This window comes from Pezoporus flaviventris, unplaced genomic scaffold, assembly GCF_033815535.1.
Source record: "Pezoporus flaviventris isolate CSIRO_AGI_PZ_B2104156 unplaced genomic scaffold, CSIRO_AGI_Pfla_v1 ptg000015l, whole genome shotgun sequence".
NCBI lineage: Eukaryota > Metazoa > Chordata > Aves > Psittaciformes > Psittacidae > Pezoporus > Pezoporus flaviventris.
In genome coordinates, this window is record NW_026892563.1 from 11,743,881 (window position 1) to 11,858,803 (window position 114,923).

General features: G+C 41.1%; 1 protein-coding gene, 1 long non-coding RNA gene and 1 other non-coding gene across 4 annotated transcripts; 1 reads left to right on the top strand and 2 right to left on the bottom strand.

The window, feature by feature from the left end:
• Positions 1-40,344: 40,344 nt before the first annotated feature.
• EFHC2 (EF-hand domain containing 2) lies at positions 40,345-98,195 on the bottom strand. 2 transcript variants are annotated; one of them, XM_061453429.1, is made up of 15 exons: positions 98,039-98,195; positions 88,796-88,984; positions 84,954-85,104; positions 77,492-77,715; positions 74,441-74,692; positions 72,829-72,939; positions 72,359-72,497; positions 61,902-62,067; positions 60,533-60,675; positions 56,392-56,588; positions 54,366-54,499; positions 50,707-50,904; positions 50,027-50,119; positions 43,063-43,156; positions 40,345-40,644 (listed from the first exon to the last, which is right to left on the bottom strand). In XM_061453429.1, exons 1-15 carry the CDS (start codon positions 98,078-98,080, stop codon positions 40,549-40,551), a joined length of 2,229 nt encoding a protein of 742 aa, XP_061309413.1. In that variant the 5' UTR covers positions 98,081-98,195; the 3' UTR covers positions 40,345-40,548. The 2 variants fall into 2 exon arrangements, with proteins under 2 accessions (XP_061309413.1, XP_061309414.1); XM_061453430.1 differs by having other exon boundaries at positions 88,894-88,984; positions 98,039-98,065.
• Positions 61,512-61,674, bottom strand: LOC133269832 (U1 spliceosomal RNA). Its single transcript, XR_009743576.1, has one exon. It is a non-coding gene; the product is annotated as a U1 spliceosomal RNA (small nuclear RNA).
• A 108-nt stretch (positions 98,196-98,303) lies between the features above and the next one.
• LOC133269313 (uncharacterized) lies at positions 98,304-106,644 on the top strand. The gene is made up of 3 exons (XR_009743406.1): positions 98,304-98,460; positions 99,636-99,917; positions 106,392-106,644. It is a non-coding gene; the product is annotated as an uncharacterized LOC133269313 (long non-coding RNA).
• The last annotated feature ends 8,279 nt before the right edge of the window (positions 106,645-114,923 follow it).

Below are 114,923 nucleotides of genomic sequence, written 5' to 3' on the forward strand. Positions count from 1 at the left end.
CAAGTTACACACACTTTTCAGCAACTTGTGAATGCAGGAGGGGGCTGATGCAGCCTCAAGATTGCACAATGATTTACTAAGGGTATGGAAGGAAATGCATAAAAAATGAGAGAAAGATATTCCTGGTCGCTTTGTTGGGTCCTGCTTAGAGATGTGAGCTTCACACAGTTCCTGTATCTATGAAGAAGTAACTCAGGTAAGAGTCAACGTTTGATCCCTTGCTGCATCCTCCAATAATTCTAGTCCCTTCAGGCTTGCCCATATTCCTGACCTTCATCTCTGCACTCACACCATCTTTTCACACTGCAGAAAGTCTTCTCAGGGGTAGTCCATACATTATGGATGATACATGCCTTCTAGTACTGTGCTTAAAAGACTCATTGTTCACTGCTCAGGAAAGCTTGCTACATGACCCCATGCCCTTCTGTGATTATCCATTAAAACACTTATCCTTCACATGGCATTATAAACTTTTGTGGCTCAAAAAATAAGAAGTGTCATCTGCTTTGGAGCTGTGAGCCTTAAAGCATCATCTGAGAGAGCAGGGAAAAGACTGTTCTTCTCCATTAATATGAAAAAAGAATTTCCAGAGTGAAAGCTTATATAGAGTAACTTCACCTAGAGATGTCTATGCTCCACTTTTCTTTTAAAAGCTGATGATTCTGGTTTAAGTGGTGCCAATGTAGAAAATTTGAGAAGAATATAATACCAACATATTATTTCATCCCCTTTCTTAAGTGGTTGATGATAGAACAACATTTCAAGTTACTATAGCAACAAGCTTAAACGATACACTAGAATTTGTTGATTTTTATCCCATGATCTAGTGGTTTGTTGACTGTGCTACTCTGCAAGGATATGGCATTAAGTCAGAACTTCATGCTTTTAACATATGGTCCACAGCAAAGAAATTTTGCCTTGTGCTTTGCACTCTGCACTACAGTTATGTGCACCAACAGTAAGATTCATAAAGAAAGGCATTAGTTACCTGTTATTAAATCCCACAGCCTAGGTATGGATTTAAAATTTATGGAAATAAAATTATGGACATAAAAATGAGGTTGCGTAGATCCAGATGAGTGTTAACGAGTGTAAAGGACTGCAAGAGTAATGTGTTATTTTACTATTGTTACAACATATGTTTATCTTTAGAGAAGGAATCTGTAAAAGGTATAACACAGAGATTTAAGTCATGTGGGTAGGTGCAAGTAGCGCAGGATTAGGTGGCTGGGCGACCAGGCTAAGATGAAGGAAATTACATCATTCCCAAATGCAGAAAAGTTAGCAGTGACTCTCAAGTGAACGGGGGAGAACTCCATGAAGCGAGGCTTGAGGAGAGGTGAGTGTGAGGATGTTGCACTATAGTTTTGTATTGTGGAGGAGCTAACTCCCTTTGACACTTTCCAAAAATACAGCAAAAGACAGCTGTTCTGTTGGTCAGCTCAGGCATCACTCCCAGAGTCGTGTATGGAGATCCACCTCCCATGGGACAAATTCAGCTCCCAGTATTACACAGCAGATTTTGACTTATTTGCAGCAGCCTTGTTCCTATGACACCATTTTTGTTACATGTTGGAAAGCAGCAAATTGTTTTTTGGGAGCACACAGCTCATTGAAAGCTCTCCAGCAAGTGTGTGTAGATCTACCCTATGGGATTAGCCATATACTCAATGGATACTGCTGGTGCTCCCAGCAATCACAGGAAAGGAGCTCCCAGTGAGCCAGGTGTGAATGACTTCTAAGATGTGGGATTCACTAACTGAGGGCAAAGTGTGGTACCCAGCTTTAGAAAGAAAGAGAAAAACCACCTGCCTAACAATAGAGCAGTGTTCTACCAGTGTTTGACTGAAAAATATTCACCTAAATTAGGCAATCAGTGTGTGACTCTCAGAACATTACAAAGGAAAGGGAAACAGTCAGAGTGGATTTGTGAAAAGCAAATTATGTCAAACCAACTGCACTTCCTTTTCTGGCAAGGTCACGGGGCCAACAGGTAGCAGTGTGCTGTAGCTGTGGTATATCTTGGCTTCAAGTAGATTTTTAACAGCCTGAGGCTGGAGAGGCCTGAGCAGCACTTTCACAGACAAAACTGGAACTCAAAGCAGTCCTGATAAAATAAAATAAAATAAAATAAAATAAAATAAAATAAAACAGACCTGAAATCAACAGGGTGAAACTCAGTGGGACAGACATAAGGGCAGCATGCAGGAGGGAAAACTCAGGTGCCCAGAAGGACAAGCTGGAAAGACGGACTGGGCTGCTGTGAAAACCAGTCGGGATAGGAGCAAAGCAGGGGGTGAGCATGAATCGACAATGTGATACTGTTGGAAAAATGGCAAATGTCATTTTGGGACATGCCAGCAAGTGCTGTAAACAATCACTCTGCTTTGCTCCACACTGGGGAGCCTTGAGAGCAGCCCTGTACCCAGACCTTGGCACCAGGCTATGCAGAGGATTCAGGCAGATGGGAGTACATAGGGAAAAGAGGAGTGAGAGGAGCTGTGAGAGGCTTAAATGCATGATTTACGAGAAAAAGATGAAAGAATAATTTGTTTAGGCTAGAAAGAGGGTTCCGCTGTAAATAATACTCAGAAATTCACAGAGTTGCTGGCATGGGGTGGCTAAGCTGGGGGTCTCTGAGAGGCTTTGGGCACAGAACTGGGGAACTGCTCCAAAATGCTTTGGAACAAGGAGGCTGCCAGGGGCAATGCAGATGCTCTTGGACTTGCTTCAGAGTAAGGAATGGTTACACTGACCTTCTGGGCCACCCACCTGTCTTCCCTGTCTACAGCTTCACAGTCCCATGCTCCTATTGACTGAGATCCAAACCCATCCGAGCTACCATCTTCCGTGAGTTGTCTGCACTGAGCTCACATCACTGGTGTAAGGAGCGAAGGGAACCAAGCCCCATACTCTGCATTTCAACACAGGATTTTCTTAGGCAATGCTGAGCCCCTGAGGATGCTGTGATGTGCTTTGGGTGTGCAGGGTAGGAAGGAAAGGACCTCGCTGTCAGTCTGTCTGCCACATGGCACCCCAGGGAGGCTGGACAGGTGTGGAGGAAGCATACTCTACCGCAAAAAAAAAAAAAAAAAAAAAAAAAGGAAATAATTTCTGGCTGTGGAGCAAAGGATGGGTTATGGATGGGTTAGCTCCATAAACAGTGAATCAGTCAGCTGAGGAAGGTTGAGTGGGGGGTTGCTGCTGGTGTTCGGGACTCTCTTCCTATGAACAGATGACAGTCTGGAGGATGAGGACAGAGTACCTTTCCCTAGTATCACTGGCAGGGGGTGTTTCTACCAAATACAACTCTTTTTGGGGTGGGAGGGGGAGATCATTTGTGTCTCTGGCACTTGCCAAAACCGTGCTTATTAGTCTTTGGAAAACCAAACTGCCACTTACTTTCCCTGTGCTTCACGTGGCGTGCCCCTGCCCCGGTCTTTTTTGAAGAATCAGAAAGCAACTATAAAGTTTGTTTACTTTGTTGCTCATGATAAAAGTGCAGGGTATCCCAGTTCGGCTGGGTGCCGCGCTGTACAGACTGACATGTTCAGTGATTTTCTTGCACGCTGCACCTTGGCTGCTTTTATACTGTCCTTCAGTCTTCCCTCACCGATACATTTCTTTCCCTTATTCTTCCTGTGAAAGAAGGTTTTTGATAACGGATTGGAAACTCTATCCATCCTGAGTGGTAAGGGGCTCTATCTCTCAGGGATCTCCAGCATAGACACTGCAGTGGCATAGGAAGACCAGAGGGGCTATGTGGACCATCAAGGTCCTGGTGACAGGCTCAGGTCTTCACTTTGCCGAGCGGTACCAATGAAAGGAATATTTGCACATCACATTGTCAGGCATAGTCTTCCTCAGCCAGGGTAAAGACAGGAACGTGACATGCAAAATTGTACCTTGAGCAGTTTTATACTGTTTTATGTTCCTAAGAAATAGCAAGAGCTTACCCTAATAGTAACTGCCCCTCTGTCAGTGGTACCATCTACATCTAATTTCCTACTCCCAGCTACATCAGGCTGCTGACATTTCAAAAGGACCTGCGGGCAGCAACACAATTCAAATAAATGACAGGAATTGAACTCCCACGGGAATCTAGACTGGAACTGAAAAAGACTTTCTTTATTATTTTAATTGGGTTCTGGATTTTTTGTGAACTTGCCATTTCAGACTCATTTTCCAAGTACGTGTCCTCTATAGTCCTGAACTGGATCACGTCAGAGAGTTTCACTGTCCTCTGACAATGGTCCAACCCAAGGCAGGTGTAAACTTTCCCTGCTCCACATCACATCTCATACCAGAATACTCAGGATTTTCCATGAGCCCCCCACAGCCAAGCAGTAAATATGCAGAGCCAAAGACATGATCTTACCTAGGGCAGAAATGTCTTTCCCATCAATGGACATGATTTAATGCATGTCTGCTACATTTCTTAAGTTGTGCAAAGCGTCGTATTTTTCTGAAAGCACATTCTTCTGGGACTGTGCATGCCTTTGGAGACTCTTGGGGGTTTCCCATTTCCACATGGAGAAGGAATGGGAACCCTTCTTTGCAGAGTGAAGTCAGCTCCTCAGTAAACAGAAAGATGCTCCCCCTGCCCTCATACCCATGATTCCTTCCTCCTAAAGAACAGGCAGACTATACAACCAGGGTTTCTGAGAATGGAAAAGAAGCATGTGATAGTGCTTTTAATGTCTGCTGCTTTTCCATGCCCTCCTCTGTGTTTGTTTATGAAACACTGCAGTTGCTCCAGGCTTAGTGGGTTTGCTTTGTTGTTGTGGTATAACCATTGGACTTCACAGTATGCTACACAGAGGAAACGCACAGGGACCCAATATGAAGCAAGTGAGGATCTCACCCCATGATAGGCATTAATATGTCAGAAAAAAATGTGAAGTTGACAGATAGATTCATTCCCCATTATCTGAGTCTTCTGTTCCCATGTTGACTCTCAGTTGCAAGGCTGTCACAGATAGGAAAGTGCTGGCTTTCCAACGAATATGCAAATAAAAAATAAACCAACCCAAACCCAAAATGTTACTAACGTCAACATACGCTTTACCACAGGTCTTTGCAGGGCAAATAACTTAGAATATGTGCAGCACATAAAACATTACTATGTAAACCGAGATGTGTTATGTGTTCTCAGTAGCTTTCTGCATAACGTTAGGATTGGATGGGTATAATGGATTTTAGATAAAAGCCCACTGCAAGATAGAGGATTTCTCACCATTAAAAAAGCTAGTTGATTACAACATTCAAGAACTTGTTTGCTTGGGGTCTAGAAACTTGTTCATGCCAGGCAGCCCTAGCAGATTCCATAGTTCACATAGCTGCATGGGAGGTGGAGTTGACAATTCGGAGAAAAACCTCCTCCCAAAGAGGTAGCAGTGATCATTTTCTTTCTTTTCTACAGTAAATTACCCTAAAAGGATGAAAAACTAGAGATCTGTTGTGAGACCTTTAGGGTTCATGATAATTTCCTAACAGTTGCCTGTCATACTGAATCACACTTCTACAAATAAGAAACAGGTAACGTCGCAGCTTCTGGCTGGACGGATGGATAGCATTTACAGCTATAGATTTTTCCTAGGAACTGCTGACACAGATTGACAAAAATAAGTTCTAGTTTATGTCCAACTTTGCCTAGTTGGACCAGTCAGAAAAATAAGACCTTAAAAACCCTGACAAAGTCAAAAAACAATTGAATGTTAGCATTTGCAAGATTAACTGTTACACTTTCGTGACTGAAAACAGAGTTGCAGCTTCACTTAAATACTTGTAGTGTTTGATTTCATGCGCAATAAGCCATTTTGTTCAGCTACAAATTACTTTTTTCACTCTTCTTTTACTCATTCAAAACACTTTGAGTATTCCCATTTTGGGGCAACCTGAAGCAAACCGTGGCTTAGTTCTTTCAATACTGCCAGCGAACTGAAAAAAAACCTCTTATGATCCAAACTCTATTTGCAGGTCCTATGCTCTGTTTTAATCCTTCGAAGCCTCTCTGTGTTTTCTAGCAATTGTGGGTGTTTCAGGCAGAGCATATGCATACTTTTATCTGTAAAACAAATTCTGGCACGAAGCTTTAGTGTGATGGGAAAAGCTTTCAGATTTATGAGACTGAAAAGCTGCTTGGCTTTGTTTTTGCTTCTTCAGTACCTGAAATGCAGGTAAAACCAATTTATGGAGGACTTAAGAGGATATTTTATTTTAATCTAGGATTATAGTCACTTTGGCTAACGACATATAAGAGCATCGAAGTTTAAAGATGTGTTTTCTTTTTCTGTCTGAAACACACACACAAAAAAACTCTTGTCCTTGTTCTAGAAGTTTTACTGGTGTTATGTATTTTTTATTTGTCATTTTTTTACACCTGCCTGTGAAGAGTCAGATGATTTGTGTCCGTAATGGTCCCTTCTATAAAGAAGTGGTCACTGGGTTACGTGGGTACTGATAGAAGCCAAAACCAAAACTGTCTGTTGCCATAACAGGAGACACATTGAATTAACGCTTTTCATCAGGGGAGAAATTCTGGCCCAGAGAAAAGCAAACCATCTGACTAAGCACCACTTCCCTTCCAACTGCGCCGTGTTCACTCTCTGGTTTTTATAATGTCACCACTCTCCCATCTGTCCCATGACTGTAGCATCTTCCAGGAAAGCAAAACAGGCAGAAGAACACCCCTTACAAACCAAAGCAAAGCTGATGTTAAAAGAAGAGGCTTGGAGAACGGTTTCTGAAAGGGGGGAGGGTAAAAGTGAAATTAGGTACGGTTATGTCTCACCGAGCCCCTGACCTCTCCAGACCATGTACTTTTTGTAGGATACTTTGTACACAAAAATAGAAGGTGAAAGATAAGCAGTTTTAAAGCACTGGTGTCTGGCAGCCTCTGTGAAGAGGCTGTCTGTACAGGATGTCTATCCCACCTGGACAGTTCTGCTGGGAACATAGATTCATTCACTCGTCTGCTCCACTAACAGATAAAAATGAGTGCCGAAAAAACATCATGTTATCTCCAAAATGGTGATTCTGACGTGGAAAATACCTGAAGTGTGTGTCAGGTATTCCCAAACAGCTCACATTCCCTTAAATGGCAAACAGAATTAGAGGAGCAGATTAAAATGTGGTGTCTGAACAAAAAACCCACATACACCTTTTGTCTCTACTTTTTTACAAAGCTGTTTTCATAGAAGTTATTTCTTCTAACACCCTGCAAACTCCTGTCTGTATAGATACGTGTTGTGGATGAGCATTTTTCTTTTTCTCTGTCATGGCTACAATGACTGTAAGAGAAGCAATAGCGTATTTTCTTTTAATCCAGTTCTTCCTCCAATTTGACTCCATGGTATACAGAACTAAAACATCTGCATTTCTCTTCCATGTACTTCTGCCTTGGCAACATCAGCTGCAGCACGGGAGGGTAGGCTCCCCAATGAAGTACAGTTGTATTTCTGAATTTATTATCTTTCAGACCCAGGATCCCATTTCAGCTACTAGAAAATTCAATGGGAAATGCGACAAATGTATTTGCTACAAAATTTGCTTTATTTATGTTAAGGGTAGAGGAGTTTAATCCTGGTTTTATGAAAATCTGTAGCAAAGCCCCTGCTGTCTTCTGAGAAGCCAAGCTTTCATTCACTGTGTGTTTTCTAATGAGCACATGAACAATGTCACTCAAATAGGAATATTTCTGTCCTTACTAACCTTCCTCCTAGGAAAAATTCTACAAGCATCCTCAAAGTGTCACACAGCTGGCCACAGATAAGGAGTTTGTGTGCTGTTTCTTTTGCTGAAGCACAAAATAAAATACGATTTGTTGTACTGCTTCATGCAGTAAATATGGTTTGTTTTGTCCTGACTCCTCAGGGACATCGGAAGAAAAAACACAGTGCCACCCGACTCAGGAAGCCCTGATTTGAATTGATGCAGCAAGCACAGAGTGACTTCTTGGAGCAGAGCATTACCATTCAGCTGAATGAATGCATGAGACAGAAAAGTTGTTCTTGATTAAAAACAAATATCAAGCATGGCAAGAAAGTGAGTAAGGATAAACAGTGATTAAGTGTGATATGTCTGAAGGCTTCCCACAGTATAAAAGCCATATGTGGGAGGCATGATCCTAAAATTAAACTGTAAACAGTGTGAGTTAAGGTTTTTGAAAGAGGCACCTGACACAATCAGAGGGGGAAAGTCTGAGTAATCAGCTCATCGAAGGAGGTTCTCGCCACTTTCCCATGATCTGCACCTTCTTTCTTCTGCTGTACACGTCCAAGCCAGAAAATGCCATTCAGGGGTCAGACTGGACAAGCTGACTTACTCGCATGTCCAAAGGCAACCCTGTGCAGAGCCAAAGTGGGGAAGCAGCTGTGGGCAGGCCCAGCTAAGTCATGGACCAGGCTAACCCAATGCTAACACAAGTCCAGGCAGGCTGGAGCTGGTACAGATGTTAAAGTCAAGTCAACCTATTAGCTGCCTCCTCTTCATTTGCTCAGCCAGCTAAAGCCCCACACCACAAGCTTAGGTGTGGGAGAAAGAGTTTATTTAAAAAAGAGACAGCAGAACTTTTAACAAGCAGCCACAGACTAATTGCAACAGGCAATTTCTTAGGACAACAAGCAATTAACACAGAGTCTTCCTTACAAAAAGTAAGATACCTGTTGTTGTCTCTGTGGTCGCAAAACCATTGTAAGCAGAAAGGCAGAGTGGCGTGTTTCTAAGGAGCATAAGTGTTTTACCAATTTCACTTAATCCACCAAGTTGTTTTCAATTGAAGCTGTCACATCTTGATGATGCTGGAGCCTTGGCTTCCACAAGGAGCCTGCACATCTGACAGGAACACCAGCTGGCTTTCCCACCACTGGGTGGCCAGTGGGGCAGCCAGCACCCACAAAGTCCATGTTGTTGGCCAGCCTTTGCCATGCAGCCAGCATTCCCCCATCCTCCTCCACCCCTAGAGCTCTCCACTCATCAGCAGATATGGGAGGCTTAGCAGGGACCCAGCGTCTCCCAAAGCTTTACAACAAGCCACTTGCACTGCCCCTCAAGCCACATTTTCCAGTAACTGAACAAACAAGCAATCTTTCACCCTGACCAGATTCAATGGCTGTGTATTCCTTTAGATTGCAAGCCATTCAGCTCTGTTGGTTTCTTCTTGATTAGTCTCCTTTATAGACCAAACTAACATCATCTTCTCTTCACTGAAGAAGAAATAAATGAGATCCAGTTAGGTAAATCTGTTAGTGAGTAACAAATCCTGAAGTTTCAAGCTTTCCCTGTAACAATGATCTCTGCTGCCTGCTACCTCATCCCGAGACCTTTGCAGAGGGAGTCTGCACACACTGCAAACACTCCCTTGCTCCCACAAAGACTTGCTGTGACCATTCCCGCTTAAGCAGAGCCTGCAAAAAAAGCCATTTTTTTGCAAAACAAAGGTCTAAATTAACTTCACTGAGAGAAAAATGGTTGGAGAGACCAACCCCAAGGGGCCACTATGGCTCCGAGAATATGAGCAAAACTTGCCAGCCTTCTATCACCAAGCCCTTTACCAGTTATACAGTTTTCCTTTTTTGGGGGGGGAGACTCTCCACTTAGGCACGGTGCAGTGCACTTAGTCCATGCTTGCCTGCTGTTTTGGTAGCCCCAGGGTCCAAGCTGTGGTGCTTAGAAGAATGCTGCACAGCCACAGGAAATGCATGGGTTCACACCCTCCGGCAAGATCAGCCACTGCAGTCAGTTCCCATAAGCAAATGCAATGAATGGATTTGTTATTTAAAGCTTTCAGCTATCCCATGTCAAGCATGAAATTAGTAAATGACTGGGGAGCTTTTCCTCTTCTCCCTCTGTGAGGGAGCTGTCTTATCCAAATCCACACTGCTCCAAGATGAAGTAATAGTAATTTTGGCTCTCTGCGTTTCAGCTATTTGAGATAACAAACTCAAATTTCTTAGTCATCCAAAGGCAAAACTGTCTTTAGCTCCTTGCTGGTGTTACGGCTTCGCTTTTGCAGTAAACTGTGCTCTGGCTGCAAGCATCTGGGTCAGCAAGACACAGAAGCTGCTTCTACATGAGGCAAGTTTCCTAAATGAAATATTTGGGAAGGGCAGGAGGAGAAATTCAACCATTATCAGTAAAATTTCCATGCAGTGCCCACACAGCTGTTCACAGGAGAATGCAATTACCATAAAGTGTAACCCCAGAAGGATGATAGGAGACAGTACTAGGTTTTGCATTATATCTCAGAGGCTGCACTATAAACAAGGCCTGAAAATCCATGTGCACCTGTGAACCCTGGGTGACATTTTGTTCCTATCTTTTTGTTCTGTTTTGTTTGTTGTTTAAAAAGGCAGGGCAAGTCTTGCCTTCAGAAGCAGTAGGTAAATCATAAAGTAGTTGGTGGATATTTCTGACTGGACTAAGTATTGGGGAAAAAAAACACTAGCAGCATGCTAGTGTAAAATGGTTGTACTGAGCACCACCTAGAGCTGGATGCCAATCTTTCTTTACAAGGGCATCCTAAGTTTTTCTTTGGGAGCACAATCAAATGTTAGGGATATGCAGACAGGTCATCATGGAGACAAGAGTTATTTCACACCCCTCCCTTAGTCATATGTGTTTCTTGAGGCTGGGCACAATAAATGGATTAAGGAAAAGAGCTTCCAAAGATAAAATTGCTACTAGAAACTAGGACACCCAGTATGATCCAAAAGCCAAAGGGAGCACACCGTTTTACCATCTATGGTGCACATAAAATCTTCTTATACAGGTGAGTGTACCTTTCTCTATGCTACATCGTAGATATAGCTGGGTAATAAATATAGTTGCTAGAAATCTGATGCTTTAAGCTATACTTTCTTAGGCAGGTAGCAGAAGCATGGTACATGGTGAAACATGCAACCAAAACATTGTAAGTATCTATCACTCTCACACATTGTGACCTGCTCTAGCCCAAAAGAGTAAGGAATAGGTTTTGAAAGTTATCCAGAAAGTATTGCTGATTAATTGAAATATTGAAAATAATGAGCTTTCTTGGAAACAAAAAGAAAAAAAAAGAGATGAAATTCATCAGATTGATTTTTGCTACAAATTATTAACCCAGCTTTGTGAAGTAGCAGTCTAACTGCAAAGGACTATTACCTGCTTTCCTTCTATTGTCCTATTATTGCCTCTTGGTTTCCCAGTTGTATAGAGCACTTTTTTCTCTTCATTCAAGCTTCAGAAAATTCTTTCCATCAAAAATATTGGGTTTCGCTTGGCTAGTATGAGGATTACTGTTTCCTCACTCATCTTAATCACAGTGGTCAGCCAAAATTTTGAATCCAGAAGACTGTGTCAAATTAAGAAGATAATGAAGCCAGTTGATTTATTAATGGCATCTGTTTATTTATCAAATTAGGAAAAAACAACCAAGCAACCAACCAAACAAAAACCAAATAAACAAACAAAAAACCCACAAACTAGAAAAACCTGTTCTCCTGAAGACAGGAATAATCAGGATCAGGAAAGGAGCTCCTTACAGGTATCCTTCACAACTTTTCTGGCTGGCAGCTGTTCCCAAAGCACTTGGTCAGAACTTCACTACCTTTCCACCCTCATTATCTCCTTCTATGGTGGTCTCACGGTGGTCTCTCTCATAAACCTCAGTTCTCCTCCAAAAGCCCATCTATCCATAAAGTTCAAATTCTTGAACTAGCTGTGGCTCCACTGAGTGTGGTAGTTGATAAACCTGTTGTCTCCTGAAGAAATTATATCACCCAAAACGTGATTTCTGTCCTATTAAAAAGCTGCTAGGACTAGCTTTATGGAGATCTACAAAGTTGTATAGTTAAGTGTCAGCTTAGGCAAATCGGATTTGTTCAGCTCTATTTTAGCCGTATAAATATGCACCAAACTCTTCACATGTGTACACACATGTATACGCACAGGCACATACACACAAATGCACTAAGCCAGTATCTTTATATTTGCAGGAGCACACAGAATATATTTTTCTACAGTTACACCCATATACACCAAAGTGTTGAGTTCATCAATTTTTATTTACTATTTTACCACCAGACAAAAGGTTTTAGATGTTAAATGTCTGCTAAACCCAGAAAAGAAGAAACTGATGGGTGCTGGGCAGATTAAGATGCCTACAACTGGTGAGGAAGCTGATGGTTTGTGGGGTTGCTGCTGCCAACTGAGTGTGTTCCGTAGGACAGGTGGGAGAGGAGATCATACACAGATGTACCCTATCACAGGAATATTACTCCTCTTGTCATGGTTTAACCCCAGCTGGCAACTAAACCCCATGCAGCCGCTTGCTCACTCCCACCCTGATGGTGGGTAAAAGTGAGAAAACTCATGTGCTGAGGTAAAGACAATTTAAAAAGTGAAGCAAAAAACACTCACTCAAGCAAAGCAGAATAAGGAATTCAATCACTGCTTCCCATAGGCAGGCAGATATTCAGCTATCTCTGAGAGAGCTGGGCTCCCTTATCCCTGGGCTCCATCACACGTAATGGTTATTTGGGAAGACAAGTGCCATCATTCTGAATGTCCCCCCCTTCCTTCTTATTCTCCCAGCTTTATATGCTGAACATGACCCCATACGTTATGGGATACCCTATGGGTCAGCTGGGGTCAGCTGTCCTGGCTCCGTTCGCTCCCAACTCCTTGTGCACCCCAACCTACTCACTTGTGGAGTGGTGTGGGGATCAGAAAAGGCCTTGGCTCTGTGTAAGCACTGCCCAGCAATAATGAAAACATCCCTATATTACCAGCACTGTTTCCAGCACAAATCCAAAACATATTCCTATACCATCTACTATGAAGAAAATTAACTCTACCCCAGCCAAAACCAGCGTGATCTTAACCAAAACTGTCCTGTTGGGAAGGTCCTTCTTCTATTTCCCAGTCTGAGGTCTCCTGTTATGAGATAGCTGTAAGATTTTATGGCCAGCTAATGTAGTCTAGGATGGTAAATGCCCATATTCCTCTCTTTCCCACCATTTCTTTTCTCTGTCTTAAGGAATCAGAACATGGACAAATCCCATTGACATAAATGCTGTGGGGTAGCAAGAATATTTGCCACCAGGCCATGTCCTGGAATGACAAGTATGCAAGAATTAGCATCTATAACTCTCTATAAACACTGGGGTTAATCTCCAGGGTTTACAAGACTCTTTAAATGTGTTTTAATAGGACAATATGCTTTACACAGGACCCATCCAACACTTCACATATCAGCAAAGTTTACAAGAAGGTAAACTGAGCTGGGGTAATAGTTCAGATGTACAGCCAGCGCTCTTATGAGAATGCCCAAGTCAAAGTAATAAATGGATTTGCAAGTATAATACCTTCCCAAATGGCTGAAGAACATTCCAAGTCTGGCAGGACAACTGGAAGGGAAAAGCTGCATTGTTCTCTCAAACTCTAAAATCTAAAGAGATGGATCAAATGACAGCACTTCCAGAGCAAAATGGTGGGCTGGCTTAGACCTGCGCTCTGCCAGCCGGGCAGGACTCTGCTCCTTGGCCAGTCCTGTTGAGGAGACCAGCACAGAGTTTGGGGCTGCTGAGAACAAGTAATACTGGTTAATCAAAACTGAAGACTGTGTGGACACCTTTGTAAACACCTTTATGGACATATACTACAGGAGAGGAAGAGTGAGGCCCTGGAGAAACCTATTTTTCTCCTCTAATAACAAAAGCTTCCTTCTAGCTTTCTGAAGCCAGGTGAGATGAATCCTGCCCTGTATTTATTAAAGCCTTGGGTGTCTACTTGCTTCAGATAGACTCCGCATCTCTTTTCAGAGCAAACCATCAGACCCAAGTACATTTTGGTTTCATTTTGGAGAGTTATTTTTAAGATGACTGGCCTAAGCCTCACCATTATCATCCAACAAACATATACAAAAGGAATAATAAGCCTTTGCTAATAGATGACCAATTTGTTTCGAGTTAACTTATTCTTCCTGTGCTTTTCATACAAAACCGAATATCAACAAGAAAATTTTAAAAAGTGACATTTCCATTAAATCACTATGAAAAGCAGCGAGACTATCCTAATAAATGTAATAAATGAATTAGGCATTCAAAGGAGAATGACCTTATGTTTTATTTCTTTATCCTCATCCTAATTATCACAGAACATTGGCCCAACATAAATGCTCTTTCCACGCCTCTGTAAAGACCTGAGGGGACTTTTTGGAGGGAGCCAGCCAGTATCTTAGCTGCCTTCGCTATTATGTCTGTTTATCACTTGGCACAACTCTGTCAGAATATGGGTAGATTTGCAGTAAAATGGTGATTGCTGCATTATAATAATTCAATCAGCACTGAGACAGGCTGTCTCCTATGCTACGTGAAAAACAGCTAGAAAACTCATTTCATAAGCAAAATTACCACTGGCCGTTTTAAAATGCCAAGAGCAGCTAGCATCAGATTGTGGTTTTGCTCTGTTCTCTAGTGCAGGGGCTACAGTGGGCTGGGCAGCCTTCATCTCAGGAAGGAGCTGACCTTCCTGGCACACTGGAGCAAAGGGGTGACAAGGAAGAGAAGGTTCAACTGGTCCTTTAGCACCAACTCAGAATGTTCAGGAAAAATATCTTTATAGACCAATAGAAGACATTCTGTAAATGCTTGTATAGTAAATTGGGAGCCATTTTTGCTCCTTTAGAAACACAGTCATGACCTGATCAATATTGCTGAAATCTGGTGGGAAGATTCACATGCTTGGAATGTTTAAGCCAATCTTTATCATGTATTTCAGGAGAATCAGCTAAGAAAAAGCTGAGGAGGACTTGCACTGTTTGTGAAAAGGGTTTTCATCTGTTTCCAAGTTTTTAGCAACTCAGGAGCAAATGTTCTCATATTATTAAGGATTAGTGTCTTCAGAAATGGTGCCTGAGATGTGTACAACAAGCATCACCTTCAAAGGCAGAGTGAATCTATCTCCCAGGATTATGGTACACAGGGACAAAACAGTGCCTTGTTATGAGCGCTGCTGTCTGTGTAGTTCAAGTAGGAGACCTCCTATGGCATCTATCAAAACATTTATGGCATGTCCAGACATACAGAAGGCATAGCTTAACTTAAATACATGCAGTGTGTAACGTGGTGTGTGTAGAATCTGGTGTGCAGCACCCTATCTGCTGGATACCTTTTTTACAGGTTACCAGCAAATCAGACAGTGCCAGGTAGTTGCTGCATAGATACAAGCAATCATGGTTGGATGGGATCATCATCATCAGACAGCCCCAGCTAGGACTGGGTATTCTGAAAAGCCTGGCTTCAGAAAACTGAAAATATCACGAAGAAGAATTTAAAGAGAGAAATGTGTCTGATTGACAACTGCTTAATGACAGCAGATCAGTGATGACTAAGACGAATGAATCCTGGTTTGTGAGGAATGTCTTTCAGCACTAAGTGACTGTTGGTGTCTGACAAGGCTTGAGCATGGTCCAAGCTTTGCTCATTGTTGACTATTCATAAGAGGTGTCTCTGCAGTCAGTCCTCTGACATCTAATAAGTTAACAACCTGTACCAAAGGCTTAAATCCAGAGAAGTCACTCGTCAAAAAAGAGTGATTGATGGCAATGAATAAGAATTAATATGAATATTATATAAATTGTATCAACATAGTAAGAAAAAGACACAAATAGCCATCTATGGTCAGCAGGAGCTTAAAAAAGGTCTTCAGAAAGGTACCACATTGCTTCTAAACGGACATGCTAAGACTGGCAATAACAAAGCCAAAGAAGTGAAAATGCTGAGTAAATATTTTCCACCTGTATTTGGAGAAAAGCCAGATAACACATTGCATCTTGTTTAAGAAACCCAGCCCTTTCTTTTATAACATTAATTTCTAAACTTAGAGATTCTTAACTGGCAGTTCCTCGATAATTCGCATCCAAGAGGCAAAGATGTTCGCTGAACTGCTGTTGCTGATTTTAAATAAGTCCTGGAACACTAGAGAAGTTAGAGATGTGAAGGAAAGATAATGTTGTGCCAACACTTAAACACAGAAACTAGGATGACATGAATAAATATAGGCCTGTCAGCCTGACGTCAATCTGCAAAAAATAACAGAACGGTTATTTGGGAACTATTAAGAATTAAAGGGGGAAAAGCAGAATTACATTGAAATTATCAGGAACTTTTTAAAAACAGACCCTATCTAAATAATATTATAATGATGGATCATGTACAAGTTTAATCAATACAGGTAATACTGCTGATGTAAACAATAGTGTTGGACTATTTACCAGCTGGTAGGTCTTCAAATAAAATTGTCTTTGGGGAATCAGCAATCTCATGAGTTGGGTTGTTGGCCCTTCACTCTAGCAAACTTTCCCTGCTGATGGAGTTGGCAAATAAGACAAAGACTGTGAGAGACTGGTGAATGACAAGGATGTAACAGCTGATCTGGGAGGTCAATATGGTTTGCCCCATAACAGACAATGCACAAGTAAGGGACAGCAAAGGAGGTCAGGCTTACCAAGTGAGGAAACCCGTGTTTCCAAAGAGATATTCAGATCCTGGTAGAAAGCCAGCTGAATTCCCGTGGCACAGGTGTTGGAACTAGATGGTCTTTAAGGTCCCTTCCAACCCAAACTATTCTGTGATTCTATGAAATCAAGCTCAGTGTTTAAAAAGTCTGAGATAGCCTTTGGCTATGCAAAACACGGTCCATTAAGGAGCAAGGTATTCCTTGTGTTTCACAATGGTGTGATGGCTCCTACAATTGTTTTGGTGTTCAGAAAAAGGGTCCTGAAAAAAATTGAGAGGATTCAGAAAGAAACACGCTAACTTGATTAAAGGATAGGAAAACATGCCTTATTCTGCGAGACTCAAGAGCTCAGTTTGTGTGACATCTGAAGAAAGGCTGGAGGATGACTTGATACTAACGAGTTACGGCTGCACAGACAGCAGGACTTTCACAAAGGTGGGTTCCTTCACTTGTTGGACAAATATTTAACAAATATCATGGTCTGACACTGAAGTTAGATTCATTCTGACTGAAATAAGACATTGTTTTTCAGAGGGAAGAGTAATTAACTGCAGAATTACTCACCAATAGGCTCCTTGTTATTCTTGCTGTTGATCAGTTTCTAACAAAGCTTGCAGGATTGCCTTCCTCTCTCTCCCCCCCCACCAAAAGAAAATAATACTGTAAAACTGAGGCAGTTCTAATGGGTTGTGCGTAAGTTCTGTTACAATGGAGATCTATCAAGAAGACCCTCAAATATATTCTAACCATAAAAAAATCTAAGAAAATGGATTGTCAGTGGGAAAAAAAATCTTCACTATGAGGGTGGTGAGGCACTGGCACAGATTACCCAGAGTTGTGGCTGCCCCATCCCTGGCAGTGTTCAAGGCCAGGTGGGATGGGGCTTTGAGCAAGCTGGTCTAGTGGAAGGCGTCCCTGCCCGTGGCAGGAGGGTTGGAATTGGATGGCCTCTAAGGTTGCTTCCAACCCAAACCATTCTGTGATTCCATGACACACACTTTCAGTGAGTCTTTCATCCAGCAGACTATCTCACCACTGAGACAACTAGGAAGACCTTTCTTTACACAATAGAGTGCTCAAACATTCCCCAAGTTACTGTTTGCTTTTAACCAGCTAGATGCTCTTACAGAGAGACAAAACAAAATGAATTGGCTAGTGTAGCCACCAAATTTAGTCACTGTTAAGCTTTTCAACAGTTGTTCTTTTAACTCAGTCTTTAGAGTATGGCAATTTCCTCATGCTAATAGAATTTACAGATCTTGCACAGTAGTGAACATTTAGTAGCAAGGAAGCTAGACATTCAAAACCATTTATCCCATTTCTTCATACTCCTCAGCTCCTTTTGTGGCCTCATAGAACTTCTTGCCCACAGATTTTATGAAGAAGCTATATGCCTCTCTTGCTGCTTATCAGTTAGAGAGCTGATCTGACGGGAAGCACCTCTGTGAGTGGATCTGCTGCATTCGGTGGGGAAGTTCCCACTTGCAGGACTTGTAGTTCACATAGCCTTGCAGCCCACAAGTTTGACCAAGTCTAAAGTCTTAAATCACAACTCAAGTATAATCACCATGTTTTTTCCCCTTTTCCTATTGAAAATCTGTGAAACTACCGAATTTTCCATGGCTTTTGACCAAAACCACAACCTGCTGCAAACTGATAGAAAAGTAATTCCAAACCTAACACAGGTTAATAGCACTTCCAATTAGAATGGCCAAATTTTGCAGTTTAGCAGATTAAAAATTGTCATGTTTCGTGTCTCTGTGAACAATTTGTTCCACTGAAACCACAATCCCACAGCAAATCACTGCCAAACTAAAGCTAAAAAAAATAAAATAAAATCCACCTTTGCAGTTTGAAAACTCTACAATTTGGTGGGGTTCAGATCTGCAGTTTAATTTTGTCCTGTTGCATAAAGATGGGAGGAACCTGCTTCTAGATCCAGAATGATTTCCAAGTCATAGCCCTACCCAGATAGGGATATTTGGACCCATATGCCTTCATTTGGATCCTTCACTATTTTTTGCTTAAAATGGAGGGTGTGCTCAGATCATCTGCAAGCCTTTCAAGCTAAGATTTTCAGCCATTAACCTTCCCTTAGCTGAAAACCATTGCCCTTTGACTGAAGTGTAATCCTAGCCCCTGCTCCCTACCAGTGTAATGTGAAAGAGGTTTGCTGGCCCACCCTCATGGAGAGGAAGGACATAAGAAGGCTGAACACCTAGAAAGATGTTAATTCAATTGTTTGTGATCACACTGGCTATCCCCTATATTTTTCCGAGGTTAATTTCTTTCCCCAGCTTCTGCATTCTTCTCCCTAGGTAAGATATTTGGAGACAGAAACATGGGCTGACGATAAATAAAACCATGCTCCCCTGAATGGGATGGCCCTTGCACTTTCTAGACCAAAGTACTCTTTGGAATCGTGCTGAAAAAAAGATTTATAGTTTTATCTCCTCATAAGGTATGACTGTTAAGTATGTTATAATATATAGGACAGGAATTAATCCTGAATTTATTTAGTATTCTTTCTTTTTTCATCTGTCAGAAGATTGCCATTTCAATTATTTATTAAGAAAACTATGTTTTTCAAGGTAAATGCATTACTTTCATTATCTGCTTTCAATTAGCTGGGAATTCACTATGTTCAGCCAAATGTCCATTCATCAACAAATTCCAGATTCCTGGCAGTCTGAACAAATTCCCTATTTTCTTCTTTTACGGGTAAAATAAGTGAAGATATTCATGCCTCATGCTAAATTATGTCTGGGGTTAGACTAGCCTGGAGGGAGGTGAAAACAACTGTGGAAGGTCTTGAAATATATTAATAGATGTTTTCATTTAAGTAGAGCCAAAATATTTCACAATCTTTTTTCTTCAGGTGCTTCGTTACGTTAACTAGATGCCCTTCTGCCCTCCTCCGTGTGCAACTTTATGAACTGAGCTGTTCACCCTCCCAAATGTATGCAACAGGTTGATGAGAAACAGCTACATGAGTGTGAGAGCCTAATTGGTTTCTCAACCCAGCACCATGCCATGCTGTGCAGCTGAGTCCGTTGCAGCCAGTTCCCTTTCCAGGCAGTTGTTTGCTGGGAGGAGAAAGGCCTGTGCTCCATCGTTGGAGCTGGGCTTCTTGCAGAGAGGCTCTTTATCCTGAAAAGGAAGCAGAAGCACTTTTCTGAATGCAAACATGTTTTTCTCAATGCCTCATGCCCCAAGGCACTTTTGCTACCTCTTTGCAATTGACGCTTCACCAGGTGCTGGGCCAAAGTCCTTTTCAAGGAATCTCTTGGGCAAAGACAGGAGAAAGGCTCTGCCCCTGCCAGCCATGGGGATGGAGGGCAACCAGAAATGCTGGCCTGGCCTCTGTGCATGCTTACCACTGCTCTGAGCTCAGTTACTCTCCAGGCACTGCTTGAGGTGGTACTTCTGTGTATGGTGTGACCGGCCCCAGGCTGGGGAGGAGCTGGGTGAAGTGATCCCACTGTCCCAAATGGCTGTATTTGCCTCCTTCATCTCTGCGACATCAGGCTGCACACCCAAGGAGGTCCTAGGCACACCATACTCCCAGCTGGCCTCCATAGCCACCTTTCCTTCGCCATGGGCAATGAGAGAGGAAGAAGGGTAACCTTCCAAGAGGGAGTTAGGATCTAGGTAGGAGTCTGGAGCTTTGATATGAGATAGCCTTAAAATATAAGAAGCAGTATTTAAAGCCCAACTTTTGCCTTCCAAACTAGGAAGATTCACTTTAGCAATTCACTTTATCTCCTCCTTCTTTTGTTAGTGAAACTGCTGTCACCCCTGACTTCTTTAGTTATTGTCAAAAATCCTCTGTCCTGGTCATCTCCTATGTGTTATACAAAGTCATCTTGGTTTTGTGCCGCTCTTCTGTTTCCCAGCTCAGCCATCAGTGACTTTCCTTGGTCGCCTCCTCTTTCCTCCTTTCCATTCACAGTGGATACTTTCTTCTCCTTTTGTTTTCTCTTTCCAATGATTTGTGGTCGGCAAATTGTAGAACAGGACTCTTCAGCCTTTCCCATCATATTCAGGTGTTCGTAGGTCTCTCCCTCTCCATGCACGCTCTGAGATAGCATTCCCTTGTGCATTGTATTTTTCATCATGTGAGTGAAGAAACAGAGTCAGTGCTCTGCCTCTCATTCCCCAGGCTGTGCAGAAGGCTAACCATCCTTATGTGGGCTGATGCCTTTCCCACCAGACACAGGAGAGGCAGGAAGGTGAATTTTTTTCCCTTACATGATTTGTGTTCATCACAGACAGATGCTGTTCTCTGCACAGGGAGATAATTAGGCTGAGGTTTTGGGGTGAAAGCTATGCTGCCTTCACTACTTAGTGAAGCAGAGCCCTGAGAGCCACCTCACCATCCAGCAACTCTGCCAATGGTGAGTGCTTCTGCTGAGGACTCTCCCAACAGGAGAAACCATCGCCATCTCTTCAACATCTGCCTAACATCCTATAGCCTAGGCAATGGTGAACTCATGTGTTTATTTTACTGGTAGAATACACCTGCAACTTAAATATTGTATGATAAGCAGATGTTCACTTCTATAAATTGAACTGCGCACAAAGATTTATAGACCCCAGAGGTTCAGATTTAGCGAGTGGGAGCCAGGATCACAACTGGACCTTCAGATTCAATAAATCCTGACATTACTGCAGTACTGGGGGAGGGGAGGAAGGCATCATTATAGACATATAACAATTTTTAAAGTATGCCAGTGGTGATCTGCAAAGCAGATGTAAGTCAAGCTGATTTTGATACGTTAAACTGACCCTGCCAGGTAAGAGATGAAATAAGTCAGGTTTTGATTTGGAGTCACATACGAAATACAGCAGTGGAAATGGTGATAATAAGCCCCTGTTCATGTGAGAGGCAGAGAGGAAAAAGTTTCTATTAAAAAGAATAAATGTTTTGTTTTCATGTTATATGAAGGACACTTGATATCATCAGTGGTGAATTTATTCTAATTAAGGCACTTTAAATGATGTACTTGTGCTGGGCTTTTCTTTCATGTAGGGCACTAATAAAAGTCACTGGTTTAGTTACAGAAAAAAAAAAGTCCTCTCGGCAGAGTAGGTACCTGTTGCACCCCCAATGATGTCTCCTAGCTCAGGAGGCGGAATCGGTGCTGCTGAGTGCATTTGGAGGCCTGGCAAAGAGAATAGGTTGCCAGAAGTAATTCAGACTGTAATGTCCCCTCAGGCCCTGGTTTATTCACTGGGGTTTAAACACAGGCTGGCAGCAAGGATAGAGGGGGTGGGAGGTGAGGCAGTATGGTCAATGTCACTACAGAAGGAGAAGCTGGAAAAGGAGAGAGTTAGGAAGAGTAAGAAGCAAGTCCAGGTTGCCTTTCATTAACAGACATGCCATAGCAGCCTGGGCTGGGCAGGGAAAGCTGGAGCTGGGAAAGATGGAGCTGCTGCTGATGAGCATGGGGTGTACGTGACTGGCTCCTCCCGCATCCCTAAGCCTGTGGGCACCCATCCCGCTCCACACCTGCAGTTTTGCAACTGCCCGCGACATATTACAACAAACAAACTCAACCGGCCCATTGAGCAATTCCTGGTTACAACAAAAAACCCACACAGAGGTTTTTAACGGGCGATTATAAATTACACTGGTGTTTTGGTGTTACTGGCTTTCTGTTTAGACTAACCCATAGTGGTTTACGAGAATCATCTAACTAGCAGTTTTTAGGGACTTCCAAAACATGTACTTCAGAGAAAATAAACGCAGGAAAAACCATTACCAGTAGGGAATTCCCCAGTTACTGACTGATAACTAATAAACACCAATACCCACTCTAGTAGAAGATGGAGGCAGATGCAAACAAGAGCAAACAAACCTGAAAATGTTGTACTTTTTTCTCACTGAGGTAGTTACACACGTGAACAGCTCCCCCAAACTCATGTGTCTGAAAGCTGAGCTCTCTGAAGCAGAAGCAGCCAGGCAAATGTAGCATTTGTAGCCTCCTGTGGCAACGGAAATAAAAACTTTGGGCCCAGAGTGATCACTAATTGCCAGTTACAAGCTTGCAAATGAGAGTGTTCCCAAATAAGACTGTGGGATATTCCCTAGCTGCCGGCTGTAATAGGGGTAAATAGTCACGTCACTCAAACAACATGACAGGCTGAAGCACCAGCTCAAGGTTTTCAAAGCGCTTGTACAAGGATGCACTAGATGTCCATGCACAGGTACATGAATGCCCTCCTGAAGGGAAATCCAGTGGGAAGATCTGGAGTCAGGCAGGGGTGGTTGGAGCCCAGAGCACTAGCTCTCATTCTAGCTCAAGTTTTCACTCCTGGGCTCATTTTAACTCTCACAGTCATGTATGCAAGATATGGACATCTTTTGCTGCAGAGGACGAAGCAAAGCTCACCTAAAGACTTGGAGAAGGCTGCTGTAACTATCTGAAGTACTACAAACCTGTCAACCAGTCTTCCATGACCAGTGATGTGTTTTCTGCACCCAGCTCTCAAGACACGGGATGGAGGCACAGGGGGTGTTTGCCTGTCCCAATGCCACCCAGCAGCCCCAACCAGCACCCCCTGCAGAGATCCCAGTCACCACATCCTCTTAACTGGAAATTTTTTCCACTTGACCACAAGCCCCAGGACCATTAAGGGAAGGTATTTCTTGGTGGGTTCTCCACTGCTCCTTGTGAAAGTCCTACACAACCAGGGCAACCGGGACGTGTTTACACTGTCGGGCATTTGTTCTGATATCTGCAAACAGTGACTCCAAAATAATTCTGATTTCCATACCAAACTAGCACATTGTGGACTTTTTACTGGTAGGGCACAGAATTTCCCTGCCTTGAGAGTTGCGAAAGTCAGCTCTGGTATCTGCAACATCTTTCAAGGGAGTCTCTGGTGTCCTTAATGAAAAATTCATTGAGTGTAAATCAAAATTCAGCTTCATTGTCATCCTAATCAGACCAAGCTGCAGGTGAAAGTGAGTTTAGTGGTTACTATTTATTCCCAGGTGACTACTAATCCCATTTCCCATGCTGAAATAAGGTGTTAAAAATCAACGTAATCTCTCATTGAAAGGAAGACATACTTAACAGCTGTATCCTTCAAAGGCTCCGGCCTTTTCTTTCCCCTTACAGTCTCCCTAGGTAGCCCTCTGGGACACACAGTTATGCGGGATGCCAACTGCTCACTATTCATCATGGCTTTATTATCCAAGGGCCCATTGACTTTCAATAATTTATCACTTGATGTTTTGTGTGTTGCTGCAGAAATAAATCAGAACTGGGAGCACCAGATGCTCCTGCATCCCATCATACTGTGTTAATATATTTAGAGAGGTTTTCTCAGCCCAGCAAAAGGGTGCAGGAATCTCCTCTGCAAGGAGCAGTGAGTGTGGGGGTTAAGGTCCACTGAGCCAAATGCAAAGAGTGCTGAGAGAGAGAAACGTCAACGTGGAAGCCCATGAGCTTGGAAACCCTCTCAGGGTGAGCAGGCAGTTGGCTTTCCAAGCAGAGCTAATGGTGACAGCTCTCCAAGAAAAATACATTTAGTCCTTAAGCGTGTAGCTTTTGTTCTGGGCTCACAGTCTCTTTTTCTTTCTTGGACTAGGTCTCGCACCCGGATACGGCAAGTAAATATCAAGCAATAAATCACAAATTCAATGCTTGCTTTTCTTTCCTCAAGGTTGTATAATATAATGAAAAAGATCAAGCAAACGCAAAGCTATTTTACGCTGCACATGCAGAGTGCAAAAGGCCCTGGGTCTCTTCCAATGACCCCACAAGAATGATAGGCCTCCTGCTAACAAGACCTGTTTTTCTGAGGCATCACACAAATCCTCTCATGGATTGAAGAGTTTCTCCTGTTCTTGTTTTCTTTAAAGCTCTTGCAATACAGTTAATTTAACATATAATTACCTTTCATTCAAACCTTCTGCATGTATGTATTATGGTAGTTTCATCAAATACGCCTCTGGCAGAACAGGAACCCTACCTTCCTTCCCAGAATCCTGAATGAACATCAACAGCTTTTAGGTACTTATCACCCTTGGTCATTTCTCATCTTCCCTTCAGAGGGGGAACACCATGGCTGCTAACACACAATCTTGCCTCTGATGTTACTGCTGGAGCACCAGACTGACCCTACGTGGAAGACAGGTGGGTGCTGGGACTTCTCCTTGAAGTCCAGCCTTGCCAAGGTGGCACACTCAGTTCCAGCACTCTCTAATGCAGCAGGGCCTGAAGTCTGATGCTGTTATAAAATCAGCTTCTAGTTACCTGCTTGGGGAAGAGCCAAACCAAGAATGCATGATTCTTCCTAATCCCCCAAAACATTGTTCAGGGTAATTCTCTAGGACAGTGCCATCCATACGGGCTAGGAGCATTCCCAGTACTGCTGATGCATTAGCAAACTCTCTGATCATCTCTGGATGTGTAAATGTAAGTGGGATTTCCTGATGTTACATAAGTAAACAACAGCTAGTTTTTGTGGTGACAGCAAGAAAACACACTTTCTTGACAGCAGCTCCTCTGCCAGGTTTCAAGTCTTTGCCGCACCTCCAGAGGGACTTAGCAACCTTTACAGGAGCGAGATGGCAGGTGGGTTGCAAGCCCCCATTTCTGTCTCCATTCTCTCCTCCTCAGAAGTTTCCATATGCATTGACATTTTCCCAGACTTGTAAGATAGGGAAAGATCTCCAGTGTGGACAATTATGGCCTGAAGAGCTGAAGTTTGCTGGTATTATGAGAAACTAAAAACAAGAGCTTATACTGGGAAGTATTGGGCAACCCTGTCTTTGCTGAAGGCGAAATCCCCTGCTGTGCCTGACACCAAGATTAATTCCAGATTTCCTTAGATTCTGTGACATACACAGGGCCTGTCCTAGCAGCTGCTAAACACTATCAGGTCTAATGCTCTCTTTCAAATCTCTCAGCCCTACTATCAGGAGCATTATTGTGAGGAGATTTTTTCCCTGAGATCTTCATGAGACAATATTGGGAAATCCTGATTAGTCAGTAAAGTCACTGTTTATTCTCCTGCTCAAACACAGCTTCCACTAAACCATTCTCTCCTTGAAGATAAGAAAATGTTAGCAAAATGTAAGATTACTGGTTAAACTTGCAGCAAAACACAATTTGCATCTTAACTCTGTTTCTCTCATTTAAAGCCTTCTTCAAATGTCTTATTTGGCATGGAAAACATCTGTCTCAACCTAAAAGTGAACTTTGGAGGGGGGAGTCTGAATAAAACCCTTACAGCTGCTTGTTAATTGTCCAGGAAGAAAAAAATGCACACTTCCCAGTGTAAACACTATCTTGGTTTTATTTGGTTTTTTTTTTGTTGCTGCTGTTTTGTTTTGGGTTTTTTTTCAGTTCAAGGAGAACGTTCAGTTTATTTAGTTAGATTATTTTATTTATCTGTCAGCACAGCACATCTGTATTTCTTGGTGAGACAGAGGAACATAGGAACCGCTTTGCGAGGTCAAACCAGGGATCGGTCCAACCCTGTATCCTGCCTCCAACAGTGGCCGGTAGCAGATGCTCAGAGCAAAGCACAGAGCAAACATGACCAGCGCCCAGGGGCCTTTCCCAGTGTCCCCATTGAACTTCCAGCACTGAATCGTCACTCAGCGCTTCCTGAGCTGGAGCTCCAGCTCGATCACTGCACTGGCAGTCACCAACAGTCCAGTCCTCTCCAAATATGTGTAATCCCATTTCGATCCCCTCTACCCTCTTGGCCTTTGCTGTGTCCTGTGGCAAAGACAAATGCACGAGGCAGCTATGCTGCATGTGAGATTAATACTTCCTTGCCCTCTTTTTAAACCTGATAATGTCCTTGGAAGTCTCTCAGTTCTCACATTATGAGAAACACTGAATAGACTTTTCCCCCTGAATAGGTCTTTTTTCAGAAGCTGCGTCATCACCCCTCTTGTGCAAGCTTGGCCATAGCCCTCCTTATTCTTGTATTAATTCTTGCTGTACCTGTGGCTCTCCTGTATTCATTTTAGGGGGGTTGAAGCCTGGCATGGTTTGGAAATACAATTCATATGCCAACTTCATTTTCTGGTTATATCTAGTGTTTAATTTGACTTTTTTTTTTTAACTCAGTTGCTGAGTATCAGAACTATGCTTCCACAGAATTTTCCATCATTAATCCAAACTTACCCCTAAAAGGCAGCAGCTTGCTGAAAACAAACTGCTGGCTAAGCAGTGGTCATTTTGTTAATTCCCCTCTGTTTCATTACTTTGCTTTTACCAGCACTGGCTTTATCCTGATGTTTTATCTCCAGTCACTCAGCGGTGTGAGATCCTGCTGCAACTGTTTACTACTGGCTCTTCTGAAGAGTTCTGCATCATCTGCAAATATGGTCAACTCACTGATCTTTGATTAATACATTGGAGTACACCATCTACATTCTAGACTACAACAGCTCTGTGAGAGAACTTTGGCCTTTTTCCCTCTGCACCTTGGCTTTCCAATATGCCTGGAGAAAAGTACCATTTTTGGAAAGCTGGGTACTCTTTATCGGTGATGCCTTGCTTAGTCACATACTTACAAACCTCTGCAAAGACTTTGTGAAGCCTGATTCTCCCCCACAGAAGCAACATTTCTTTCCTTTCATCATCTCTCTCACACATGAAATCCATACTTGGCTACCAATTCTAATCTGTGTTATTATTTTCAATACCAGTACATTAGTTTGAAGTTCTTAGGTTCATATATTCCACATCTATTAAATTAACTATAAGTTACTATGTGTGGAATAAAAGGTTCAAGTGTGAGGCTTTACTGTCAAATAGAATGACAACAAATAGTCCCTGTAGACAAGTTCCATTTCCTATGCTAGTCTCCTTATTAAAAGCCTAACTTCATCGACAAACTGAGCTAATGTATACCCGCAAATAAAACATTTGGAAAGTTGTCCATAAAATGTTCACTTCAGTTTTGCGCCACAAAATTTGCTGACAATTTCTTCTCCCATACGCTCCATTTTTGTATTCACAGTTTTGCTCCTATAGTCTCTTGCAGTTAAACGTAACTTCAGCTATATTGGTACAGTGGTTGATGCTCCAAGCCTGTCAGTGTTTAGGAGGCATTTGGACAATGCTTTAGCTCAATCAGGCAGTTGGACTGGATGATCGTTGTAGGTTCCTTCCAACTGAAATAGTCTATTCTATTGTTTCTAAATCAGAGCTTTCCCTGTGGAATAGTTGTGCGTAACTGTTGATGATTTAGCATATTTTCCTTCAGCATGGTCATCCCCCAGTTTTACAAAGTAAAAATTCACATACTTTTAAAATGTAGTCAGATGATTAACATAGGGTAAAAAAAAAAAAATCTATATTTGACATCTATCTGTCTTATACACCTGAGTGTGCACACGTGTGCGTGTGTGCAAAAGTGAGCATTCATACAAATATTAGAGAAGGCAAATGCATAAACAAAGGTACAGGAATTGTGTTTTATTTCAAAATCTTGGTAAAACCCAAAGAGGCAGAAGTTACCTGTAACAGTGAAGGCATCAACTATTTAACTGTGGTCATGATTACAAATACGAAAGCACTGTCTGTGAAATTAATTCAGCCTATCAGGTGCTTTAAAAACAGGCTTCAGCTTAAATATTTTGCCTACCCCCAGCTTCAGTGGGTATCATCATGGTAAACAAATGCAGATTAATGGAGGGAATGTGGGTGCTTTCACCTCTCTCCCTCAAAATTAGCAGGAATACCACACTGTGCATTCCCACATGGTAATACATCAGGGCTGTGCAGCCTTGCCTCCACCCTCAAGCCGGTTCAGGGCTGTGTTTGCCTCTGAGTAATGTTAAATTTAGGGCTTGTGTTCCAGGACTACTCATCTTCACTTCGCAGCTCTCTCAGCTGCAGTATATCACTCACAAGCCAATACCCTTAACCCATAGGGGGGTATCCCATGTGGCATACACTAATTTATAGATGAGAATGATATCTGAATGTGTCAGATTTCAGTGAAGAAAAACAAACCTTATGGACTCTTTTAAAGCTATGATAAATTGGAATGTGCACGGTACAAATATTTATCTTGCACCCTTATTACAAGTATTTCCTTTTCACTGGTTAATTTAATTAAGAGGTGTCCCTTCGGATTGAAACTTTGTAAGATGGATATATTTTTCTCCAAAACATAATTAATTTTGAATGAAGAGGAGAAAACTCATCGCTCCTGAACTTATTAATAATGTTCTGAATTAAAATACATTCCTGGCTTCCTTGAACACTTACGTATGTTACGGGATAGCTGGGAGGGGAGGCAAGAGGGATTATTTTTGTTTTCATGAGGAGGACCTGATCCCAAAAACGCTGTTGGACATGTATGATGAGGAGTTAGTCACCATGATTTCTTTGGCAAGGGAGAAAGAAGCAGAAACAAAAACAACACTAACCCAACTTTCTGACAAAGGGGGAGACAGGGATAAGAGAGTTGGTATGGAATCATTCTCCTTCCCTCCCAATGTTCAGGATCCCATCTCCCTCAAAAAAGACTCCTTGTGGTTGGCAGCCTGTGGCTGTGAAGGAGACAGAGGACAGGAGCAGGAGAAGCCGTCAGCTTTACAGGAGTGGCTCATAGCCCAGAGGGAGTGACCCTCCTGCACAGCCCCAGGGGCTGTGGGGGCCTCCCATGTGTCCCCCTCTCTGTGAAGTACAAATTGTCACCCAGTGCTGGACACTGGGCCACCAGGGAAGGCAAAACCCACATAAGACCCCATCCTGGTTCAACTGCCAAGTTCCAGGTGAGAGCAGCCATCCTCTTACCTGAATTGTAGACCCAAAAACACAAAGGGAAAGATGAAGCCCAGTGGAGAAGGTGCTATCTAGGGGTACAGAGGGTCAGGATTTTGCCTTCGGTCTAATCTTGGATGTGCGACTTTATCTCACTTCTCAGGACCCTTTCCCAGCTTCTGTCTGATCTACTTCAAGGGCAGCATTTCTGGATCACAAGCTGACTCCTGCTGTGTCTGTGCAATAAGACAACAAGGCTCCATGCACAACTTTGCTGACACACAGGCATTACAGAGAGATGATGGCAAAACTGCAACTGTTTTTCCAAAATATCTGCTTTGCCCCTGCTCACACAGAGCAATTCCAAGAATTGTCCCTTAGAAACTTAGTCCCCAGCTCAGCCCCTGCAGAGGGGTGGGTTATTTTATGCCTTATTACATTTTCAAGGGAGAGTTTAGAGATACAAATGTCTGGGACACACACCTATTTTGAGAGGCCTCTTCTTCCACAAAGAGAAGTCTACAACTTCAGTGTTTAAATCGCTGTGTCTGTGGCATGCTGATGAGGGATAATTTTAATGGCATATAAGGTTGAATAACAGAAAAAGGCTTGTCACGTCATCTTTAGGGGAGAATTTTCTGATCAGTTTTGAGTATTGTGTCAAGAACTTCTCTCGCATTTTCTGTCATTACAGAGCCTACCATCACACTGCCAGCAGACTCATTAGCAAAATAAGGGGCATCACTGCCAGAAGAAAAGGCTACTCAAACATAAATACAAAGTCTAGCAAAACATCTCAAGCATAGGAACTTGAACTTGAATCGTTGCTGCAGGTATAATTGAAGGGATCTCTCAATAATCAAATCCATGTTAATGCTGCTTTGCTTCTCAACCCCCTCCAGCGCCTGCAGAAATCTCTCTGCTGATCCTAAGGCCCTCAGTGAGATTTCAGCCAGAGCATCTGGTCATTGCCAGCTCTTATATCAGTGACTGGCATCCCTTCATAGCTCACACGTCACACTTTTAAAAGAACAATTATGGCAATCCTGTGAGTTGAATGACAAAACTCAAAGGGAAATTAACTTGAAGATGTTTCCCTAGCAACTGCGTGCAGCAGTGTTCCCACCAGTCCAACGTCACAGCATTACAGTTTGAATTGAAAATAATAGAGATTGAATTCTCTACTAGTTACATGGCAAATGCAGCCTGGCAGAGGCACAGCCTTCCTTGGTCACATCAGCCAGTACCCACCTCATAATGCTGGATTTCACCTTATGTGGAAGACCTTTGTGGATAAGGAACAGTAATGTCCATCAGCAGAGGTTCAGGGAGCACAGCAACTAGCAAGCTGGCCCTGAAAATAAAAAGCTTAATTTAAGTATTGTTAAAAGAAAATAAGTGCCGATTATCTCTCTCTCCTTCCATTCCTGATCCTTCTCACTCCAACACTAGTGGAATTTTATCATATGCTGTTTAACAAGTCACCATCAGCCATCTGACACACATTGGCTTCCCTGAAACCAAAGCCGCGAGTTCCCAGTGGGCAAAGCAAGGCTTACTCACCAAACTGCAATCATTTTTGTGCAGCAAGTCTTTCCCAGTCCTTCTTGCTCATCTTTCCTAGAATGGCCTGATTCTCAGAAACAGCATGCCCTGGTGCAACCTACATTTCCTTTCCTGTCAGACTTAGAGGTCTGTATTTTCTCCCCACTGTACTACCCAGAGTGATGCAAACAGCGGGAGGGAAGAGGTGACAATCCCATTACTATCCTAACAAAGCCACCTATATTTTGTTTACATTACCAACATTATTTTAACTGATGTAGCCCAGGCTACTGCACAAGACCAACTTTTTATGCTGAATCCTACATTATTGTCTTCCAGGAGGACAGTAACCATCTCTCTCAAGGATGCTACCTTGGTCTGAATATTTAGGCACACAGATAAAAGGCTGCTATGACATAATACTGTAAAATCTATTCACACTGGTACATTATCTATTAGTTGTACTCCTGAGAAAAATGCAACATTATACCCTATCACCCTGAGAACAATTTCCACTCACCTGTGCTGGAAACATCCTGTTCCATAAACTTGGGTTCTGCCTTTTGGACTTGAAAGCACTCTGAAAATACTCCCTAGAGATGGCCAACTGATTGCTTTCCTTAACTGATGCATGCTCAGCATCACTAGCATGGATTAAACTAGCAATATTAAATCAAAACCATCATATCTTGCACTGTGATTTACGGTTTACCTCCTGTGGTACACGAGGTCTCTGGCACACTGGGGCAGAGAGGTTTCAAATGCCATCAACAGGACATTTTTATAAAAAGAATGTGAGGTGGGGGGAGCATTCATCAACATCCACACATTAGTTGTGCAGCTCTTCCTCCTGCTTGTTGGGTGTTAATACTCATGCCAGTCATTCTTTCTATAGCTCTACATGTGCCATCAGTAGGAAAATCTCAGACAGAGGCTTTGCAGGGCAAGGCTAAACAGTCTCAGAGTATCTGAAAGCCTCAGCTGATGAAGCAGGAGGAAGACTATGCCATCAGCCTGACCCATGAGAAACGTGGTGCTGCTTCTTACCCAGAGAAAGTGGTAGATTTGTGCAACTGAGCAGAGCAATCCAGGAGGAAAAAGAATGATCAAAAAGCTGAAACCTCAAACTGAGTGAGGAGGCAGTCCTGCAGTTGCTGGGCCTGCTTTGGGAATCCAGACCCCATCGCCTGAGCTACACACAGGGACTTGGGCAACCCACGAGGCCTGCAGTTACCTGCAGACTTCAAATGATGAGTTTCTAACCTGAGAGAAGGACCTGATCCTGCTTCCCCTAAGTGATCAGGATACTCTCAGGGGACTTTGGAGCATTTCGTAACTGCATACAATGGAGTCAAAGCCTGAGAAGTCCAGTTTTCTCTGTAATTCAAGCAACAGTCCACCCACATAAGATTAAGGTGTACATTAGGGTAATGAAAAATCATTAATTCTCCTCTGACACAAGCTTATGAAAATTTTTCAGTTACTCCATCAATCCCCTCTGTTGACACAGGGTAATGGAGATGTAGTAGATCAGGCAGACAATATTACAGACAATTTTCTCTCATGCACAATCTCAGATCCTGTCCTGCTCAGCAAAATACTTACATGACCTCAAGAACATTATCTATTACCTAAGAACTATTCTTTTTCCCATCCCTATGCAGTCTTGCTAGCGTTACTTGCAAAACTTTTCTGCTCTGAGGCTGGAGCTGGCACTGGAGTCACCATTTTCTTTCCGGCCTGCACAAGGTTTTGATCCAGCCTCTCATCTTGCTAGGAGCCAGAGTATTGTCCTTCTGGCTCCCTGTCCCACCACGTACTGGGAGCAAGGTCTGCTAATGCTGTGGCCACAGAGGAGGCAGTGTGACCCGGTCATGAACGGGCAATTTAGATTGCTTAAAGAACCACTGTCAAAGGTATCAGCAAAAGTGGTTTTACTGAATATGACATTAACAAAGTTCAGTTTCAAAGTTCACTTGATTACTGTACTGCACAATCATTTCAACGATTCAAAACTACCAATGCAGCGTCAAAGTTACCAAGACAAAATTAAACTTACCAAGACAAATCAAAGTCACCATAATACAAGGTTGTGTGGGATATCAGTCCCTTACCAAAGATCTGCTCATGGCAAAAGGTCTCTCTGCCTCAAAGAGCAACTTTGAGTGGCATTCCAGCTGAATGGGAGATCACCACCATGCAGCCAGGCTGCTTAGCAGGGAGAGCTCAAAGGAGGCTCATTTAGGCTGTCATATTTAGAGCACAAAGTAGTTGGCCTGCAGCCAAATTACATGTGCTGGAAAAAAGTATGCACGAGACTCCTTGTACCTGCAACTTTTATTGTTCCTTGATAAATAAGTCTTGGAAAAAACACCTGGTATTCATGTATTAATTGCGAGAGCAGTGTTTCAAGCTCATATGCATCAATGCCCACTGCGTCACTCTGCTCCTTTGTGGGTTTTCAGAGAACAGACTGGAAGTAGAGAAGTTCTTGGCCCTGTTATGGCTTAGGTCTTTACCTCCTTTGGAAACTGTTCCAAACTACTGTTAGTTTGGTTAAGGTGTCGAGTGCATCCAACACAGACCCCCGTAGCTGCATATCTGCGATACTGCATTTTGAGCTGGGATCTGCCATGATCTGACCCAGTCCTAGAACCTGGCTGCTGCAGCTGAAGCATGTGGACTATCCTGGGATGAGATAAGGACTTTGTGTGCAAGGGTAGGAAAGCAGAAAAGCAATTAGCCTCTCCCAGAAAGTAAAGCCAAACCCTGTTCCCACAGAAATCAATGCCGAAACTGTTAGGACCTCAGCAGCAACAGTTCAGGTCCTCTGTGATTGTTTGCCTCCTAAAAGGAATTTTGCTTCATTAGGATGCTGAGTCTTTCTAATTCAAATATTTGATTTGCTTCGGGTCTCGGGTTGTCTTCATTATGTAGTTGCCAACAGGGAATCAAAAGGGGCATCTCTGAACCTGCTGTGAGGCGGTGAAGCTTTATGGAGTGTTATGTGTGGGGCAAGAGCAAAGTGGGCAGTTCCTCTCTGTTTGATACCATTGTTATGGAAACCTAAAACTTCAGGATGGCTGGTGAAATGCAAATGGTGCAAAGCCCAAGAGAGACTGCATTTGCTCACTACTTACCAGGCTTCTGCAGAACAAAATGTCTGAGTTTCTGCCTTTTGTGAATATGAGCTTTCCTGGGGTCCTAAACGCCAAATGTGCTCTTAGGTGTAAAGGTCAGGAATTCAGCAGCAGAGAGGTGATGGACATGAATCCCAACAGCCACTTCAGATGCTTACTCTGGAAACAAACTCTCACACAAAAGTGGCTAAACCAGAAGACAAATGAAAATTGTGTGTTTTGTCCCAGGATGAGTTACCTACTAGGAGAGGGAGGATAAGAGCGGTGGCTCTGTTGGGTACCTCCAGCTTTTCATGTCTAATCCAACCCAGCTATCGATGACAGAAACTTCCTGCATTTTGATTAATTCAGACAATATGATTCTAACAACAGAGGAAGGAATGTCCTTCAGCAGCAAAGTGAGTGACCACATAGAGGTGGTTCATTGCACAGTGATTTGCTGAGCAGAATGGCATTCTACCACACTGGGAAATAAAACTCTTGCACACAAAGGAAAGGGTTCAATTTTAGTTGCAAATGGCTTAATTAATCACTTCCTTCAACTCCAAAAGGAAAGAGACAGGCTACAAAAGCTCTGCTTGTATTAACCTCCAGGCAAACAGGTGCTCTTCCCTGAAATTCATTTAGCTGCAACATGGGGAAAAAATGACAGAGGCAGAGAAGTTCAAAATGTTGAAGTCCAGACACTTCAGTAAGGCTTTTCCTTAATAATAAAAATAGAAAAGTACACTGAAACTCAGCAGTAGAGAAGGGTTTGTTCCCATTTCTCCAGAAGGGAGAGGCAAGGCAAGGATACCACCAGCACTTTTATATGCAATCCCTTCATGTAAATTATTTCAAATGGGAGCTCTTGCTCTTGCCTGGAGAGAAAAAAGCAGAATGCATCACTGCTGCCAGACCACCTGGACATGGGGAGGAGAGGAAATTTCCAAATGGGTTTTAAGACAATTCATTCATATTTATCTAGCCAGAATAAATGTTGTGGGTTTTTTTTTCTGAGATAGCATTTCCCTTTGCTCTATCTAGACCACCAACAAAAGAGGGAGGAACAGAATTTCTATTGCATTAATAGTCCTGGTGTTTACGGTTTGGGCTTTTACGAACTTGTGGGAGCTGTTTATTGAGTCATAAAGTCTACTAATGGGGATATTATCTTTAAATTATATAAGTACTACAGTATTTGGGTTAGTTAAAGGAAAGGTTTAAAACAGTCACACACTTACAGTTTATCTCAATTACCAGCATGATCCCATAATGGGAATTTAATTGCTAATTGCTAGCTTATATTGCAGAAGAACTACAATAACAACACAATATATAGCCTGTATAAACATGTCCAGACAATTCTATATTGCCTCCTATCACTGCTACCTTCTTTTATGGTGAGGCTTTTTATTACAATTATTTAATTCCTAAATGCCTCAAATTAGGAATTCCTCTTTGTCAGGAAAGCACTGCCACCAGCACTTCATTTGACAGATTTTAGCAAGCTACCTGCACACAGTCAAGTGGGTTTGTGCAAAAGGTATAGTGTTATGCATACACTTAAATACTTTGCTCAATTAGATTCTCAGACACTTCTAATAAGAGGAATTGTAGTTCCATTTATATCAACCCAGGTTTTCCTGTTTGCCTAGCTGGAATGAAATTTGACCAAAACCCACCAGCCAGAGATTGAGTCAATCTCATTTACGCTAAACAAGGTGCCAACTCTCAGCTCAGCTTCAGTTCCAGACTACCTCATGAAAAGGGAACACATGCATGTTCAGCACAGTGTGGACTCATGGTCTCCCCTGTCCAGTCTGCTCAGCTCAACCCAATCTACCCACAGCTGTCTGAAGATCAGTCCTTCCTACATGTACAATACTGCGGTGTGGGTGGGGAGCAGCCAAGCAGTCAGTCACCACGCTTGACCCCAGTGCTCCTCAGGCAATGCTGATGGACCGCAAAGGTGGGATTCATCTCACCTCACAGCAATACAAACATCTACGTTTAGCCGTAGATATTCTGTAGGCTATGAAGTCCATCGTCCTTCCATCGGCAAGCAAGGGATCCAGAGAGCTCTTGTGGGTGCAGACATCTGCAATGTAGACATGTGAAGGCAACGGACTTAAGTCTCGCCCATAAACCTCACTATAACTTACCGAAGGCTTCATCACACTTGCACCACAGCAGCTCTGCGAAAGATCTTCCTCCTGTTTTCCAAGACAATGCCATTCTTCTGACAGGTTTGCCTTTGAAAGTGGGAGCTCTCTCCAGTACTGTTAGGTGATACAATGAATTTTTTTCTGTTACAGATAATCCCACAATGCTGCTTGCCAGGAATCTGCCTCAGATTTCGAAGAAGTTTGTGAATCAGCTCCTTTATTTCTCTTTGTTCATAGTTTTTAATGTGAAACTAGCCTGTCAAAACAGGACACCAAAGAGGACAGATGGCTAGGGTGAAAGGCAGATGAGGATAGCTAGCTTATTTGTGTGTAATACATACTAGAAGAAACTTCCAGATGATTCAGAAATGACCAGCTGTGCAGAGGAAGAGTTTATATAATCAATCTATAACCTTAATATGTTACATTCATTTCCTTTCTTATCTTGGTTATGCTCCCTCAGTGGTTTTAACTTTACTGGAAACTGGTAGGGAACATGGATTTCTCCCCCACCTCCTTATTCGGTTTGTTTGACCATTGACTAAAGCATTCAACAAACAGCAAGAAATTAATTCAGAGCAAACAGCAATTTTAAAAAGCCTTCTTTCAAGATAGCTTTCTCTCAGATTTTATCTATACTTCCCTCTAAAACCTATAAAAAATTTTTAAAATCTAACTGACCTCAGACTGCAGTATGTTGTCCTCCTGATATTGTAACTTCTTCAAAACTTGCTGCCATTTGTCTTTCTCATTATACTGGGGTTTGTTGGCTAAGCCACCTCAAAGAGAAAGAAATGCTGCAAGTAGATAAGCTACAGACAAATTACAGAGGGTACAGGATATTAAGGAACTAATGCTTCCCTCCATGTCACTGAATAACCTACATATGACTACAAGATGTTAGAAAGAGGAAAATTCTTCTAATGATTAGTTCCACGTCTCAAACCATGGGAACACATAGAAGGGTTCAGCAAGCAAGAAACCAGTGAATTACTATTAGTGATATATAGATTCTGTTCTCTGAATGCTGTCAAGTGACTGAAAACATTCTGTATTTTGGTTAGTGTGGAATTAGGATCCCTGCAGTTTTCCCACAGAAAGTTCGCCTTTGGGAGGCAGAAATGTCTCCAGGACTAAAATGACAAGACAAAGGGAGCAGACATAGAAGTCAACTGCACCCAAACTTTTTCTGTGAAGAGCTATCCTGCCATGAAGTAAAATCAACTCACATCGGCACAAGAGACAAATGCAGAGGGAAGACTTCAACATCTTTTCATTTATACAGATGAACATCTGTCTGACATTGGTACAAATGCCTCTGTCTAAAAAAACACAGTAGATGCCTGCGTGACATGCAGAAGACAGGAAAATAGTGCTTGGTAAGGAACTTCATTTTTGTCTACACATTGTCTGTGGCTGTTTGTGGCTGCCATGTCTGAGAGAGCCCAGCTGCTGGTGACCAGAGGGCACGCTGACCTGGACAGGAGCAGAAGCTGATGCGAGATGTGAGCTAACCAGTGTGTCACCTGGATCCGAGGACTGGTCCTCTTTGCTGTTTGCAACCAGCCATTTGCTTGCAGCAGCAGTTATTCCAGAGAACTTGAAGCCTCTTATTCTCAAATGCCAAGTTGAGGAAATAAAAATTAACACTGAACATGCAGCAGACCCCAGGAGTGAGAAGGGGAGCCAGTACAGTAATGTGAATCTCTTCACTCCTCCAACGGACAGCACAGATAGTTGTGGAAAGAAGATATCTTTGGCTTCCCTACAGAGATTGAGAGCTGAGATTAATGGCAACTGGGAGGGCTGTCTTTCCCTTTATACCATGCATGCTTTAAAGCTATGGCCTCCTGCCATCTTGAAACATAATCTTGTGCTATTGTCTTCATTCAGACCCCTCATCCGCAATGTGAAAAGAGAGAAGAAGCTGGTGGCAGGATTAGAGGAGAGGTTGAAATATTCTGGGCAGCATATGCTGTAAATCACATTATACAGAATATTTCTGGACTGCTCATTGGCTAGGGCTTCTCTTCTGGAAGCACTGCTGCTTGTAAAAACGAAAACCTGGTGAAAAGTGTTTGTAACACATCAGAGCACAGCATATGACACATTGTATGCACAGAGACAAGCACTGAAAATATTTTTCAGGCACTGCCTGCCCTTCTCCTAGGTGATCCTTTTGTGCTTGTCAGGGTTATGCAAGATGCATGGGAAAAGAGGAGAAAGAGAAATGAGAATAATTCTTCAAAAGGGTATTAATAAAAATCCATAAATTAATGTCACCAGATGACCTATCTCAACCTTAAAAATGAGTACCTTAGTCTTGGAAGGCTGTTTGGGACCCTCGCGGCTTCAGAAGTCAGAAACCACCTTTTTTTGTCCAGTTTAAATTTATTCATGGCAAATCACACCCCTTTGTTCTCAGACTACCAATGTTCTTAACTGAAATTATTTTCCTCACTTGACCATAATGTATTTACACAGAATAGTCATATTAAGACTTAATTTTATTTCACTAAATAATACAAGCTCCTTTAGTCTCCTTTCTTATCTCCACTCTCGGTCAACCTTCTAGCTCTTCTCTGCACTGGTTCCAGTTTGCAATCGCTTCTCTGGACCATAACCATACCAGACCAGACCAGATCATGACTGACCAGACCTAAACAGAGGGTTCCACATGACACATGAAATTATATTTCTTGTACTGTTTTCTTTTTTTTTTCTGAAAAGAGGCTCCTCTTTGACCTACACACATAAAGGAAAACCACCTAAAGTGAATTTCCCATCTCTAAAAGCTATTTGGGAAGTTCTAAATGTTCAATCTTCTTTGGAAACCCTCAGCTGTACAAGATTTCCACAACTGACACATATCCTTCTGAAGTCTGGTAAAAATTTACAAGGGCAACTGCATTCTTTTAAGATGTCAAGTTCAGTCTTGGTGGCATGTTTTTCAGCTTTCATTAAACTGTCTTCAAATGCACATCATTACTATTGTTTGGGCTCCTGACACTTAGCAATGTGGTCAGATATTTTTCCTGTCATGTAGGAAAGCAGTTTCCTCTTTCGGTTCAAAAAGCAGTACATGGCCTTGTCTACAACTTGGAGCATCTTAGCAAGTTTTCACAGGGGTTACCATTACTTTTATTGCAAACAACTTCCTAAGTAGCAGAAACACACAATTATGTCTTGCCTCAAGTCCCATTTTTGCTAACAAAAAAGGTTAAAAGTTGCCAAAAGCTTTCCATATAGAGGAAAAATAATTTCTTCTCAGGAGCTGGGAGGGCTAGAGAGAAGACATACTATTAAAAATTTCATTTACACTATCATGCAAAAGCGCAGCAAGTTTCTAAATGGAATCATAATTCTAAAAGGGATCTTCAAATTTCCAGAAAGATACAGATTTACTGAATAAAGTTATGGTTCGAATTATTGTCTTTCCTTCAGTTTGGGGATTTAGATGTGTTGAATTCTCATCCTTTTAAATCAAGCACTTCTTCCCCAAATTGTAATTTCAGATTACAGAAAGCGCAGGGTTTTCACTCTACTGATGTGTAAGTTTCCCAGCCACTGGCTCCCCTGTGGAACAGTCATGGATGAGTCAGCTACCCGCCTTCACCTCAGCCATTCCATTTTTTAAACTTCTCTCTCAAAAGCATGAAGTAAATTCAGATCTCATTATGGCTTTGAGCTGCCATAAGCTCAAAAAGATACAAAAAATGCTAAGGAGGGACTCCATTTAGTCACTGCGATTTTCAGCAAAGAGAAAGACATCAACTAATTTTCAAAGGGCGAGTACAGTGCTACTTCAAGAAAGCTGCCCTCTAAAATTGTATGAAAGGACCATCTCTTCATACATGTCTCACCAAGTAAGCTTTGGTGGCTACTCATCTGAGTCACATTTAAAACAAAAAGCAAGAACTGATAGCTTCCGTGCCATGCCCGCAGACTTTTACATTTGAAGGCTATAATTATCTCTGATACCAGAGCAACTTTATACTGTGCTAAAACCTTGCTAGTATTTCCTTCATAAAATAACAATCTTTGACATGAACATTACTTAAGCATCACCACAGAGATACAGCAAAAAGACACATATAACAGGCAAAAGATAGAGCAAAAGAGGAAATTTGAATGGAGTTACATTCTGACCTAATGTTTTAAGAGGTCATCAACAACCTTTGTTTGCACAACAAAGCAGGGTCAGACAGATTTTCTCAATATTTCTCAATACTTGTAAATTCTCCATAAAACCAAGCACAAAAATGAGAGGACACAGTTTTAATTATGCCTGCATAAGTATGAAAGAGTACTGTTGATTAAGAAGGAGTTACAAAGCCACATAAAGTATACATCTATGTTGCAATAAGAAATTAAATGCAATAAAACCTATATATGGGTCTTTTCAGTATCTGTCCAAGTTTTGGAGCTGAAACGTTAATTCAAAACCACTGCCTTGCACAGATCAGATTATTCTTCCTTGCCAAACAGATCATCCAGAAGAGGCAAGTACTTGATCTCTTTCACACGAAAGATTGGTGGTTGTCTGGTCCAGTCATCTTCATTCTGAAATTAGTAACCCAGACAGTAACTTAGAATATAATGTTGAAAACAAGAATAATTAAAAGCTGATCAAGATAAGATTGAATGAGCTGCTTCATTTCCTCATAATAAATCTTTGAAAAAGTGGATCTTTATTTAACACATCCTCTTAAAAGATTACTACGTGCACATTTTTATCAATCTTGCAGAGCATTGTACTAAAAATATTTTCTCTTATTAGCCCTTCTGCAGGTATTTTTAAATTAAATAATACTGTATTTTCTTCACTGAGGCATTTATACTTCAAAGTATTGGAAGTCATCTATGTCTCAACACCAAAAATCATACAAAACAAAGAGATAAAGAAGAAGAAAGTCTGCTGAATAAGCAAAAATCTGTTGTTGAAATCTATCTGTCAAATACAGCCACTGCAGCCCCAAACATTGCTGTTAATTCATGGTAAGTCATGAACAGAATGACAATTGGTTTCTAAAGTTAAACAAGATCTAAATCCCTCCCTTTCTCTGATTTTTCTATTTCCTATTATCTCTTCATTATAATAGTCTTGAACTGTACCAAAGACAGAAGAGGTATTGCAGCTAACAAAATAATAAAGCCAATAAAACTCAGTAAACTATGCTGGCACCAATTTGGACACTGTTAATTAAAAACAGTGCTTTATGTCAGTGTGACAGTTACAGCAAGGCTTTGGAGTTGATGAGGAACTGATTATCCCAGCATGATGATGACTGGTGATAATTTCTATGGATGCTCTTTCTCTCTTTTTTATTTCAGCTGCAATCTTCCTCCCATATCTCCATGTACCGTTCTCAACAGGGGCTCTTAGACATCAGCTCATCCACTGGCTGTCCTCCAAGCAAAGATAATGTCGTCTTCACACCAAAACAAAACCTAATCTCTTATGCTGATCAGGACATGTGTTTCACCACAAATGTCCACTTCAACCTCCTGCTTGTTTCACAAGAACCTTCTCCTCCACATCTTCGCTACATGAAAGCTGCCTCTTGGTTCTACCACCACCTGTACCTCACCTTCAACCTGCAGGAGCTGTCTCTTTCCCTCACTTGCCAGAAATCGGGTCATGCTCAATGGCTAGATAAGCTATCATATGAGAGGAAAAAAAGCAAGTCAAACATGTTCAACAGCTTTTTGGTGTAGAGCTTAGCGCCATCTTCAAGGCAAAAAACCTCTGGGCACAGGTTCTGACCTTCTTTCTGTTTCTGTGATACTGAGGCTCAAGAGGCCTCTTATCCTAACACAGTCTCCTGAAAGCAGTCACTGCTTAAACACTGAGTTATAACTTAAGCACAGAATTCTTCTGTAAAACCGAAGAATACTCACTGAACAAAACATAGTACACACTTTGAACCACAGGACTGCTGTATAAAACATGTGGAAGAGCTTTGATTTTATCTGTATGAGATGGAAAAATTCTTCTCAATGACAAAGTGAAAAATAAACCATGATGAAATGCAGAGCAAACCAGCAGTTCATTAGACATTGTCGGTTTGAGATGCTACAGAAGAAAGAGCTGCTAAGCCAAGTAAGAGAGGAGTCAGGTTAATAGCACAGTACTTGAGGAATATTGTTTTAAACTATGTCACTGATGAACTTGAATTTAAAGGAATGCTATGTTTCTAAATGGTCTGAATACAATCAAACGCATTCTGTACAAGCATAGCAACACATTGCCTAGGCCAGAAAAGCGAAACTATGTCTTGGCAGAAGGGTTTTGGATTTATCCACCACAAAGTCTTTAAAAATCAGCATAATTGCCTTATGCACCGTTTATTTTTAAATGTTCCATTCAGAACAAGATGGCAAGATCAGATTCATATTTGTTGATACCACATTTTTATTTACCCTAAGTAGCAGGCTGATGGAGATGTACAAAGTTGATCCATCAGTACTGCTCTTGCTGCACACCTACCGGTGATGTGGTGCCTTGTGCACAAGTTTCTATGGAGTTATAAAAAATACATAGCTATTTTCAGCCATGTCAGCAGAGTTTAAATTATTTCCTATCTCAGCAAGCAAACAGATCATTTGACATATGACGATGCCATTTGTGGGTGAAGCAGTATTCACGCCAATTGTTCATGGATAAATACACCTGTTTCCCCTTCTTTTTGTTTTTTTTTTCTTTTTTTTCTTGTAGAAAAATGTCACAGAGATGTGACACGTATTAAGCACAGGGGTGTTACAGGGTTCCTTATCCCTGTTTGACTTCTCTGCTTCATTCTAAACCTCCTGGAAAAAAAATAATTACTTAAAGAAAAAAGGCACAAACACGCAAATATGAAAACTGTTGTGGTCTACACTGGATAAAGCACTCATGTTAAAGTTGGCAAATTATATCAATGTACTGTACTGTTCTCTTGCTGAGATACACTGGCTTTACCTTGAGAGATAAAAATGTACCTTTATTGTCTGGAAAACAGGAATTGGATTCTCTCTCCAGTTCAGCCCATCCACAAACTTTTTATATTCCACTTGCTTATCGTCATCTTCAGACCTAAGCAGAATATACATAAACTCAAGGTTAAAGGAAATTTTTTAACAAAGTTGTATCATGTTACTACCTACAGCATACTAATACATTACCTTTTGGATAATGGTTTTTTACTTCTTTATTACCAAAATCTGGCTGGAGTACAGAAAGACACAAACTGTCAGGACTTCTATAACATGCATTCTATTTCTTATTTTACACCTCATTATTGTCTCTCATAGTAGAATTCAACTTCTTTATGGCTTATTATATTTCAACTAATTTCATTTTATTTTTGAAGCGTTTTGCAAACTTTTCAAACAAAGGGATCTCACAATTGGTGAGGAACATAGAAGTGGGACAGTCAGTGTATGATTCCATTGCGTAGAAAAGAAACAAGTGCAATAACATGAGAGTGCTGTGCTATAAAACAACTGACTTACTTTATACGGCTTCTACAGTCATTTCCTGAAAATAAGCAGTCCTTCAAAAATGCTGTTTGCACACGCCTTGGGATTAATTTACAATCGACAAACACAGCTCTCTATCCTATCAAATAACAGCCAGATTTAAAAATCACAAACCTTGTCATTCAGTAGTTGGTTTATGGCATTGTTCTTTATGTCGATGGAACAAATTTATATTTGTGTTAGGTATGAAGGTCCTCTAAATGCATGAAGATACATATCCTGCCAGTTGAGGTCTACAGGTACATGTGGAACATAGTATCTCCCTCCCTTGAGTTTCTAAAATCACTACCCTGCACTAATAAATCCCATGAGAGCAGATCTGTAAGCCACGTCATACTTCTGCCATTGATCATACATCTGCCATTCTGCCATTGAAACAGCTTCAGAAGAAAAGTCCCCAGTTCAGCAAAGCACTCTGGTGATTAAAGCCCTTGGGAACCACTGTTATATCCATGGCATTAGTCAAATACTTGAAAGATATCCACAAGCTAAAGCTACCATGCAAATCGTTCTTGAAATGAACAGCTTAACTGCTCTGCTACAAACACTGTACTAGCAGGTTCCGTAAATAACATCTGAATGACATCTGTCTCAACCAACACTAATAGATAAAAGGGACCTGGTTTAAGCATATAAGCAAAGCCTGGAAATGTCTGTGCCTCATTGGGTTCCATGGAGAGACATACAACTAGCAAGACTCAATACCTGTTTTTTAGCAGGAAACACCAGGTTAAACAATTCTGCCCTGTAATCTGGCAAGACAAGGAGCAAGATCATCATCAGGAAACAAGTCTTTTAGAAAATCATTCTATCTCGTTCTTAGAGAAATAGCACTACACAAAGCATAGGCCTCAAAACCCTTCAATCACTGCAGAGGGTTCTGGTAAAAATTAAGCATGAAGGTACTTCAAGAGACAATTTACAACACAAACTTGGAAAACAATAACAGAGAAGAGGATAAATAAATCCAGTGACAAAAATAAACTGCAATAAACTGCAGCTCATCCTCTCCTTCTCCTCCCCCACCCCCCACCATTCATTTAATAGTCAGCAGGATAGATAATAATAAAATACACTGAGACCCATAAACAGAGATGCTAGTGATAAACTGGAATGTTAAGTACAGTGAGTTATGCTGAAGATGAAAGAAAAGTCAGAAAAGAATGCTACTGTTATTAGTGTTTAAAAGGAGCCTTAAACATTGCCATGAGAAACCCTCCTTTAATAGCTTGCTTCTTTACAATAGCTCATGTGCAAGTTAACATTTTCATAAAGCCTTACTTTTGGGGAATATATTCAATATACAAGAAAATTATCATTCCCACTTCTAGGAAGTTCTTGTTTGTTTCAGGTTTACTGCAAGTGGCAATTGGGAAAAGAAAGCAGTTTTGCATTAGGAACAGCTTATACCTCGTGGAAAAAATATTCTGAATTTCAGAGCTATGATGACAATTAATTTTCTTTTGCCATAATATGTATTTATATTTTCCTCTTTGTGATTAAGTCTTTTCCTCTTTGTGATGAAGATTAAGTCTACTGCCAAGATGCAGAGATGCATAGGAAGGATTTTTAAATAAAGAACAAGTGAAGGCATGTAACTACTTAAACTTATGTTAAGGCAATGAAGTCAAGGAAAGCATTGCTTCTGCTTTTGACAAACATTAACAAGGAGAAGTCCTTTGATGTGACAGCACCATCAAACTGAGATGACAACATGGGCAAGAAGTTAACTATAATCAAAGATTTTAACATGGGCAGAGGAAATGGGGTTCCTAAATCCCATATTTAAATAGCTACAGAAACCAGCTTAAAACATTACTCTAGAATTATCCATAAAGAAAGAAAAAAAAAATTTCTACTCTTTAGATCTCTTTCCTGCTATGACTTACTATATCAATCTATTAAAAGCACACACCTGCAATTTGGCAGAGAATCCAGATGGACTGAGGGGACGCTATCAATTTGTGCATTATTAGGACAAAGATATCATACATTATGATGGCTGGAGTAAATACAACTGAAACTGACAGTGCTTTTCAGGAAAGGAAATAATATTTGTCTTATCAAGAGGATGCAACAAAGATCTCCTGAAACCATGCTTCTTTTCAGTTTTGCCCTGTGACTTCACCAATAAATGTGATGTTAGGCTATGAAATTACTCCCCCATCCCTATCATAGTTTGCAGAGGTTTGTTTTTTTCCTTTGACATTACAAAAATAATTGTACATTTCCTCTTCTAAAAATATATCCATAATTAAATATTCCAGATATGTGAAAAATCTGGTTAAATTTCATTATGACCATTCCTGAGCATGCTTTGGTGAGTAAAGGTTAATTACAAATTTTTTTTCTTTCCCATTAAAAATCTGTAGCCCAAGCATTTATGTGAAAAATTAATATACATGCAGTTTTTCCTAATTCCTTGGTTTTGAATAACATATATTAAGAAGTTAGTCCAATAGTAATAGAGAAGAAGCATCATGCTGCTTTAACCTTAGAAAAAACATTGGGATTCTTCAACATTTTTGATAGTCTTTGTGTAACATAGGTATACACCTAAGCTGTCATAAACTACTCATATGAAAAGATTTAAACCAGCAAGCATAGACAAGTCTATGTGGCTGATCAGTATGAATTAAGTAATGGCTACCATCTTGTGTATATATTTATTCATGTCTTGAACAACCACAGATTGAACTGTAAGTTCCTCAGCATACTGAATAACAGAAATAATTTCCTTATAGAGATACAAATAATAATGCCGCAGAGTCTTTTCACCACAAATGGCACAGGGAGTCTCAGACATCAAAGGTAATGAGCAGAAGACAGAGTGCAGGAGGAAGATTCTGTGACCATTTCTGATCTTGCTCCTGCTAAAAGGACCCTTGCTATTGCAGGAAAACAGGGTTTGCTTCCTGAAAGAAACAGGTCAGCCCTAAAAGAATATTATTACAGGTAGGCAACTAGGTAAAAAATTATGACCCAGTCACAAACCAGGGAAAAGCTGAGCAGGCAGGAGCGGCTTGGCCTGGCCTATTAGTGACTTGAGAGCTGGAATGACCATGTAGGAGGCTTATTATTATCAGGCACTGCTATCTGAGACACTATGAATACACTTTTTCAAAACAACAAGCCCCCCTCCAGAATCCAACAGTCTCACCTGGGTACTGTGGAGAGGTGAAGAACTACACAGCCGCTTTTAACAGAAATTAAAAGGCATACTTTTTAAAATAGAGACATACACTTAACAAAACTAACGCAGAACAATCAATGTGTAATACTTGTAAACTTGTCATCTATTCTTTCTTCTCTCCATTTTTCATTATCTGCCAGCTGTACCTCTGGGGAAGGGCTGGATCTCTTTAAGTCCTCATTAGCATACATTTATCATTGCAGTAAATAAAAATAACAGGAGAAAAAAAAAAAAAACAAATCAAAACTAAATTCATTACTTAAACACTTTAGCAATATTTATTTATTAAACTGCAATTGTTCATTATGCCTACATTAATTTTAAGAAATGCTTATAATTACTACAGTAGTTTTCTAGCAGAAACAATTGCTACCATCTGCATAGCTTAATACATTCTGAATAAAAGTCTGTATTTCCCAGGGATTAAAAATCCAAGTGAGAAAATGCTTATGGAGAAAGGAGGTACTTTTTAACAAGCCAGTTCAGGGAAATTGGAAAAATGGACATACTGTTGGGTACCTATATCCTACTATTTCACCATCCCACAATTAAAAATATAAATTTACTCTCAACAAACAATATGAAGGGGTCTTATGAAACCTCAGTATTTGTGCTAATTCTCTCTACTCTCTGCAAACTGAATGGTCTTTGGGTACAGTAAACGAAGGTTTGGGTCATCTGGGGGTGACCACAAAATTAGACAGTAATTTCTAGTCCCATCCCATGCTTTTAATAAGTGACAGATCACTGCAGTATAATTTACAAATGTAAATAATACATTCTGTAAGAGTATTACCTTTCAAAATGGAACCATTAAGTCCTACAGAAAGTCTTTGCCACCTAATCTCAGATAGCAAAGCTGCATAAACACAGTTTCAGTCTTCAACTATTATCTGATCACATTGTCTAGCATCATTTTAAAGCTGAATAGGGTCCAGCTAGTGCATTAGCTATATATACTGATTTTGTGGGAATCAATCCAACAACTTTTATTGTACTAATTTCTTCCTTCATAAATACAGATACGCACAGTAGGACTACCACCACCACTTCAATGGACACAAAATTACATGCTTCCTCATCAAAAGAAAAAAAAACCTACCCAGAGAAAGAATATTGCTGACAAACTGCCCACACTGAATCATATACTCCCAGGAGTATGCAATTAACAATAACATTAACAATAAACCTGCCTGTTTATGATTCTTTTATCTTCAAGAAAACTACAAGAAGCAAGAGGAAAGAAAAAGTCTAAATCTCATGCAGATAACTCTACTCTTCAATTTATAGATTACTTGGAAATTAATTCCTATTTAATAGACTCCAAAAAAATATTTCCCTAACTGCAACCTCATGAAACAATAAACTTACCAAGCAGTGCCAACTGCACACATTATTAAGACTGTGACACTCTTCCTTCTTACCTGCAGCACAGTGACTCACCACATAAAATGTCATCTTTCAAAGTAGCTGATACTCTAACTTAGAACTGGCATTGCACATAGCACTCTACTACATGAAGTACTTCTCACATTGATTTCTGAGGTCAGCTTCACACCATTTACCTTTCTGATACAGAAATCTACAATACAAGCTTGCCACAGCCCCTTTAGACACAAAGGAAAAAGGGTGGTAATTTAGAAATCCAGCTCTTATACAGGTTGAGGTGATAACTGTCTCCTCCTCCATCACCTAGAAAAAGAACCTACAACAGCTGAACCCTAATTCAGCTGTCATGGGTACCTGGCTAAAGCTGAGTGAAATCCAGGCTTAGTCTCCTCCTTGTCTTCCAAGCTTATCTCTGATTTTTATTAAAGTGTACTGGGCTTTTTCTTGTTAACTGCCTACACTGACACTCTTCAGAAGAGAAGAGGTTCATCTCACAAAAGCTTTTTCTGGTACAAATTCACAAACAATAAACACATCTCTGGAGCCTATGATGTGTCAAGGCTTGTCTGTTTTTCATCAGTACTGCATTAGTACATAAATGAAAGCCTCCAGTCCCTTCTCTGTGAATCTATTCAATTTCAGCCTTAATGAAATGGAAACTATGAGAAGCCCTTGTGTAGTACAGGATGTCAGTTGTCCTCCAACAATTTTTGTGTTGGGCAGCTTAGTGGGAGTTCTGAAAAATGAGGTTTAGATTAATGCTAAAATTCAGATATACTTCTGATGACTAATGCTTGTTACCTAACTGTCAGTGTTGAACAGCAAACAAATTGCCAAAGGTGTCTATCTGGCTACTGCAGGGAACTCTTCTGAAAGCTTTTGGCCTGAAAATAGGGCCTTTTTGAAAAATAGCCCCTTAGGCTTCTTAATGCAGTCTTGTTGATACTGATTTAAGTAGGAAGTCTTGCTTGCAGTACAAAGATGCTTTATTAAAACAGATTCCACATTTAAACCTGAGTAATTTCATTATTTGATGCTTAGTTTGCAATTCCTCCTGAAATCAAGCATTTAAATTTAAGCATTTCCCACAGGGAAAGAAGAGACCAATGAGCATGCATTTAAACCTGTTACCAGAAAATCTGGCCATGACAACCAAACTCAACATTACACAACATTTGAACAAGTGTTCAAAACAGCACAGGTTACTCTCAACTCCAGCCTTTAAAACAAGTGCACTGAATACTAGACCTTTCCAGTCCTATTCCCATTAATACAGCTAGCCAAGCAATTTGCTTTGAAACAATTAAATGTGCTATGGAAAAATACCAAAACCATGCCAATGCTCCTTTCCCTTTTTAAAAATTACAGTAATATATATTTCAGGTGAGATTAGTAGGAGTAGCAAACCACTTTTATTTGCTACTGATGCTGTCTACTTGATTCAAGATCATTTCACTGTATTCATCTCAGTACGTTTGTTAAAACTCGTATAATGTGCTTCCATAAGACTATTGGTTTTACCTTACATATACACAGGAACAACTAATGCAAGAAAAGTAAATTTCATTGATAAGGGAAAGTATCAGTAGCTGTTTCCCATAAGACAAATTCCATAGAATTCTGACAAAATCCAGATAATCTACCATGTCAGATAAAGAGAAGTTGCACCTCAGACGATTATAAATATTCTATAAGTCCACATTTGAATAGGGACAAAAAATCAGCATCATGAAAAGATTAACATTACATAAATGATAAATTCTTAAGACCTATGTCTCCAGCAGATATTTAGCATTGATTTGCACCCCTGCATAGAGGTCATACTACCTGCTTTTAACTTACATGGTCAATAAAGCTTGCAGATCATCATCAGCCAGTGGCAACTTAAACGACTTGCAAATAGTCCTGCACACCTCACGGGGCAGCACTCCACATCTACTCAAAAGAAAGAGAAGGGCAGAAGTGTATATAAGGTATTTTCCAGATTGATTTCAAATGAATGTTGCTGTAAATAGGAAAACATGTAAAGAGTATCAGGCTAGAGGTAAAGAAAACAAAGTTTTATGAAATTTAGCTATTATAAAGCCGAGAAGCTTGAATTGAACATGATGGCCTGTCTCTCCCATGCTGATGTCCTTAGTGATTCTCTGTGATTCTTTATCTACGCTACCAGGGTACAAAAAGGGCAAATGAGTCATACAAAGATTCAGCTACAAATACATCTTTTTTTCCATTAAATCACTATTTTTCCTCTTTGTTTTAGAACACTGTGTTTTGCCTGTGAATGGGCATCTCATTATGTCACAGAATGCTCAGGACAGAATCTATAATAAAAAGTCCAGCAGCAAAATGAAAAAGAGATAAAAAGGCTATCCTTTTCTTTCAACTCTCAAATGATGAGAGAGGCTTAACAAATAATATTCTTTGGCTGCAATATATAATTTGCTCAGCAACAACCAGAAAAGTAGGTCTACAAGCAGAGATTTCCAAATAACAGCTTAGGATAAATAGAAGAATCTTACTTTTCACGGTCATTGTATTGAAGCACTGCAGTCAGTTGTTCAAAATTCTCAAACCTATTTTTCTTTAGTTGTTCTTGAGCCACTGCAAGGAGGTAGTGGAGGTCTATTTCACGTTCATCTTTCACACCGTAATAACGCCCAAGAGTCATCATTTCATGGTCTGAAAATGCTTCACCAGTGATACTGACTATCAAATTTCTGTTCATAAAAACAACAGCCTACATTACATTTCAGTATAGGAGTTAAAAACAGTTAATAATCACTCAGTTTTATGAGAGGAAAAAAAGTGCACTCATTATATAATGCTGTATTCAGACCTTTAAAGAATGCATCTACTTAAATTTGAATTTCAGATCTCTTCCATAATGGAAATTACCTGAACTCTTAAACTTTGCAGGATGTCCACATTTCCTCAGTAGTTGGCTAAACATACAAAATTACAAAATAATCATGACTGAAGCCTTTTTCCAGAGATACCATACTGGCATGGAATATCAGCAGAGATATTTTGGCATCACATTTATGCAAGAGGATAGTGAATTAACAAAATTCTAACAATAAACACAATTTTTCACTTGCTTCGTCTCAGAGGCATGTGCAGTCCTGTTCTGAGAAGATGTCTCTTTGCAAAATACAATTGTACACACACAGCTATTCAAAAAAGGATGCTAAACACAGTATAGTGTCTACTTTGAGCTACTGTTTTGTTTTTATTAAGTAGATCAAAAACATCCTTTATGTACAGTGGCAGGAGATAAATATAAGGAAAAAACAGGTTGTCGACAGTAGCAAACCTTGAGATTATGCAGACTTAATGACCAACCTCAGTAACTTACTGAATATTATGACTTATATTGTAGCAGCATTCAGAGATCCAGTCAAAACTAGAGCCTGGAGTAATAGTACTGCAAACACAAAGAAGAGGACAATACTGCCAGATTAGCCTGGCACTCTAAATGCTTGGGCTGGCAAAACTGAAAGCATGAACACCATCCATCTGAATATTTCCACTAGATTCTTCTAGTGTCAGGATTTTAAAGGTCTTTTATTTTCTCAAGTCAGTTAACAATCAAGTCACTAAAACTCTTAGATAAAATTACTGTCTTATTTGGGAAATTAAGCACTATTTTTGTGATTGCTAGGGACTACTGAGTGAGACCCAAGATTCACAAATGGAATTACATCTAAACTCTTCCTGACAAAAAGAAACAAATTGCAGCAATTGTTCCCACAGCTTTTGTTTTACTTTTCTTGTTGTTCTAGAAGAATAAAACAGATTGCAATCTGAATTTGGTAGAGAAAGAAAATATAACCATTAAATGCTTAATAGAGCTGTGTCCAAAGCTGAATTGAAGATAGGCATCTTTGTTAAACCCACATGGCTCTTTTGTCTCTAACAGCAAACAGTCTTGCCAGTAACTTAATGAGACAAAGAAGCTTGGATAGGACCATGGGATGCACAGGCATCTACGCTTTAGTTCTTTCTCTCTTCTTTTTTTAACAAAGCTTTCAATAGTTTTAATGATAGCTTAGGGGATAGCTTCAGTGCACACCATGCATTTATTTTCTGGATGATGTGCCATAGATTTGGGTTCTGAAAGTAGTTAAATTGTATAATTACAATTTTGTTCACTACATCATACTTATAGGTGTATTTTTAAATGCAGCTCATAAATTCACTTAGAAAGCAAGAAATCTGAACAGCCAAATCCAGATCATAGTAAAGCTTTAGCTGTATTTAAGATAAGAGGATTATCATGCTGGTTGAAGCTGTCACACAGATAATTGCCTTTACTAAAAATAATCATTTATAGCTAGTCATAATTATGAAATGCCATGACAGATTAAAAATAAACATTGATGTACACAAGAAAATACAAAACTGAAAGGAAAATACAAAACTGAGAGAAAAATACATTCTATTCACAGAAAAATATATTTGACTTTTCAGAGATGCAAAGAAGTGCTGTCATCTTTGCCAGTAAAAATGTTTCTTCCATTCTGATAAGACACATGGATAATAAAAAGAAGAGAGCCTTTAGATTACTGATTATAATATAAATGAACAGAAACAAAACCTACTCTCACTATAAAGCACAAAAGTTAAATGTTCATAAGAGGTAAATTCTTCCTCTGGCCATGTGAATGCTTCCTGTTAGACCCCCTGTGGTCCCACCACAGGAGGGATGTAGGCCATTAGTAGCTGTTCAGCCTGGCCCAGGTGAGCATTGAGGGTTTGACAACACTTTTTACAGGGTTCCCCTGCTTCCTCTCTTGCTCATGAAGAGGGCTACTGCATTTTTATTACTGAAACCAAGTGCCTCAATACCATATAACTAGACATACCTACTTCAAGCTACAGAACAGCACTACCCTAAATTAAACAGCTGGGCTGTTCACAGCTGCACAGAATATGACTATGATTAAATTTACACTCAACTGAGCCTCTTTTTGATAAAATTAAAACCTTTCTCTGCTGTTTGAAAGAACAATCATCCCTCCTAAAAGTGTGCTCCACTAATTTTGTCATGCAAATATTCTGGAACTTTGACCTGCTCCTAGTGCATGTAAGAAGATGAAGTTTTGCAGATGATTATTTCATAATTTAAATAAAAACTGTAATTATTTTATTTTAAATGGTTATTGTCCATATAAATTAAAACCCTATTCCAAGTGCTATAAAGTATATCCAGATACACATTAACTTTAATTTTCTCCCCTTCTTACTCTAGTAATGACATTTCCCCTTCCAATGCAATTAACAATTCAAAATCTTGCTTCTGTCGAGTAAAATATTTGAGTCTTGAAACATTTGACCAAAAGCTGCCAATTAGTGTGGCCTCTTAGTTTAAATCATACCTTTTAATCACTTATTTTTAATTTCTGAATACCAGCTTGTTTTAATTTCTCACTACTTTGAATTGCTGGAAGAACCTTATGGTGATCTATATCTCTTCTGAGATATTGCAGAAGCAATTTCTGCCTTGGTTAACATCCCTATCGGGCTGGCATTCCACACAATACACACCTACTTATATGCTTTAGTCATTATGACAGTTCCTAAATACATCATGTATTACCACTGTGAAAAACAATTGCTTCTAAATAAAATTTCCTCCTCTATTCCACATCATTAACTTTACCAGCACCCAACACAGTTCATATGCTCAAGTATTCTGGCTGTGGAATAAACTGAAATCAGCCTGCATCTGAGCATGATTTCCTCTTTCATGTATCTATACATTTGCCCATTGCCATATCTGGATCATTACCAGAATCAGTAATTAAAATCCCAAATAACATTTTCCAGAGGTAACCCAAACATTACTTCTTGAAGACTATGGACTTTTCTTTACCTTTCAATGTGTATATTACTGCTGACTTCTTCACAGTACCCTGTGCTATCTCCATAAAAAGTAGGAAGATTTGAGTTGTGCTTTTCAGCTTACTTGAAACTACCACATTTTTCCTTTTTTCTGGAACATGGATTCTATGATTCTGATTGACTTTTTCACACACAATCTCCAAGTAAATGCAATCCAAATGTACGCCACTTGTCAGCTAACACCGATGCAGAAAGCATCAAGAAAGTCATGCTCTGTAAATTTTGGGGGAATGTGCCCTCATTAAATACTAAAAACCAAAATCCACTGTCTTACCTGAAAGCATCATACTCAATCACCTTGTTATGATCTGGGTCAGTGGCTGCAAACAACTGTCTGATTTCCCAGGAATGAGGTTTGGTTATAACTTTCAGCTTCTTGAGGATGACACCAACATCAGCCACAGAGAACTTAACAGAGAAGAGCAAGACATAGATTAGAGAGAAAACCATTATGCAACCAACTATGCATGTACCAACAATAGTTGTCAAGAAGCAGAGGAACTATGAAACTGCTAAGAATTATCAGTTTCTTCATCGCCTCACTTCAAATGCATAAATAAGCACCGTGTGAAGTTTGGCCGGAACTTGGTACTGAAAAAAATTTGCTTCCTGCCAAGAATATAAAAAAACGATACAAAAAAAAATTAGATCATGCACTCTCAGGAAGCTATTCCATCTACATAAAAGGAGATACACTTTTGCTTCAAACATTGTATTGCTAAAGAAGAAGTACAAACATTTAAAGTAGAGTTCCAGTAACTTGTTCTTCATTTTATGTTGGTGCACCTCACTTAATTCTCAATTAATAAACTTCACCAAGTTAAAACTGATGTTTTCACGATTGTCTTCAATTAACTGTTCCAACAGATATTCTCATTCATATTAGACTATGCTGTCTTACATACTTAGAATTAGCAGAACGAAAATCTGTTAGGAACCAGTTTCTCTAGAAATGGGGATTTAAAGTCTCTATGACACTGCCAGAACAGCACAATTTGGTCCAAGTTTAATTATTACATCACTGGTTGCAGGTAACATACTTAGATTTAGAAAATATGATCACTGCCTATGCCAAAACTCCAGGTACAACCCTGCCATGCAATGCCATGCAAGGCAGTGGTGTGGAGCAGCTGGACAAGCAATCAAAAAGTTTTAGAGACCACAGTAACATTTTTAGCTCCTTTCCCAAATGGCACCAGCAGTCCTCAAATTATGCTAGGCCTACTGATGTCTTGGGAGTCCTGCAGGTTCACTCATTTTAATGAGCCAGCAGACACTGAACAATTAAAACTTGCACTATGGACCTTCTGATCTACAAAAGATCCGGACGAATGGGCAGAGTAACACAGCTTAACAAACCCTCCTGGATATTTTGCCTAGGCATGCTCTCAGCAAGCCTAAACAAAAGGGCAGCTCTGGAGAAGGTCTGATGAAGGCAAAATTCATGCTGCTGCCACATCATGAGCTATGAAACATATGCACCCCAGCTGCGTATTTATTGCTGCTTTCCCCTCTGAAGGCCACGTCAAAAGGTGTGTATTGAGTGAAACTCGTTACAAACTGTAAGCTTAAATTTCTGACTGTGATATGAATTTCTAAGATTACAATGGAAACATTTTGGCAGATAAATATGCATGAACCCAAAAATCCAATCCAGGGAATAAAATAGCCTAATCAGTAAGACTCAAACTTAGATGCGCTCATATCTTAAGTACTGTACACTGTTCCAGTCTCCACATCTCACAGTTGCCTTGCAAGGACAGACTAAAAAGGCTGAGGGGGAAGAGTGTCTGAGATTTACAAAATTATGAAAGTGGTGCAAAAGGTGAATGGAGAACTTCACTAAACCCCAGAACACTAGAATTGGCATTTAAACTAGTGAGAGGTTGGTTTAAAACAGATAAAAGACACTTCTTCTATCATATATTTTTTACATAGCAGGCAGTGAACTTTTCAACTTGCTACCACAGAAAGCTGTGGAAACAGAGAGTAGCTGTAGGGTAGAACAATTTGGGAACAAGAGGTCTATAAACAATCTCAAGAAGGAATAGGCAGGGAATACACCTTCTAACAACCCTCATACAATAAAAGTGGATGCTGAGAAAGTAGAAGGGGAAAAGACTGTAAAGAGTGGCCAAGCTTGCATAGACTGCATAGCTATCATCTCCTAAATCCATTGCTATCAGAGAGCACTGGACTGTGAGTTTTGGATGAAGAAAGTAGGTATAAATAATTCTGAAAAACATATAGAAAAGGTACAGTCTTCAAAGATAATAGAAAATAACAAGAGCCTGCTTCACCTCATTTGCATGCTTCTCCATGTAGTTCAATGTGTACTCATCGGCATCCACCAAAAGAAAGTTGTGACCATGGAAACAAACTCTGGCTCCAACAAATAGATCCTGAGCCTTGAAGTATTCAGATGGCTCACTCTTAAAAAGCTCCTGCCCAGGCTTCTTAATGCGACCTCTTTCCAAGAACTTCCCACCATGTATCCCTATGGAAATAGAATTCTTAATGATTAATTGTGGCTCTACTTTGAAAAAGGAAGAAAAACCCCAAACACCCAAAAGAAAAGGCAAAAACCTCTCCAAACCAGTTTATTTGTATTTAAATATTAATTTTCATCCTTGAGTTTCTTGTCTCATAATATACTGTCCCCCTCCCTCTCAGTGCAAAAAGAACTGTCCCTGTCAGTGTCCACAGCAACAGTTATATTGTGCATATTCTGTGGCATGTATCACTTGAATGCCTACCAAACACCTTTCCCTTTTTTCTTTTCCTTAAAATGGGTCAAAAATGTGTCTATTCAAATCATTCCCATAACCCTGTTGCCAGCTTTGGGACTGCCCCTTGAGAAATGTAAGAAGCAAAACGTAAGATGCAGGCAATTACCCTTGAACTGTTAAAGAAAGAGAAAATTTCACAAATTAGGACAACACAGTCCTACAAAGATCACAAATTCTGCTGCAGGGTAGTTCTAGCTTGTTTTTAAGGGCTTTTGAATGTAAAATAGTGATAGGAGTGATACAACACTATCTTCCTCAAAGTGTTCTGCCCATGCAATTTAATTGTGATCTGTTATTTCCCTTGTGAGTTGGGCATGTTACATTATTTCTTTTCATATTATAATGATTTTATTCATGACACCGGAAACTGCATGTGGTACTCAAGGGTATATAAGATACTAAAAGGAACATTTTGCTTACCGGTAATATGCTCTCATGCACTACAAGATTGCATTGTGTGTACCAAGCTTTCTAGAAAACGTTCTGTCACATGTTTAGTTTCACCAGGATATGTGTCCTACCACAACTTTGGAGTGCCTGGGATTTGTTTCCTGTTTATATTTGAGCTTTCAAGCCAAAAGCCAAAAGCATACTTTAGTAATGTTTAATGACGTCTTACATATTAGATAGTGATGTAAGTTCAATGAAAGGCTGATGAACAATGCAATAAAATGCCTTTTATAGTCAAAATTAGAAATGAATGTGAAACCCAAACTACTTATGAAACCAGATTTTGGAGCAGGTTTGTCTTAATTGCTTTATTAGCACTATAAAAGCAAAAGACAAAAAATACACTATGGTAGTGGTCAGATCTAGCTTGACTCAAAAAACATTTCAAACCACTAATGTAACTCGAGTCTTAACACATTCCTTTTCCCCTAGCTATTAAAATAAATATGAAAATTTGGGTTATATAATCCTGGCAACTCTTTGTAATAGTTAAATAGAACTGGTCTCTGTAACATTGGAATTTCATTTTTGTCTCTATTTCCCTGCAATTGTGCACTTAGATTGGAAACTCACTGTAATATCTCTGTTCCGTAATTGTTTTTTAAATGTTACGGGTTAGTTCATTTCAAGTGGTATAAAGAAAAACAACCAAAAATATCTCATTGGGTTAGTGATTTTAAACTGAAATCTGATGAGAAATTTTGATGGAAATCTACAAAAGCCAGGCTCAAAGCACAAAATAAACACCACAACCAAAGACCCTCTTCCATTAAGATCAGATCAGACTTTGCAGGTGTTTGTACAGCTGTTGGCTTGCTCTTACACCGAGTAAAAAAGTGGTTGTGCTCTTCTGCATGGGGAGCCAAAGTTCTCATGCTTTGACCCCTTTCTCAAAAAGTGTTTCAAGATGTCCAGGCCTGTATATTTTAAATGCAGTTTCCCAGTGTTATTAACAGTGTGAAGTACCTCACTACAACCTTCAGAATGTTGGACTGACAAAAGTAAGGGAGATTTGAAACATTTTCACTTGTCAATTTGCATCAACTCATGCAAATAAAAAGGCAAAAAATAGCCCTTTGAACCTGAGCACAAAAGGGATGGTTATTTTGGGAGTTATTTACTGTTTTAACACATCCCTTCTCTAAGACGTGCTCAAGCTTACTCTTCCCCCACCCCATCCACTTCAATATTTTTCTTTCTCACATAAAAATGTTCTTCACTTCCATTTTGCATGTTTTGGTCCTTTTTCTTTGCTGCTTTTATCTGAACTCTGCAAAACCTTCTCATGCTTAACCTGAAAGAAACCCATTCACTTTTTCTTCAAACATGACTAAAATGAGGGGGAGAGAGAGAGAAGAGAAAGAAGAGAAAGGGGGAAGAAAGAAGGAAGGTGGGAACAAAGAAACTCAGGATATGTATTGCAGCCCTTGGGTGTGGCAGAAGGACCTGAATTTTTGAGTGTGCAAAACCTCCTTGGACAGTGTTAAATAACTGATAAGGGTGCAGCAAGCCAAACCTGGTGCAGTCTTGTCCTCACTGCCTTGCAGGAGAGTTTTCTGGAGTTAAGCATCCTCCAGGAGGGGTTCCAGGCTCTCTGGAGCCTTGTCTAGTTGCAGTGATGCAAAGGTGTGACCAGGAGTGACCGAATGGGCAATACATATGATTATATATATATATATATATATATATATATATATGATATAATTTAACAGTGCAGCTATACCTTTAGACCTTCATGTCTCTGGATATAGAAAATGCCAATCAAAAATTTCATTCCTGAGTGGAGAACTGAGCTGCTTTTGAGGCTCACAGCAGCATTACATAACAAAACCATATATACATATATATAAAAATGTATGTGTATTTAGCTGTAATAAAAATTTCATAAGTTACAGGCCACTGGATGGCAGGAAACTAGTGAAATAACAATGACAGGACACTGCTGCCATAAACAATGCTAAATCTTGATGTTCCAGTGGAGAGCAGGGCTTACTGGGAATGCTCATTGAAGCCTAAGCATGTACTCTTACACGTTTTCAAAACGTATCTCAGAGAATTGCTTGTATCCTAGTTGGGGGTGAGGTTCCTATTTATGAATTCTTAATATAGTTGGATACAAACAAAGATGCCATTAGAAGTTCTTTGCACTGAAAAGGCTCAGGCCTTCCCAAAAACGTACTCATGTGCAGGGGGTAGCCAAAAGGACTTAGCAGCACCACTGGCACAGAAAAAGTTCCCCAGGAATACAGAAGTGTCTAGATATTCACCACACCTTCATTTTATATGGATGTGATGTGCATCACAGGTCTGAGAAAGATTAACTTCAGAAATCGTTTTCAGTAAAGGCTTAAGCGTAGGGTGTCAAGAATACTTAGTCCTTAAGCTGAATAACTGGACCCTACAAAGTCACCTGCTAGCAGCAAAGCCTGAAGCAAAGGGAAGGGAACAGTCCTCCCTAGTCTTTCCTCTAAACAGTGAGCTGGGAGTACCAAATAGGCAAGTTCTGAGCACAGTGAGCTGGTCACACTGCAGGGTGTACCTCAAATAACATACTAAGGTGCTCTGTGCCAAGAAGCTGATACAAGGCAACTTTGGCAGTATAAAAAGAGCTAGCCATAAAGTTCCACAAGAGCTTAATATGGTAACTAAGGAAACCTTCTATTACTCACTTTTCCTTATCTTTGAGAGAATGTGATTTCCTGATTTCTTTTTCTCTCTGTAGTTTTATCAGAGGCTGACAGCAGCTTTTAAGAGTCAGTCCTTCAACTGCACGTTGAGAGGTGCCAGAGTACTTCTGGATGTTAACTGCTCTGACACTGCTCCTGCAGATGTTTTGTGGGCTTCAACAGAAATACCCTAATGTCTCCAACAGGGTCATGTTTAGCCAAGGCTTCCTAATCTGTCTGAGTGACAGAATGACTTTCTGACATCCCTCCCAGTGCTATGTACTTCCATCCATGCATAAGACACTCCAAGGAAATAAAAACATGCTTGAAAATCACAAAACCTTTCATATCCTCAGTTGGAGGCAGCCTACAACAGAAAACAGTGGTCAAAAGAATCTAATCATTACAACATTGTTAGATGTGTTGTATCCACATCCCTGCTTCTGTTAGTGCTGTCTGGCACAATGTTTATTGTAAGTGCTTATGAAATGAGCATGGCAACTTGGGAGTGATTGCAAGACATTAGTACATCTCACCTGAGTTTCGTTGTACATGTTCAAAAACTGAAATGGTGTCATCACTCAGGAAGTAGGAAATTATTAATTTCCTATCCTTGTCAATAGGACTATCTGTGATGAGTTTTGCAAGAAAGCGCAGTATGTTACTTTCCATGCCAATTCTAAAAAGCAAAAGAGGTAAGAAATAAAAAACAGAGTATGAGAAAAGTTTTCATCACTAAGAGATGCATCCTCCTGAGTTTTGTAGCATACATTAATTGTGTTATTTCTGGACCAAGCAGTGAAATGGCAGAAATTTCCCTACTTTATCAAAAAACATTTTCAGCTTAAAGAACCAGCTAAAATCAGCCAGATAGAAAGGAATAATTTTCAGGGGAAAATTATTTCTCTGCTGCAAGTCTGGAATGAATTTGTATTCAAATGCAGTTGCAAATCAAGCTCAAAGGTTCTTTCTAGAAAAGTTATGAAGGAATAACATCTTTAGTTATGTATATTTTCAAATCAAATTCTGAATTGAAATACATACTAGGATTATTTCCACAAAATTAGGCCCACCAGATGATCTTACAAGTTAGATATTTGTTATGTGATTATGTTTTAAATGATTTACAGTACCGCTATATGCACTATCAATACATTCCCAAGCCTGCTTCTAATAGCATTCTTCTTTTATGGAGGTTCTATGGGTGAATCTCTAGCATGTAACTTTGCTTTCAGCTTAGGCTTCAACACCACACCCCTACCAAATAATTTTGTAATGGAAAGTAAAAGGTTAATGCTTTAATATTGCTACAGCAAACTGCATGAAATTCATCAGACAAAAAAAGTAAATGCCAGAAAGTCAAACAGAAAAACAAATCACTGTTGGAATGATTCCTGACTAACTCCTCAATGCAGAGTTCCATGAAATTCCCACTGAAAACAGCAGAAGGGAATCATAGAATCAACTACTTTGGAAAAGACCTTTAAGATCATCAAGTCCAACCTTAAAAACATAAAGGGGAAAGCACGAATGCAGTCCCCACTACCACAAATTATGCAGCCAAGTTTCCCACATTTGCGGAAATCACAGGAGTCAACACATCCAGAGTGCAGGGGATGAGGCTCACCCTGTGAAAACAACCTGCCTGATCATGGTATCTCCCCTGCCAGATAAGGGTATGTGAGATGGAAAGGTCAGAATATTTGCTTTCTCAAAAGGGAAATTTTCCTGAGTTTGGAGAAAATTGAAGTACCATGTTACTAAACCAGTCCTCATGCTCCTGTCCCTTAAAGTCTGATGAGCTGCATATTTTGCTAAAAAGAAAAAAAAAATCTCTACTTAACATTTATCTCCTTCACAAAAAGACATAATTAAAAAAGTTGGAATTATTTTTCACTGAAATACCTGTCTTTCTCCAGGAATTTCTTGAAATCTTTTGCTGGAGGCTTGAGAATTAGACCCATACAGGAGCACAGAGAATCCTCTTCAGAACCAAATCCAGTATACGGAGGAAATGTTTTTTCTGGTTTTGGAGGTGGTGGAGCCTTATATGGAACTGGGGTGAAATCCTCTGCAACAAAGACAGTAAAGACTTACTAATTACTGTTCTGATGAAGCCATTCTACTAAGGATTTAAACTTTCAATATGAATATTTATTCACCTATTTCTGTAACAGAGCACTGATCAAAGTCAAACCAGGATCCCTCTTACTGTTACAGGGTAGAAAAAAATTCCATAGAAGCCAGCAGCAAAATTACTGTTTCTTCAAAAGTTTCAGGATTTCATTTATAATCTTAAAAATGTTTAACAAATATCATTAACGCAAAAGGAAAGCCAAACAGTTTTTAAAAGGGATAAATAATAAATTAACAATACTGAATCAATTTTTCCATTTTATCCTTTGAGACAACATGATTAAGTAAATACTTGGTTCAGGAGTTTCCTGCCTTCTCCTTTTTGCCAGATGAAAATAAATGCCTCAATAAATAAAATTTTGTTCGTTATTTAAATCATACACATGTAAGAATAATTTCGTACATTTAAGCCAATAGCTTCAGTCCACATGTCACTTTATCCAGAGTTTCAGAAGCTTGGTTTTTCCTCATTTTCCTCAGTCTCACATCTTTCTGCGCAGTGATCAACAGTCCCAGCTGTCCCAGATACACATCAGGAGCTCTCTTGACTCAGCAGAGACATGTCTGGTCAGGGACCTTCACTCACTCCCCATATGGGTTCCTCCCAAAAGCCCTGCTACGCTATGGTCCCTCCTTACTCCTCTCTTGGTGAAAACCTTACAGTCCCTTTTGGCCCCTTGTTACTTCCCTGCACTGCTCTTTTACTGCCACACAGCTTCAAGCTGCCAGTGTGGTTCACATAAAACTTCAACAGAGCAATAGAGTCTGCTGGTTAAATAAGGTTAATGGAAAAGGTGAGAAGAAAAAAGTAACTTGTATATGGCAGAAAGTAAATAGTCAGACCTGAGTCACAGAATCATAGAATAGTTAAGGTTGGAAAGGACCTTAAGATCACCGAGTTCCAACCCCCCTGCCATGGGCAGGGATACCTCACACTAAATCCTATCACCCAAAGCCTCGTCCAACCTGGTCTTGAACACTGCCAGGGATGGAGCATTCACAACCTCCCTGGGCAACCTGTTCCAGTGCCTCACCACCCTAACAGGAAAGAATTTCCTCCTTATATCCAGTCTAAACTTCCCTTGTTTAAGTTTTAACCCGTTACCCCTTGTCCTGTCACTACAGTCCTTAATGAAGAGTCCCTCCCCAGCATCCCTTATAGGGCCCCTTCAGATACTGGAAGGCTGCTATGAAGTCTCCATGCAGCCTTCTCTTCTCCAGGATCAACAGCCCCAGCTTTCTCAGCCTATCTTCATACGGGAGGTGCTCCAGTCCCCTGATCATCCTCGTGGCCCTTCTCTGGACTTGTTCCAACAGTTCCCTGTCCTTTTTATGTTGAGGACACCAGAACTGCACACAATACTCCAGGTGAGGTCTCACGAGAGCAGAGTAGAGGGGCAGGATCACTTCCTTCGACCTGCTGGTCGCGCTCATTTTGATGCAGCCCAGGATACGGTTGGCTTTCTGGGCTGCAAGCACACATTGAAGCTGGCTCATGTTCATTTTTCTCATCAACCAACACCCCCAAGTCTCTCTCTTGCTCTGAATCTCTTCTTTGCCCAACCTGTAGCTGTGCCTGGGATTGCTCCGACCCAGGTGTAGGACCTTGCACTTGGCATGGTTAAACTTCATATGGATGGCATCAGCCCACCTCACAAGCCTGTTGAGGTCCCTCTGGATGGCATTCCTTCCCTCCAGCGTATCAACAGAACCACACAGCTTGGTGTCATCGGCAAACTTGCTGAGGGCGCACTCAGTCCCACTGTCCATGTCAGCGACAAAGATGTTGAACAAGACCGGTCCCAACACCGATCCCTGAGGGACACCACTCGTTACTGATCTCCAGCTGGACATTGAGCTGTTGACCACAACTCTTTGTGTGCGGCCATCCAGCCAGTTCTTTATCCACCGAGTGGTCCATCCATCAAATTGTTGCCTCTCTAGTTTAGAGACAAGGATGTCATGTGGGACAGTGTCGAACGCTTTACACAAGTCAGGTAGATGACATCAACTGCTCTACCCCTGTCCATTGGTTCCGTAGCCCCATCATAGAAGGCCACCAAATTGGTCAGGCAGGATTTCCCCTTACTGAAGCCATGCTGGCTGTCACCAAGCACCTTGTTGTTTTTCATGTGCCTTAGCATCCCTTCCAGGAGAATCTGCTCCAAGATTTTGCCAGGCACAGAGGTGAGACTGACTGGTCTGTAATTCCCTGGGTCATCCATTTTCCCCTTCTTGAAAATGGGGGTTATAGTTCCCTTTTTCCAGTCATCAGGAACTTCACCTGACTGCCATGATTCCTCAAATATGATGGCCAGTGGCTTAGCAACTTCATTCGCCAGCTCCTTCAGGACCCGCGGATGGATCTCATCAGCACCCATGGACTTGTGCACATTCAGATTTTTAAGATGGTCTCAAACCAGATCCTCTCCTACAGTGGTCCAAGGTCTTCATTCTCACAGTCCCTACGTCTGCCTTCCAAGACTTGGGTGGTGTGGTCAGAGCCTTTGCCAGTGAAGACCGAGGCAAAGAAGTCATTCAGAACCTCAGCCTTCTCCAAATCCTGTGTAGCCAGTTCTCCCGAGAGCTTCCTGAGGGGGTCTACGTTCTCCCTAGTCTGTTTTTTATTTGCTATGTACCTGTAGAATCCCTTCCTGTTATCCTTAATATCCCTAGCCAAGTTTAATTCTAACTGGGCCTTAGCTTTCCTAACCTGGTCCCTAGCTTCCTGGACAGCATCCCTGGACTCTTCCCAGGCCACCTGTCCTTGCTTCCACTTATAATAAGCCTCTTTTTTCATTTGAGTTTTCCTCAGCAGCTCCTTATCCACCTAAGGAGGTTTCCTGGCCCACCTGCTGCACTTCCTTCTTGTCAAATGGAAGAATCAAATGGAAACATAAATCATAGGAACACAGAATAATTCAGGCTGGCCAGGACCTTGGTAGGTCTCTTGCCCTGACCCTCCTAAACTTGCACTGGATGGTCCATGGATTGCCTGTCCTGGCAGACCCAAAAGAGGCATAGTACCTTGATGAGGTCTAACAAGCACTCAGAGGAGGGCAATAATCACCGTCTTGATATTGGGGCAGCCCAGGCTGTGGCTGGCCCTCTGTCTTATGGCCCTAAGCCCAGCTCGCTGCCCCCCACAACCTGCAACAATATGGGTGCAATCAGTAGGTCAGAGCCAAGCAGTGATGCATGGAGCAGCACCACCTCCACACCCAGATGGGTTGGAGATGCTGCCATGAAGAAGGGAAAGCTGGCTGGGCTAGCAAGTGAAAGACAAGCATCATGAGGCAAATTGTAAAAAGAGTGATCACAAACCACAGCCCAGGAGGCAAAGAGTGATATAAGTGACCGGTGTATCAAAGTGGGTCCCGTAAAATAAAGGGATTTTCTTTAAAACTTAACTTTTCTACCCAGAACTGAAGAGAGTTGAATAACCTAAACTTGTAGCATAGGTTTCAGAGCAAATAGAGGAGAATGACAAAACTGCTGTCACTCAGAATGTTTTCTAAACTGGTATGTGAATGAAATTTTTAAAAATGGCTGTATCAGACGATCAAAATCACATACTCTCTTAAAATCTTGACTAATAGCAGTGTGTTGTTGAAAAATAAGTTGAAAAGTGGTATGTAAGTTGAAAAATATTGAAAACATTCACATGCTAGAGTTTTTCCCCTACTCGAAAACACAATGAGACCTCCTTTGGCGTTTACCTCTTAGACGAAAGGTCTGACTCGAAGAGCTAATGCCTTCATCTTAATCAGTCAAAAAGGGGGTTGGCAACACCATGCCAACATTTTTCTCCTTGTAAATCACATGTGTCCTTTCTGCAATCCAGAAGCAGGTGATATATCAAGTCCATTCCTAAATTTTCAAAGCAACCTTCACCACGGAAGAGTGTGTGCATGCAATACACTGCTTCCTGAACATCACTTGTGAGAAAACTGCCTCTCGAGGCATTTTCCATGTGCCCTATTATGCAAATGACAGAGGCGACTCTTGTCACAACAAACACGGAGGCCTCAAGCGGACTGTGCCGGGTCGCTGCGTGCCGCTAACACGAGTGTCCCACAGCCGCGCGGGGAGGCTCCCGCGCTACCACAGCGACACCTAGTGGTTGCGCAGCAGGAAGGTCCCTCGCAGCTCCCCCACCGCGCTCTGGTCCGGAACCCGGGTTTGTCTCATCAGCACCTTGATGCTTTTTATAAACCTTGAGGTTAAATTTTTAATTACGCAATACGTTGTCTGAGGAGGAGGACTTGGGGATGTTGACCGACGAGAAGCTCAATGTGATCTGGGCTGCGTCAAAACCAGGGTGACCAGGATTGAAGGAGCTTGCTATCAGCAAGCTCCTCTTGCTGATAGCTCTCTACTCTGAGACCCCACCTGGAGTACTGCGTTCATCTCTGAGCCCCCAACACAAGAGGGACGTGGACCTTATCAAGTGAGTCCAGAGGAGGCCATGAAGATGATCAGAGGGCTGGAGCACCTCTCCTATAAAGACAGGTTGAGAGAGCTGGGCTTGTTCAGCCTGGAGAAGAAAAGGCTCTAGGAAGACCTTAGAGCAGCCTTTCAAGTACCTGAAGGGGGCCTGCAAGAAATCTGGAGAAGGATCTTTACACGAGCAGGCACAGACAGGACAAGACATAATCTTAAGTTAGATATAAGGAGGAAGTTCTTTATTGTGAGGGTGGTGAAGCACTGCAACAGGCTTCCCAGAGACGCTGTGGCTGCCCCATCCTTGACAGTGTTCAAGGCCAGGTTGGATGGGGCTTTGAGCAACCTGGTATAGTGGAAGGCATCCTTGCCCATGACGGGGACATTTAAGGTCCAGCTTTCCGGACCTTAAATTTGGAAGGTGATCTTTAAGGTCCCTTCCAACCCAAACCATTCTGTGATTCTGTGATTAACCTCCACTAATATGTTCTCCCTCACAGTCCAGAGGTTTGGAACAGCACTTTTTAGCAGAAATAAACCTTTTCTCTTCGTGCAGTTGGAAACAATTCATGTTCTGCCAAAAGAGTTTGGGAAGCTGGAACATTCAGTCAAGCTGATAAAAGACAAGCTAATGAGTTTACATGCAGGTCACAGCGTATCCACATTAACATTCATTAAGAAACACTAAAGCAATTCCCTTTGTATGCACTTCAGCACATGTGGATGAAAATTAGATTTACAAGCTAAAAGGAAACTACATATTAAAAGGAATATTGTGTTAGCACCTGACAGAATGCTGAATCCCTCACAACCCCAGCTTGGAGTACACAAATCCAAAGAAAAGTTCAGCACTTGGTTCCCATCCCATTCGAGGTAAAATGACCTTGTTTCATTCAGATTCACTGAAGAGAACACAAAACATGTATGTGCTACCTACAGTTTCCAGGATTTAAGAGGATTATGTATTCAGACTCTCTCCTGTGAATGAAGAAATTCAGGAAGAAATTGCCATGGAGAAATACAGTTTATGAAACTAGTTAAAAACTCATTTCTGCAACTTCTGAACGGCCAGCAAGATGCAGTAGCATATATATGTCTATATAGAGAGAGAGTTATATCTATATTCTATATAGATATATAGATATATAGTATATACAGCCATACCTCGGCTCAAAATGTGTTTCATCTTTGCTCTGCTACCCATCATTAGGGTGGAATCAGACAGACAACTTACACTTACACATAAAATACACTCCTCTCAAGAGTATCACTGTTTCTTAAGAAAATTACCTCTGTCCAGTCTGGAAAAGGAATGAGTGCTCTCTTCTTCCAAGCTATCACATTTTCAGTGTGAATGTACAGTGCATAGAGGGTAAATTGAAAGTCTGGGATTACAAGTTTCTACATCTGGAAAGAATAACCCAGGTAATATCCCCATGGACAGTTTCACCCCTTGTTACTGCACTGACCGATGCCCAGCAGGTGATGGGCTGGCACCAGGGGTTTATTTCACTTAGTACATCAAATGATTACCACATACTAGTAACTTTTTCTCACGAGTGAAACTTGAACAAGCAATGGGAACAGCAAGAAACAAAACAGTTCCAGCCACATCTTTAGCATATAAACAATCTGAAGATAGCACAACCAGGCTGGATGAGGCTTTGAGCAACCTGGTCCAGTGGAAGGTGTCCCTGCCCACAGCAGGGGGTTGGAATTAGTTGATCTTTAAGGTCTCTTCCAACCCAAACCATTCTATGATTCTGTGATAGCCTCCTCAGGAAGAAAAACTAAATTCCTCAAGAAGAAATTTTCTTCCACATAGACATCATTAAACCAGTTTAAATGAGCTCGCCTGCTTTCAGTTTCAGTATACACTCTTTACGATTTTGGTACACACTGTAAGATTACCTTCTGCCCTCAATGAAGGAACTGTAGGAAAACTCTCAAATGTTAAATGAAACTATGTTTCAAGGAAGAGTCAAGTGCTACATAGTTTGGATCGAAGTGATAACCATACTGAATATCAGTAAACAGCAGACAGGAAAGAAATCCTGCCTTCAGAGGAAAAGGACCAATACCTTTGAGCATTACAGCCAAGAACAGGAGAAAAAAATCCCACTAGCCTTAGGCCGTATGAGAGGTGGTCATACCCCTGGAGGGATGACATTGTTAACATGATGTTTTCTATACATAAGAGGACATGTATAACAAACAGCTGAGATGTGTTTTTTGTGAGATTGTGTTTCACAGATTAGGTAAGAAGTAAAAGAAGATGGCAATACCACCATCTTTATAACTTATACATTCAAGATTAAAGAAAATCCAGTGCTCACAGAAGAGTCTTACTTCAGGATTATTCCGGTTACCTGAGGAAAAAAGGCATCTGTAAATGCACAAGTATATTTAGAAGCTGTTGTTCAGTCTCCTACACATGGACCAGAGAGGTTAGACGCCAGAGAGGCTCTGATCTCTGACAAGCCTAGTGAAAATTGGCAGCAGGCTTTAATGCCCCCACTGAGGGAAAAGCAAGAAGTCAGCTGTTATCCAGCAGCAGCTGCCTGGCCAAAAGCACACATGTACTGGCCAGCCGATCACCCCACACACTGCTCTGCCCAAGCAGCAGGTCAGTGAGGGAGCCTGAGAAATGAGGGGGTGGGAGGGCGAGGAGAGCTGGGACAGGAGAGGGACCACAGGGCGCTGCGAAAAGGCGTAACAGACAGGCCTGGGAAGTGATGGAACATTGAATGAAAAGCAAAAGGAAACCAGATTTTACTTGTTTTGTTCCTTCAGGAGCGATCCGTCATTTAAGAAAGAGCACTTTATACTCAACTTTGTGCTAAGATACTGTATTCAGCAAGAACGAGTATCAGCTTCCTCCACTGCACATCAGTCTCTTTCAGCTGGGTGACCACAACACCTACATGGCTATAGAATACTTTTCGCCCCCTCTGAGGCTGCACTAGCAAGTCTGGACAGACAATATCACACATTCAGACATATTCTCTTGCATTCATAGCACTGCTATATGACAGTAATGTCGTTAGCTTCCTACTGAAGGGCATTAGTTATTGTTTACCCATGGAAAAACACTCTTTTGCTTTCTACAAACAGTATAAAGAGTAAAACAGGCACCAACATTGGAAATATATCAGATACCATAATCATGCACTTCAAAGGAAATATAAACTGCCCTTAATTCTCCTAAAGGGCAAATTCCATCAGCAAGCAACTTACACTGAAACTGCAGAGTCAAAAATAAATGTCAGCCTCTTTAATGGCTTTGGCAGAAGAGCATAAACTGAAGGGGAGTAATGTAAAAACACAATAACAAACAGCTGGATTGATGCCATGAGGTGCTAAGCGTTGTGCCTTGATGTAAGAACTAATTTATCCACTTGCTTACTCCTACTCAAGAAAATGGTCTTCCTGGACTCAAACTGCTTAATTGGATGGGAGCAGAATGCTGGGCACTTTGTGGCACTGAGTCCACCGACAGCACCTTGTATGTCCACCAGACACAAGAAAAATCTGTAACTCGCTAAGAATAAAAGGTGAACCCTCATCCCTTCTCTCTCAAAACCTGCTTCGAAGCCAAAAGCTACCCTGATTCTACTCGTAGTTCCTTCTAGTCAAAAAGCCATACCTCCATTTTTTTTTAATTTTGATGGGGAAAGCAGGAAAGAGTCTCACAGAAAATCCCAAGAATGTCTTAGCTCTAAGAAAGTGTGCATTTTCTGTAAACAAGACAGGCTGGATTAAGATGATAGATTTTTTTTCATGTTAGCCAGAGTCTCTGCCATAAAGATATGTATCCTTTAAAGATATGTGTAAAGCACTTCCCAGTTTCCCAAAGATCTCAGATAGAGCACATCTTTGCGCGCTTCATGTTAAGGAGGCAGAGAAACTTAAGAGAGCACTGGGGGAGGAGGGTGGTGAGGAGGAGAGGAGGAAGATAAAAAACTACTTTGGATATTAAAGAATGGACTACGGAGAAAGTCTGAAAGGTTTCCCCTAGCAGCAAATGGCCCAGAAGGAGGTTAGAATGGTAAGATGGTGTATTGGAATAGTGTTCTAATATGTACAAGGTTGCTATAAGAAGATGATACTGAGCAGTTGTTCTCCATGTCCAATAAAGGTAAGACAAAAAAGTTACTCTCTCAGTTTACACAAACCAGCTTCAAGGTAGCTATTAAACAGCATTTTGAACAGTAAGGTTAGGACCAGATACCTCAGGCAGCAAAGAAATCTCCTGTACTGAAGGATGCTGATAAAAGGCTGTACAAACACCAGTGACAATCTGTGTACATACACTATCCTGTCTCAGAACAATGGGAATGGACTAGATGACTTTTGAAAGTCACTTCAAACCCAAACTATACTATGATTCTATGACTACATCACCTACTGTTCCAATTTTCTAGAATTCTGCACATCAGCAACTTCTGACTTCTCCTAACTTGCAAACCACTTAACTTTAACATCCAGACACATAACCAGTAATTACTGAGCCAGCAGTATAGGAGGAGAGGAGACTTTGTGTTGTTGCATTGCTTGGCTGATACAGAATGGTCAGCTGCATTTCATTTATTGCCTGCTGTGAGAAATCCCCATTCACTGTTCCAGGATATTTTCCTCAGACAGAGATTATTGCTGCCAAACAGCGGCAGTGGTCTTGGCTGAAGAAATTCTCAGGGAAGAACTCCCTGTTTTGCATCTCTGGAGTTATACTCACTATTATTGTAGATAATACTACAGTTATCAAATATGGCTTCCTCACACACCAGCTAGAATAAGAAAAGATTTATTTTGGTACAGACATGCTGAACTATTATTAAAAAAGTCCTAATGAGACATGTTTTGCCAATTAATAAATTTAGTGTTTGAATGGTAGTGCTACATCATTTAATTTTCCCAAAGCAGCCGCCAAGCTTTGATCCAAACACTACACTGTCTGATCACAAGTCAAGCTGAAAGAAATAGTCTACTCAGGTATTATGTTTCACAGTGTCAGAGAAAGGCCATATTAGGATCCCTCCAACCATCTCTGAATAGACACACACTTAGCTATATTTATTGAATGAATAAACTGCCAGAAATTAACTAAGTTGTTTTTGCAGGAAGATGTCCATAATAGAACCATTAGCAAGTCTGACTTGAGGGATTCAAAGACAGATAAATGGAAGCACCTATTCTGCTTTTCTATTATGGACAGGGTTGCTAAACGTTTCTAGAATTCAGGGCTGAAATTTCATATGATATTTCTCTAATGGTCCAGAATACAGAAAACTGTTTTGTAAAAAACAATAATGTGATAGAGTACTACTGTTGTGTCAGAAAATCTTATTATGTGAGGATTTTGACATCCATATAAAATGAAATATAGCATAATGGGGAATAATTGAACTCATTCTACTTACCCACTCACTACACGCTCTTTACTATGTTCTGAGTGCAAACACAGTGATTGGAATGGGATGGTGAAGGAGAGAAGAAGAAATAGCAGTCTATCCATATGACTATTTTGTCATTCTAGTTTTAAAATAGAGGCAGTTAGGAACAGAACATGTACATTATGTGTTAGTTTTCAATAGAGTAATATAGGAGAAAGCCCTTCTGGATCACCTGCAAAATTACTGCTTTGCTGTTAACAGCCTACAAGAGATTGTTATTGCTAAAGGTTTTAATGAACATGTTTTGTCAGTTATAAAATTCAAAGACAGCTCTGTCAAACTCTGAAGTATAAAAATGCTCATACGGAAAGGATAATTATCACTACTTACCGATTCCGTACTTTGTCCTGTAATATTCTTTAGTGAATTCATCACAATCACAGAGAATTATCTTCCTTCCCCACACATTAATTACTGCACCTATTTTCAGGTCACTGTCTTTGTAAAATTCCTGGTGCACAGCTCCTGTCTAATGAAAGACGAACACTTGTACAGCAGCTCTATAAATCTCAGAATCCCACAACCTTCCTTAAAATCTAGGTCATTTAGTGTGCGTGATTTAAAATATAACCTTCACAGTCCATTTGAAAGTATTTTTCATTTAGCATGGGTCATGCTAAGCTACCTCACTTTTACAAGCATGGTATTTACATACAGTAAATCTGAGTAGTTTTCATTTGAGCTATTCTCCAGTGGCAACACAGTTTTACAAATAACTCTCTGTTGTAGAGAGTAACAACCACAGAAATTATGAAAGCTACTATACATTCAACAGCTAGAGGCATTCAATAATAACTGACCTTACGATTGTCCAGAATATAACGGCCTTTGTTTCCTACTAAATTCCCAAGCACATTGAGAACAGTGCGATCAGTGATTGTACCCGGCTGATACAGCCCCATGGGAGCATGCTGCAAGAAAAGAGACCAACTCTTAAGAAATACAGTTAACGGTGAAGAAAGGGAACTCAATTACCTTAGAACTAGCAGGTTTTTTACAGAATGACTGTAACTGTAGTATTTTCTTGGGAGACCTTTTATTAATTTCTAAGTCAAATTTATACCACCAAACCTACTAGCCAGCATATGCCAAACACCAGTACTGTATGCCAAAAGAAGTACTCAGAATCTTATTGTGCATCCAAGAGTAAAGTCTCCTTTTTCTTGGAAGCAAACAGAAAGCAGAAGTTAGCACACCCAAAGCAGCACATCAGCGTCAACATCTGCTCTAAAAGCTATTATTTTGATTAGTCAATTATAAAAACATGCAGAAGAACCACTCAGGGCTGGTCCTACTCTGCTAGCCACTGCACAAATACAGGAGATTCAAGTCAGCATGATTCTATTGGTTAAAATGTTAATATTTTGGGGAGTTTCAAAATTACAATAATAATTTAGCCCACTAATATCATTCTTAATACACAAACACCTACATATTTTTAGATTACTAACAAACTGCTGATGCAGGGTAACCAAAGTGGGTAACCAAACCACCTTCTCTGACACCCCATGCACTTCAATGGTAGAAGAGGTCTGTTTACACAGAGCCACTGCTAAATCAGGACCTCAGAACAGAGGATGCACAAAGTGAGAAAAGTGCAGTATTTTGCTGTTAGGTTTTTACTACAAAATCTCTTGTACATCTATGGCATCATAAATAGATTGCCAATATTAGAAGGGAACAAGGGAAAAGATCCCCTAGTAGTTTACTCCAGCTGTGGGTTTAAGTTATTCCACCATCAGGATCTGTCTGGAGTGATACAGAAGTGTGTCCAGCTCATTAATTTTATAATCATAATGAGTTACAGAGGATACAACCCTCTTGAAGATTTCTCCGAGAGAAGCCTTCTGAAATAAGCACCTGATTAATGCCTGAAAAAGCTTATTCATGGATTCCTATTTAACCAGCTTTGCATAAGGTCCCAAATCTAGGAACTTAATTTTAAGAGATTGCTCTAGATTTGCTACACAGCAGTAATGGTAAGGAATACTAAAACTGTACTTTTCCAAAGGTTCCAGATACCAGTCATGGATCAAATCTGAATTCACCTCAGTTCTACATTAGTTTATCTATCAATATTAGTTAATCTTCTGGACTTCCATCACTGCAGAGCTTTATTAAAACATTTAACTTAATGCACTAACATGGGAGAAAGGAAATCATAGGATATCTTTCTGCCTAAATTTTCTGTCCTTTTAATTTAAGCAAGAGAAGGTTAAACTTTTTTTTACATGACTTACTGAACTGTCCTATGAATATGTGTGTAAAACCTAATCATGCAATTTTTATTAATACTCTAATGACACTTTCTAAATATCATTACAATCCTAATACAGGATTTTCAAAACAATGCATTTAATGTTTCTCAATAAGCTGAAGAACTTGAAATAAGTTGAAATTTTCATTCCTCACCTTTGGAAGCTTATCTCTTCTGAGGAAAAGTGGAACTGCATCCCGGCCTGAGTTTATTGGTACAATTTCTTTAATATCAATAGTATCATCAGACAAGTAATAGTGCAGAACAAGTTCTCGTGGGTCATGAAACATGGATTGGGGGTCATCCCACACACAGAAAAAACGTAAAACGTGTCCATCATGCTCTAGAAATTGTTTCAAAGTGTCAATGCGCTCATAAGGGCGAAATGGCGTCATACTATCCAGAGTCTGCAGATAAAGGCGAAATTAAAATAAACAACTTTTTAATTATTTGCTCTTAAAAACAGGATTCCAAACTGCAGGGTATCAGCTAATCTTATAATATGCTTTTAGGATTTTCAAATAATGCCACACAATTACATTTGCATTATTTATGCCATTACCAAAGAACTATTTTCAGGGTTGCTGTGCCCTCAGAAAACAGATGAAAACACTTTTGGATTGTTTTGATCCTTATTTTTCTTGCAAGAACAGCCTTCAGATCAGAGAATTGTTAATTTATTTCAATAAATTATCCATGGTAATCCGATGACTACAACAACCAATAGCCTCACCTTCCCAATTTACTTCCTTGGGAATTATTTTTTATAAATCATCTGGCATAAAGAATTAATTATTTCTTTCCTGTTTGATGTCTCCTTTCTTTTAGCTTTAAGCCATAATTTATTAACTTTTGATTTATGTCATACAGCTGATGGGTGCCGGGTCATATGTTCTCCTCTTCATATATACCCAACAGCCTGAAAAGGAATAGGAAATCTCCAACTAAAGATCTATTCCAGCTGATGTGATCTATGACAAAGGTCATCTACAGTCATGGTTGCTGCAAAACCAGTAGCACTGCCTTAAACTGGATCCCAGGATGATGATTTGAATCTGAAAACTGCATTTACATACTGTTAGTTACAGCCTCATAAAAATGGTGACATGAACAGGGTGTTTTTCCTAAGTCAAAATCCACCATGTCCAAAATGGGTTGAAGGGGCAAGACACCCCTAATCTACAAAATTCTGCAAAATTGCTTCAAAAGAAGAATGGTGACAGTGTAAGCTTAACTGTCTGAATAGAAAGAACTGTTGACTATGAGTAGTTTATATCACTGTCTAAATTTCTATTTATCCACTGATATATCTTCTGGCCTTAAAAATCTGAGAGAGAAAATGCACTTTATTTCAGAACATCAAATCTTAAAATAAGGAGAGGAGAACCAAGTTCTGCCTGCCAATGTACTTGCTGATCTGCAGTACTTGCCATTTCAGGCACCATCATGCTCATAGGCTGTAAGTCAGTTATTTACCTTCCCAGCACCATCTTTCCTCCATCCTGACCTTTGAAAATGCAATGAGCAACCAAATACAGCCACGGAGCTAGATAACATCAACAGCCATGGGGTATCATCTCCAACAACACAGAAATTTAAACCTAAGGGATTTGTTACATTTTTCACTGGTCTCACTTTCTCATAGTATTCCTTACTTCCTTTCATACCTTCAGTTTCTGACCATCTATTGGGAGTCTGGTACAAATCTATTTAACTCTGTTCAAAGCAGTCCGGACCAATGTGCCCTCAATAAACAAACAAAAAAAATCACCTTCCACAAGTTAGTCACAGGAAAGCAAGAGCATAAGCAGCCAGAATAACTTTTCTGTAATTTCTCAAAGAGTAAGAATATTAAGACATAGATTTTAGTAATTCTTAGCCTTCTCTTATTTCTTAAACCTTTTTCTCCTCTCCATCCTCTTCAGGCACACATATGCACAACACGTGAATGTTTTGCTTGTTCTTTTTACAAAAAAACCCCACAATCTAAGCAGGTTATGCAGTACCATATATAATCTTCACACAGCCTGCCAGTATCAAGACAACTCAGCATCTGTTAATACACACCTGTTACCTGCAAGACCTGAGTAAGCGAAAAGCAACCTATGGCCAGCCTGAGTCACCCCTCTGCAGAATTAGGAGATGTATTACAAACATTACTTTTCACTGGGGGACTGCAAAAAGGCTGAAAGCATGAATGAAATGAAACCAACACATTGGCCTGAGGGTGCCTCAGAGACATGCAAATTGCTGTACACATCTGAGTCAGAACTACCTTCCATTTTTGTTGCTGAGAGCTACAGCAGTTCTTGCAACAGCAGCATTAAGATGAATGGAACAGATTCAGGAGTATTTGTTGTTTTCAGACTACTAGGCTGGATTTATCACAACCAGATGTATATAGTGGGCCAACAGTACTAACAGAGTCAGGTCAAGAGAAAATTACAGTGCCATCTGCACTCATTCTGATCAAGAAAAACAGAACAGAAAGAAACTGTCACTATTCCTTACAGAAAACATCACTCCCACTACCATTCCCAGAGTAAAGACCACAAATCCTGCAGAAGGGAATCCATACAGCATCTAGGAGCTGCAAGTGAGATTTTTGGAAGAGGTGTGTATGTGTTCACATATACTCATGAAAGAGGGAACTGCCTTCAAATAAAACCTCAAAACTCTTAAAACTGCAGAGTGCTGGGTTCTGTGTAACAGAAGAATTTGCTTTACATATGCAAAGAGCTGTTAATAACATGTGGGCTAGAGATGAAAGATGACTTATGAATAGACCAAGCAAGTCTACAGGAAGACATGGGTGTGCTTGAACCACAATTCCAATTAGGTCTTCCTATAAAAGTGTTTATTATCATTACATTAGTTCAAGCATAATCATAAGTAGAATATATCATAGGTCACTTTTTTTTTTCTTTTTCAGTTTAACACTGAGAGGTTTCTTTTATTTTTACCAGTTAATTTCGTTCTCTTTCAAAAGGTGTGTGAACACATCAGGAGAAACTCAGTACTATGTAAGTACAACGAGCCATAGAATAAAATCTTTTAAGGCAAGTTTTCTCTTGGGATTTACTAATGTTGAAATAGCTACTTTCTATTTGCTATTAGAGAAGTATTTTATATAATGCATATTGCTAATAGCAATAGCAACGGCACTTCTATTAAATCAGATTTTCATTATTATTGCCTCATCTGACCTTTTGCCTCTCTTGGGTGTATGGATCATCTGGACGACTTGTGGGAGGATTTAATCTAACTCCCATTTTCCTCAGGAAATTTTTTGTAAACTGGTCACAATCAGTGATCTTATACTTTCGGGCATAAAAGGTTACTTCTATGTTGATATTGAAATGATCTATAGTATAGAACTGATCTTCACAAGGAGGTGGAAGTGGAATCCGATGCCGTCGAACAATCGTTCCTGTAAAATAATAATTAAATAATAAATAAATACATAAAATAGAATAAATTCATAAACATCTTTTGCTCTAAGGATCTTGCTAATTTTCTATGCCTGTACACTCTGCAGCATGAGGAGAGCAATATGTCACTAAGGTGAGAGAAAAAAACTGCCCCACCAAGATAAAAAGTGTGACCTATTAAGCATGGAGGCAGGTGAATCGAACTGAGCTTCCTTAAGGAGCACAATGAAAGTAGAGACAACTGAGGTGAGTTGGGCTGATTGCTGGGCTCTAGTAAAGAATCCATCCCAAAAATACAGAGCCAGGAGCTCATAACCCACAGTCTAACAGGAACACTATCCAAAAGAGAAAGGGATGGAGGAGAAGAAGAGAAAAAGAGAGACATTTTAACTTTGTTAAAAAAAGCACATACTTAAATTTTCTTATTGATGGTCTTTAAATGAAAGGACTGCTCTCCTTAGAGCATTGTATTTGTTTACATTTACCACATTAAAAGAGAAGAAAACTGCTATTGGTCTATCAGCTGAAAACTCACAAATACCTTAGTGAATTGGGTAATTCTTCAAAAGTACTCAATGCTGATGATTAAGAGACTGGGGCATCTCTCATAAAACGAAAGGTTGGGAGAGCTGGGTTTGTTCAGCCTAGAACAGAGATGGCTTGGGGGGGAAATCTTATCAGTGTTATAAACACCTGACAGAAGGGAATGAAGAAGACAGAATTAGGCTCTTCCCTGTTACGCCCACTGACAGGACAAGTGGTAATAGGCACAAATGAAAAGCTACACAATTTCAAGGAGCACAAGAAAACACTTCTACTGTGACGGTGATCAAATGCTGGAACAGGCTGCCCAGAAAGGTTGTGAAAGTCTCCATTCCTGGAGTTACTTAAAACCCAACTGGACATGGCCCTGTCCATCTGGCTCTAGCTGATCCTGCTTGGTGCAGAGGGGTTGGACTAGAAGATCTTATGATAGCCCTTCCACCCTCAACAATTTTGTGATACTACAAGTATTTTAGAAACAGCTTATTAAGCTAAAGCCTCTGTAGGTTAAACAAATACCTAACTCATACATTAAAGAAAGGTATGCAGACGCATGACAAGCTATGATTTATTCCAAGTGAAGTTAGAGTTCACAAAGAACAGCACATCAGCACAGCTGGGACTGAACTCCTCTTTTTGCATTATGAGAGAACAAAAAGGACAACACTGAAAGTTTTGCCAAATCAATACCTCGATACAGTTGTGTGAAAATACCCTGCAGGGAATAAAAAGATGGTCCAGCCTTCAACATCAGACTCTTTGTGGCACTTACCAATCCTGACACCTCTGTAACACAAGCTTTATAATGCAGATAACCACTGGCTAAGACCAGCAGGAACCACCAACCTATATTATTATAATAATTCCTTGCCACCGTAGGTTCCCAACAACTTTAAAATTTCAGTAATTATAAAAGGTACAACTTTAAGGCAACTACAATAAACACACAAAAGTTCTAACACTAAAAATAGTTCCAGTACTAACCTAATCCTACAACAATAATTTATTAGACACAATTATCTAAAAGGTCTATCTCATTATCTCTCACTACAGAACTGGATCTCTATCCAGTGCCCTTCAGCTATGCATCTGGTAGTATTTCCCACTGAGTTCTGTCTGATGGTTTTCCAGCACTGCTATTTTGTTTTGGAGGTAGGTGGGGGTGGAGAAGGACCTGGAAAGAGTCCCCCTGGAAAGAGAGGGAACAGAGGCAGAGGAGGAGGGAAAAAGATATTGTTGTGTGGTGCTGTTTGGTGTTTGAAGGGCCTTATTCCTAAATTAGTCCATGGAAATTTATTATTGTTCATTTTATTTCCCTAAGGACTAATCTTAATACTAATCTAAATACCTTCCACTACCACATTATCAGAGTTGTTTGTTAAATTCTAACTCCTACAATAAAAACATGCCCTTAATTTTTCAGGGGAATAAAGCAGCAAAGCAGATTTACTTTAAGTTCACATTAAAATAATTATTTGAAGATGCATTCAGCACCCTGATGTTTCACATGTACCAAATCTGACATCCTGGTTAGTGACCTTTGATTGTAAGATAAATTTGAACCTCTACCTGTTTAAACCTAGTTACACCCATATTTAAGATGCATTCTCATGGAAAAATTAGTTAGAAAACATGGTAATTAGCACATTTTTACACAATGCAAAACTGCATTGCATTCCCATTAGCAAACCCACATACTTTAAAATATATTACCTGATTTTGGCTAATCGTTGGGTCACTCCTACAAAAATCAACGGATAATGTGCTAAATCAGAACAGTCCCCACATGAATGCAAATCCTGTTGAGTCATAATTTTAGTGAAAACATAATGGTCGACAATTTTCTAATATGAGCTATCTTCTGAGGGTATATTCACCTCAGAACTGGTGAATAAGCCTTCAGCCAGTTTTTCATATCACTTGTCAAAGTATAATACACATGCCCATTTTGTTCTGAGGGACAAAAATTTCTTTCCTAATCGAAAACGTCTTGAAAAGATAATATCTGTAGCAATCCTTTGCTTTTATTAGATATCACTGCGCCTGATCTATCTACGTAGAGGATACATTTTATATTGTTGAATCTGAAATTCAATAAAAGCTGATAGGTCTTGGCATTTTTAAAATTGTCCTTCCTTCTGGAGAATAATTACATTTCTACTTCTAGAAATTTACTGTAAGTTGTTAAAGGAGGATCTAGGCACGTGCAACACTCGAGTTGCTGAAGACGGATGGCTACTTTTGATATTCCTTTTGTCAGTTTATTTAGCACCACCAAGCATTATTTTAAATATCTGCAGCTGGCCAGGCTAAAGCTCTCCTATACCGCTCTCTTGTAAAGGGAGTTTGGGCACTGTTTTTCCCTGATAATTGTGGTGGCATCGAGTTCCACACTATAATTCGTAGCATATCTTCTCCTCCTTTAAGGCTTCTGATTATTTGGCAACTACAGCATCAGTTTAAGGAGGCCTTCATAGGCCTTTTGACTATGGGGCAGCTCACAAAACTGGGAAGAGAATGATTTAGTCTCTTCTTCAGCACAGGTTTCTGACTACCTCTGTGCTACTCAAGAGTGCATTTAGAGAGAGGAGAGGAATCGATAACACCTGGAGTTCGTACACTCTTTGCTTGCACAGAAAGGAGGAGAAGCAACCACTATTATCCCTGCAACACAATAAATAAGGGAGCTTCATACATTCACTTATTCACCCCTCTGAGAACATAGCAAGGTCATGATTTGGCCACCATCAAGTATGGCAAAAGCACAATTATTTCAAGGCCTCAGGGGAAGTCTTAAACTCTTAAGATAATGGTTATATTGGAGGAACTGACTGCAACTTCACTTTCCTGCTCGTACTTTCCTCTCCAGCCAGCCAGCCTTGGGAATCCAGCCAGCAGGCAGCTCCTCTCTTTTTCAGCTGGCTGACCTTGGGGAAACCAGCCAGCTGCTCCACTCTGGTCTGGCTTGCAGGGCCTGGATTGCACTGGAAGCTACACTCAACCCCATGGGATATAAATGACCTTTTGATAAGACAGTATCAGCCAGCCACAGTCCTGTTAACTGGGAACTAGATCTACAAAACACTTGCACTGCCATCTCTAGTCTGACTCTCTATGGGAATATTTCTTTTTATATGGGAAGAGTAATTAGCATTCTGGCTCTGGAAGAACATTGTGGACTTTGTTATATGGTTGAGTTTACTGTTCTCCTCACTCTGTACTCCCTTATCTTTAGTTAGCTCTTGTGCACTCTGACTGTCCTGGTATTTTTTGCTTTGATTCTGGTTTCTCAAGTTCACACTGGCCTCTGCATTCCTCTGTGTTTTGCACTGAATTTCTCTGTTTGTATAGATTTCTTCTAATGCTTCTAATATTTTCCAAAGTTCAAACTATAGCAAGGCAGTTTCCAAAATTAAATGAAGTTTAAATTTCAGTTATTTAGTAGTACCTTATCTGTCCAAATCCACGTCCAACTACAGCAGCCAATTCCATAAAGCAACTTTAAAAGTCACCAAAATACATTTCCCACAGATCATTTACTTTGTCACTCTGAGATTTCAGCAATGGTAAAAGCACATTTCTAACTTCTTTTTTTTTTTTTTTCCCCAAAGCCAATTTGTTTTATTTTTGTAAAGTTATAATCAAAGTTAGAAATTCTTTTTTGACAGCTGCTCCTTCACCAAATCTTCCTGCAATCCTTAAGCCTCTCCAAGTTATTTTCTGCAAAGCCACAAATACTACCCACAATGGCAAATACAGTGGGAAACTTCTACATTTCTCTGATCCCACCATGTCCATGGACACCCACTCAGATCATCAAGCTCTCATTTGTGGGTTATGGCACAAGCACTGGTAAACCCATGTCCTCAAGGCATTAACCAGCCAACTTCACAAGATCTACTTTTGATCTATCAAACCACCTACCTACCTTTGATCTACCCCACCACTTCTATACCTATTCTTCAAGAAGACCCCTGAGAACAGCTGTTTCAGCTGTCTCTTTTACATCTTTTCCACCAGGATAAACATCCAAGTTAAGGTTGTCACCATCTTCTGTCTTCACCAGTTCAATTCCACTTTTTCCATCACTGTTTGTTGCTATTCCTCCTGTACACAACAACTCCTTTCCTGCCACTGCAACTCTCCAACTGTTCACACAGAAATGAGCCTGCCCTGCTCCTGATGTTACCACACTTCTCTCTTCACCCACATCCCTACACATGTGCTCTCCTGTTCAGTGCAGTTTGCCTTTCAACAACTGAAGCTCCCCTACACTGCAACTCTCTTCCACAGACCCATGTCATTTTCATTAACTGAAACATTCAGCAGATGTGCTGAAGACAGCACTGTAGTTAAGATACTGAGCTTCAGTTCCTCGTCCTGTTAGACCTTTTCTGTACGATCATGAGCAAGATTTTCATTCCTTGTGCTTCCAGTTTCACAATGCAGACTTATACTTCTATTGTCCTCAGGCTTACAAATTCTCAGTCAGGGCAAGGAAATTTAATAATGTAAGAGGTATGTGTAACTATAACAAAAGAGGTAATGGGACAATTTTTGATTGAAAATGGAGTAAGACTAGCAGTTAATGGTTTAGTATTTCCTTTTAAGAAATACAGCTTTTGCATCTATTCACCAACAATATTTAGTGCCTTTAATATAACAACTTTGTGGTTGTTCTTCAATTGTGGAGTATGAAGTCAATACCCAAGTGCACTTGAATAAAGAATTATCTAATAGGCATCTCCACCACATTTTTTTCACCTACATCATATTAATCTCTAGGATAATAAGAAAATTTATGTAGATCTTCACATCAACTGTGAAGCCTCATCATCATCTCAAACAGTCCTGGGGCCTTTCAGTCTACAGAATCACTTCCTTCCTAAACACAACCAATATAGAGAGCTTTCTTACCAGCCCAGGTATCAGCAACAAATAAATTTAGGGCACTTTTGAGATCCTGGAACATTTCTTCTTAATCCGTCATCTTAATACCTTGTGCATACATATGTATCCCATATAAAGTACTCATACAAAGTCATAGAGGCCTTCAAAACATCCTTGCATGGAAGTCTGAGAGAATTCTTGTTTCCGTCTAATATAATTCAGTTAATTTTAGATCCAGTACCAAAGTGACTCTAACGACTGTTAACACAAGATGCAACCAAGGAAATAGGGGGAAACTGTAGCCTTCCTGTCACCCCAGGAACATCAGGCCTGAAGGGACAGCCTGCACAACCCCTACTACAAAGACAGTGAAAATGACCCATTCCTATAGCTAGATTTGAAGGCATCAGCTTTATCCTGCTCTGATGAACCTGGTTTCCATCTTCTCTCTCAACGACATTGCCTCTGCCTCTCAGGCTAACTGTACTTCGTTGTTGGTGGCCATTTGATCTAAGGTTCAAAATCCAGAAACAGACTCTCCCACTTCTGTGACACACAAGACAAAGAAAATCCAAACCCAGTGATGTCTCCTGCCTCATATATATGAGTGCAGGTAGGGGGTAACTAACTTGTAAATTCCCAGAAGAGATCCAACATGATTTTCTTCAGGTCTTGAAAAAGCACTTGCCCAAATAGGAGTAGGACGAGGTTTCTCCGAATTCAAAACCAGCTCCTGCCAGAGAGCCAACAAGATTTCTGACAAGAAGAACTACTCAACACAGGGAGAGCGGGACCTGAAGTACTGGTTTAAGAAAAGATTCACAGGTAATTTTATCCCAGGTCTAACAGTAATGATGCACGTAACACCTTTAAATATTATCCTGCTCTGTAGACAGAGAAATTGACAGCATCTGCTCATCTTGGAAAAGAATATGGTAGTTACATGGTTAACTTATTTTTTAAAATTACTGTGCTAAAAAATATCTTTGGGGATTGGGAGGCGCAGTCATCCCAAGATACTCATCCCAAGACATCCTGCTTATCTGGACTACATCCCTTGAAAACTTTTTAGTTCTGGCAGTGACCCATAAACACCAAGAAGAAGCAGCTGTGTTCCCCTTTTGCAACAGGATGTTGACCGTTAGGTCACATTTTTTTAATGTAAACCAAGTCCATTAGTACTCCAGTAAATCAGCTCAGTAAACTTGCCTCCACAAGTCCTCAGGCTGGCCCAAGCACAGTGATGTGGTATTGAGGCACAGTAGCTTCTTAACTTAGAGGCGTCAAGGAAAAATTATTGTGCCAAGGGCACATTAATCATAAAACAGACAAAGGCACAAAAGGCACACTACTCCAATAACAGCAGAGATACTGCAGTAGATAATGAACAATTACAGAGCTGCTGCTAGAGAATACAGAGCTGCTGCTAGAGAACTTACTGTCAGTGCCAAGACAGGAGGAGCTAGGCTCTGGAATAGAGACCAAGAACTCAAATTTCTTTTCCAGAAGTGACACAACACTGACAAAAGACATACCATCCTATGCCTTCCAAAAACTATCAGAGAAAAAAAGTGTATGTTCCAATATGGGAGGGGATTCCACCCTTCAAAACCTACATCTTCAGAAACTAAGACAACAAAAAAATCCACATTATAATCTGTAGCAAGAAAAGACAATTGTAACTGTTCACTTACATCCCATTTTGACTATAAGAAGTCACATTATGTATCCTTTGGAATGGACCAAGACTGTACTGAAGAAAGATATAAAGGAAAAGTAACCAAGTGCTATTAAAAATAGATACCTTGAGGTATGCCACTATTTTTCACTCGGGGTTCAATCACTTGAATTGTATCATCTTCAAGGTAGAAGTATATTTTGCAGTGTCTGATTCTATATAGTTCTTGATTTTTGTCAGGTACTTCTTCGTCAAAATAGGCATCAAAAGACAATACCTATTAAGAACAATAAATAAGTATAAAGCAGGAAAATCTCCAATGCTTTTGCAAAATATGTCAATAAAATAAACTTGTATAGATTACAAGTAATTAAATGTATGGATTTGAGGAGGTGGATTTGTTTCTCAGAAATGTAAGAACAGAAATCCACATTAAATCCCATAAATTTTAAATTCTTTGCTTGACATTTTTATTATCACAACATCTAAGCAGAGATGGAAGTCTAAAGTAAAGAAATAAATCAAATATAAAGCTATCAGCAGGCTGCTTGGAAAATCTTCTCAACAAAGCACTTTTAATAACACAATGAGCTACCTAGGTCCTGAAGCAAATTTTAGACTGCTATTCAATGAACTGCTGAAAATAAAGTGCATTATGACAGTAATGGCTTCACCATTGAGGTAAGTGAAAAGGAACATTCTTTTCAAGCAGATCCTGCAAGCTGTCTAATGAAAGCTACTGAAGACTATCAGGGAGAAATGGTGTTTTTTTCAAGAGTCATTTAGAGCTCTGCAACACTGGCATTTTGAAACTTGCCTGGTTCTGCAATTCAGTGAGTGGGGAAATCTCAGACAGAGGGTATGCCAACTGGCCTTTATGATCTCTTGTAATAGCAATAATGCAAGGAAAAAAATCCCTTCAGAGGTGAGGTGCTCAGTGCTTTACTACAGTGGCCTTATGTCTGGAGATCCCCGATCAAATTCAGCAAACCACCACATATTTTGCACTTCTTGGTATTATTTATGGTCTTTAACCACCAAGACCAATTTTAAGGGAATGTCTAAGAAGTACCTACTTAGTAGTGCATTATCGAATAGGAAGCTTGCTGTAGTAAGTATGTGCAGGAAGACATTAACTAAAACAGGTTTTCATCCTGCCCCCTCCCACCCCCCCCCCCCCCCCCCAGTGCATTTGGGTCAAATCTGTGCTAATTCATACTTCATTTTTCATGATTATTCTATTTAATAAATTCAATTACCCTTATTCCTGATTCATTAGACAAACTGAAGCATCAAAAAGAACTTAGCTTTTCTCTATGTTTCAACAAGCATCTGGCAGATCCTGGTTTGAAAAAAATATTTGAAGTCTAGGAAGCTGGCCAACATCCCTATATGACAGAACAGGCCAGTTAAGAGTCTATTCCTTTAGCACATGCCTTTGAGAACCTCAAAGTACTTCCACGAATACTAATGACACAGATTTTAAAACATCCTAACAGACAAACACAACCTCTTTTTCTACATCTGGGGAGAGAGAGATAGTGGTTTGCTCAGGAGCACACAAAACAGCCACCCTGTGCCCTAGTCAGGCTTCTCAATAGGCCACTCTCCTTTTTCTCAGGCAGGCTGAAGAAAACTCTCTTTCCACAAACTATTACAAAGGGTAAGATTTTCAGCATGCACCAAACAATATGACAGACACATTTTGGGCATCAACTCTCCTGCACTATGACCTGCCACCATTAGAGAAATTAAGTTACAATCAAATGACATAACTGTTAACTGTTCAACCTGATGGCATTAAATCTTTACAAAAGGATCTACACACTATGCTTGATGGTTGTTTAAGTAGTACAACATGCAAGTGTCTGAACAGCCTACAGATGAAATAGTCAAAAATAAATAAAATTTGTTCTGCCCACATGTAACTTTTAACTGTGGATTTCACAGTAACAAGCACAAAAACCGTCAGATAAAACATCCAACATACAACAGAGCCAACACAAACTGTATTGTCCAACTACAATTTTGCAGATCAAAACAGATGATCCAGGAAGGGTGAAGAGGGGAAGGAACAGAAAAGAAGATGGCTTGCTTTTGATTTAAAAGCAAATTTAATTTTTAAAAATACTTGAAATGTAACACTTCCTAGCTCATGTCTCATCTGTAGTACATTGCTCTGTACAAAGTTCCCATCCTACTATTTAAAAAAAATAAATGTTACTTATGAAGTCCAAAAGTAACAAATATTGAATAAACTCTGTGCCATTTTGTGAAGTTGGCACAAGGTTTCCTTAGCACCTGTGATAATCAAATTATAAACTTAATTTCAAGCCTAGGAGGCCTTGTGTGTGTACTTAATTGTGGAAGACATTAAATTTACACTTGCTTCCTATTAAGCATATGAAATTGCAAAAACTATTTCTCAAACTACTTAATAATAAAGTTTTAAGCCTGTCCTTCCTCCAGTTACTATGCTACTGCTGAAAGTTGGAAACCAAATTAAAATGGTAAGAAAGCAGACTACATTTAAAAAGATAAACACCAACTCAGACTACTCAGACCGTATTTCATGCAGTCCATTCTGCTGAGCAATAAACTGCAGCACTGAAGGACACAGCTGCACTCTAAACTCATAACTGGGGAAGCCAAATTAATTGGGTAGTACCCTTTAACAGTCTGCAATTGATACAAACACATAAGCCTTCTAGAGGCCAATTTCATACCTGCAAACTCCTGTCCTGTATTGCCCTGTGGAGGAATACACTGGCTAGAGAAGGAACATCAAAAGGCCAGCTACCTCATTTCACCAGCGAAGCTCAGGTCCCCACTGCCTCCTACCTAAGCCCTTTATTTCATATAGCTGGGTCCAAGTCATGTTAATTTAAATATAGCTCCAAGATGCAAATGCACACCGCTCCTTGAAAGAAGGGTGTAGATAAAGCTCATGCAGGACTGGCTAAAGCCTTAACACTTTGGAACATTAGACCAATTTGTACTTGAGCGCATTGCTGAAAACTATGTGAGCAATAGTAGGGGTTTCAGAGGTAATGCTAACTGAAGTCATGTGTATCTGTTCAAGCTTTACATTTTCTTGTAGTAGTTCTGGTCTGCCAAAGAAATTAATGTGTAATTGTACTGCAATTACCTGCATAGCTTTTCTTCTAAAGGAAAAATTATGCGATTAGCCATTCTTCCCAATATTTAAATACCATAATCATTTAGTCATGCAACATTTCAGCGATCTGCTGAATGATTTCTTTTTCTGGATCATTTTCCGTCTCTGATTGTAGGCTTTTTGCTTTAGAAATAAAACATCACTAACTAGAATTTAATGTAAATTTAAACATGGAAAGTAATGACAGTGTGCTACAAAATTTGTATCATCATAGATTACAGTTATTTCCTAACTCTCCATCTTTAAAGGTGTCACTACAGTCTTGCAAAATACAAATATTAATTTTAAATTCCTATGTCTATAATGGACATAACCAACATACCTGCACATGAAGAGATCACACCAAAGGCAGCAGGACTTTGATCAAGTAAATATGATGGCATATGGGAATTCCAAGTCTACAGCACTCCATGGAGGCCCATGGTTCTCAAGTGCTCATTTTCTCCTGGACTGGGACTTACCTTACATTCTTAGCAGGCTTCCAAATAATTACCTTCAATGTCATGATCTTCTCTAAAATTAAATACATCAACCACTCCCTTATTTTTATTATATCCTGCATATACAGAAATATTTTTCTGTGTTGCTGTACAGCATAATACATATTTATATTAATTGTCAAATATACCAATATGATGGAAAAATAGATGCCACCACTCTGTCTGTGCAGGAATTTTCTTCGCATGCACAAAATAACCTTCTGAAATATCTAACTGAAATTCACCTTTATACCATCTTTGTCATATTGTAGCTATTCATAAAAAAAATACAGAAACAGATTTCTATGTACCTGCTTGTCAAATGCTACCCAAGGAGGAGCATCACTTCCCATCCCTTCAGGAAACACACTGTATTTAGGTGTCAGCTTCTGACCAGGTAGTGGTTTACCTCCAACTCCAGGTTTATTTTCATTAACCAGCATAGCAACATTATTGCAGAAACCCCAGTGCTGTGACTTGTGGAACTTTTCTTTCCCTATCTGCAATAAATTTGGAAGAAAAAGAGGAAAAAAAATTATATGTGTGTTTGTTTTCAAATCCATGAGATTTAACTATCTAAGCAAGGAGGATTAATCACATAAAAGTTTCTCTATAATTACTTTTAATACAGAGTCTAAAAACCTGTAACAACTGGAATGCTGCAAGTTAAATTATATATTTCAGTGGTCAAATTGCCAGCATTACAGATGAAAATTGAAAAATATTCCAGCAATTTACCCAGGCTCAGAGACAGGATGATATCAAGTGGTTCCCCCCTGCCCCCCCCCCCCCCCATCCCCTGCAACAAGGATTGAAGCATAAGATAGAAAGGAGCAAGTCACCCATGAGAACTGCTGCAAAAGGTAGAGGGGAAAAACCTTTTCTACAGATCTCCAGAGGACAAATGGAAACAGTTCAGGAGTACCCAGAGAACAGCCTGCTCTCATTACTTACGTCAAAGACCTTATTTACACTTATATCCCCAAGTGCAGAATAAACAGCTCTGTACTAGTGAATATACTTGGATTTTGGAAGGTTGGATCTAAATCAAAAGACAGAATATTCATTCCATCTGAGCTTGCTCCAATAGATCTCTGTAGTGATTTCTTTATATTATTACTATTTTTCTAGGCAATTAATGATGGAGAGCTTAAAAAAATGTGCACAATCAACTGCAAAGAAACCCATCTTGCCTACTTGCATTTCTTGGCTGGAACTGGAGACAGTCTTAAAGCGAGGCAGAAAAGCCTTTGGCCTGACATGAATAGAAGTCCTGCCTGTGGGCATGTCCTTCCTAATGAGCTGCCTGATTTGCTGGCCAGTTCTCCCGAATGGTGGCAGTCATTGTGAGCTATGATTGGGCGGCAATCCCTTAACAGCCCGACACATCAGCCTCACACGAGAGGAGAGGGGAATAGGAAAAGCCAACAGAAAGCTCCACTAACTGTTCTTGCCATGAGCAGCAATCCTGACTCATTAGCTCCTCTCCCTCTACTATTCCTCCCTTCTTCACCCTCACAAATCCTTGAAACACTTGGTCTAGGAAAGCAGAAAAAGGCCAGTGGGTAACTGTACCCCCAGCACAAAAAGGGAAGATGGAGACTACCACACCTGTGCCCTTCCTCAGCCTGGGACTGGGTGAACATGAGGGAAGATAAACCTAAGGGGAAGGAACTAATGTTATGGCAGAGTACAGAACACACTCTGTGTAGAGGAAAAGGCTGGTCAATAAATTTTTTCATAGCAGCACTGGAGCAGGTTATGTTGGTAATGTAGCAGAGTGCCAAAATTGTTTCCCCTTTTGTATTTAAAAGACTGGGCATCACTAATTATTACATGGATATATTTAAACCACTACTCCCCAGAAAGGTGTAGGCAACTTTAATAAATATAAAAATGGTACAAATAATGATTTTTCATTATGGTAATGTGGAAATGCTCCAAAATAACACATGCTCATCACAGCTTTTCTGGGAACAAGTGTAAGCAGTGAAGCAGTAAAACCTGAAAGTAACCAAGTAGCTACTTCATTCTGCCAATATGAGAGTAAGGAATTTGAAAGGCAGATAACAAACCTCATGGCTCATAACATCCTGTGCTCCTATATACAAACTACTGCACACTGAAGGTTACAGCCTGAACCGTTCACCTGCCTGGCTCACTTCTCTAAATCCAGTGACACAGGACAGAGTGTGATCAAGTGAATGACCACTTTAGCTTTACCTTTGCTTAAAATGCTTTTTCATTCCACTTTTGCAAGGATAGTAGTATGAAAAATGATTATTTACTATTTTTACATATTATTCTTTTTAATACCACAAGAATCAATGGCCCTACCTCGCTTAGGTTAACAAAAGCTGGGTCAGCCAGCACCCTTTGAAACCTTTGCAAAACAAGGTAAGGTTTGCATACTGGGGATAGTGACTGGAAGGAGTTTGGAAGCACTTCCCCAGAGAAGATATTTAAAAGGTAAGAAATGTTTTGAATAAAGATGAATAAAAGGGAACATGGCAAATTTATCATAGTTCAAAGAATAATAGAAAGGAAAACAGGAAGTACTCCTGAACCGTATGTTTAGAACTCAAGAACAAGGGTTACAGAATAAAAGAGAAAATCAATAAAAGGAAACACTTCTGTAACAGCTAGCCAGCCCCCAAGCCCCCCTGTCACACAGCATTGCTCAAGCCAAGAATTTAACAAGATTAAAGAGCTGCACATTTGCAGGAATACTGCCCAAAATAAAATACGGCATTATCAGCACATTGTCTTGAGCTGTTATATAAAATGTCATGCCTCCACGGGCAGTGTGAGCACTGACATTTAGGCATTAGGAGGGGATCTTCTTGTGGTTACCCCACCCCTCCCTCAAGAAGTGAGCACAGGCGCTCTCCCAGTATGGGGCTTTGGAACAGACAGGCACTGATGGGGTCTGGCACCCACTTTGTAATTTACATGCACTTAGGATGTTTTTTCTTCATCTCCTTTGGGCACTACTGAGCTGCCCTTTCTTCTATTTCTTCTTTTAACAATTTTGTTCCTTGGTAAGCTGATACAGAGAAGTCAGAATAGAAGAGAGCTTTCTGCATTTATCTGTTCAAATGTGGAATAACTATAGTGAAGCTGAGTTTTTAAAGGGACATTTCTAGGCAGAAATTTCTAATTTAGATTGAAGGTGCTATAGAACAGATCCACTTTCTGGCACAGCAAGTATTTAATTATTTTCCCCCATTGGCAAAGCATGAGTTGGGGGAAAGGCGTAGTTATCAAAGCACAGTGAGTGGCAGTTTTCCTGAGCAAGGGAAAGCTTTTCATGTCCTCAAATGATTCTTCTAGAATCATTTGCTGTTCATTTGTTTCTGGGTTTTGGTGACCTTCAGTGTGCTGAAGTGTTCATCAAAGTAATCCAGGTTTGCTCCTGCTGGAAATCTTCCAGAATTTAGGGATGAAATTGCAACACCGTTACAATTTGATATGTAAAATACATGGCCCAACAGCTGCAATTCCATTGAGAATCTTCCGTGGCATTCTCGTAACTTCTTAAGGTTCAACAGAAAAACTATTTTAGACTTCTTACCACAGAATTACTTATAAACCCCTTCTCCATAAAAAGCACCTATATCCGTATGCAGAATAATCTCTTAGTTCTAAAAGTCTGTACATTTATTTCTTAAAAAAAAAACGTTCAGGAAAAAGTAATTATAACTGAAGATCACAAAAGAGAAAAATGACACTTGGGAAACTTCAACTAATGCACTCAGACCACATCCAACCTAAAATAGTGACAGAACATCACATTACCTCCACAGTAATATTAAATGACTTCTAAAAGAAATCTGTGAGAGCTTCAATGTGTCAGCTGTGCTAATGCAGCTGAACTGAACAGGCTGGCCTGTTCAGATCTGCTGAACAAAGCTGCCTATTTTCTGTGTGGTGAGCCTGAAATAAATATTGAGGATACATTCAATAGTGACTAATGCAAAGGTCAGGATTCTCTGCAGCCATTAGCTTTGCAAACACAGCCACTGCAGTCCTTGGGGAACACCGCCTCATGCTCTCTCCATCTTGCTCTTTAAAACACTGGAAACTCATCAGGGAGCTGCACGTCTCAGCTGAACCAAACACAACTGGAAATCTCACCACAGTGCCTGGAGTGATGCGGGAGCCCTGTGCACACACTGTCTCAGGAGCTATGTGGTTTTAACTAAGTTCCACAGGGAGTTATGGCAGAAACCGCTTGCAGCAGTCCAGTTTTCTTCCCTGTATCCACTTTGAATTCCCGTCTTGAGAACAGCAGCTGAACTGTGGAGGTCTGGCTCAAATCCTGTATCAGGATGAACTGTGGCATTTCTGAACTACTATAGGCTGCTGATACAGTTCCGGGTTGCTTTGGTTAAGCAATGGACATAAATGCAAACGCTGCATGCTGTGCCAGCCACATTCACACAATGGATTTTCAACTCTTACATCATCCCCAGCTTGCTGCAGAAGTTTCAGTATGCTCAGAGGTTAAGTAGTACTTTAAAAGGGGGTCTGCCTTAAGACACTGTTCCTAGGAATGCTGGTGCCCCTCGAATAGACCCCAGAACAAGGTGCGCCAACACTAAGATCCTGAATCAGTACAAGAAAGATACGGACCTGTTGGAGCAGGTCCAGAGTAAGGCCACAAAAATGATCAGAGGGCTGGAATACATCTCCTGTGAAGACAGGTTGAGAGAGCTGGGGTTGTTCAGCCTGAAGAAAAGAAGGCTGAGGGGAGACCTTACTGTGGTTTTTCAATACTTAAAGAGGGCTTATAAGAAAGATGGGGACAAACCTTTTAGTAGGGTCTGTAGCAATAGGTCAAGAGGTAATGATTTTAAACTAAGAGAGGGTAGATTCAGACTAGATACAAGGAAGAAATTGTTTACAAAGAGAAACACTGGAACAGGGTGACCAGACTGGCAGTGGATGCCCCAATCCTGGAAACATTCAAGTTCAGGTTGAAGGGTCTTTGAGCAACCTGAACTAGTTGAAGATGTCCCTGCTCATTACAGGCAGGGTAGAGATCTTAAAAGATCTCGTCCAACCTAAACTACTCTATGATTCTATTAGCTCACTCTTGCTGCCTGAGCTGGTACAGCCTGAGAGAAGGCAACAGATGGACAGAAAGAAAAGGGTCCAAAATGCAACCCCGACAGGCAGCTACAGGAAGATTTAGGCTCATCAGTTGTGAACACACAGAAATCTGGGGGAATGAGGCTGAGGTGCAGGAGGCAGTGGAAGTAGTTCAGGAAAGAAGGCCAGAGAATGAAGAAGGGAAGGCACAGCAGGCAGGCTTACTTATAAAGAGTGTGGCAAGCACTTCAAGAAAAACTGATGTCTTATTTTGGTGCCAGTGATCACAGAGCAGCAGAAAATACTCAAGCCAGGAAACAGAGACAACAATAGTAGCACAGTGGAGGGCAATTCCAAGCTCCTGTAATAAGAAGATGTGGAATTTCTGCTGTGCCACTAAACTCTGCAACAGAAACTGATATTTTCAAGGATGTACCTTTCCTCCTGAGATCTATACAGGCATTGTCCAATTCTCTGAGAAATACCATGCAAAATTGTTGCATTGAATTATCTCTTTGAGAGGGATTTCTAACCTTTGGCAAGAAAATACACTGGTCAGCAAGCACTTGGTATATCTCACCCAAGCGAGTACGTGGTCCTCTCCCTCAGCTGCTGATGTAAGGCAACATCAATTTGGTATCGGAAGGGGCAGCTGCCTTTCAGAACAGGTGGTAGACCACTAACAAAGTAATGTTGCTAACAAAATGTTGCTGCATTGTCACCAGTGTCAGCCTTAACACAGTTCAAACTCCAAATGCACAAACTTTTTCTCATGGTAACACAGCAAACCTGTTATATGCTACGTTTCTTCCACACACAGGATTAAACATGGTTATCAAGATCCGTGCTTTTCTGCCCTGACAGATGACACACATATAACGTATGGATAAAGCTGAAAATCTCATTATTGCACAATTTCTGTATCAGTTGGGCTCTGCAGTCAGAAGTACCTACATCTCCCCGTGGCCCTTAAATATTGGCTTCAGTGTCAGGAACAAGAGAAAACAATTGAAGAATGACCTTTTTCAAGGGTATACAACAGGTAGTGAAATTTTCAAACGGGTAAATCGCAAATTACTGTTTGTAAAAATAAAGAAATTAATAAACTCTTCAATGCAACAGGATGGTAAATAAGGTGTGAGTACCACATCCTGCCATTGCTGGGCAGACAAGGGCCCTTCTCTAAAGCTGTCAGGACAGAGGAGTGCTGGCTTGCTGAGGAGCAGCAGCACTCCCACCACAGACTCTGGCCTTCCCAGCCATGGCAAAGGGGAAAGACACAACTTCTGCCCATTAGCCATCCCCTGAAAAGGGCAGGAGGTGGGCTAATCTGTGCTCAGAATCCCAGCCTGTGCTACGTCTCCTGATTGCCCACATGTGAACATGACAGGCACTGCTGATGAGCAGCTTATCTTTGGACTTCTGTTCAGGGAATAAGGATTTTAAAGGAGAAGAGGTTTTATCTGATGGGTGGACTTACGTGTACACAAACTACTGCCACTTCGATTTTAAAGAGATTTGAAAAAAAATAGGGGTGGTTCCTTTTCCTCTCTTTGTAAATATTTTATGCCCCTGACACCTTCTACTACAACCATCATTCTTCTCCAGCCGATCAAACCAAACAACCATGGCACTGCGTGTGCTATGCCTGCTCCTTTCATCCCAGCTCTTAATTTAGCACAAAGGAAACATTTCCTTATGTTACCGTAGGAATCACTCTGTCTGTTTTAAAAGTGCTCATTCCCCCTCCAGTCTCAGAAGCTGTGATTCCCGAGGAACAAGAAATTGCTGAATCGGGCACGTTGCTGAATCGGTCACCAGTCGGTTACAGTTAAGAGAAGGAAAAACAGCAGAAGTCAGCCAGCGGCTGCTGCCTTTCCCAATTGCCAGCACCAGGGGCGGCTGTGAGCTGCTGGGGCTCCCTGCCCTTGTTCACTGCCGGAGATCAAGCGTTTCTGCTCCTGGCTAAAGAGGAATTAAGCGTTCTTGGTACAGCGAGCTAGAAGTAATAATAATCACGACGAAGGGGTAATACAAGGGCCAGAGACCTAAGTACCGTGAAAAGATTCCTTACTCCCAATTTGCCAGTGCAGTCCCTGCTGCCTTAAGTTAGATTCCATGCCCCTGACTACCTTAAAGCTCTGTTCTTCTGGAGACAGCCAAGCCACCTTATTAAACACAACTACGGTAGAAAAAAAAAGATATGCTCCTCTTCCAGTATGTGATCCTATATACGAGGCAGGCAGAAGCATTAGGGGCAGAGAAAAGAGGATTGCAGCAGTAGCTTTAACAATGGTAAGAGTGGAATTAATACCCATAATTATAAAGCAAGCGCTGGCAGAAGCAGCAACCTCCCATCCTCCACTTGTCCTTCTTCATGGGGTGCTTTGCTACTGTACTTTCTGTGCAGTAAGAGGCACTGATGGTGATGCTTAGGGTAACAACACGTGTAAATACTTTCTTCCTTTTCAATTTATCTATAGAAGTGGCCCTTTTTTGGTTTTCCTTTAAATATGCCCTTCTTAGCCTCTCATTTGTGGAACTATATTAAAATAAAATTAAATCAAATCTAACAGCTAACAACTTAGTGACGATTCAAAGGCTTTTTTAGAAAGGCAAGTTATCAGTATAAACTGCACTATCTCAAGGACTGTCAAAAAGAGGGATGTGGAGCCCTGATAAAGGTATAACCATGGTCTCACAATGCTGTCTTCTGACAGTTGTGGCTTGGTTTTCACACCTTTGGTTCTCATAACATATATACACACTATATGTACTTCAGCATGGGGTGTTCAATGCTTTCTCTGTGTAACACTTCCCAAGCATGTGAAGCAAAACACTGTGCCTTTTCTCTGAGAAAGGAGGCACCCCGTCTATCACAAAACCTCACCACTGCTCCTGTGGAACTCTGAAGACAGCTCACTCCATCACACTCCAAAGCAAATAATCCCTATTCATTAAGTTAAATTGAAATTTGGAGAACAATAAAGTCACAGCTAACACTGAGCTGCGTTATTCTGCTTCCACCCTGCAGATACCAACAGTACACACCTATTTCAATGTTGCTGATATGCCCACTCAGCTACCTCAAGTGTTATACACACAACCGTTTACAATACAAATTTGAATGCAGCAAGAGAGACTGAGTATTCACCTTTTTTTTTTTTCTTCCAAAACAGTGGTACCCAGCCTGCTGCTAGCTATTTGCAATGAAGTTGCCTGAAAGATCCTCACTTGTAAACTGAGATCCTCCTGCAAGAGGCCCAGTATCTGCATGTCCCCCTGCAATACTGACACACCAAGCAAGGCTGGGGAGTCCACATATTTCTGTGCAATTTCATGCTGCCTGTTCCAGCTACAATTGCACCTACCTGTCTTGGGGGAAGGTGGGGGTTGAGAGCTGGATCACACTTACTGCAAAATGATTCATAGCCCATAAAGTAGGCTCCAAATATGCTAAGAGCTTGGAGAAGTCTCATACTGAAGGGGTACTGATGCTTATAGTATCACTGGCATGAATACATGTGCGTTCATAAACCAGTTGCAGATTGTCCCTGAACAGTCCCTCTTAGGGCAGACCAAAGCAACCCTAGTCAGGATGCAGAAGCATGGCTCTAACAGCCATAGTGTGAAAAAGACTGATTACCATCCAGACATTGTAACATTATTAAGAAAGTCCACCTTGTTTCATCTGTCTCCTGCCACCTACAGAGGCCACGCCCAAATCCTTCCTTATCTCCTGCACCATTTCAGAGTACAGATTGTATTCAGCGTATCTGTAGCTATCCTTGACAAACAAGTCTGAAGCAGTAATGGCAGCCTTCTCTTTTGCTTACTGCTGTAGCTCACGATAAAAATACCGTCTTATATATTCATATAGCCACATGCTGGTATTTAATAGTACTGGAAACTCTGGAAAACCACACTAGCATACCTAGGGTTTCCCCCCTGCTCTGCAAAGACTTTTTGATTTACTTAGAGCGTATCTGCCTCTTCCCATTTTGCTTTATTAAGAGACTCAAGAGTACAGATCGCCCCATAGCACCTGCCAGACCCCTCAGTCCCGGCCTAGCCGCTCAGTATTCCCGCTCCCAGGGTAAAACTGGAGGCGGTTTGTACCCTCAGCGGCACCTCGCTTTCCATGTGCCCGGTAAGGGCGGGGGGTGGGTGGAGGCCTTCGCCGTGGCACCGGCTCTTGCCCCAGCCCTCACCCGCCCTGGCCGGCTCCACCGACAGCCACCATAGCTCACCCTGTTCCACCCTCGCCCCCCCTCAGGCAGGCGGAGTGCTGCCAGCGCCCGCCGCGTGGCGGCCACGTCGCCCCCCGCCTGGCCTGAGGGGGGGGGGGGGGGAGGTGGGCCAACCGACGCCAAAGCCAGCGTCAGCGGCGCCACCGCAGCAGCCCCGACACCAGAGCTGGAGGGGGAAGGAGAAGGGGCGTCCCTTCCGCTATCACTCACGTTCCGGTCGCGGGAAAGCCCGGGCAGGAGCGGCAGCGCCATAGCCGCCCCGGCCCGCCGGGAGCCCCCCGACAAACCCGCTCTCCTCCCGGCCCGAACCGCTGGGGGCGCCGTTGCCTGGAGACCGGTGGCGTCACGGGGGGTGCGGCAAGGGGCGGCGGGGCCGTGCAAAACCGAGCATTACCCAGTCTCAAGTCTTGCCGAGAGAGGCCCTCCAGAGATCGGTCGGCTTCGGCTCGGGGATCGTGGGCCCCGCAGTCACGACCCATGCCCGCTCCCTACGGCCCCGCCGCCGGTTCCCCTGGTGTTAGCGCCTGCCCGCCCAGGCGGTATCGGAGGGAGGCAGGAGCTGGATTTTGTCCTCCGGAGCCCCGGCCCCGCGGGGGTGCGTCGGTGCGGGCTCAGAAGCGGGAGGCTGGTCAGTGCTTGTGGCTTTTGGGGACCGAACCAGAATTAAGTGCGAATCGGTGTGTTTAATTTTCCAGAATTCACTTCCATCTTCTCCACAAATCTCTCTAGATTTCCCTCAGGCCCAGAGCTCTGAGCGGCCCTTTCCTTCCCTCATCTTGCACCTGCTGGATGGGGTCCCCCCCAAAAGTAATGTTGGAACCGGGGTCATGGATGGGGCAAATCCCACCACGTTTCCATTTTCTGCACATATTAATTCTCACTGTTCCCCATTTTGTGAGTTTAATACAGCAAATTTTACTGTGGGGCCCTGCCGAGCTTGGAATGCGGGGGGTGGGATGCTTTTCCATCTTTTGTTTGGTTTATTTTTCGCATTTTCGTCCACCGGGATGGTGAAACTAGGTCAGTGGGTTTCCACTTTCTGGTTTCCCAGTGCTGGATTATGCACCTGTATTTGCATTTAGTGCGGAAAGGTAAACATTTAAAGTGTATTTTAATTGAAAATGAAAGGAACCATCATTTTAATCACATTCGTTTCGTACAGTGGGTGGTATTACACTCAAATTTAAATTTCAAACAGAAAATACACTGAAAGTTTCTCACGGATGGCTTAGGGGGGGAGAGCTGTTTCTTTCTTTAATGGAAGTAACATTTTCCTTGTTAATAAGGGAGGATGCCTTCCAGATTGCCTCCACAGCCTATTCCAGAGAACAGCAACTATGCCATGTAATGTTCCTCCATTTTACATAAAGCTGTTCATTAATATATTTTTTTAATTAGAACTGCTTTTTACAGAAAAAAAAGTTTATGGACAAAATAGTTAAGATATGGATAAAATAGTTAGCTGAAACCCAAATATTTCAATTCTGATATGCCATCATGCTGTCTCAGAGGAGCTGTACTTCAGTTGCTTCATGTCCTTATTCTCATAGAAGGAGTGGATATCCCCTGCCATATTTCATACTCTATGATGCATTAGACCATGAAATTCCCATAACATGTCATCTCTTTTCCCTGAAACAGAGGCTCATGGAAAAGCATGGGCAATGTGTTCAATCTGAATGAGCCCAGGAGGTGCTCCCTGTGCAGCATTCGCTAACTGAATTGGTATTTGCCAAAAAATGTTCTTATTTCAAAACCTGAAATTTCAGTGAAAATTCTTTCACTTTTTATTTTTTTTTGCCAAAAGTTGCCCCATCAGCCTTGGCCTGGGAAGGGAAAAGGGAAGAGGTGCAAATTCTGAAAAAGTCATTGCAAGACACACAGCACTGTGGCACTTCAGCAGTGAAGCTCTTCAGCATCACCCATTGTTCTTTGCATGTTCATGTGATCTCCAGTATCCTTTCAGTATGTCTTTTGACAAACACTGCACAGGAGACAGCTAGCATACTCAAAACATACCTTTCAGTTTTGGCAGCTGTCATTAGGGAGTGAGGATCTCCAGGAAGTGATTGGATCCATTTTATAACAGGTATGTGCCAACACGTCTCTGTGAGATTAGCAAACCAGCCTAGTTGTGGGTTCATGCAGAATCCCCATAGGCCCCTTGCAGCTAACGGCACAATTTCTCATTTAGGGTAGCAGCCATCAACAAAACAAAACAGTGAAGAGTTAGTGTCTTCTTTCACTTCATTTATCATTCAGAATTGGTATCTCCTGTTTGGGTTTTGTGGCTTTTTATATAGTGGGGAGGTTTAAATGTCTTAATTCTCTTCTGATATCAATAACAAAACTGTTGTTCCAAGTGAAAAACATGCAAGAGAAACAGCAGCACTTCTTTAGGAAGGTTAATGAGGGGCACAGCGTCAGATTCCAATGCATTTCCCACAGAAAATCCCATGAATGGTCCCTAGCCTTCAGGTCAAATTTTTCTGCATAACATTACCTTCTGCCTCACCCAGAAAAGAAGCCTCAGGGAGCTGCAGAGATGGGAAGCATCTTTCTTTTACACCAAAAGCATAGTTACAATGTGATGTTTTCCACCAGACTTCAATCATTCTTTTGCTTTCAAAAGTGAACCGTTCCCCAACCCAAACCAAAAAGTATATTCTACTTTAAAACAGAATTGCTTCTTTCTACATTACCTTCTCTTTGGGGTTTCTCTTACATGTGTTGTCTTTTTTATTCCTTCTATAGTCACTCAATACAGACCAAGTGAAAACAAATTAATTTTAATGCCTTTTCTGGGAAAAATAAAAGTACTACAGAAAAAGCATTTTTGATAAAAGCTTTTTATTAAATGAGGATTGTTAATGACAACAAAGGCAAGTAGTTGGCAGTAGTATATTAACTGTATATTCTGACAGTACTCTGCTGCTGATAATAGTGGTGAATGTACGTAAGACTGTATTATTTGTACAGTTCAAAGGAAGGAGGGGAGCTAAAGCTGAAGAAAACATGGAAAATACTGTTTTTGTGAAGAAAAGACAGAGATTCTAGTCTCTTTGTACTAGGATTGTGTTTTTCTAGCAAACTTGAAATCAGTGAGGCTGCTCAAATTGTGAACTTCTGAGGAACTCGGAACTTTTCAGAAAAGGCTTATCTTTTGAAAAAAAAAAAAAAAATAAAATTGGGTTTTAGTCTGACCAAATGCCATTGGCTCCAGGGCCTCATTAGTCCATTTGTCTGAGTGGAAGACCAGGTCTTCCACTTCCAAGCTGTGTCGGTTTAGATTAGGAAAGTTTGACTAAAATCAGCATAATTTAGTGTCACTTCACTGTGAAGATGTCTCTGCTTCTGTCATATGTTTTACTACATCCTCTTTCTGGGACTGGTTTTACAGGCTATGTTAAGGCTGGGCTGTCCGAAATTAGATTATTCCCAGGCTGCCTAGTTCGAAGTGAATTATGTTCCCATGTGGATCATCACGCAAGCACCCTGGAACTTGAACAGAAGTTGAACTCTGACATGCACTTAATTCGGTACCAGAAATAAAGGATGGAAAACTATTCCTATAACTACCTTACCTATAAATTCCTTAGGCCTTTCTTAGCAAAATACCAGACACTAATAGTCATTGCAGAAATCACCTACGGGGTAGGATGAGAGGAATCAAACAGTTACACACACAGAGCTATCTGTAGCTAACTAGCATACAGGGATAAAGAGCAAATCATTTTGTTTTCAACAGTCAATGAACATGTAGAAAGTGTATGAAGGTACTTCTTTGGGGCCAGAAGACAACGCACAGACTATAATTTTTGGCTGCAGCTGTGGGGTGTTTCAGAGAACACACACAAAGAAAATAGGGCATTTTTGAAGCTATGGGTCTGTGCTGGCCATGTACCACACAGGTGTTTGGCACATTATTGCTGCAGCTGCTCCCTGCCCCAAGAAGACAAGGTATTAAGCATGAATTTCCACAGCTCATAGTCCATAACCTTTTTCTCCTGGTGATGCTATGGGGATAGGAGAAAACAGTTACATCCAAACTGGTCTCATTGGAAGGTTTCCTTAGGCCAAATGATCCCTCTGAGGCCAGTTGTTCTGATTCAGCACATAAGGCCCATTTGCACTTGAATCACCTTGCTCCAACTTGCAAGGCCTTTTGGGGAAGAAAGGCGTTGAGCAGGGAGAAGGGTAGAAGCTGTGGTACCCCCAATGGTGATGCCTCCCTGGTGCAGCCTCCATGCAGGAGGCTGGTTTTCCTCCCTTCCTGTCCCCTCCCCCTTACACATCTCACAAATTCATCAGCCTCTGGAAACTTGATGGAAGAAGTTTTCCTTGTTCACAGAACGAGGTTGGTTTTACATAAGCTCTTTTACATAAGGTGTGAGCTTTTGAGGGATGTTTGCAATCAGCCCAATTTCCCTGTCACTGAAGTTGGGGAGAATATGAGGGGACACTTTCTTCAGTCCCCCACACTTCTGAAAGTACATGAGAAAGAAATATGCTGGGGTAGTAGATTCCTTCGAGATGCCCCCGCTGCATATATTCAGTGAGATATGCAGTATGGAGTAGCTGTTCAGTTCCTCTTCACCCTCCTTATGTGGTCTGATTTGAGATGCAGCCACACTAGTAAAATGAACCTGACAGAAAAGCCTCTAATTTAATTCAGAAGCAGAATACAGGGGTTTTTTTACAATTAAACTGTAGTTGTGCGTTTAATACAGCATGCAGTAATTGCTGGGAAAAGTAGGAAAAACCCATGATAGGTAACATAACTAACAAACCTACAGGGGGAAAGTAGGAATACAGCACTTGGCAGACACATAACCGTTCATCAAAACACAGTGAAGGCCTTCAGGTTATGTCACCACCTGCACAAGGACCAAAGCACGTGTTCATCCCTCCAGATAACATCTGTTTCAGAATTGTCGTGGTTTAAAACCAGTCAGGCAGCTCGTTCACTCATTCCCCCCCTTCTTTCCCTCCCTCTACTCCCAGAGGGATAGAGAGGAGAGTCAAAAAGAATGCAACTCCCACGGGTTGAGATAAGAACAGTTTAGTAACTAAGGTATAACACAAATCACTGCTGCCACCACCAATAATAATAATGATAAGGGAAATAGCAAGGGAAGAGAATACAACACCTCACCACCCACCGACCGATAACTCATCCCGCCCCACCCAACCGAGCACCCATACTTAGTCCAAGCCTGCAGAGAACTAGCCCTTCCGGGTAACTACCCCCAGTTTATATACAGGGCATGACCTGCTGTGGTATGGAATACCTCTTTGGCTAGCTTGGGTCAGATGTCCTGTCTATGATTCCTCCCAGCTTCCCCTCCTCCCTGGCAGAGCATGAGGCTCAGAAAGTCCTTGGCCAGACCAAACATTTGAGCAGTAGCTAAAAGCATCGGTGTTATCAGCACTGTTCCCAGGCTGAAAGTCAAAACCACAGCACTGTACCAGCTACTAAGAAGGGGAAAAAATGACTGCTACTGCTGAACCCAGGACAAGAGTGAAGACAAATTACTTGGGAATGTGAAGTTTCCGTTGCCGGGGGCAGCCTAAAAGGGCAGCCACCCCAAGACAACTTCATGAGAGCAAGGGAAATGTCACTGTCACCTCCACTGCAGCATCCAGACACCTGATGACAGTGTCAGACACTACAGAATGATGGCCATACTCATGGCCACAATAAAGAAGGGAGGCAGCTATTTCCCTCCTGAGTATATTTGTGTTTCCTTCCTTTACTCCTGCCCTGTTTCGGATGTCAATGGGAGCGAACCCATCCACGTCACAAACATTTAATGACTTTCCTCTTCTTGCTCTCACAATGCCTTGCTGACAGAAATGAGGGGTTTGGCTCAGCAAGAAGTGTCAATACACATCTTTCCTCCTTTCCACCAGTGGTGTAACGTGCCTGGAGCTTGAATCTCCATGCTGTCAAAGCTCTCCCCTCCAGCCAACAAGGCACTGCAAGAACTCAAAAACCCCAGCCCCGGCTCTGTTCAGCCAGACTTACCAGTCCGTTTCCTTCTGCCTAGGAAAATTCTGTCAGCATTTCTCCAAATCTTGTAAGTTGCCTTGAGGATATGCCATTGGTTGAGGCTGTATGACTGAATTTCCTCCCTCTCCACAATCCTCCGTTTTCCAGGTTCATCTCTTCAGCTGATGGATAAAACAACAACAACAAAAAATCCCCGACAATTTTTAAAATTCCCATGGCAATAAATAGATAGATGGATTACAGTCAATTACCAGAAGCAGTTATTGATCAAGGCTGGTTTAGAAGTATACTTGCTTTCTGCAATCAAGCTTACAATACAATTTGCCCTGCATTCAGCATCTATTTCAATTAAAATGAAAGGGGAGGAAATGTCACTTATTTTAAATAAAAAGCTTTCAAGCTATGCTTGCAGTCTGCTTTGAGGATCTAGGACAGATCAAAGCTGCTTTGAGAACTCATCCATTCTGCTTCAAATATGATAGTGCATTGTCCATAGAAAAAATCAAGGCAGTGTAAGATATCAAAGGAGAAAGTACATTTTGGGCTTCCAGGCAGTGGTCTCAAACCTGGTGAAGTCTGCCAGAATAATAATGGAACAGGGGTGACATTAATCCCCTCAGTCAGAGAGACCAAGACACTGACAATTGCGGGCACTGCACCAGAAACGGTTTCTTAAATTAATCAAGCTCTGCCTTAATGATAATGAGGTCATCTGTATGGATCAAAAGCCTTGGTCAATGCCAGCTTCTCAAAACTTGAAATCAGTCAATTATGAACAAGTTAGGAATTGAGGTTTACCCCAAACCTAATCCCTTTGCTGATTAGGACGTTATTCTAACTTCCAGCCTAGAGGCATCCAAGGGAAACATATCCTGAAAAGGATGAAAATCCTTATTTTGGCATTGTCCTTTGAGTAATGTGTCTTTTGTGCCGTTTGATGCCTACTCCTTGTGTAATGGCAGATAGCAATCGCATCTCCTTTCACCTCTTTGCCAAGTTTAGCGAACCAGACATTTTGGCACTCCACTGTGTGATAGTTCATCATTCTTCTGAACACCTAATTTTGTCTGCTTTTCTCTCTGCCTGTTCCAGTCTGTGTCTTCCTTGAATAAAGGTGGCTATTCACAATAACCTAAAAGAAGTCTCACCAAGGTGCTGCACTGTTCCAGTCACTCTCATCTCTGCTGTGACTCTGCTGTGTCTTCTCAATATTTCTTTCTCCTGTCTTTCTGCTTTCTTGGGCTTGTGCTTCCTCCTACCCCTTCTCATTTCCACTCGTACCACTTTTTGTGCTGCTGCTTTTCTTCACTGCTGCTTTTCTCATCAAAGGCCAAAATAAGTGAGAAAAGTGTCAAGTCCCCCTTTCCAAACCTGTTGATTGAACGTGCTGAAGAATAAGTGGTCTGCAGGGAATAAGATTTCTTGGGCTGTTAGTTTGAATGGAGCTGTCTGGTTCAGCCTTGTCAAGTCTCTGAGCACAATTTCTTACTGCAGAGCTCCACTGCTGCCCTTCTTCTCTCTAAATGTACTCTGAAGGGCTTTTGTATCAGTGTGTGAGGGGTATGGGTAAGACCTAATGTAGGGCATAGGAGAAGCAGACTTCATTATCTGTCAGAGAAGTTTCATGCCCTTAAAATGTATTTTTCAAGGCAACTGGTCCTGATGTTGCATGGCCTGCTTCTCTTCTATCCATTGAAATTAGAGCCACTGTCCTGATGGTGTTTTGTCTATTTGTTTGGAGGTAACCTGTGATAGCACAGAAAGAAATGTCTTAACTTGAAGTTCAGTTTGAACTTGTGATTAAGCTCAGTTCTTTTTATGAAGGGTGTACCTATTCTTACTTGCTATGGTTCTACCTTAAAAACGGGTCAAACTCCAAATCTTGTCAATGAAAAAGATAAGGTTTAAATGATAGATGAAACCTTCTGTAATGCTAGACCACCACATTAGCTGGTCACCGGTATGTTCCACGCCACAGTGAGACCATATTTATTTTTGTGTGCTAAATGCTGTAGCAAGGATAGTTGACAAAGAAAGAAATGAGTTGAGGTTGAATCCTTAAGGGAATTTCAAGTTGAACAAAAACTAATGTGAAAGTTGAGACTGTAACAACCTCGGCAGTGTCCCTTTAAATTACGCTTAATAAATACCACGGAGCTGAAGTGTTCTGCATATATTTGTAACAAATGGTTGCACAAATATTTGGCTCCTAATGATGAACTAAACGGTATGACATTTGCCTGGGAAAATTAATTACTTTAACGTGTGTTGTATAAAATATGAGGTGATCATGTAATGTGTGTGTATACTGTAGAGTGTTGCTGAGTGACTAAGTTATTACCAAAGGAAATTTATGAGAAATAAACAAGAAATACTCAGAGATGCTGTAAATGTCATGTTATGCTCAAGGGCCTTTTGCGGCTGAATAATTTTTATGTGGATGAGGATGACAGGATCATGCAGCAAAAAAGTCACGTTAGAATGAGTTAATCTTTGTATTTGCACATAATTTTATTGGTATTTAATGTAGCTACGATGTTTCTGTTTCAGATTGTAGGGTCAATTCCTAATGAAGTTGACATAATCAAATCAAACTGAACTGAGTGATCCAGCATGGTCTCAGCACGAAATTTTAAATTGTCTCGGTTCAAGAAGAAAAGCTGCCTAGTAAAGAAGTGGGAAATAAATTGGTCCTCAAATCACGGCTGGTTTGGGCAAAATCATACTGCCTAATTTATGTGACCTTTTAGAAGACTGAAGTAATCTCCCTTAGAGGTGCTCCTCTGTGCAACTCTCACGTCTCGCAAGCAGGGAAGGTTTAGAGACCGCCAGATCTCTGCCCTCTCCTCCCGCTAGGATGCTCTGCAGAGTCTACATAAGGCTGCATACATGAAGAAGAAATGGAAAGCAGTGAACTGAAGAAACATGAACTGGCGAGGGAAAAGCAGATACATCCATTACTTCGCAAACAAAAAGTGTAGAACACTATGCACCAGATCTCTAAATCTGGTGGAAATAATATGGTTAAAATAATCATGTCCATCACACTCATCTTCTTTTCCCTAACTGAGAACCTCAGACAGGTGAGGCTCTTTCTTGAGCACCTAGCAGAATAATTTAAAAAAACAGGGCTGTTTGGTTTGGGAGGGATGAGGGGGGATGTCTTTGACTACTCCAGTAGTTATGAAGAACGTGATAAACTAGGGCACAGCCTGCTCAGTGAGTGTGTCACTGGCATTTTGTGATGCAGCAGCACTGAAAGCAGCTCCCCAGGTGGCAATCCTGGGGTCAGTTCCTACCACAGGAGAGCAACAGCTGGGGAGTGTGAAGGTGGAGGACAATGGTTGTGAGAGAGTTACAGGATTTTTAGGCCTCAGGGAGTGAAGGAAGGGTAACATAAACCTGAAGGCAAAGGACTTGAAGGCAGTAGACTTTAATGAACACAGGGGATACTAGCAAGTAAATTCTTATGATAGAATCAGAATCATAGAGTCACAGAATCATAGACTAGTTAGGGTCGGAAGGGACCTTAAGATCGTCTACTTACAACCCCCCTGCCATGGGCAGGGATACCTCACACTAAACCAACTCTGTCCAACCTGGCCTTGAACACTACCAGGGATGGAGCATTCACAACCTCCCTGGGCAACCCATTCCAGTGCCTCACCACCCTTACAGTAAAGAACTTCCTCCTTATATCTTAACTAAACTTTCCCTGTTTAAGTTTTAACCCGTTACCCCTTGTCCTATCACTACAGTCCCTAATGAACAGTCCCTCCCCAGCATCCTTATAGCCCCCCTTCAGATACTGGAAGGCTGCTATGAGGTCTCCACGCAGCCTTCTCTTCTCCAGGCTGAACAGCCCCAACTTTCTCAGCCTGTCTTCATAGAGGAGGTGCTCCAGTCCCCTGATCATCCTCGTGGCCCTCCTGTGGACTTGTTCCAACAGTTCCATGTCCTTTTTATGTTGAGGACACCAGAACTGCACATAATACTCCAGGTGAGGTCTCACGAGAGCAGAGTAAAGGGGCAGGATCACCTCCTTCAACCTGCTGGTCACGCTCCTTTTGATGCAGCCCAGGATACGGTTGGTTTTCTGTGCTGTGAGCGCACACTGAAGCCGGCTCACATTCATTTTCTCATCAACCAACCCCCCCAAGTCCTTCTCGGCAGGACTGCTCTGAATCTCTAGGAATCAAATCTATGGAAGAAAAGAGCTCCAGAAAGAGTTGATGGTTCGTGAAAGAAATTAAACAGACAAACAAACCACAAACAAAACAAAACCCCCACAAACAAAACCAAACGAAAACAAAATACAGTAGGAACAAAGTCACAAAATATTTTGGTGTGTAGAAAGGATAGAAAATGCAGTAAAAGTTATCTGTGAAATCACAAGCTCTTCAATAATCTCAAGTGCAAGAAGGGAGTGTGCAGAACATAGAAACTAGGTCAAATATCTAAAAATGAATGTTTAAAAAAACCTCAGTGTGAGCATACAGAGAAAAAATCAGGAGGTTTAAGGCACAAAATAAAATTTTTCTATTCTTTGCTTATTCTAATAGGGCATTTTAAAGGCATTTTTGATAGCAATGAAGAGGGAACCCAGAGGAAGAATTACTCCATGGGAAGGAAAATTGGCAGATGATGCTCAGAAAGCTTAGTGCCTTTTTTAAAGAAGACTAGAAGAAGACAAACAAAATGCTTCTGTTAAAAGTAGGGGCACGGAATTGTGGAGCCCGTGAATTAGGAATAATCACCATACCTGAGAAAAAGACTAAAACAACCAATCAGGTGATTTATAGTTCCATACAATTTAAAAATGAGGTGCAGCTTGATAAGATTTGCCTTTTTCTAAATCCACCAAATTGCCTTTTATAATGGGGAAACAGGCAGGGTGGTTGGAACTAGATGATCTTAAGGTCCTTTCCAACCCTAACTATTCCATGATTCTATGATTGTAGGTACAAGAGGAGCAATATGGGCCACACACAGGGTTGCGTGTGTGTGTGTACATGTGTACACGTGTGTGTGTACATTTGTGCTGAGAGTCAGGGAGGGACTGTACAGGCCCACCACAAATACACTCAGAGGGAGCTTTCAAACTGAGGCCGAATGTGAGATCCCGTGTGGTTCCTGCTGCCAGTGCTCCTGCAGCAGACTGTAAAATGCAGGGAGCACCTGAGCAGAAGGGAGCTGTGAGAAAGACATGAGTGGTGGGTGTGCTTTCGCACCTGGGAGCAGTTGTGGCCCTTTTGAAGAGGATGCGCAGCAAGGAGGGAGTGGGTGTGGAGCTTTTTGCTGGTGGGGCCTTTTGCTGCATAGCTTTGAGCATCCTGTGCTTCTGAGCTGAACAGCAGGAAAAGGTGTGGCCAAGGAGAAGACCCCCTTGCAAGTAAGAGGGAAGCCAACCTTCCCAGTGCTGACAGCAACCCAGATGCTTGTGCCAATGCCTGAAGGAGACCGCTGAATGTGGGGAAAGATGCTGCATGTATAGAAGGCCCAAGGTTCAAAGTATCTCTCTGGAGCTCTGATTCTTTATCTATGCTTAATGGACATAGTGGATAAGGCATGATAAAAAGGAATCCAGTTACACTAGGAAAATGCTCTAGTGCTGAGGATGGTGAAGAAGAGTGACATGCCCCTGCTGAGCAGAGCATCCTCATCTTCCATCTTGTAACAACAGGTTAGATAGATTTCTGCTAGGTATGGCTTAGGTATAACTGATCGACCCCAAGGTCAGTGGGATGTTTACAATGAGTTTGTGCAGCCTCTTTCATTATTTTTTTTCAGCCATATTATGGCTGGAGTAATGGCCTGGCAGGAACCTCACTGGAAAGGTGAGAGTTTTCACTCAGGGCCATCTGGCTCATCATTTGCTCTGAGGTGCACATTCAGGCTTGTTCCTGTGGTCTTTCCCCCTTGTGCACAGCTAGCAGCTGTGTCACTCAGTATACTCAATCAAGGACCAGTCCAGCGGGTGGGATATTTTGTCTCTGGGCATAGCTGTGCCAGATACCTTAGGGAGAAATGCAGAAGCTGTGTGAGTGGGTAACCAGTGAATAAACTGCTCATTCATGGAAGGGCAAATATGAGACTCCAGCTTCTACATTAAGAAGTTAAATCCTAATCTGAAGCGCTGCTACCCCAGCCCTGGGGCTGCTCACGTGTTAACCCTGGCTACCATAACTGTTGGTAGTCTCATTAGTTAGGGAGTGGATGGCATTCTTTTAATCCTGCAAGGCAGTTGAGGCAATGAAGTTTCACCCCCTCAATGAGTGGAACAGCCTTCCTTTCTCATCCCCTGCCTCTCAATGTCACTGATGGGTTTTGTTGTTCATGTGAAACAACTGGGAGGAGTGACAGGTCTACCTGCTCATGACTTCCTTAGCTTGTACACTTCTGACTGCTCCCTTCATAAATCAAAGAGCTTCCTCAGTCTAAATTTGGTTTTGTTCCCAACTTCCCTAACAGTTTTCATTAACCATACCTTACATTTTTGTGTGTATTGATAGAGAACGGGCTGACATTAACCTCTGTTTTAATGGATAAAACCAGGTTATTCGGAAGGATGGTGGAGAACAGTAATCTACTGAGATGCTTGAAATGCCTCCTAGGAGAGAGCCCTAAGGTTGCTGTTGTCTGCAGAGGGATCACAGGGAGAGTAAGCTGTTTAAGCTAAATTACCCCTTCTGAGTAGGTCTCAGTAGAGTGTCAGGCTGACCAGAACCAAATGCAATACTCCAGGGGAATCACTAAACCTTGATGGCACTGTAATGTCATAATAATGAGTGTGTTTTCCATCCCAACATCTGGTTTGTGATTTGACTGCTGGTTTACACTGAGCTTTCAGGTGAATGTCCCAGTCTTTCCTGGACTTTGTTGACCATGATTTAGGACCAAACACTGTTCAGAATGCTTTAGGTTAGTACATCTGCTGGACATGATTTTGCATTAATGAGCACCAACATAGCTTTGTCATCCCAGTGCCCACATGCTCATGCTGGACATGACAAGGATTCTTTCCTCTCCACTGGCTCAGCCTAACCTAAATAACTTTGTGTCACCTTCAAAGGTTGCTCCCCTACCTCTTTTCTAGATCACAAAGAGATACTGCAAATGCTACTCATCATGTTACACAATTAATTGGCATATTAATATTAATATAGGATCTAAAAAAAGACTGAAAAAACATTCCAGCTTCAAAGATAGAAGATGCCAGGATTAAGGCTTCTTATGTAGCTGTGATCTAAATCCCTCTGTACAGCAGTATAGGTTTTAGTCATGGGTATATAGATGATTATTCAGAGGAACCCTTCTTATTTAGGAGGCAGTATAGAGTCTGGACTAGATGGACTATTTTTCTGACCAAGGATGCAGTCTCTGGGTATATATGTGAATCTCCTAATAAGAAGCAAGTATGCAACTGTGGCAAAAATGGCCTGGGCTTGTTTGGGCTACCCAGTTAAGGTGAGGGGTTGACATCTATACACAAAAGATTTCAGCTACAATCCCCTTTTACTTCCTGTCTTCCCTCACCAGGATTCTTCCACCCTAGCACAATCTCAGAACTGGCAAAAGGAGAGGCTGACTTTTCTGTAATTTCTACAATCAGGAAAGTAAGCACTCCAACTTTGTTGTTCCCTGTGGAGACATCAACAGGCCTAAATTCTCTTCTGCATTTGTAAACAGCTGGGAAAGGCTGACCCTCAAACTGTGTCCATACTGCTTTTCTTCCAGATACCTCACCTAGCAGTTTGGCAGATTTAACAAATTTGCTTTGGGATGAAGGCAGATTTACTGGAATAGTTACCTTCTTTATTAGTGTTTGACATGCAGCTGTATTGAATAAGTAAATTTAACTGTAAATAAGAGCCAAAATTCTGTATAATCAGATTAATACAACAAACTATAACAATATTCGTTGAATGATGCAATATTGACCACATTTGCAGTTTGTGCTGATCTGGAAAGATAAAAAAACCCAACATGTACCTGAGAAGACTGTCACTAGAGCATTATTGAGAGTTTTTTCTTTTGTGTAGTTTTTTAAGAACCAGAACTATTTACTTGTCAATTGGAAATTAAACCAGTGAGACTCAATTAATGCATGACACTATTCCCTTTGAGCGCAAACATGACTCAGAAGCAGTTCATAAAGAAGACAAGCTTGTGCTTAGTTTAGCTATGTGACCTGCTTAGTGCTCAAAGGGACCCATCAAACTGAAATTAGGCAGTTAAAAAAAAATCAGTCTAAATAAATTCAGAAACTAACAGATCCTGGGATCCCTCTGCTCATTTGTATAGCTTTGCTATCACATTTTCCAATGTTTTGTCAAGTTTCTCCCCTAGGTGGGACATGAAGGTGAGAGGAGGTTGTCTAATCACAACTTTACAGCCTCTGCATCAAATGACAAGTCACGCATAGCATGGTTTCAGCCTATTACCATGATAACCAGATCGCGTTCTGTCCTGTGCTATGGCTGGCCACAGTTTTCTATGTTCTCAGTGCTCGGTCAGCCATGGTGAGGATTGCTGTGGTAGTAATTTACAGCACAAAGATTTTTGCAGGGCCAATCTGCCAGCAAGAGCTGAGCAGATCCGCCTTTCAGATCATGTCATATCAACTCAACGTCCTAGGAAAGGGAAGGGACTTCATTCCATGTGGTGTGCTGTTGTTCCGGCCATGACTCCTCTCTCAGCTGAGAGACTCCTTGGGATGCAACGTTTGCTCTGTTTTGCTGCAGATAACTTACAGGAGGTTTGAGTAACTGAGGGTATTTGAAAAAATAACCCAGCTCCCTTTTTAAAAACCATTTCAGGGTCAGCAGTTTTGCATTTGGGAAGAGGACAGACTGTGAGTTGGTTGCATGTTTTCAAACAGCAGCTGTATAGAGGTGGGGGTGAGACTTCCAGCTGTAGAGACAAGCTGGATCTGTCCAGGCTGTGATTCAGCTGTCTAAATGTGAAATACCCTAAGCATTCAAGTCATCCATATGTAGCTGGTAGAGATGACACAAAACCCCATATGGATGGGTTGGACATCCTGGGGTTTCCCAAGGACAGTGTACCTTCCTGGTTCAGGTTACCTGAGTCCTGCCCCCTCTGTTGCCCCAGCAGAGATGAGGTGGCACACAGATCTCCAGTGTCCTGGACAAACAATTGTATGCATGCAGGGATGGCACTTTCTGCTAGAGGTCCATCAGGTGAAATTCTGGCTACTGAAAAAGGCATTCATTATGCCCTATGAATCCCTCTGCAACACTAGGCTACCTGAAAAGCCTCTCACTACATTAGGTTAGTGCATCCCAAAGTCACAAGAATTCACAGCTGGAAGGAATGCCCTCCCAACCCTTACTGCCTCATGCACGAGGCAGGGCTGAACATTTCTGAACCATCAGTGCTGGATCTTTCCTTAATCTTCTCTTTGAAAAATTGAACAAAACATCCCTGGGTTATGTCTTCCAGGGATGCATGATTCCCATCGTTAGGAAGTTTTCTCTATTGCTTAGCCTAAATCTTCTTTACTTCAGTTTAAGCTGATTTCTTCTTGTCCTTTTGATGGACGTGGTGAGCAGTTGATCATAATCCTCTTTAATAACAACCTTGCACACACTGGGAGACTGGGAAACAGATTTTCTGAGAACTTGGTGTTGGCTTTAAAGTAACTCTTCCAAATTATTTTGCTTTTTGTAGCACTTGGCCACAAAATAGGCAGTTTTCATAAAAGAAAGAGACAGGAACGATCATTTGATAACCATCTCTATCCCTCTGCAAACAGGTTTTTAGTCCTCTGAGAGGCGACCTGTCAGACATTAAACTGATGCTCTTATTTATCAGTGTCATGTGTAATCTGTAAATCCTTCTGGTGAGATAAAGGTTTGCAATTTTATTCCAACAAAAATGTTTGAAGACTTTAACTGACTGGTACCTCTGATCCCATATTGCACTTGCAGTGGCCTAAGTTACTAGTTGCTGAGCCAAGGAGAGTTATATTAGGTAATCTGGATAGTAACACAATAGACTTCCTGCTTCTTACAGAAGCTGGAGATTAGGAAAAGCAGTGCAGGTAATCAACAAAACAAAAATACACTGATTTTAGAAATCACTCAGGAGCATTTTCTCAGCTGTGTAGGACTGATGCTGCCCCTTAGCTGTGCATGTTTGGCTCCTGGTGCGAACCTTGAGCTGCGTGTGTCCACATCTCCTCCCCTCTGCTGGAAGAAACCTTTTGCACAAAACTCAGTTTGTCTTCTCTGAAAAATTAAACCCGTTTGTCAAGGAACAGGAACCCTGTCTGAAACCCGGAATCAGTTGGTGCTGCTGCCATTCATCCATGAGAAGCGCTGACAGCCTTTGAAAAGCAGTGCAAAACCTGTGGGTGCCTCACACTACTGTTCCAGTTTAGATCATGGAACTGGGGACATCGAGTCTGTCACTGCTCCTTATCTTGAAAGGGAACAGTTTGAGGAAGAAGCAAGGAGCAATCAAGACTGTCTCCCAGTGCTGAGCAAGCTGGAAGAAACTGAAGCTCAGTGTTGAGAATAATGCATATTGCACAGGAATGGTTTCCCTTTCCACAGCCATTTGTGGAGATACTTGTGCTCAAGATTTACTCAGAAAACTCCATATTTGCATGTTATATATAGCTCCTCCATGGTGTGACATGATAGCTCAGAGGAGCAAAAGTGATAGGTGACAGTGGTGGGCACTGCCTTGTCACCCCCAATTCAATAGGAATTGAAGCAATTCCTCAGTGACCTGAGGAATAAATCATGGTTTTGTAGGCTTGGTTATGTTTCCCAAAACACTCACACTAAGCCATGGGAAGCACCGTGCTGTACCCCACTATCTCTGTAACCTCCCACAGGGAGCTCAGCTGCCTGTGTTTCAAGGACCCAAGGCCCAGCTCTGATACGGCACAGCTGCGTAACCTTGAGTGAGGCTGCTGAGAAAAAGCCAAGGGAACATCAGCACATAGATAAGGGAGGCAAAATTACTGCCAGAGATGGGGATGCTGAACCGGGCTTGTTGTAGAGCTCAAGAATTCTGGAGGGAAAACACCTGCAGCGAAAGGTGTTGAAT

Coding starts and splice junctions, on each gene's coding strand:
- EFHC2 (XM_061453429.1), bottom strand. CDS start 98,080: ATGGCGCTGCCGCTCCTGCCCGGGCTTTCCCGCGACCGGAAC. Junction 77,716..84,953: donor AAATAGTGGCATACCTCAAG/GTATCTATTTTT, acceptor ATTATTTTACAG/GAACGATTGTTCGACGGCAT. Junction 62,068..72,358: donor CAGGACAAAGTACGGAATCG/GTAAGTAGTGAT, acceptor TCTTTGTTGCAG/AGGATTTCACCCCAGTTCCA.